Source organism: Prinia subflava, chromosome 16 (genome assembly GCF_021018805.1).
Source record: "Prinia subflava isolate CZ2003 ecotype Zambia chromosome 16, Cam_Psub_1.2, whole genome shotgun sequence".
NCBI classification, from domain to species: Eukaryota; Metazoa; Chordata; class Aves; order Passeriformes; family Cisticolidae; genus Prinia; species Prinia subflava.
The window spans coordinates 7,120,612-7,241,130 of NC_086262.1; the positions used below are offsets into that span (position 1 = coordinate 7,120,612).

Genomic DNA, 120,519 nt, shown 5'->3' on the forward strand with positions numbered 1-120,519 from the left:
AACTGTGAGCTGAAATCTAATGTACTGCTTCGAACAAATCATCCAAAACATCAGAGAAATCAAATGTTTATTTCAAGTGCCTACCTTAAGAGATCATAGCTTAGAATTTTTTAGCTCTTAGCCTGCTTGAAAGTTCTAGCAATTAAAAAATGGTCTGAAAAATTTCATATAGTATTTAATTCTGTCATGCACTCTTTATACTCAGAATGTACCATATAATTAGAAAATGTTTCCCAGGCAGTTTCATGGGTGTTGTTTTTCTTAAAGGAGGATGTGGTGGGAGGAGAGAGATAAAGGTTTTAAATATACACTTAAGTAATTGAAAATAGATGTTATAATCTAATATCACAGGGTTGAATCTCCAAATCTTGGCAGGAGAAACTTCTTGTTCATACAAAAATTACCTTCGTGATCCCTTCTGCACAAAAAAAATGGTTTGCTGCAGTGTTTGTTATTATTTTTTTCCTTTCAGGCTGATCATCTGACTACTGTTCTCATTTTGTCATCTTCACATCTCATATATGATTCAGAACATTGTTCTCTTCCCTTATAGAGATTTTTCATTTAAGTCACTCTTTTGTAATTATTTCCATCATGCTGCACAAATTTGCATGAAATGCAGCCTAAATAAAAGTAATGTTTATTCAATTACTTGCAAGGCATTGCTCTTCACTAGGAGCTGGAGCATTCTTTATAGTTACAGAGACTACCCAAATGTGAACTCAAGAGAATCAAGGTCCTTGCAAAGCTCCTGCATGAAACAGTAAGTGAGAAGATAATGGCTGTCAGCAGGAACTGATGACTTCATACAGCATACACTACTTAAGTAAATCTTCGGCAACATTCTGTGTTTTCCAAAATGTGTTTGGCATTTCACTGCCTCTGATACACTCCTTTTGACAGTGGCAGCTGGAAGAAAATGAAAAGACCTCATTTTGTGCTATAGGTACTGTTGAAAGGCATGAAGCTGAACTACCAAACTGTGAAAAACACAGGATATTCTTGTAGCACTAAATAACTGCAATAATTGATTTGGTATTTAGAACTGACTGAGAGAAATATTTCTATTTTTGCATATTCTCAGCTAAAAGGCAGAGAGAAGACTCACAGCAAGAACCATTGTAGCATAGGATCAAGACAGCAAAAACACTTAAGCATATGGAAGGCAGTTAGGTGATGCGTCCTTTACCTTGTCTCCTAGCACTCCCATGAAATTATCATCTATAAATTGATGTGTAGATCACTTCATTGGAAAATAATACAGTATTTGCTTTAAATAGCATTAGTTCCAAAGGTCTATTTAACAGACAAATGATGCACTTGATGCTTTCTGCTAAGGACCTGAAAGGCAAGATGCTGTGGCTACAGGCTGAATATCTGTTACCTAGGATATTGGGGACACTGGCATGCTGTATTTAGCTTTAGCTGACTTACTGATCTAGCAGGTTTTCTGGTGGAATTCTACATGAGATTGTTTTAATATTAAAATGGTAAATACTTTGCCTTAAGTTAAAATATATTTACTTTATATTGCATGTACTTATGTCAATGAAATCCATTTTTGTAGGCCTCTGGTATTTTTCTTCCAAACATAAAAATGCTTTCCTGGGTATCTGAATAGCAATTTAAATAAAATGAGACGTGTTTGGCTTCCTCTTTACCACTTTATTCACCATGACAACCAGTCCGTTTCTATATTATTGCACCAGACCTTTTTTAACCTCTATTCATCACAGTATTGTTCAAAAATGTGTTTGTATATATACATAGCATATACACATACACAATGTCTGGGGTTTTTTAAACAGCATTTAGTAACAAAGCACATTCTTGTGGGCATCCATATATATGAGCCCAAGCCAGTACACATTTACAGCAAGCTTTCTGGCATGCTTGTCTGATGAAATGCAAGGTTATTAAGATTCAGGGGAGGTTAGAGAAACTTACCAGTTAATCTGTAGAGATCTAGAAATTAGATTGTCAAAATCTGTTGTGAGGCTTGGCATTTAAATAACTTCAGTGGTTCCTATCAGTTATTAGAGAAAAGCTATTTCTTGAAAGGTGAGTGCAAAGGCACTGAGACTTGAAGCACAGCAAGGCATGCCAATGTGATTTGCTTGGTAACAGAAAACACTCAGGACAGCAATGAGAACTGGTCATTCCACTGAATGAATTATCTGCCTTTTCTGGACTGAAGCTTACTGGTAAAGATTAATCATTTAATACTGAAAATCTACATCAAGACTGAATATCCATCTATAGAGGCTACCTCTGCAAAAGTTAATCTCATAAGTCCTTGATGTAATGTCAAAAATAATGTTGATAGGTGGTTTTTAGATATGCTTTGAAGGCATTAGTGGGGTGTTTTCTCTGAGACCTGAATGATATTTTTCCTTTCTTTGCTTAAGTGAATTGCCTGCTAATTAAACTATTTCAATGGTTAGCTAACACTCATTTTGCTTGCTAGATAAAAAGATGTAAAACTTGTTTCAAATAACATAGAGAACAATTGCTTTGGCAGAAAGAAAACAACAATAATTCTAAACTTCTTTTGAGGGGCTAATCTTGAGCAATATATCTTTTCCTTACAGGAAGCCAAAATAGTGCATAGGGACATCAGTCCATCTTTACTAACTGGCTGGAACATTAGGAGAGAGGGTTATTTACTTATGATCCCAAGGCCAGTAATAAATGTGAGTGTTAGGAAAACGTTCATGACTGTAAAGTGGTCATAGATCCTGAGAGTGCTCATTTCCCAAGTACCTTAACAATCCAACCAAGTGGAAATAAGTTACCTTCTCTTGGAGCCTGCTTGCACTTTAGTCAAAATTAGTGTGATTTTAGTAAGTACTTACCCTCAGGTAAATCTCTTGTATTATGTAATTTTTAATGCACTGGAGTTGAACAGCCTTACAGTTTCTTGATATTTAGTTCCTATTGCTTCTCTCAGGAAGTATCATATTTTCCTGTCAATGAGTTTTTCTCTAAATATAAGCCTGCATTTTCTTTGACATAATCTAATGCTGCTGTTTCTAGTTATGCACTGAGTATCACACTAAGTAATCCATTCCCACTTGGAAGTAAATAGCCTAAAGATATGTTATGCCTGGTATATAATTCATTCTTAGTCATCACTTACCCAAACAAGTAGCTTGTGGTGGTTTTTTCTGTTTTTATTTTATAATCTCCTTTAATCCTCTCAAGAAAAAAGTTTGAGTCCTTCAGCAAATTCATAAAAAATAAGTTCACCTCTGGCTATAAAACCATGATCTGAATGCATCCTCTGTCTCAGGAATTGCTACACACTCAATGCACACAGAGAGATATAAAAGATGAATCTCTCCTTTATTGCCTTGTTATTTATGCTCTTTACCATCTATTATTGATTCAGGTGAAAAACAGGTCTCAGGTTTTTTCTGGAAATTTATATGTTCTTTACAATATAAATACAAAGTCATCTAGGTACCTTGTGTTGATGAAATGGTATTAATCTATAAATTTCACAAGAAATTAAGAATGGGCGAGCTGAGCCATTGAGTAAAAGGTTACCTTTGATTGGAAAAGTGTGGAAGAAGATGACAAATAGTGGCTGAAGTGTCACACAATCTGTGTGAGATTTCAAAGGTGTCTAAGGAACTAGAATTTATGCCTGGTGTCTATATTGGCCAAATAAGTAGAATTAATGGACATGAAGATAAAAAAGAAGGGGAGATTTGGCAAAACCTGAAAAGTGAAGTCACAACTCAGAGAAAACCCATTTACATTCTGAGAGCTGATAGTAAGAAAGTTGGCCTGGAAGATCCAGCTGAGGTAGTCTGTTTTGTGTATAAAAATATATTCTACAAAGTTCTCCCCAACAGAACCTCTGGCTAAGCTGTTGAAAGACCAGAAGAGTCAAGTGGTCAAAGGATTGGATAAAGAAGCAGCAGCACAGTGGAAAACTAATGACCAGTTTGGATGGGGTGAAAGGTTCTCAGCAGAGAGCCATTGCCACCTGTGTAAAGGGGTATCACTAAAAAATCATGTAGCAAAGAAAAAATCTTTTATGGTGAAGCAGAAAAGAAATATTTCCTTTCCCTGTAAGCGCAGGAGTCCTCAAATGAAATAATGGTTGGTAGATTCAGAACAAAATTGAATTTTACTTCATGAAATGGATAGTTAAACTGCAGAAATTTCTATTACACTGAGACACTGCCTAGGAGCTGAGCACCAGTGGACCTCTGACACACTGGCAAAGCTCTTAGTTGGAATAAAGAATAACAGCATAGGGAGGGGAAAATTACTAATTATCAATTTACCTAATTTTGAAAGAAGGAGCATCCCTTAAAAGTCCTTGCATTCAGAGATTTATATCTGCCATCATAAGCTTTCAAAGCCCAAGGTATGGATCCAATTTATCTTTTTTAACTCTGTAACAATATCTGAGTAGTTTATCTTTAGAAATTATCTTAATTACTTGTCATGGCCAAACACTGCTTGAGTCTTGAAAATTTGCACTTTGTTTCTATCCTTGTGGACTCTGTTGTATTCTTTTAAGTCAATGCTTATTCTCTTTTAGGCTCTCTGAGACTTTTTATCTGAGACTTGGATTTCTTTGCTGAAGTTTCATTTCTTTTGCTAAGGATGCAGTGATTGTCTCTTCATTGTCTCTTAAACTTTCTAGTTCTCCCTTCATTAAAAAGGAAGATCAAGCTCCTTTTTAGGATAGGTTTGCTTCTTTGCAAGGAAGAAATCATCATATCATATCATATCATCTCAAGTTTAGCAATAATGTATGAAGTATTTATGTTGTACCAAATTTGAATTTAACCATGAGGAAACCCAAAGACTGATGCGATGCATATACAGATATTATACATAGTCATAAACAGCTTGGCTTTATGCTAAGATACACCTTCTCTCTGATTTCAGGGCCATATAATACTGTAGCTTCTTTACATTAAGTTCATTGTGATATGTTTCTATCAACCTTCTTATTTATTTGCTGTTTCGTATACTGCTTATCTCAAGTATACAGAGGAAACAGCAGAATGTACATCAAAAATTGGCATTCTTTGTTCAATGATGAGCACCTGCTCTGTGCTTACATTTTTAATAACTAACCCCGGCTCAAAGCAAGGTCAATTTTCAGGGTATGTATTAAATACAATTATTGATTGTGTAGAACAACATTCTTAGAAGGGTTCTTACTTAAGATTCAATTGAAAATATGTTTCAGCTAATGAGTGACCATATTTGCCTGGTTTTTCCATTTTAAAATATATTCTTTCTATATTGAATTCCACAAATCCATTTTTAGCTAAGGAATCTGAGGCTATTCAAAGTAAAGCTGTTGACCTTGTCACAGATAGTTAGGCTCAGTCCAATTACTCAAATCCACCTGTGTTGCAATTAATTCTTTCCTGGGGTTATAAAGTAACAGAAAATATAAGTAAAATTTATTTTCCAGCAATTGATATTGATCTAAACTCATACATTTCCATACATTGCATTTATGGCCTTACATACATTGTGTTGCAGACCTTGGAAGAATGTGAGTTGTAAATGACTTAAATGTTTTTTTAAAGATTCCTTAATTCATTGGGTAATATTGAGTAGAAAAATTAATTTTTGACACAATTTATTTTTCTAATTATGTTCACCCTTGGAACCTCTTAAATTATTATTTACTCTGTCCCAATTTTATGTAATCAATTCCACTAAGTGCTTAGCAAGATTTTGGTTACATCTGACTAAATGCTTGCAACTAACACTAAAATTCTGACAAAGTATTTGGGGTTTGATTGGTGGTTTTTTAAAACCTCACCTGAGGAGAGGAGAGACAAGTTTTTCTCTTAGCATCATATGTAAGTCTATATCTAAAAGCTATCATGGCCTTAAGTATAAAAAGAATACATACCTAAATAATTTAGAGAAGCTGTTTCCAAGTTGTAAAATATTCAAGTGGTTAAGCAAGCTCCAGTATCCTGTAGCAGTTGATGGTGTTTTAATGTGACGGAACAAGAGCGAAACGACGCAATGCCCCTGTAGTTGCACGCACTATATCAGACCCATACAGCCATCCTGAAACCAGTCCAGGTCTCCATTTTACAGCCTGCTTTATTCCATTCCTGTGCTGCAGGTGCAAAATGGAAAGACTTAGCAGATGGCATTGATCTGTCATTTATTATACATTTAAAGGAAAACAGCCACTGCAAATTGGTGGTGGCTACCAGGTTAAACTGTGTGGCCGCTCAGCGGAACACCAATTCATTGGTTCTAGAAGAGCTGTACAATGAAATCAAAAATCTGAGGTCCAAGGATAGTGAACTACACTTGGAAAATGCCATTATGCCAGATGAACTGTCATTAGAGTTTTAAACTCTGAGCTAATTTCGTATAAGAAAGTAATTTTTTCTCTAACAAAACTTGTTACTTTAACATCTCAATGGAATTGTTATAAACACGAGGAGTACAAATCACAAGGTAGAACTATTTGTACTTTGTTGATAAAATATGCTCCTGTGTATAAAGACAGTGCAAGCTGTCACATGGCAAATGCTGCCATTTGTCTCCTTAGCACCTGGCTAATGATCCATGACAGAAATATCTGAGCTGAGTGATAACTGTACAGTGATATAATCAGGCGTTATGGCTCAGGTTTTACACCAAGGGCTTCAGTCATGTGTTTTAGCCACTTTGCTGTTGAAGACTAACATTGAAAGGGCTTTTCTGTCCAAATAAATTTGTCTGGGTGACAGAAACAATTTACAAAGCTCTAAATGTGTTGTTTAGCCTGTTATTTGTAAGATCTAACTGTGGAATATTCAACATAAATAACATTCTGGAAGGTATCATTAGGAGTGTGTCTGATTTAAACCTGCCTATAAAACTTCGTGATCCATAGAGAGGTGTTTTCTCCACACTATTCTGTCAGGCGATAAAAGATAACCAGATATAGCTCATCATGATTCCAAGATGCCTCTGATACCATGTTTGCTTAGCTTACTACCTAAGTTCTTGTTGCCTCTCAGAAGCTAACGAAGTTTGTAATTAAATAGTTAATTTCAGAAGAGAAGACTCTGCTGGAGGATATGACTGTGGTAGAATAGCCTTTAGTGCATGATCATCCTTGTTTATCAAATGATTTTTTGAAAAAGAAAAAGCAAAAAAGCCACACCTAGAACAAAAAAAGCTCCCTCAAGTCCAAACCAGACTTGTCTGTGTTTTGCTAGAAGTTAACAGTATAAATGGTATTTGCCAGCAGATTGTGAAATAGGCCCTTTTTAATGATAATTCCAGGATAATCCAGCATCTCATCAGAGACAGCACTGCCAGGCTGCTTGTTCTTGAAGACAGCTCTTACACGGGGCATGTTTAAATATGCCAGGAGACAAGCTTGACCCTTACAGCCATAACGATTACGTATTCTCCTGTGATAACACTGACAAGTGATTGAGTAACAGAGGCCAGAAGAGAGAATCAATTCTGTGTTAATGAGCATGCAAGGCTATCAGGGAAGCAAGTAGCACACAATTGGTTAGGTTAAAGACAATATTAATCTACTCACAGTGAAAGGAAAGAGTGATGCTGACCCTGTGAAATGCATTGTGCAAGTTAATTTCTTTAAGTAAGTGTTCTTGTTTCTTATGTCTTAAGCAAACTTGTCCTTGAAAGTTATGGTCTCCCTGAGATACTCATCAATAATATTTGTCTTCCTCACATATCATGGTGGAGCTCCTGCAGTCCCACAACATAATCTTTAATTATGTGGACCAGTATGGATGGACAAGGGATATTACTGTCAAGTTAGTTCATAAGTTAATAGCTTGGTTGAGAAACATCCCCTCCTAATAATAAGAATAGATGAAGCCCCTTTGACCAGCTTCATTTGGACTACAGCTATCTTGGACATTCACTCTTTCCCTAGAGAGTGTGAAGGAGCTCTAGGTGTTGTAGACTGACATTCAGAAGTTGTGGGATAATTGAGTTTTTTGTTTGTTTATTGTTAAATACCTCAGAGTGCATCAATCTTGTTTGTGATCCCAGTTCGTATACTTGCAGTATTCTCAGAAGTGGTTATGCTATTCCATCATGACCCCCCAGAGATACAGTGTAGGTCCCTCTGGGGGAGGAGCAGGCTGGAGATCAGGCACATTGAGGGAGTACAGAACGGGGCTCTCTGCTCTCTACAATGGGGTTGTGTTTCTTGATGTTTTCTGATGCTGTTTGCATGTCTCTAGTAGAAAACAGGAGACTACAAAGATGGATTTGGTGCATAAATAACACTTCTTGTTTGATTTGCTGTGCCAATCCCCACTCCAATCCTGGCCTGCATATTTTTCTTTGGCAGTGTTCTGTTTCTAAAAATAATCCTAGCACCTGTCTCTGAACTGTGGGCAGTGCACTCACACAGTTCACCTGCTTGAGTGACTCATGGTTTCCTTGTAAGGTGAGAAATAACCCTGTTCTCGCTAATCATTAATTAGATCATCTTTTATCTGTGATGAACTCTTATCACCTTGACTGAAGGGACAACGACTTGATTTAAGATCCAGAAACAGCTTTACAGATTTGTGTGTAGTCTGGTGCTGTGCACATAACTCAAAAGTGCAGTCTGTGAATGCCAAGCAACCAACTGTTATTATCTCTCATAAATTTGTCTTGCAAACATACCCCATTGTCTTTTAAATACACATTCTTACTAACAAAAGTCGCAATTATCACTGACTGTTTCCCTGGCTTGTAGCCTCAAACGTGACTTTAGGACATGATCTTGTTCAAAAAGGTCAGGGATAATGTTTCAGAGAGTGCAAAGATAGTTTGACCATAATTCAGTTTTCTCCACATGTTCTTTCTTCCCTTGCTATCAGTCCAGTTATTTTCAGCTGTTAAGAAAAATTATACATTTGAAAGTTGTTTCGTGTGCTTGATTTCTTTGTTTTTCCAAAAATTCTGGATGTATGGAACTATAGGGGAGACAACTTGTGAGTTGCTAAGTTCATTACAGAAGTTTAGAGAATCCTAGGAGAATTATTTTCCTTAGAACTGTTTATCTCAGTGTTCCAATCACAGATGGGAGACCTGACTGAATTTTACCACTCTACCTCTACTTTGCAGTGAAGTGGTCAGTAATCACCCCTGGTGTGTATGAAGAGCAGAAAAGGTTCTCTGCCTGTGTTTTTCAGTCACCAGTGCTTATATAATATGCTATTTAAAAAGAGCTATAAAGATAGAGAAACAATGAGGACAACAATCCTGTTTAAATAAACAGCTTAAATGGCACAAAGGGAAATCTTAGATGTTCTTCATCTGCAGTTTAAGGTCAGTCAGCATGAATGCATTCTTTATGAAATACATTCTTCTCCCTACTGCTTCCTTTTCGGTGCCTTCACTTAGGTCAATCAACTGTTGAGACACAATTCTCACAATCTTCAGGCAAATATCACCTGGACCTCTCCAACACTATGCAGTTTATCATAAATGTTACCCTGGAGGTTTATTTAATCCTTTGCAGCTGAGCAAACCAAGACCCTGTGGACCAAATATAATAAATTCAGTGTTACAGCTTTTTCCCTACTGAGTCAGAAACCTTCCCTCTATGCTGCTGATGTAGGTGTTTTCTAATTTTAACTAGGGTGGTTTGAATAACTGAATAAGACCATCTAAAAATATCTCCTGGTCCTAGTTTCTAATCTACTACTTAGTAGATCTGTATATAAACTAATTTCATTATTTTGAGCGAGCAAAGAGATTTAGGAAAAAGGAGCGGCTGGAAAACAGGACATGGGACAACAAGTAATGGAGAGAAAAGGGCTCTAGAAGTAATTTTTAAACTGTTAGGCTGTAATTATTGGTTAGTTCATTACCCTCAGCCATTGTTCTTTAAGGAAATAGGAAAAACCCGTTTAATGTTTGCATGGATGTAGCAGTCTTAGTGCAGTCCCTAGTGTTGACTGTTGTACTGTGTGAACTGGTTTGGAAGTGGATTATGGTGCTTTGAGACCTCTGGGATATGGATAGTATCCAAGGTCATTTGCCATAATATAAGAGTATTTACCAGACTTTACATTTCATCACTTTGGCTGAAACAGAAGAAAATAGTTATTTCATGCTTTGGATATCTATATTTTAAATTTAAAGTTAATGAATTGTAATAATTTAAATCTCATAATAATTTACATCTCATAATATATCAAAGAATAGGATGGGTTAATGGAGCAAGTGATATTATGGTGTCTATGTTCTCATCACATCTTCACATCAACAAAATAATATTGTGGCTAGTTACAATAGGAAATGTTGACATTCAGGTAATCCATGCAGTTGTTTTAAAATTTGAAGCATTTGAAAACTGCCTTCTAGGAGGGAAAATGTAGAAATGCAAATAACACAAACCTGCCCAAGAAAATTGCTTTCTGTTGGCTGTTAAGAGCCAGCTCAGGTACATCTCCCCACCCTCTCTTGTGCACATAAGTGTTAGGATTTCATCCCCTGACAGTTGCACTTATCCCAGCTGTAAAATCCAGATTCCATGATTAATGCATCTGTAGCTGGCAGGAGAAGGGGTCCCTCTCTGGCTGAGAAGGTTCAGCACCTCTGTGTACTCACTGAATGGTACCGAGCTTTGTACTCCTGTCATGGGCAAAGCTGCTGGGTGGAGGCCAGATATACTTTCAGTAATGTTTTCATCATGTTTTGGGTCACAGAAACCAAACATGATTGAATTTAATCCTAAATAAAGAAAACCTATATATTAGGCACCATTACATTATTTCTTTAAATCTTCAATGCAGAAACAGCAAGTAGTTACAGGTGTCTAAGCACCTTAAATTGCATGTTACAGCGCTTTTTTCAAACATAAAATTTTCAAACTTTAGTCAAATTACTGCTGAAAGTAGCATTTTTTATATAGCTAATCTTATTGCTCGGAGGTTTTTCCATCATTTTAAATAATTTTTAACAAAGTGTATTTTCAACATTAAATTTTCTGTTAAACTAATTTCAATTTTATTTTTCTCCCCTTTCTTTGGCTTATACTGTAGTTATGCTTTTAAGTACCTGGTAATAATCCTGATATTCACATTCTTACTCTTTGAATTTGTCTCTCCAGTTAATCCAATGAGTAGAAAAATCCATTATTCCTCATTTCAAGTATTATCACTTCAGGAGACAATCTAAACCAGAGAACTTCACATACCTCTATAGCCTTAATCTGTGAAAGAATTATATTCCCTGGCTATCCAAATCTTTTTTCCTATTTCCCATATTATATGGCAAAAGGCATGATGTGCCTCTGCCTTAATTCTTATGTTCCCAGCTAAGAAGTTAATGGAGCTGTATTTTGGGTACAAATGTGCCATAAAATTGGGGACCAGGGGTGTCTGTTCCAAAACTATTGGGAGATTTAAAGTTGCAAAAACTGTATCAATTAAGAATAGAGCTGACTGAAATGTGTGACTTGTAGTCAAAACACTTTTTTGCACAAGAGGATTCAATTCTGATTTAAAATATATATTTAAAAAAAAAAAACCAAAAAAAACCAAACACCTTTCATTGAATATTCTCCTTAGTGAAAGACCTTTGGTACTTTCCAAGTAAAATGTGCTCCCTGGCACATGGTGGCTAGAACTGAAGAGCTTTCAGCCGATTTTATTCGTACCCATAAGAAGTAGCTATGTTTGGACTAACTAGCCTTTGATATCTATTTATTGTCTGTAGTCAAAGCTATTCATTTTGCACCTCTGTTTTCAACCCTTGCCTTGTTCCATGGAAATATTAGCTGAATTAAAGGTACTCCCGTGGTGCATTTTAGATTAATCACCATTCTCAGATGTTTTGTGACTCTCATAACAAAAATAATGCTGCATGCAGAACATTGTATTTTTGTTGGAGTGCATCTGTAAGAGACATATGCAGAAAATGGGTGAGGTAATTATTCAGCTCTAATTGGCAGCAGTTAATTCCTAGCTGAAAGTGAGGTTTTACTTTTCATCCAAAAAGCAATTTTTAAAAAGCAATTAGATTCACAATAAAACAAATTAAAGATGGGAGACAGACTCTATGAAGAAATTTGAGTTCACATATGCTGTAAGAATGACCAGAGTAACTGATAATGCAAGACCACCATCATTTGATATCACTAGGTAGCTTTAAAAAAGGGGAGGGCCATAGTGATGCACTAAAGTGAACCATCAGGATGCATGTTCTGCTCATGGATAGCCATAGGAAGCTATCTGGTATTGATCAATTGTCCTCTGAAATGGACAAATGCATAAGAGTAAATTCCTGAAATAGTGAATTTGATCATTTTTGTCAAAAAAAGAGGTCATCCTGCCCTTGGAAACCAGGCAAAAAAAAAATTAAAAAAAAAATCTTTGTACTTGAGTTCCTGTGAAGGGAGAATGAACCCAATCTAAAAGATATGAGAGAAAGGAGAAGGAGAAAAGAGCCAGTCATGTTCATTCTTTGCACATCGGATTTCTAAACTAATCTTTGAAGCAACATTTGCTTTTATTCTCTCTGACTTAAGCTAATGGCATGAAAATAGCTTCAGAATATACAATTTCTTTTCCAATTTCACATAGTCACAAATCCTTTATTAGATGACCGTGACTTTCAACACTCCAGTAATTTTTTTTCCTTCAAATTTGCCTTACAGAAGATACTTAGTTTGGTATCACTACTACCTACAGCCTGATGGTTAGCTCTTAATCAGTTAATACAGGAATATGCAGAATGGTATTCATTTGAATTAAGATGTTGATCTTTTTCAGCCTGCCTGGATGGGCAGTTTTCACTGTCTGTGACTTGTCACCCCAATGCAATTCTTATTTGGAAAAGTAGATCAAAAGCAGAGATTCAGATGGAGGTGGTTTGTTGGGAGGATTTATTTGGTTTTTTTTCCTTAAAAGACATGACAGTGCTAGTTGCCTAGAAATAATCATCTGGAGTTGGGAGTTTTTCTTTCCCCAGTATTCCAGTGAGTGGAATTTCCCAGCTGAGTGACCACATATCCCACCCAGCCTCTTACTGCTCTGGGCTGGCAGACAGGGTCTTCTCAGCTGGCCTTCTGTGGAACTCAGACCCTGCTCTTCTGTTGGCTTTAGGTGAGAACTGAACTGTTTCCCCAAACAAACCCTTATTCTTTTTATTCAGAATATTCTGATCAGTGATTCAATGACAGTGAAGACAGTCCCAGTGCTTGTTCTGGCACAGCCAGTGATGCCATCAAAGCCAGGGGCAATGCAAATGGACTGGAACAGGCAGTTCTGCCTGTTTAAAATTCAGCAGCAGGGAGTATTGCAAAAGCCCAGTGCCAGAGGAACATAAGTCAAAAAGTTCTGAACTTCTGGCACACCCCATGAATTTCTTTAACCAACCCCAAGCAGGGCACAGAGAATGGCTCTTCACTAGGCTGAAAGGATTAACCTTGGGGAAGGGGGCTGTTTCTTCATGGTCTGCATTAGAGCATGTAGTTGTTCTCATTCTACCACATTTATGTTTAGCATAAATCATTGTGTTTTGTTAATATTTCTCTATTGTGCCACACACACCTGAAAATCAAAAGATAATCCTTTCTAGAGGCCTGACCCTAACCCTAACCATTTCCTTCAGAATATTTTCGTAGGAGTTATATCAAATATCTCAAGTCTCTCTTGTTTTCATGTTCTGTAATGAAAGATTAATTTCAAAGAGAGGTATATTCTGATTGCAAGTATACAGTAAACTCTGAAACCTCATTTTCCGGCAGCATTTTGATCAGCCTCTAGAGGGGATATCACTTTCAGGAATCAGACTGACTTTACTGCTTTAGTAAAACTTTGTTTGTGTCTCATAAATAGGTGATGGTCATTCAAATCACTCACAGAAGAATTTTGTGTGTTGTAGACAATGGCATGGAGTGCAGACAGACCCATTTGGCCAACTGTAAAATGAAAATACATTTGTTTGGTTTTTTAATAAGTAAGCAATTTCTGGGCTGAGGACCATAGAGTTTGCATTGATGTTATTTGATAAAGTTGTTTTTTTTTTTTTTTTTTAATCAGCAGATACACCTTGCTTTGCTACACTGGAGAAAACATAGGAAATGTGGAAGATCCATGAAAATAATTGCAAAGAAAGTTTGCAAATGCTTCAAGCTGTTCATGAGCTGGTTTTTAATGCACTTTGAGATGCTGTATGAATAATAGGATTGGTTTAGGCCCTGGTCTTGAGACAACAGCAGAGTCCATGCTGTGTTTATTGCCACATTACAGTAATCAAAGCAATCACAGAGGCTGAAAGTAGCAGAGGATCCCACTGTCTACTGAACAGAGCCAAATGCTGGGAGCATGCAAAGGGATTGCCCAGAAATGGCTGGGAGGTGAGAAAATGAGTGTTAGCACTGGACATGCATGCATTGGATCTAGAACCTCGTCAGCCTTGTCCCTCTTGGGCTGTCTGTCAGGAAAATGCAAGTAAATATTTCTGTGATAGGAGTGAAGAACTGGAAGGCAAGAGAAGGATCGCTTTAATTTCCCTTGTGAGCCAAATTTCTCAGTTAAAACTAACTGCCTTTCAGATAGTATGTTCCATCTGAGAAGAACTTCAGGACTGACAAAGTTTCTGAATAAGGCTAAGGTGAAATCTCTCTTTATTTGTGTTTTTCCAAGACAGTAATGTTCTGCATTGTCACTGGTTTCATTCTAAAAAAAAAGCAGTGCCCAAATACTCTGTTCTCTGAACACAGAAGCAAGTTAAAAATACCTCATACTTTGTTACAAGTTAGAAAATATCACATAATACTTCCCTATTATTGCCAAAATATTAAATGACAGTTTAAAAAAAAAGCATGCAAGCCAGTTCTGTAGGACTGTTTTTCCTTGATAAGCAAACAGGATTTTACTGTAAGTTTCTGAATGCCTAATCCTTCCTGTTATTCAATATACTTTCTGTGTTAGGGATAAAAAAGGAGAAATGAATCCTATTTGTATGCACAAACACAAGTTGCAGTGCATAATTAGTAAAGTTCAGTAATGTTGATTATCTTAAATAGCTGTCATGGAACAGAGCATGTAGTCATCTAAATCTCTGATGCCAAATTCTGGGGTTGTTTTTCCAGGCAACATGGTTGTATGTAACCTATTCAAACTGGGGAACCTTGTCAGCAGGTACTTGGATGAGAACTTATGCAGCATAAGGACATTATTTCAACAGTATTAGAACATAAATACCTCTTTTACTCTGTCTTGGATTTATCCAGCTCCTCAAAAAATAAAAAGTTTTTGCAGAAAGGAGCAGGGACATAATTTCTTGGGCCACACTGAATGGCAGGGTCCATTTTCCTTGCTCTTACTGGTTCAAGAAAAGGATGAAACAGCAGAGAAAAGGAAGGTTAAAAATATACAACAAAGAAACAGTTTATTGACCTGGGTTTGTTTTTATTTGTTAGGGATTTTTGGCTTGGAAAACATTTATTTAATTATGATTTCTGGATTGGTTTGTAGTCTTGACTTCTATTAAGGGATTTTCCTGTTCTAACAATTTTTTCGGCTGCCCTTTTGCTCTGTCATCCTCATTGGTTCTTCCCTTCCAGCCCTCTCTAGAGTGCCTGGTTTAGGTTCAGGATGTACACAGATGCTGTACGGATGAGCAGAAGCAGGAAACAACAAGCAGCAGAACTGCTCCAGTGTTTCTGTCAATGATAGCAAAACCAACAGCTCCTTAGTAGGGCAGGGAGCTCTCACAAAGAGCAGCAAAAAAGAGAAGTTAATTTGCTAGTGGAGGACTTGCTCCCTTCTGCTTTTTGAGGGTAATGTCTGATATTTCATCGTCTCAGCTTGGGTGCATCTCATGAGTCTCTACATCCCTGCACAGGCACAGAGATGTCCTCAGCAGGTTCTCAGTTCTGTTTGTTTCTGTCTGAGTGTGTCTCACCAAGATGTGGCACAGGAACACCTGGGATGTTTCACATGTGCTTTTATGGAGCTTTATGTTAATTATGACACATAAAACTTTTCCTTTGTAATGTTACAGAGATTCATTTCAAAATGAGCTGGTGACAGATAAAAAGGTGGGCTAATTTCTGTTGACTAGAATATTTTTCCAGTCTAGAAAAGAGATATATGAGTTAAGCCAAATTGTGCTTACTATTACAACAGCATTTTTTTTCAGTTTTTAACCTTATCACGTTACACATCTCTCAGTAGTAGCTCTACAGGTGGAAAGATTAATACAAGGGAAATCATGAAAGGGCAGGACATGTCCTTCATAGAAGTCATAAATATATTTCTGATGAAGTTTCCATTCTTTCTGGGCACAAAAATTGTTTGAGGAGAAAGGAGAAATTGGTAACGTTCATGATTTGATTCCTTAAAGCATCTGCTCAGCCCTCTGTAAGCAGTGCATTCAGCTGGAGTCAGGCATTTCACAGTGATTGATTGCTTCTGCAAGTCTTGAGCCAAATGAAACCAGGCAGTTATGCATTGACAACACATTAGTCAGGGATAGCCTGGACTTTTATTGTGTAAATTTCAAACAAAGCAAATAAATCTGCTCCTGGTTTCTTACTAATAAAAATAATCTGTGCTGTCAAATGTCTGCATTTTGAATTTTTGTGATTTGGTTTTCTTTCAAGGTATCTATCTAATGTTTTTGGTAATTTGTGCTGAAGAAAGTAACTTTTTTCCTAAATTTTGAAATCATGAAGCAGTAGCTATTATGTGGTATCTGCTTTGAAATTTTAGTGTATCATTCTGTACTACAGTGCACTCTAATTTTGTTTATAGCATTTGATTATCATGTCAATTTACATCCAGGGTGGAATAAATTGGCTGGGTATCAAGCAATAAATTTTAATAGGCTCACCATCTGCATCATTTGGTATAGCATTCAGTGATTTTTGTCCTGATGTGGCAAACAAGTTATCATCCTTTAGGCACTCTGATCTTCAGTTCTTCATGACTGACCTAACTGCGTGTTGCTCAGTCCCTGGTGTCTGCTCACACATTATAACAACCTCTCAGAAGCAGACAGGACATGAAATACCAAAATGGCACAGGTAAAATTCCAAAAAGGCACAGGTACACTCTGCAAGTGCTGCCATTTCCAAAGTCTTTGCTGTGTTCAGAAGTGGTAGAAAAGAATGTATATTAAGAACCAGATCACCATTCAGTACTGGTGTTTAGGGCTTTGCACACACTGAAAAATGTGGAGAGATGATACAAATTGTATAACGTGATCAATAAACCCAAGAAAATGGATTGGATTTTAGTGCCTGTGTCAGATTGTCTCACACTTTAAGGCTAGGAACAAGCACAGTGTGTGAGAGTTGAGCAAAAGGCATTCCTTGGCAGTGAAGTGTGGTCTGAAATCCCTGATGCCCTGTGAGGTGCTGGACCCCAAAGCCAGGGTCTGAGGGCAGCAGACAATATCAGCACTGTCTGACACCAGGGATCTCAAGAACCTCCCTGTGCAGGAAGTTTTCTTTGTTCTGCACCACTCCTGATCACTGCCTGGCAGCCCTCTGGGGTCCTTACAGGATGTTGATGCCAACAAACTGAAATAAGGGAAGAATCAGCACCTCTTGGCAATGTACATTCAAATTGTACCTATCTACTGCCCATGGCCAGGTGTCAGCTTGCACCTTTCCTTTGTTTGCTGTCACAGGGGGAGAACATGGGCTCCTGGAGGAAAAAAAAATTCAAGAGCCTGAACTGTGTATCTGTTAATCCAGATTGAAGTAACTCCTTTCTTTTAGATAACCCAGCACTGCAAAGACAAAAGCTATGTGTTTGCAAGTCATACAGTTATCTACAGTGCTTTTCTCTGTTCTTAAATAGATACTGTAAATTCCAGCTGAGATGCACTGAAAGGATTAGGTTTTGATCTTGTAGCACTGAAAGGAGCCAAGAGCAAATAATTTCACATGATTAATGTTGTTGAATAATTTCTTCATGTTAATGGAGAATAATAATAACATTACTCATTCTCCTAACAAAGGTTTTTGAGTGGCATAGACATATACAACATCAAAGAGATCTGCCACAGGCTGGCATTACTCACTACAGTCAGTGTTGTTTGTTTCAAGCAGGCACATAAAGAGGTGAGACCCAATTTTTTTTTTCAGTTAATGAGAAATAAACCTTTATTAAACTTTTTTTACACACAATCTGATATTATATAAAGAGATGAATTCTGCCAATAGCTTACATCTATGAGTTTTCATAAGTTCTAGTGCTCTTGTAGATTCTTCACGGTATAAATATATTCCACTGCCATCACAACACCTTGATTGCAAGTTCTTGATACTCAAAAAGTTGAGTGAGCCTGGTCCTATTAAAGCCAAAAATCTGGCAAATGTATTGAATATTTGGTAGATTTCAGGCTTCTAGTCTTTCCTTTTCTCCCCTGCTTTTTCATACACTGTCCAAAAGCAGTATTAGGCAGTAATTACTGTCATTTGCTGTGAGAGGCAGGAAAGGGGAGCAGATAGAATCAAGCATGGACATGGCAACAATTTGTTCTCATTATGCTGATGCCTGCAATTCAGTTTCTGTTGCATGTTCCCCTTGCTTTTGCCTTAACTCCTTTGGTTCAGTTTTGAAATAAGAATATGAGGGATACATATTTTTTGAATTGCGGGGTGTTTCTTCCATACCATGTTTCAGATTAAGTCTTTTCGGTATGGCTACTAAAGATGACTTGGACAATCTTGTGCAAGCTGTTAAATTGTACTTTTTAAAAGCTCCATTTATCTAGTGGAAACATGTAGAAGAACCAGCTATTCCCTTTCTGCCCACTGTGCTAGTAAAGAAAACAAAAAACCAGTCTGAGCTTACAAATGCTTAATAAAAATTCTTTATGAGTAGGCTATAAACTTGCTTAATATATAAACTGGAATCATTTAATTGTACTAGTAAGGACATAATCATGATATTGTCTTAGTTAAGGGTGTATGAGAGAGACCTTGGATGAGACCTGCTTCTGGAATGCTATATATCCATGACGCTTTTAGAAACTGGAAAATTATAGTTAGTACTCTAAAAGTGGCTCAGTTTTTTCAGGCTGGGAAACTTATTTCCATGATTGTTACTTACCTTAACCGGACAAACTGTGCTAATGAATTTTGGCTTCTGGATTCTGCATAAAATATTCCATCTTAGACACCTCACCAGTGCTGACTCTACCTTTTTCTAACTTTGGAAAAGTAATTGCTGCTCCTGGCACTGTTTCCCTGGGGCTAGGTTCCCACATTTAAATTACTGACTTGCCTAATTCTTGATGGCAGATACTTGCAGGCAGGCAGTTTTAGCAGCTCAGTTGCTGAGTACCCTTCTGATACCATTATTTTTATAGAGATTGGAAAATTCATCAATTAATTTCATGTAAAGATCTGGTTTGTATGTTCTCCCAAATTAATGTTTTCCCATTAGCAGGATGGAATTATTGCTTAGATCAATAAAATCTATCCCATACAATGAAATGGATCATTGTAAGAGATTGGCAATCTTGGTGAATTTATGTGCTTCACCTAATTTGAGAAGATTTTATATGAATATTTCACATATCCATGTTTCTTCCTATCTGAGGTGTATTTTATATATACATATATATATATATATATAAAAGGAATTTTTAGTTTCTTGCATCAAGTGAGCTGACACAAAATTCCAGAAGATGATACACTCTCATTTCTGTACAGGATGTTCAATTCTTTACAAGTATCCACAAACTTCAGCTTTCAGGAATAGGCATGGAATAGGCACAACAATATAAAATTTGCTAGAACGACCATTGCAAGAGTGTGGTAGCGTCTACCTCAGTGTGCTTCTCTCCTGTGTCTGTGTTCTATGTCACAAACATGTCTCTCCTTACACCAAGAGACTCCACAAAAATAAAACTGCTCAAAGGTTTCTTTTTGGCAGAATAAGCAATGACATCTATTTGGCAGTCAGCTGCTGCACACTGTGATTAAGAGAAAATGTTCATTTCTCATGAGGATGTTGATTATTCCCTAACTTTAGCTCAAATGCCTAGTTGCTGATTATATTCTAATGTGCTAAAATGTTTTTTCCCAGAATTTCTGTATTCAGAGATAGTGTCTAGGATAGGGAAAAAAGGCTAATATTTTTTTATAGAACAGCAGTTAGTTGTGATTCTTTACAAAGACACCAGTAGGATTTCTTTGGCATTGAGTAGCAATTCTTATCCACATAACCTGGTCCTGTCATATTTTGCTGCTTTACTCTCGGTTTGCACTGATAATTTTTTGCAAGGTATCTACATGAGAAGAAAAATGTAATTGTGTAATCGAAGAGAGTGCCACTGGTCTGAAATACTGATGAGAGGGGCACATAAACATGCACTTATAGATGGTAAAAAGGCCAGTGAAATAGTCCCAACCATGTGAAAATACTTTCAGAAGGGTTCTAAGGTTTCTTGTTGAAAGTAAACAAGGGTGAAACACCAGTTTATAGTCCTATGGTCAAAGTGAACTTGGTGGCTTTCTCTTAATTTCCCTGCTCAATTCATCAATATTCAATCCTTGAAGAGTTAAAGGAGAAAGATTCTGATTTACAGAGCACCTCACTGAAAACTGAGTTGCAATGTTAAGTGCTACACTGAATTAAACACTGATTGACATTGCAGCTTCTGCTGTGGATCTGAGCTGCAAGGGCAGTGCTGACTTTGAGATGAGTGGGTAGATCTCCATCTCTTTTAGGCTAGAAAATGTCATTCTGCTTAATGGTCAAGACAATATATATGTTCAAAATTTCTATCAGAAAACTTTGTCCATTCAGAAAACATGGCGGGTTGGGGGTTCTTTTGTGGTTTTGTTTGGGATTTTTTATGAAATGGCAACTGAGATAGAGAACCTGTTTTGTTCAAGTGTCCCAAAGAAAACATTTTTTGAGGAACAGAATTAGGTCAAGGAAGATGGCACATTAATGCTATAACTGTATATTGCTATATAGTTCTTTCATGTGAGAGATGCTAAATGGGAAATAAATGAACTCTTATTGCTGTAGTTGAGGGAGATTTGGGAGTGAGGGGCATACCTGAGGGTTTTTTCCTCCTTCTGGTAGGCTGGAAACGAGCAGTATCTGCCAGCCAGATGAAAACAAGAGTAAGGTCTAATATTACCAATTTGAAAAGACTTCTGCCCTTCAGAAACAATGGCAGATTTGTGCACCTTGTGATAAAAGGGGAGGGGAATGGCAACCTGAGACAAATGAAACTCAGACCTTCCAGCCTCCCTGTCCTAGCAGCACAATGTTCCCTTTGACTCCAGTGTATGCTTTAAAGCTTGCTCAGTGTTTCAGGATGACTGATTTTCTGTATATCATCTCTTAATCTTGTGAAGAGTTTGGGTACAGCAAGAAGGGAGAGAGGAGGGGTTTTGGTCATCTTGGTTTGACAAATCTGAAAATGAGACTGAAAATGAGGCAGATAACAAAATTAAAGATAGCAGAACATTCAGGGCACCTCTGCTACGTTTTGTAATTTACAAACTTGTGGAAAAGTCCTAAGACCAATAAAAAGCCACAAAAAAAAAAAAAAAAAAAAAAAAAAAAAAAAAAAAAAAAATCCTCAAGACACCACTGTTGCAAGTGCTGAAATCAGTATTGTGGAAATGCATCTTAAAAATCAACCTGTGTTGTCTGTTTCCAGTAAATGATTACTGCTCAACTTTGGAAGATTCTTCTGCCTCCCTGTAACTTTCAGAAGGGCAGGCAGTGAGTGTGAGCACGCTGGAGGTGAGGGATCCTGACTTGCCTGGCTGCAGCACTACCTGTGGAATTTCACTGAATCCAGCTGTTAAGAACTCATACTTTTTGTTCTGTGGCTTTCTGGCGTGGGAGATCAGAGCCACCATTTCCTTTTGGAATGTTGTTGGGCATATCACAGACAATATGCCAGTGTAATGTGTCCCCGTGGTATCTTAAACATGTCAGGAAACCCTTCAGCAGGGCCATCACACACAATAGACCAAAATTAAATTAAAGCATGTTTTCATATGTTTGTTTCCAAATATGCATTTCCCTCAGGAAACTGTGAATGGCTGACTGTTGATTAATTCCACAAAAATATGTTTTTCTGGAAAATTATACTCAAACTTGCTGTAGCTAACCAAAATAATGGTAAGACATGAATATTGAGAATGAATTGAGTTGTTTTATCAGTCATAAACAATACAGATGGGCAGTAGAAAGCATGAGCCAGAAAAAGCAGTGGTATAATAGGGATGGAGAAAATACTGTCTGTTTTCTTGTATGAAACAAATTTGCTGTGTGCCATAACAGTGTAATTAAAGACTTTTCCATGATCCTTTAAAAATATTTGACAAGACATAAGGGATAAAAAGAAAACAAGAATTATTTGGAATGAATTACACTTAAGAAAATCTGGCTAGATTTCCATGTCATTTTCTGCGACTATAAAGTTATGGTTTAAAAACAAGACAAGAAAAAAGTTATAGCAGACTGTCTGATTAATAAATTGCAATCAATTGCAATGCCTAATTATCTCCTAAGAGGTTTGAAGAGATGGTAATGGATGAAGCATGCTTTTCTCTCAGCATGAGGGGAGCTGGCTAGAACAGCTCCAAGGCTTAAAATAAACAAACCTTTGCTACAAGTGAGAAAAGGAGCAAAGTCGTAAATAAAAAATGTGCTGATTTTCTTGTTTGAAACAGGCAAAGCCAAGAGTGTAATGTTTGTGTACAGATAATTGAAACAGTGTTTCAGTGAGAAGTGTCTTCAAAATTCTCCAAAAATCCCAGTAAAGATTATTTTTCTGTACAGTATACGAGGGGGCAGCGGGGGATGCATGGAGGGGAATGATTGTGAAGTACTAGGGAGTTCTGCTCAAAATTTGACAGATGCAGTAAGTGGTTTCTAGTTCCCTGTGGTGTAGATGGAACTCTTAAAGGAATCTAGGATTACAGTCCAAGAGAAAACATCATCAGGGTTTTAAGGTCATTCATCATATGCTTACTCAATGGGAAAAAAAAATCTCAAAATTTATCTTCTTTTGTTAAATACAGTTGGCTTTACCAAGGCTTCCTCTGCTTTCTTCCTCCCAACACACCAAAAGGGGAATTTCTGAGCTTGAAAATAAATCCTCACTTCGGCTTCTCCTGTGTGGTTTAAATTTACCTGTCTTGTTTGGGCATTTTTAGTGGCTGGGGAGTAGATGTGGGCAGGACTGTTGTGATTCACCCTCAATTGCAAGCAGACAAAACAGAAATATCTGAGTTCCTTGGCACAGCAGTCCATGAAGCACCTGCTGGAGGCTGCTGTGGAATGGGATGTGTCTTGTCAGGCTCCTGTATGTGACAGAGTTCAGCGAGATACAACATTTGAGTTGGAAAAGGAAGGACTAAGAGGCTTATAAAATGTCAGAGAAATCAGGGATGTAAGAAGAGTGAAAAGGCAGGTTAGGAGGTTTGTAAAGGTGGTAAAAAATTGTGTGCTCAGTCAGAAGAGAAATGGGAACAAGAGAGAAGCAACTCTTTGTGAGGACATGAAACCTTGGTGTTCTCAGCTGTAGGCAGATTTGTTTTCTGCATTTCAAGATTTGATGGAGTTAGAAAAAGCTCAAAGAAAGGCAACTGCAATGTGAGAGGATGTGGACATTGTCTTATAAGGAAACTAAAAAAAATCTGGGACTCTGCAGTCTGGAGAAAAAGAAGGCTAGAGTAGGGTCAGCCAAGGTCTATCAAGTCATGAAAATAAAGTGAAAGAAAAACTGGTGTTCATCAAATCCCTTGGTGCTCGAACAAACATGGATTGGTTGAGACTGGTAGGAGGTTGGTTTAAGACAAAGGATGTACTTCTTGTATTAGGATGTTTATGAATTAAATGGAATTTGTTGCCATAACAGGCTGAGGTGACAGCTGAACAGTATCAGCAAGGAGTAGAAGCAATTGGACACATTTTTTCTGTAAAAGAACTAAATTTTTAATTGCTCATTAGAAGGAACTTTGCAGCAATGTGTGCTCTAGATGCACTAATGCAGTAGGATGGGGAGCAAGGGAACAACAAGGCCAGGGGACTGTACCAAAAGGGAAAAGCCTGGTTGTTCTCTGGTACAGCACTGCCCAGAGCAGAACACAACACCAAGGAATATCATACTCATTTGGGCATTCCTTATGTTCTCATGGAAGAAAATGTGTTTTAATTTCTCTTAACAGGTTACCATGAACTGTGAACTCCTTCTTGCCTGGTTAACTTTGAATGAGAACATTTATTGTGATACATGTTCTCCTTCACAGCAGAGCCTGGCATTGGATCTGTTTCAGATATTTTCCTTCAGTTCAAGTAACTTATCTCCTTCAAAATTCTGAGGCATGCACCCTGATTTTTTTCTTTAAATTTATTTTTTTAAGTTCCTTAAAAATTCCTCAAGAGTCCCTGGTGATTTTGTAATTATTTTACAGCAAGCTGAGTAATTCTGGCACTTTAGATCTGCAGTGATAACTATGGATTAAAACTATATTTAAAACATAAGAGATTATGCTTTTTCATCCTAATGGGGCTCTCAAGCCTGTACAAATAAGGCCCCCATGCCCTGCATCCAGTGTTAGAAGATATTGAAGTGGCATTATATGAGGCAAAATATGCTGATAAAAACCAAAGAAAACAATGTCACAAAGTTCAAAAAAAGTCTTATTTCAATGAAATAAAGATGCTAATCATTATTTACCCTGAGCAGAGGGAGCACATGACTTGTTTTTGCTGTTTCCCAGACACAAATAGAAGTTAAAAAATACTAAAAGCCCCAGAGTCACTCATAGAAAGTGAAAAATAACAAGAGTTAAATATTTCCTGAAACAGTATTGATATCTCTGACAGACACTGAATAGCCTGTCAGCACCTTGCTCTTTGAAAAGTTTTTGCTTTTCATAACCAACTTCTCCTTGAGCATTTTCTATTTGCTCAGAGACCAACCATTTAAACTTTAAGCCATTCACTGGGAGGTTTGCCATGTTCACTTTATGAATGCCCAAGTGCACTTATGTAACCCCCCCAAAAAAAGCCTTTTGTAAGGATCTGTTAACAGATTACTTTTTTTCTGATACCACGCACTGTGTTATCTTGTCAGAACAGCTTTATGCTCTTTTTGATAAGTCTCCCATTCAGGACACACAAAGGATCCTGCAAACCTATATATATTGCTTACATTGCAGCTTTCCCTGCCCCATTCTCTCTCTTCCAGAGCCTCCCTTTAAACCTTCTCCCTTACCCCTACTCACACTTTTTAATCTGAAACCTTGAAAGGCAAAATATTCCAGCTAGAGAATTGATGGCTCTGTGCCCAGTTGTCATCTAATTCTTCTGTCTGCTCTCAGAAGCATCCTCTGTCAGAAGGTCACACTTCTCCCAGCTCTGCTGACTGTAGTGAGAGTCAGGAGACAGAATGATTGTGGAGAAAGCTTCCTGGAAATAACTGCTCAATAAATTTAGCCAAGTGCTAAATTTATAGGAGCAGAGGAGGGAGTGTTGGATTTTATTGCTTCCTCCCAACCAAGACAACAGTGGGTTTGAGCTTTGAGATATATTTATTTTATATTATTTTTTTTTCTTCTACATATCTTTGCATTCGGTTTGGGCCAAAACTACATTTTGAAATTTTGCCAGTCCTTCAAGAGAAGGGAAGAAAGTTTTCCCCCTTCAATTTGCTTTTATCCATTAAACTGGGGAGGTATTGTCTGACTGGGAAATTCAGCAGAGTCTCTACTTTCAGGAGTTCTGTTTCTATATCATGAGGAAGTACCTTATAACCAGTGTAAAGAAATAGTTACAAATTTATTTCGCTTTGAACAGCTCTCTACATGGCATATTTTTTTTTCTTCTCTCTCAACCCTAAAACTGAAAAATTTGTGTGGAAAAAAAAACCCAGAGAAAGCAGCAGAACAGTGTATGTTTCTGCCAAACTTGTAATCTCAGCAGTCTGAGGCTGTGCAGTGAAATGTCTCCTGGGAGGCACCCACAGAGTGCACCCTAAGGAAAACCCAGAGGAATGTTTTAACATCACAGCGTTCAGATGATCAGCAAGGGGCATCTGAGCTTAAAGCAGGTACCTGTGTGCACTTACACGTGCTCTGAATGCTGCCAAAACGAGCTCTCTTACTCATTTACATACCTCACTTTGTCTTTCATTTTTGCAGAGGATCTATTGCTTGTATTTCTAATGGTTTTTTTGAGGATACAAATTGTGCAATGAACTATGGGGTTTCATAATTTGGTTTTTGCTTTGCCTGAGTTTGGAAATCAGTTTATAAATGTCTAAGCAGGTGTTAGGAATTCCTGGGGAAAAAATAAACAATTCATAGTTTTCCAGGGTACTTGTCATATTACAAGAAGTGAAAGCAAAAGAAAAGGGCATATGCATTGATCCTAATTTCAAATAAACTTGTAAAAGATGTTAATGTAAAACTACATTCAAGATACTTCTAGAAAAATTAAATACTAATAAATTAGATGTTAATCAGGAGATGTGAAAGCAGGCATGGACACATTTGACAAAGACAAAAATATGAACGGGGAGAAAATAACAAAATTTTAATGAGATCCTGGGAAACAGGTGAAAGAAGAGGTTACTAAGGAGATAGTATCATTTTTGTCAGAAAAATAAGGTGAAAATATTTTTTATTTTTTGAGTTCCACAAAAAGAAAAAACAGAATTTAGCAGACATTCAAACTATTAATTGACTATAAAACAAGAGAGATGACTGTAAAGAAAGGGCCCAAATGAGAGGCAGTGGCTTTTCACAGGCACTGATGCTGGCATAGGCAGCATTTGGTGTTCCAAGTATGAGAGACAGAGTTTGAAAGGAGCTGAAATGGGGCAAATTCACACTGAGCACAGGAAAAACAGATTTTATGGACTCGCAAGTAATGAACTGCATTGAGGATGTTTAGGATGAGCTCAGTGAATTGTCACTGAATGTTGTGATGGATATAACTATTATCCTTGCCAGCTCAGACAGGAGTGAAAGTTTGCTGATGCCTGGAAATGCTAGAGAGCTAAAAGCCATGAAACCCAACACTGATGCTTAGGATTGTGTGAAACCCTGAAAAATGATGACAGAAGATATTAAATGAACATTTAAGACTCCAAAGAGATCATTAAAAAGCAATAGAGATGCTAAATAGATCTTGGATTTCTGCCTCTCCCCTCTCTCCCATACTATGAGACGACAGAGGCTTTTAAGGCCAGAAATTATAATGAACAGATGCTTTAAGTGATACTTTTACAAAGATGTGTGAAGAAATAGATCTTCTCAATCCTAGAAATATGAACTACTTCACATCTACTCACACATCAAACCTGTAATTAACCCTGCACCACCCCAAACATCTTCCTTGTTCCAACTGCCCTCACTTGCTGCAAAGCAGTGGGTGATGTTTGTTTTTTTAAATAATAAAGATAAGGCAGAAAAAGCATAAATAAAGATAGCTAGTTCCATAAACAGTCATAACCTGTTGAAAAGAGTGACTCTGAACTGAAAATACAGACAGCTCCTCCACCATCTGTTATACCTGGAGATATTTGGCATGTAGCTAGAGCAGTGTCAGGTGGAAAAACTACAGGAGACATTCTAAGGTCATAGTTATGATAAAAACAGAAAGAAAGGATGCTGTGTAGGTGTTGGATGCCAGAAATGGTTTCCTCATAAATACCAGTTTGAAGGGGGGAAAACAAAGGAACTCCCATCATCCTAAAGGAAATAAAGGGAATTCTGAATAACCTCAGAGGGAATAAGAAGGAAAAGTGAACTCGAGGGCTCTGAGGTGATGCAGGGACAGCTGCCAGCTGCATGTGTGCTGACAGGTGAGGAGGCTGCCTCCTGCAACACAGACTGAGGCTTCTAAACACCTTCCAGGAGGCATTTACAGGACTTTAAAGGTCTGAGAATGTCTGGGGACTTGGGCTTGGCATCTACTCATCAATGACATCCTACCAATTAATTTAGCTACAAGACAGCCAGTTTAATCTTTTGTCATTGAGTGGGCTCCCTGAAAAATTTAACCATTTCCATTCTTTCAGTCTACTGCTATTTGGAGCAAATTCTGTGTTTGTCTAGAAAGCACTTGAACAAACACTGGCTTCTTTTACTTATGTGCTTGGCTTTGGGATGTTGTTTACATAAACTCTTAGGGCCAGATCCCTGCTTATGAGTAAAGGATAAGGTCATCCTTATATACCTGATACTTTAAGATACTGAAATACAACTATCTATCAAAAGGAAAAAGAGAACTTGATTGTAATAGTTATTTCATCAAATGTTAAAATAATTTCTTTAAATTCAGTTGTAGTAACAGAAAAAGTGAATACTGGAACATAAAGTAGAGGGAAAAGCATTGTAAAGCAGAACTAGAAAATATGAAAGATGGCGAGAGAGATTCACTTAGCTGGAGTATTTTTCTGACTAATAATTACATTTGAAAGGCCAAAGAACACACACTCCTTGTGGTCTCTGTGACTGGAACGGATATGAAAGTATTTGGAATTTGACTTGATGAGTAATTTCTAAATGCAAATTTGTTGTGGTAGAAGCTCTCAAATTAGAGTGAGGTGAGCTGGGCTCCACTAGTTCACACCAATTGTGAAGCACATTCAAATTATTTTCCATCAGCTGTGAACTTGGGTAGAAGTTCACTTTACTGGCAGAAATCTCTGTGGAAAGGACCCAAAAGTCAGCAACAGGCAGGTTGTAAGAAAACCCTTTTTATCTGCTTATAGCATAATTCAAAGGACCTGGGCTTATTCCTGCAAACATGTAATGGTCAAGAAAATCTACAAGAAGATTTAATGCATGATTCTGTAAATTTCATTCTGGTTTTCCTGGGTGTGCTGTTAAATTTTGTTAAATTTTGCATCACTAGAAAATTTAAAAGTGATGTCTACCATTACATAAAGACAAATACTACTTAGAGAGTGGGTTCCTGACAGGAAGAAAATCCATGGACAGTAGTAAGAAGGACGTTATTATCTTTGACTCAGACCTTTGACTCTGTCTGTATGTGCTACATTTTGGGAGGCAGTTGCTAACTAGGATTTTATGAAAATACCAACTGAGGAGATAACTAGGAATGTAGAATTGTAGCATTCTGCATTTATCAACATCCTCTGTTATTTTAAAACATATGTTGGAGAGAAATCCAGGATTCCTCTATCCTCCCTGTCACAGGTTATAGTCCAGGAGTTCAGTGTAGAAGCAGTATATGATCAGTGCAGGCAATTCCTAAAGTGCTGATGGATAAAGCAGGACAAATTTGGCTTTCGCAATCAAGTAGCCTTCCTAGGTTTGTTACATCTTTTTTTCCTTACACCAGAGTAACTTTCAAATCTTTTTCTCTGAATCTGATCTTTTTCTTAAATCTCTGTTTGCTGTTTGTGCATTGCACTTTATAGGTTTAGGAACCCTGGAAAATACACTTTTCTGAATTAGTGGTAAAGGGATTTAGGTTTGACTGTGTAACACTCATTAGCTGATTGTTGTTCTGCTTGAAATCAATTGACTCTTTCATAAGAATATCAGCACAAATATGGAAATATACAGCTAGATACACTCACTGGCAGTAAAATCTGATGGGACTGTTTCTTGTGGAAGAAATATCTGTAAGACCTAAAAACTTACGTTGTATCTCTGCAAAATATTTGTATCTCAAGAGAGAGACAGGTGAGAATTCCCACCATTTCTACTTCTCACATTCTGATTTGTTTTGATCCTATCTGTTCTCCCCTTTGTTCTATGTAACAAAACTTGTATCTTTCTTTATGTGAATCTAAACTTACTGTGTGATATTACCCAAATGAGCTCTTATCCTACATGAGCGCTGATGTCATGTAGAGAAATATTTGTGTTTATTTCTGAACTCTGTGATGACAGAGGTCAAGTCCAGAGTTTTGGGAGGACTGTAGAGTGATTTGGATGGACTGAAGTTGCAGTGATTTGTAATCCAGCAATGACCTTAGCAGATTTTTGCAGACATTTTAAGCTGTAGCTTAATGGCCACAACCATATACTAGCAACAGTGGGTGTTGCTTAATTTTACATTCATTTGACACCGTTGAAAATGGTTTATTATGTAATTAAGGATAAATATGCCCCAGTGAAATAAGTATCATAGTATTGACATCAGTGAGCCAGCTGGAACTCAACCCTTGATGTTCTAATATTCTGTATAGGGAAGCTTGTTCAGATGAGTGTTCACCTTATCTCAGACATCATCTAAGTGTTGTGTGAGTCACAAGTTACTTACCCTCTTCTGGGGCTCCAAAGAGCTGCTGTCTTGTTCTCATTGATCAAGACCAGGAGGAGATCTTGGCATCACCGTCTGCATGAAAACAGAGAAGAAAATACAAGCAGTTATTTCAGCTTGCAAAATGGAAGAATTTTGAAAAGTTTCATGTAGAAGTGCAAACTGTAATAATTCAAGAGGAAACTCTGAACTTCTCCCTCATAGCTGCTATATGTGGTTGTTTACTTGGAGATTAAAGACAACTGCTCCTCTTTCCTCCCTCACCTTCTTCTACACTCAGCCTTTTTACCTCATGCTGAAAAAGGAAAACCCTGAAGTGCTTTTCACAACAAAAGGTCAGTCAGAACAGACTGCAATTGTGGTGCAAGTAGTGTTTATTTAATTTGATTTTCATGTACCCTTCATTGTCTACAATCTTTAACATTCTCATTTCCATCTGGAAGGCTGGGAAGGCAGCTGGCTTCCCAGCAGACTCCAACTCTACAATTAGGTAGCTGGCATGCAGCTCTTGCTCCCCTGTTTGTGGAGCCTGCCTGCCTCACTGGACCTCATGGCACATTTTTCACTGGGAACCTCACTGCACTTACTGGCCCTGGCTCAGAAATAGGGAGGGTTCCATGAGTTTTGTAACAGCAGTGACATTGTATATGACCAGGCATTAGAAAACATGGACTGTGAGGATTTGAAGGCAGTTTGTAGGGTTATCAGTGCTGTTGGAAGGATACCCAGGAGTACTGATAATCCAAGAAGAAACTGTATTGAGCATTTCTTTGGGGTGTACTCAAGCTGTCTCATCAGGATGGCAGAACAGTGTTTTTCTTATCCTGCTGACATTAAATCAGAAACATCCTCACAAAACTGTTCCTTGCACACCTTTCTGGTGGCATGTTTCATGCTGCCTGTAACCTCTGAGCAGCACTAATTTTTGAGGCTGTCTTTAAGCAGTTCTATTCTTCTCATCCTTTGTATAACTCAGAGATACTCTGGGCTTCAGGGGTTGCTAATGCAGCTTCTGATATTCAAAGCCCTTTCAAAGTTGTACTGCATTTTTCCTGCTTCTCTGAGAACCAGCAGACCATGATCTGTAGTTGTTTGCTTGTTCTGATGTTGGCTTGCCTACAGCTTAGAGAATCAAACTGTTTGAAACTGTTACTCTTTGAAATTAGGGAACTGGGTGTTTTTAAATCTAGATGTAGGTAAACAAAACACAAGCAATAAGCTTAGATAACAGACACACTTGGAGGGAGACTGTGTTACATAACACAGTATCTCAAGCCAAAATGTCACAGAATTACTTGAACAGAGGTTATTTTAGAAATTATAATTGTGACTCTTGCTAGAATTCCTAGTTCAGCAGTTTTCTTTCTCTCTCTCTCTCTTTTTTTTTCTTTTCTTTTTTTTTTTTCTTTTTTTTTTTTTTTCTTTTTTTTTTTTTAGCCTATGTCCTTTTCTTTTCTCTTCCTACTTTCCTGTGGTATTGCAGAGCTGCCCAGCAGTCTGTCAATAGCACCAGATTCAGATTTTGGGACTTCTCTTACTGACTGTGCTTCTGTCCTTCAGCCAAATCTATCCCCACAAAATAATGCAGATAACTTGGGATCTTCAAACTAACCCCAGCCATGTTACATTTCTTATTAAACCAACTGAGATTTAACCAGTGTCCCAACAAAAGGATGCTCCATACTGCACCAAGGAGTGAGTATTTCCTTAGCCCCAATAATGTATCATGATGAAATCTGCCAGGTATTGTTATTAAAACCTAAACCTTTTGGTTTTACTATATTTTTGGTTCAGTAACAATTTGGAGCCTCATTTCTTTGCCTCCTAGTTAATCCAAGGCCAAGTTTAGATTTTATTTTTCCATCTTCATTTTCCTCATACAAGAGTTATCTAAAGAGAACACAACATTTTTACACATCAGTTACTGACACCAGTTATTTTTATCTTTTGCTTTCCCTAGCAAACAAGCCTTGTTATCTTTCTTGTACAGAAAGGAGCTGCAGGCAGGAGAAAAGGCCACCATGGAAAAGTCAGGAGGTGCCAATTTGCATCTTCCATCTTGCAGTTTCTGTGGTTCTTTTATCTATTCTGGAAACTGTAGTGAAACCTAACACATCAAGAAAAACTTGCTCAAATTATTAAATCCTTGATGTTTTTCTACACTTTCTGGAGCCAGAGGTCAGCAGCCACATGTCAATATGTTCTAGTCCTTTTGTCCAGAAGCTGATTTTAAGTCCCTTCATGCTTGAGAAAGAGTTGGAGGTGGTTTGCCACATCCTTCAGGCAGACATGCTCTCTGTGTCCTACAAGTGGCATCCACCAGGTGTTAGGGTCAGTCTTGTTAAGTTCCTGGCTGCTGCTGCCATCCTCCAGCTTTTGATATTGCATTTGCTTAGCAAAAAGAGCACTCCAGGTGTTCCTTGACTTCAGATTTTTTATGAGATTTTTTTCGTTGTCCTGTTGCTAATTTGAATGTCTTGGCCAGATTCCAATGCAAGTAATTACATTCTGTCTGTCTAATTTTCCCTGCCGTTCCCATTGCAGATGTTATTTGTCACTACTTGCAAGAGTGGCACTGCTGTTGAATTTCCAGTGCATATTTGGGTAATGGAGAAGAAAACTCTGAATGGAGTCCAAAAGGAGTTTGCTTTTTTTCCTTTGAGATCAAATATCACATTAATAATCTGGTTTTGAGGTGGTAACAAAAAAAAAGCAAACCAAAAAACAACAAACACATTTTGGTCTGGCAAGAGAAGTGCCAAAAATGACATATAGAAACCTTTGCTGGCAATGTGTTCTTTATAGCAATTCTTTAATTACCAGAAACAAGTTGGATGTAGAGCTATTACAGTTGGACATCTGAGATCCAGAGGTCCAGGATTTCAGATTTTTATCTAGTTTAAATTGGTAATTTAATTATCAGTCCCATTTAATTTGCCTTAGTTAAATTGCATTTATATCAGATAAGGCCACAAACTTTCAAACAACCCACATTCAATTTTCATGATCTTTGTAACCTCTGCCCCTGAAGACCGTGATCTCTAGGAATTAACTTTTAGTTCATCAGCTGCATAGTAGAAATGGATTAATGACTATGTTTCATCCATAGCCGAGGTTCTCTCTCACATTGCCTACACACATACATTTGGCTTCTGGTATGTGAAATAATTCAGGAAAAAATTACCTCTTTAAGGTGATCTTGCAGATCAGTAGGCACAGAATATACTTTAGACCTTTATGAATTTGTTAGGTTTTCTTACTCAGGACTTGCTGTGATTTATTATGATAATGTTTATTATGGTGACCTCTCCAAATTAGTTTGTTTTTAACAAATGAGCTTTGTTCTCTAGATTAGTTTAAATTACACATATTCCACAAGTGTTCAAATTTGAATACGCAGATGTCAGCAAGGTGTAGTGTGCCTTCATGAAATTTAATTACAGATGCATCTCTAGAAGCTTCAGAACCTAGAATCTGATGTAAGCCTTAGCCTATTGTATTTAATATGTTTATATTTCTGTGCTTTTTAAAATTATTCTATGTCTCCAGATAAAGAAATAGACAGGTAAACCTAAATCTCTGTTTAGAAGAGGACAGAGCAATTTTTAACCTTTTTTTTTTCTCCCTGGGAGTGGCATACATTTTCACTTTTGCTGTAACAGCCATTTCCTCCTCAGTGGCACAAGAACAGATCTCCTAACTAGCTCACCCTATGTTGTATAATGTCTGGGGAAGAGAAGGTGTGTAGAAATTTCGCTTAGGACAAATTTTTGTATTTGATCAGCAGAGTCTCTGATCCAGCCAGAACTACAAACAGCACTGCTCTGTTCTGCATGTGAAGAGCAACAAGTATTATCTGCTCATTACAAAGCAGTGGAGGTAAAAGGATTTGCAGTGCCCTGAGCAGGTCTGCCTTGCAGACCCCAGAGTGCTGCCGGGTGGAGGTCTCAGGCAGCAGGAGCAGTCCAGCTATGGCAGCAGGGACCTGAGGGTGAGGTAAATGATCCTGCCCAAAATCTGTGCCATATTACACAAACCAGGGCTCCACAAAGGGCATTTTGCAATGAGAGGCTGTGATTGTGCCCATCCCAAGAAAGGTGTTACGTTGTAAGTGGAACTTGTTGTGCAACCTGACTTGGAGGAGGACAGGGAGTCCTAAACTGAGAGTCACTTTCCCACAGTTATTTGGGTTTTTTCAGTAGTTGAGTACACACAGTTCTGGAGCTACCATCTACCTTCTAAACAGAGCCAGGAGTACTTCACAACATGTTATGTTTCATTTAATAACTATTTTGAAACATTTTGGGTTACCTTTCAGACCTCCTCAAAAATAGCATTCTCCCAGTAGTTATTTTTAATACCTGTTGTTCAGATAGCCTTTGGAAAAAACCTCTGATATAACCAACAGAGTTAATACAAAAGTTACAGAATCCTGTTAAGTTTGCTTCTGTCTTTAAAAGCTGAGTGTTTTAGTAATACCATGCCAATACCTGGTTCTAACTACAGGGAAAAGTGCCCAGGTCATGGACTGTGCTGGCCTTTTCCTGTACCTTTTGCCAGAGCCAATATCTCAGAAGGAAATACAGACTTGCTGTCTGAAAGGCTCACAGAAACAGTCTTGTGCTTCTTGCTTATGTAAGTACTTGCTGAGATATTTGTGATATAACTATTCTACTTCCCAAGGCATTAGCTGTTCTGCTGAGCTGATATTGCATTACATTGTGTCATGGAATGTTTCTAAATAATAAAAGCAATATAATTTTGGTAGTCTTCTCTTGGATATCAGACTGCTCTACAGGGTATTCATTAACATGCAGGAGTGGAGCCTGACTGGTTCCTCAAGCTCCCTTCCTTCACTGATTTAAATCAGATTGTATATGTCTGCAATTCAATGAAGAACTTGCATAAAATTCAATCCCTGCACCTTGTTATTTTTTCTTCTGCACCTCAAGGCTCTTGTGAGAAATGCTTTAATTAAAGAAGCATCACCATGGCTTTAGTCTCACTGGTTTAAACTTTAGAATTGACATTATATCCTTCCCTGCTCTGTAAAGAGAACAGAGGGGGAAAAGTGTTGAGAGGGAGACAAGAAAATATTCTCTCCCTTTGTCAAAAATAATAGAACAGGTTTTCAGCAAGTATTGCTTTGTACTTTTGTTCCTAAACATCCACTTTCATAAAGCATAGCTCGTGTTATTGAAAACAGCTGCTTTGAGAGTGATGATGTGTGGGTAGATACTTGCCAGTGTGGGGTTAGGACATCTCACACTTTTCTCTGCCATTTGTATTGGAGCTGTAATGGTGTTTTTGTTCTATGTAGCCTAAGAAAAATTCATGGTTTGTGAGACAGATGTAATTTAACTTTTGTTAAATAGCTTTACCACTCACCAAGTGAACAGAGAACTTCTGCATGAAGTATTTTCCTCTCTGTAAAACATGGCATGGCTGAATTCTGCCCTGGAATAGCATCAGTGTTCTGACTGAGTCCTACAAAACTCCAGAAAGTCAGAAGTGGGACTAAAATTAGCATCAGATGTTTTAATCTTTAACTTATGCTAGAGTGCAGTGTAAATGCTACGAAGTGGGGCTGATGGCACTCAGACAAGACAAATCAGAGGGTTAACCAGGGCTTTTTGGATTTATGTCCTATTCCAGCCAAGCACTCAGGCTGAAGTCCTGTAGCAAGGTAATGTCCAACACTGTTTTGATTGTCTTTAGATAACTACCTGCAGATGACAGAGAAAGTTTCACTCTTTAGCTTACACCTCACTCAGGACTGGTGACATAAATACACATATTAAAGATGGGAATTTATTCAAACTACTTTATTTATTAAGTGATTAACTCTGGTAGGTTCCTAACTTGAACAAGAGTCATAGTCATACCTTGAGACTTAGAATTAGCAGTTTGATGTTGTTTATAAATGATGTGAGGCTGTATCCCACCTGTGTTGTTCTCAGATCACAGACCTGCCTGCTGGACCACCTTCCCTGTATTGCTGGTAATTCTAACAGGAGCTAAAGTGGCATTCCAACTGCAGTTTAGTAGATTAATACTTATATAACAGATTTGCAAAGTATATATTGTATGGGCTAGAAGAATTGATGGTCTTCAAACTCACTGTCACTGCTCAGCTTAAGGTACTTTTTTCAAGGAACAATTAAAGCTAAGGTACTTTCCAACTATGCTCAAAATGATAAGAATGCAGAAAGAAAAAAGAAGGGGACAAAACCTCACACCCAAACCAATTTGTCCCCCTTAACCTGTTTTTCTAATTTTTTTTCTAATTAATCATTATATCCTAGTGAAAAAATTAACTGAAAAATTTTCTTCTGTTACAGCTTTATTTGGACTTTCATTTGATATTTTAACGATTTCCTCTGTAAAAATTGTGTGTTTGCAGATATATTCAAGGGCAAAGATCACTGTGTTTTCCTATGTGATGGAAGAAGTAGTTTCCCTTCTTGGCAGAGTTGCTAGGAGACTTTATCAACTGCTGTTTGTAGATAAATTATGAAGTTGCAAACAGAAGCTGGTAGGCATCAGCAAGAAACATTAATTTTTTGATACTGTAGGAAACAAATCCCGGAAATGCTAGTCCCTGCTTATCTTGCTATGAAAAAGTTTGTGGGGTTTTGTCTCCTGAATGCTCCTGGAGCAGCAAAACAAGTGTGTTCACTAAGGCTGCAGTAAATGACAACAGTCATGAGCAATTATCTTGAAATCATTCTCATAGGCCACAGCTTTCAGAAAGATACCATATTGCATTTCTTCAAAATAGCCTCAGTAATTATTCATCTTTATTTTACCTGGTTTATTAAATGGCTCAGTGGCCTGGATCTGGCAGAACAAAGGAAAAGGAATAGAAATGTAATTATATATTTGTGCTACAGGTTTGGCCATGCATCTGCATTTCTAGAAAATTTAATGCCTGCTGAAATCATCCATCCTGATGCATATGCAAAGAGCTGCGGCTGTCTTACTGTTCTGAAAGGTCCTTTTTGTCACAGTACTGTGAAAATATTCCCCCAAAAAACAGACAAAGAGTTGCTCTCTAGTCCTCTGCTGGTGTTCCATCGATTCTCAAACTGCTTGGCTATTATAGACCAATGGGTGTGACAACTATACTCTCTTTTAAAGCTATGTATAGTCAGTAAATGCCTTTTATAGAAATCAGCAGAAGCTAAAACTGTGCAAATTCAGTCTCTGCCACAAAGGATTTTCTTTCTTGTGCACAGTACAAATAGCAGAGTATTCAGTGTGCGGATCTGATTAACTGCATTGCCTGATCCAGGCAGGCAGCTCTATTCACATCCAAATCATTCACACAAGACTTCAGAACTCAGCCAGGGTTTATGTGAGCACATTCATTGATCTTTGATGGAGACCACAGTAAAGAATTCTTGTTTGATTAGTAAAGCAAAATCATTTCTTCTGGCTTTTGAAAATCAAACTGAATAGTCTACAGTAAGGATGACTTTACAACCTACCAACTTAAAATGATGGAACTTTCAAGTTTCTATAGAAACTCACTAATTTGGAGATATTTATATGACAGGAGACTTTAGGATAGACTGTTGGTTTTTAAAAATCTGCTTGTCTTCCAGACTTCACCAGTGTTTCAGAGCCAAATTTCCTTCAGAGTCCTCACTTTTTCATTTCCCTCAAGCAATCTAATAATAGAATAGAATGTCTCCAGGATTTTTTGGGAGGATGAGGCAGCTTGTTTTTGGAGGTTTTTTGGGGAGTGTGGGGCACTTTTTGTTTATTTTTGTTTGGTTGTTGATTTTTTTTTTGGTTCGGTTTGTATTTTTTTGCAGGGGGGTGTTCCCCACACTAACTCTGCCTTCTTCAAGAAGTGTTTGGACATTGTTCTAAGGCACATACTGCGATTCTTGGGAGTGTCCAGTACAGGGTTAAAAGTTGGACTTTGATGATCCCTGTGGGTCACTTCAGGATACTCTGTAGTTCTATGGTTCTTATTTGGGGAAAAAAAAAACCAAAGTGGGAGAGGTTTGTTCAGCTTTTCACACTGTATCTGTTGGATTTTTTCTTCTTTAAATACAATATTGTCAATATAGTTCAGCCTAGTTAATGTCAGGGAGCAGAAGCTTATTTGGTTATTATAGTATTAACTGGCCCCTATCATTAACAATTAAATTCCTCAGGACTCTGAGCAGATATTAACAAGTTAATGTGGGGAGGCCAACAGTCCCCAAGGTATTTGCTTCCACCCACCAGCTTTGGATAGAAAACTCCAGTGTAATATCATTAAAAAAAAAAATAAAAAGAAAAGAAAGAAAGAAAGAAAGAAAGCAAGCTCTTCTCAGTGTGACATTCCTGCTGAAGCCCCACGCTCTCAGATCCTTCTCTGGCACGTATTCCCATGGGAGAGCACAGCCAGTGCTTCTGCAGGGCTTCAGGGGCCACTCAGTTCATAACCTCCCCTCTCATCTCAGTGCTCTGGGCCAAGAACCAGAGAGAAGGAACTGCAAAGCATCATCTGAGCGTGTCTGCAGGGGAACGGGGAATTCCAGGTTAGGATTTGTTTATGGTGATAAATAAGGACTTTAGTCTGTTTAGCATCTTTTGCTTTGCTTGATAGCTAATAGATATAAAAGAGGTGAAAGATATCAAACTTCTCAACTCCTCCTTTCTTCCTTCCTAGACACAACACACCACTTTACACACAAGAGGAAAATTTGGAAAGTATCCTAAGCTTCATCTTTAGCTCAACTGTTTCTCCTGAGCCTCTCAGGGGAAAAAAATTCTCTTTTTCTTGTATCTTAACAGCTAAGGAAGCTCTCCACAAAGTTCCACTTTGCTTTCTCATTCTAACAAATTAAATAAAGCAGAAATAACTTGTGACTGAACCAAGTTTGCCAGCCCTTGCTAATTGTGGATCCAGCTTTCCCTTCAAACAGGATCTTTTCTTCCCAAGTGCATGCTCCAAGGAGGTAAGAAATTACTTTTGATAATCTTATTTCTGTTTGTCCTGGTATTTAACTGTGGAAGTGCCAAATCTGGGACTATAAAATACGTGGATTTTTCCATGTCCATGGCTTCCTTTCTTTTCAGGGTTCTCAGTTGTTGTCTTCTTTCGAGCTCCTCCAGCTGGAACTGAAGAGTTGAAAATCGAGCTTTATTTCACATTTTCCTAAATGTTCTGGGCTTCCTTTTATTGAAACTTGGTGCAGCTCCCTAATGAACTGTTTTCAAAAATCTAAAAAACTATAAATCTTTATCCCAGCAGGAGCTGCACTAATGTTCTCAGTGATGAAAGGCAAACAAGATAGTGTGTCACAGCAGCATGCCTCTTTCTACAGGGACAGATATTTCACCATCTTTTTAAGAGTAAAGTTTTATGGAACAAGTATAAACATATTTTTTTAGAAAAGGAATTTTTTTTTAAATTTTATTTTAAGGTAAATATTACATATTGCTTTAAAATTTTTGACAGGTCAGAAATAGTGATGGTGTCCCTCCTCCAATGAAATTAATGTCACATGAGGATTTGACTTAGTTCACAAAGAGAGAACTTTAAAATCAAAATTTAAAATAGGCTGCAGTGGTATATATATTGTTTGGGATTTTTTAAATTAAAATATTGCTAACACTTCCTCCCTGGACATGTAAGTACTTGGACTGACGTCATAAAATAAGAAGCCTTGAGGAAGACCTTAGTCATTACTTTCAAATCCAAGTGAATACTTCGGTAGGTTAATACTGTGAATCTTTTTAACAGTGTCAAGAAGCCTGCCATTGTTTGTAGGAAAAGCACCAAGTTATTTTTTATGAATGTTATTATTTAATGCATAGGAATAGGTATTCAATCAGTTTCCCAGAAATATATTCTCTGGAACAATACTGCTCTCTAAAAAAGGAAATAATATAAAAACACTTTCCTATGCAGTCATATTTTTGTGTTAAATATAAGCCTCTGTATTCCAAGTTTTCCTGCATTATTTTAGGCTTCCAACTTTTTCAACCTGTCTATATCCCAGTTTTAAACCACTTACTACTTTAAAGAAGCAGCTCAAACCCTGCTTGCTGTTTTCTTGCCTTGAAGTGTTTAAACACAGTGAAACCCTAGAGCTGTGAGGATTCCACTGTCCCAAAATCCTTCCCAGGCTGATGTAGGGTGGCTGCTGTCACATGTTGTGCTATGAACTGCTGGTTTCCAGCACCTGGGCTGCTCCAGGCTGGGTGGCTGTCAGCAGGCAAAGGCCACCTCTGTAAATGCTAAATGTATTTTGGGATTTTCCTGGGAGCTGCAAACCAGAGCCCACCAAATCTGCTGCGGTGACCACGTGTGCCAGGGTGGGTGTGCTGTGTGTGTGAGTGCCTGGAGTAAAGCAGGGGTTAGCACAGCCCTGTGTGTGTGTGCCTGGCACAGTGCTGTGCCACGGGAATGCAGGATCTCTGCTGCTCAGGTGTGTGCAGAAATGCAGCACATCAGTCTCTAGTCACTTTGCAAATGTCAAAATACACTCCTTGGGCTGAGGTGCTCCCAGATTCTATGGTTGTCCAACAATATCTGAGAAAGTTTTCAAGAATATTAACGGTCAGGGAAATTAAGACAAAAAATGCTATGTGTTCTCTCCTAGGGTGACAGTTGTTTCTCTTAAGTTCACTTTTTCTTGATCTCATTTTTCATTGATCTGATCCTTACCATGTTTTGAAAATCATGAGAAGGGTTCATGGATCCCACTGTTACCCACATACCTAAATGCTTTCCATTTTCACTAATGCAGGAAGAAAAAAAGAAAAAAAGCAAAGACTTTGATTCTCCATCTTTTTGATTTCAGGCAACCCTGGAAATGATGGAAATTTCCCTTTGCCCCTTTAGTGCATGCATAAAAACTGACTGTTTGGAAGGCCATCATGCTCATGGAATTCCCCATGGAGCAGATGAACAATTCCCACATTTTATGGGGGTGACACCTGAGGCACCCAGCATGTGCAGCTGTCCAGCCTGCACTAGGTGCTGGCCTCAGACCAAAGTGTGTGCTGTAATCACTTTAGCCCTGTTCAAGTAACCAGAGCTTGACGTCTTTAACAGTTATGACAGGATTGTTCCCTATGCATAGAAGTACTTAAGAAAAATGTGTAGTAATTCTCCCTCTTTGTGCCAGCAAAACATCTGTTTTATCATCCATTTCTGTTATGTTAGCAGTTATCTCAAAGGTGAGTCTGCATATCTTGCATTAAATACTGTCTAGCTGGTTAGCACCTAGAACTGATTTTGGACAAGCATTCTTTAGATTTCTTCATAAAGTGAGGATTAAATGGGAAGTGCTTAAGTTGGTTTGTTGCTGTTTTTTGGGGTTTTTTCTGATGGGGTGTTGAAATTCCGGTTTTGTCACCCAGAGTACATTCATATGGGTTTCAGGACATATCTAGCTTTCAGCTTACTGGTTTTAACTCTGCCCTTTTGCATTCAACTGGAATTGACTGAATGGATTAAGAAAAAAATCTTTACCTTAAAGCCAGCTTAAGGCCAAGGAATGAAGATCCCCAATTCTGCTGGTTACCTCTGACACACTTGCTTGCCTTTAGCATTTCAAGTATGTAAGATGAAAATCCTAACAGGTAAGAAGCAGAAGCAGTTGGCTCACTATTCATAGATTAGAAGCTTGATTTTCACATTGCAGATACATAAATTGTAACCTGCAGAATGGTTAAGAAAGCATATTCTATAGATGGCTTCTAAGCCTCTAAGCAGTTACAAATTCCCTGAAGCAATTCCGATAACAAAAATCATTTCCTGTTAGTAGTGACATCCACTGCCCACATTTCACTTTGGCTTCTTACTGCAGACTGGAGTTGGAATTAATAAATTCCAATTAAACAAAGGCAACAGAAGTATAATTTAGTCTATTCTCAAATGGTCTCTTTTCATTCATTGTGTAACAGCACCTGTTACACAACAAGCTACATGTCAATAATTTTTCTCTAGTATTACTGTTGAGAAATCATGAAAGATATTAATGGAAATTTGTTGGGGCAAAGATATTGGGCTGACAGGAATAAGAAATGGCCAGAGTCATTTTTTGTTTAGCTTTTGTAGCAAGAAGCTGGTTTTCTAATAAAAACACTAAGCTTATGCACAAAGGTATAGCAGAGAGAAGAATGATAATACAGATCACACATATTACAGTTTATAGGTTCTGTAATCTAGCATTTAAAATATTGAGGGGGGCAGGGATCAGTCCCTGTTTGATGCTGAAATGAGAATTCAACATTGGTGTAATTTTCATAGGTAAACTTGCTTCTTCAAAGCTCATCTGGTTTAGAAATGCTCAAGAGTTTCTGATATTCAGCTGAATGTGCAGATGTCCATGAATGCTGTATACACACACACACCCAAACACTTGCCTGTGTTTGCAAGGAGGTTTTGGTGTAGGACAAACATGTATTTCATGATTGCAACTGAGAAATGTTACTTCATGACTTAACAAAGAAAAGCTCTGAGCCCTGGTGTTTACCCAGCAGTGCAGAGGAGAGCTTTGTTAAAATGCCTAAGTAGGAAAGTACAGTATGTTTCTCTGAGCTGTCCCAGCAGTCTGGGCAGTGTGCTCAAGTAGCAGCCAGAGTCTCTGAAACACACTGTAGCAATTATTTCTTTCATCTGTACCAAGAATATATATCATTTATCAGTATTTCCCTTTCCTGAAAACTGGTTCCAGGATATTTAAAGCTACATTTTCAGAATTTTAAATTATATTGTATTTAAAATATACTGCAGGTGATCAGCACCTTTTGTTGGTGATAGAGGAGAAGATTTCTGAGCACTGTTGGGGAACCTGAGTAAGAGTTATCTATTACATCTAAGACACAAAATTCCTTTATCTTCTGAAGCGTAAACTTTGGTGCCAGTTGGTTTACTGAGAACTTCTCTTAAACATGTGGCTAATTAAGACTATTTTGTTCAAATTTCAATTCCCCTTTCTGATGGTTATGATGAAAAATAAAGGATTATACAGAAAATAATTACTGTTGTTGTCTACTTGGCTAAGGCCAGAAAACCAAGATATGATAGACTTTTTCAATAGATCAAAAATCAGGTGATTAAAACTCATTTAAGGAAAAACACATAAACAAATGTGCAAGGCAAAAACCAAAACATGGCTGTGGTTAGACAATATAAAATTAAGGTTTGGGGACCTTCCACCCTGAATCAAAAATGCTATGGCCACATGATGCAAAGCCCCAGTCCAGTGTGAAAGTGTTCTGCTCATTCAGATTTATTCAGGAATTGTGATGGGTTTATTTCATAGTGGCTAACAGTGCCAAACTTTCTATTCCCTGCCATTAGCACAAACTCTGCATTGAGTATTCTATACAACTTTATAGAAATCACTCGAAATATCTGTCAATTTTTAGAGAATAATGCATTTTTATGTTTCTTAAGCTTTTTGGATAGAACTGTATGGTAAGAATACAATTATCTGTGAAATATTACAGTTTCAGCCTCTAAGCTATATAACATTCTGCTAAATTCCTTAAAGCCAAGGAATTCCTTAAAGGCTCAGTGGAATGATTTCTGACTTAAAGCTCTTTGAAAAGTAACAGAATATGGCATAGCAGCTTTAGAGGAATAAACTCCTCCAGGTTTGCTTCACATGAGAGTTTTGTGCTCTTAGATGACTTTGGCTGTAATTGATTTTTTTAAAACTTTTGGAAAAAATAAACAAGAAAAATAAACAAAAAACAACACCAAAATATCTGTTATAACAACAAATATATCCACAGACCTACATGAAGATAAAGTTCTCCATTCTGTGTATAAACAGTGTGCAGCTTTCCTATAATGCCTGCTTAAGTCAGGTTGATATAATTCTATTTGCTTCATTGGACCCTGTAGTTGCATTCAGTTCTGGTGCAATGCCAGTGAAATGGACTCTTGGGGTTAATTTGGACAAAATAATTTGACCTTAAAGAGATTTCTAGAGAGCAGCATTTCACCTTCACTATCTGCCTTGGAAAAGAGTGCTTGAGTTTTAAATGACAGTTTCAAATTGGTCCTTTTGCTCACCCTCTTATTATCTAAGTAATTGCTGCATATCATAAATTGATTGATAGTCACTGGGTTTAATCTGCGTGAGACTTCACGAGACTTTGAAGCACTTGCATATTATTTAAATATAGAAAGCTTCTTTGACTATTTCTATTTCTTTAGGGTAGTTTTTAGTGTTTATCTGAAGTGTTATTTCAGGGGTGAATGATTTCTCCTTCTAACCTGCCTTGGTGCCTACATTTATATCAATATGTTTGTTACTGAGCAGTCATGTCTCTGACTGTGAAAGCTTTGTTGTCAACAACTTGCTGCTCTGAGAGACATCCAATTTGTTTCCATTATAGATGAAGGCACAGCCAAACAGGAATTTGGTTTTCTGTTTGCATACGCTGCGTGGGAACAGGAGTGACAAAGTCTGAAGGAAAATGTAAGGACTTAGCAGCAAGCAGTGACAGACAGAACCTATTCCAGTGTGTGTGCAGCCTCTGTTTCCTGAGCTCTTAGGGAGGGAGCCTCACTGTGGTTTTCATGATTGTTTGACCCTTTCAGTACCCCCAACCTGTAAGACTGAGAAAATGAACACATGCAACAATCATCTTGTGTCTGACCTGACCTGAATCACTGACCCCTGCTTATCTCAAGGATGGATTTTATAGATGTTATTTGTTTGATTTTAAGCAATTATAAAATCAGGAAAACAAGTAACTGAGAAGTGTTGAAAGACAAACATACTCTAATGATTTTCTGAACCTTGTAATACAACATCTGTAGATTCCGGAGTTTTAAATGTGTGGGTCTAAAAGCAAAAGTTATTATTCTTCTTTGCCCTTATTAACCCTAGTGATTAGCTGCAAAAGTGACAGGTGATTTGAGAGTGTTGACATACCAATTTCAGGTAGTCAGTGTGAACTCTACTTTTTCAGAGGTAATTTTTGAGTATTACTTTGAAAGCATTTAAAAACAAGTATATTTGGTAATAACATTTTTCTTTCTTAATGGAGTGGAGTTGAAAATCTCTGAAGTTCATCCTTTCAAATTCCCAGGCTAAGACATTCATTGCCATGTAATTGAGCTGGGACTTGAAAGAAAAGGCAAAACCAGTGAGTTGTGCTCCTTTCAGGGACATCCTTCCAAATAATATCATGCTTAAAATCACATCTTGATGCTGAAACCCACTCCAAAAATTTAGAATCCAGGTGTTTCAAATCTCATATTTTCACTAGACTGTGTTTTCTTTCAGGGAGTATCTCCCCTGATTGTAGAATCCCACACACATAAAACATGGTTACTGCTTTTCAAACACCACTGATTCAGGAGCCATGTGCATAGGACACACATTATCATCCATCCACATACGAAACTGTAAATTTATTCTGCCCAGGACTATGCCCCTAGCCTGTTCTTGCTGACTTTCATTTCAGCTGTGATTCTCCCACACACTTCTTTTCACTTAATCTCTGATAAGGTCCATGTTTTCAGAGCTATGAAGAATTTTTTTCTTACACTTGACAAGTCTCCAAAGAGGTCATTACTGCAAGAGGAGACAAGAACCTGGTCTGTTGGACTCTTTCCAAAACTTTGCTTTACTTGAACAAGTCATTTGTTCACTTTTCAGCTTCCTCTAAAATGAGGATTAATGTTTGTTAACATAGCAGAGAATGTCAGAAGAATTTTTTAAGCTCTACATGAGCTGTTTCTGCAAAGAAACTCACAGCACATAGAAATTGTATCTTAATGCTAGAAACTGCTTTCTGTCCAGATTTTAGCACAATATGTTTCTTTGATTGATCTATAATAGTGCAATTTTTTCGATGGAATGGAGATAGTTGAATGGAAATGGTTTTAGAAAGATGAGAGCTGCCTTTGCTGCCATCAATTATCCATTACAGGGGGAAAACCAGTAACATAGGCAAATCCAGAAGTCAGTGGATTATTTACTTTTATTCTGCTTAGTTTGTGAAAGATACTTTTGGTTTGGAGTTGGATTTTTTTTCCTAGGTGCATTTGTTGGGTTTGGGGTTTGGGTTTTGTTTTTTTTTTTTCCCTCATAAAAATGTGAAGTAACACTCTACTTTCTTCAACTGCTGTTTTAAAAGTATTGGATGGGAATTTGTTTGCCCTCTGCTCCTTCAGGCACAAATTGTGTCTTGTCAAACCAGACATTTGCAGAGAGTCTTGGAGAATTGTTTCTCTGGCCAAGTTACTCTTTGTGCTCTTCTATGTTTGCAGAATGAAATGATGTTTGACAGCATTGGCAACTCTGTTACAGAGATGATGAATTCTCCTCAGCAGCCTTCAGTGAAAATTGATGTCAATCAACTCCTTGAAGGATGCAGGGCAGTTAATTTCAGGAAGTGCAAAGTTAAATGAAACCAAACAATTAATCTTTATTTATGCAATGATTTAAATTGGCTTATTGACAAAAGACTGTATTTGTAGTTATCAGAGTTGCTGTTATTAAAAAAAAAAATGCTGGCTTTTGTGTATATAAAAGCTCATTCAAATCAAAAAGAAAAATTAGGCAGGAATCTATAATTTCTCTTTAGAGAGTTTCCAAATTGCAGGAAGATTCAGAGCTGGGCTTTAGCCAGGACAATTTGATATTTTCAGAATTTTTAATCTTACAAATTATATTAAATATTATATTCAAATGGATCTGAAACTAAACTGCCTTTAACAAAGCTCTGTTTTGAAATTTCAGATCCTTGGCTTCTGTTCCTGTTCTTTCACCTGTAGTGTGGCTTTTTCTTTCTCTGGGAAGTTCAATTTTATTCTGACATCAAATTCCTGGTAATGCTCTAGAGTTTGTACATGGGTTGTTAATACACTCAGTCCCTGGCTGTAGTGGACACAGCAGTACCCCAGTTTTGGTTTGGGGTGGTAGTTACAGTCTGACTGTAACTGATCCCTGAGGACTCCATAAATATGATGTATTTTCATGTCTGTGATAGTGTTGGGGGTTTCCTCCTATAATATTCTGTGGATGCCCAATGAAATAACAGATTCTGCAGTGAGCTAAACTTGGAGGCGACGCTTAATGTTCTGTCAGGGTTTATACCAAAACAAGTTTTATTACAAGAATATTGTTGTTCTTTCTGTATATCAAAGATATGAAGCTTTAAGCTGCATGGATTTAGACTTCTGAGATGGGATTAACTTTTTAATAATTTGGTCCTCGATATCAATTTTCTTTTTAGAAACTGTAGTTCATTATGTTTGTCCTAAATTGCTTCCTGCATTAGTTTTAGTCCGCCACTGATGTTGGATATTTAAATTTAAAATCTGCCAATTTTCAACTATAGTCAAAACTAGATTTTTTTTAAGCTTTGGGCAATTTATAGAGGAGGTAATTACATTTAACATTTTTAAGTTCTTTTAGTTTATGTTTTGGGAGGGGTTATACTTTAAGTGTACATGCTAACAAGCGACTAAATGATTCATAATTGATAATAAACTTACTCTAGCCTACTCAGTATTTCTCCTATGGATTTGTCCATGTGCTGAGAATATCCAAATAAAAACTTTGCTCGTAGCTCCCCTTTCCCTACCAATGATGATGAGTAGAGTGATGTTGCTTCTTATCCTGCTTGCTTGAGTCCCCTATATTTAATCTGCAAAACACTGCCAAGGGAAGCTAAAGATGGTTTAGAGGACTGGGGTAGGTCTGTTTGTTTCTATCTACTAATTTGTTCTGTCCTGTTTGCTTTCTTTACTCTTCCTGTATATTTGGCAGGGAGCAAATGAATTTGACTGTGTTCTGTTGAACAGCCGCCACTGCCTCAAGCTGCTTCAGTAACACCTTGCCAAAACACTTTTTCTTTCCAGTTTTATCTCCTTGAAAAAGAGAGGGGGATTAGGGCAGAGATTGTCACCTGAGAGTTACTTTGGGACTAACTGGGTTGGTATCAGAAGGTGAAATAATTTCATCATCCTGAAGTGAGGCAGAAGATGTTGAGAAATCAATAAACAAAAATTCCTGCAAACATTCATTGTCTCGACAAAAATGGTTTTGGTTTCTGTTACTGCTGTCTCATCAGTGTACATTTAAAGTTAAATTTCAGAGTGTTGCTTGAAACAGAAACTTATTTAAATTATATCCATATCCTAATATGCCATCTTTATTTGATTTAGTAATTGTACTGGGCTTAGAAATTTATCACAACTGATTTTATTTTGGTATTTGTTTCTATCTGAACAGTTCTCAAAGATTCAAAAAGAATCAGAAAATACCTCATCTACCCACAGTAGCTGGAATCCTTCCATCTGTTGGAAATTTTATAACAATATATAACTATTTATTTTACCACCTGTCAATGTCTTGCACTTGTTTTAAAATCTTCTGCTTAAATATTATCATCTTGCTCCATAGACCTCAAAATCCTGGTTTGCAGGGACAGATGAATTGTTTCGTACAGGTTAAGATTTAGGAGGTTTACAAACGCAATAGAAAATGTGCAGTTATTTGAAACTATAAAATATTTTATACTACGGAGTTTCTGAATCATATTTCCCCACCCTGTGCTGCAAAGGGAGAGCTGTGTCCAAAGCATGTCTGCTGTGAGCCCATGACAGGCTCATTCCTCCTGCTGTGTAATTTTTAATGTGCTGTCTAATGTGGAAGACAGTTTAATGAGAATTCTGATCATGAATTCAAACTTAACTGCTGAAAATGAACAATTGGTAATTAAGTGAATGTGATGTGATGACTAATTAGTTGATGTAACAAATAGCCACAATGTAGTTAATATTTTAAGCAAATATTTGAATTGTTTGAGTAAATATTTTGTAACACAAGCAACAAAACTTTGCTCTATTATTTTTAACTGCAATCTCAGCTTACTAGAGAATGACTTGCAGTGCTCCTAAGAAGGCAGGCTTCAAGGTCAGGCTTAATCAAAAGGTAGATTAAGTCTATCATTACATTTTTGGCTATAGAGATAACAAAAGCCAACTTTTTTCATCTCCGTTACTATGTAGTTGTTCTCAAATTTACAGATTATTCCCTATGCACAGCATGGAGTTGCAAGTCATTAAGAGAATTCAGTCTTTCCTTGAATTACACCATCATGCAAATGCTGATTTGCTAATTTAAAAGCTTAATCATGTTCCCTCTTTTATCCCTGTTATTCTTTTATTATTCTCTTTTATTTTTATAGTTTTGTTGTTGTTGTTGTTTTTCCCTCAGGAAATTTTGTCCCATAAGGTGCTGGAAACAATAACAACAGGGTACTCAAGAGGGACAAAAGTGGCCAAGCTCAGGAGCAGAGGGCATCTGGCTGCACTTTTCTGACCTGAGGTGTCTCTCAGAGGGGCAGTGTAAGGGTTAAAAGAATTATGTCTAGGCATACTTGGGCAAGAATATGGTATGATATAAGCAATATAGAAGCTAGCAAATATTAAGCCACAAGCTAGAGATACAAGATGGAACTTGGCAAGGAATAAGGAACAAAACTTGCAGAAATTAAGGACAGAGTCTGCTAAAAACAGTGAGGAAATCACTGAAATGGCTAACAAGAGACTGAGCATGCCTAGAGGAGAAGGGTGAAAAGGGCACGGAGATGAAGATGTCCAGCCTTCATCAGGGGACCACCGAGGAGGATGAGGAGCCTTCCTCAGTGCCACCACCAGTGTGCACTGCACCTCGCCTATGCCAATGATAGTAATGAGTAATAAGAAATAGTTTGCATAACCACACCTCTTCTAAGGAAAACTACGAATATGCATGAAGTACAACCATCTATTATAATCTGCTGTGTGCCTGTGTGTGCTGTTAGGAGGAGATATCCCCTGAGTACCCAGCTTGCTGAATAAAGCAAATCCCCGCTTCTTAGACTTTCTCTCTGGAGAGTCTCTTGGCCTGATTTGGGGCGATTCAAGAGATACTGAGAGATTTGGGCAGGTAAAAGATGGGGCTGGGGCAGCTGCTGGCTCTCTCCCTCTCGGCTTCAGAGGCCGCTTGGAGCTGCTGCTTGGAGGAGGGAATTCGCTGCCACCACTGCAGCCCAGCCCAGTCCTGCTTCTTCTGCCACGGGGTGAGCCTCTGCTCAGGGGAGCAGCCCCTGAACTGGGACTGTATTAACAACCTACCTCACAAAAGAGAGCCCTTGCCATCTGTTCAGGCTCCTCAGAGGAAAAGACCAGGACCCTGACACTCTCCCCTCCCAGCTGGTGCATCTCCCGGCGGCGTGTGGCAGCTGCTGTGGAGAGGCCGGGCTGCCGCTGCCCTGTCCCCCGCCATTCTCCTGACACTGCTTTGAGTTTTCTCTACACTGCAGCTCCGCACCCCCTGCCCTGCTGGGACACCCTGCGGTCTCTGCCTGCACCCCAGCGGTTCCAGCCACAGCTGCGGAGTTTTTGAAACATCTCACCTACCAACCGCTCTGCGGCCATTGCTCATCCCTGCCTTCCCCACTCGCCGCTCCGAGGTTCTGCTGCCGCCGTCCCTCCGTCCTGAGGGCCCGGGCGCGGCTGCCCCTGCGCGGTTGCCAGGGAAGCCCCTTTTCCCTCCCTGCCCGCCCGCCATTGCCCACGGGCAGCCGGGCCCAGCCCCGCCACAGCGCCCCCTGCAGGCGCGGGGGAACCATCGCAGCCGCCCTGCCCGGCCGGGAGCCAGCAGCGCCCCTGCCGGCCGTGCCCGGAACTGCGCCCGCGGGGAGAGGCTGCCCCGCCCGCAGGACGCTCTGCTGGGGTTCTGATGCTGGTTGTTGGTGTTTGCCTCGTTATACATACACACACTAATAAAGTACTGTTATTCTTTTTCTTGTGTCTTTGCCTGAAAGTTCCTTAATTCCAAAGTAATAATAATTCGGAGGGAGGTGGTCATATTCTCCATTCCAAGGAAGGTTCTCATCTTCCCTGGCAGACATCTGTCTTTCAAACCAAGACAAATACAAATTCTCAGAAAGGACAGGTTTTGAGCATAGGAAAATAAAGGATTACAAATTTAATAACTGAACCAAGACTTGCCTCATTTTGTACTTTTCAAGACACAGATATGAGGAAAACAAAACAGTGCTTCCTACTCCTTGGGGTTTGTGGTTGAGTAACATTGTCTGTTAAAAAAGGTGGTTTTGTGAAATTGATTTTTTCTTGAGAATCAGAAATAACAGCACTGCTTTGCTTTTCTTTTTAGATCACTTGCCAGACCTTTTCAAGTGTGTGCTAATACTAGAGTATTTCAAGCACATCTTCATTAAAACTATTCAACAAACTTGGAAGTTTACTTTAAAAACTTCCAACTGATTTAAGATGTAAGTGATATATCTACACTCTGCCTGTCATGAATAATTTAAGAACTGAAGTACTCTAGCTCCCAGAAATCATAACTTGAAACAGTTGCTTAGTAATCCATTCCACCTGGCTGTATCTCTTTTCTCCCCTGGTCTTATGTATATATAGAGGAATGTATCCACATTAATACTGTCCTTAGTCATCCACCCTTGGTGTCTTTACAGTTAATCTCTGTGTCTGTAGAATATAAGTAGGTGTTCTATATAAATAAATTCCCAAAAGGGAACCAGATGCTGAACTTTATAGCTGAGTAAACAGAACCACTGAAAGGTGATGTGATATAATACTCTTGGCATCTGTGAGTCAGCATTAAGATGTGCTCCAAATACTATTGAAAACACTGACAGTTTCTGGATATAAAGAACTCATTGTGCTTTCATTAGCACTGCTGGAAATTGCTCCCAAGGGTTGTGGTTCTCACTCAGTTCAGATCGCTTATGTAATTTCAGAGTATGAACTCTTTCAGGCAACCGCAATATTCACTGGTTTTTGCACTGCTTGGTGAACTTTCCATTTAAAGGCTTCTCATCATTGGGTTTAGAGCTAATACTTCAAGTTCAGTCGTCTTGAAGAACTCCCCAAATGTTAGATTAGAAAATGCTACTCACGAGATGGCCCCTGCCCTGCTTAATGATCTGAGTGAAAAAGCAGTGACAGAAACAGAGACTGGCTGTTGGGTCAGGGCCCAGATTCACCCTAACACTCATCTTCATTAATCTTCTGTTTGCATTGTTGAAAATGTACGTGCTGCCTGTGAAGTGACATAGCTTCATAGTTAATCTAGATATCTGATTCCAGGCCTGAATGTAAATGCATTTCCAGTGTGGGAATGTGAGAAGCCCCAGTGATCAGAGAGTGACTGGATGTACAGCAGTGACTGCCTGCAAGTGCTGATCACCTTTACTAATGAGGTTTTTCTGGCCTGGGGTAAAATTCACCAGCTAAGTTTTACAGAGAGCTCATCCATCCTCGGCTGAATTCTGTATTTCAAGGAAACTTTCACCAAAGTCCTGCTCTGAGTTTTCACTGTTACCAGCCACCCTTGAGCCGTGCAGTCAGTTCTGTGCTGACAAGATGTTTTGTGCTGCTTAAATACAAACTATGCTGAACAGACAACCAGAGAAGGTTCAGCAGGCAGGCTGGCCACAGACAAGCTATGAAACTCTCCTCCTTTCAAAAAAATGTTCAGGCTGACACAGAAGTCCTGCCTTGTGTGACTGATCTCTTTTTTTCCTACAGACTGGTACAGCAAAGATTCTGTGTATTCCCAGGGCTACACACATCCATGCCTTGAGGTATCTGGCTGACTGTACCTGAACTGTGGCTGGAGATCTGTGCCCAAGGTACAGGAACATCGAGTCCCCCCCAGTGCTGCCATCACCCAGCCAGTTCCCAGGCTTCAAACAGCTGCTTCCTAAAAAACAGCTTTCCAAAAGTCTGAGCCAAGTAAAGGGAGGTTACAAATACACCAGTTATTTATCTGAACACACCTTGAGAGCAACATGAATAAAACATTTGCATTCTTAAGCCCTGATGTAAATTCTAGGTAATCATAAAATATTTTTAAGCATGGTAAGTGTATTTGAATGAAGCTACTGTATTGGTGAAGCACTCGTCAAATTTTTTAATGCAACAGATCCTGAAATAAGGAAGTCCATAACTTAGGTTTGGAGGCAGGAGGTTGAGACGGTGCTGGGGGTTGGGGGTTTTTTTTGTCATTGATTAGTTTCTTTGGTTTTATTGTGGGTTGTCTGGCATTTTAAATATAGCCAATAATATCTGAAGCAGATGAAATCCTAATCTTAGTCTGCAATTTATTAATCTATTTCTGAACTATTTTTTTTGATGCTCTGCAATTAAAGATTCTATTAGATAGTGTCTCGTTCTATGATGGGCTTTAAAAAGTGCTATTAGTTCAATATTAATTCATTTTTAGTTCTGTAATATTGTGAAAAGCAAAATTCAGGAAGTACAGTGGTAGAAATTAGATTTTTTTTCCTATAATTCTGTCATTTTAACATAGTTTATAGGCAGAATGAGTAGAGGCATAAAAAAATATTAGATTTATTTCTTCTAAGGGACAAGCTTGAATGCTAGTGAGGATTTAAGCAGTGTGTTTCACCCTTGTGGGCACTGGGAGAGCTCGGGGCAGAGCTGTGCTGTTACTTGCACAGGAGGGCAAACAGGTGCTTTGGAAAAGCTGGTGGATAATTACGTGGGTGTGATAATGAGGCACTGGTTTGGTTCTCCCTGTTCTTATTCTGACAGCAAATTCTTGAGCCTCACCTTATGTTAATGGGCTAAAATTGTGTAGCCAAAGAACACAGGCAGCACCAAGCTTGCAGGAAGTTGATTTTGGTTTACTCTGAGTTTTTGCTTAGTAGTTTTTGCTTTTAAGTTCAAACAGCCTACTAGTTGCAACGCTTCCATAGGGAACATCCAAGGGTTATTTTTCTGTTTTTCTAACCAAAGCCATTGGTCTGTATACTTTATATTATGGTTTTGCATTTCCTCTCTCTGGTTACAGCCAATTACATAGGGTTTTACTAATCTCTTTGCAGGGATAAAATGTCCTCTGTTTTTCCTTGTTGCAGGTTTCCAAGCCACATAATTGGCTTCACTTTGGGCTTTGGATTGACTCAAAAGATCAAAGCAAAAGACATGTAATTTACCATGATCATTTTGACTTGTAGCCAATGTTTAATAAGCTGGGAATTTCCACGGATGCAGAAAGGATATAGATTCCCAAATATCATTGACATTCAGAGGGTTTTGGACACACTTCAAGCTTCTTTTACAATCCTATGCTGGAATGGCCCAGCTCTTCTTTTCTAAATATGTATTTCTTAGTTTATTTTTTTTAATTGACAAATTATCTGTATTTCAAACTTGCACCTCCCTGGAAGATATTAATCTTTCCAACTCTGAGTAGTGTTGACAGTCCAGTATAATTACGCAACGCAGAAAATGACTACTTGGGTCAACACAAGTTACCAAGTAGGTGATTTTCAGAAGACTCCCATTCCATCCAAAAATAAGGGGAAAAAATGGGGCTTAGAATCATGACTAGAAAATCTTAGGTTTCTGAAAACATTATCAATTTTTCTTCATCGTGTAGTCAGCACCCAGCTAATCAGTGTTCTACACCAAAGACAAGTTTCTGTCCTCCTAAGAAGCTTTAAGAATAGATTCCAGCCCTTTACAAAATATTATGGAATTGTCAATATTTTCAATGGCAGAGTAAAAAGCAAAATACTTTAAAGCTTAGCAAATTATACATATTTAACTGTCAGTGTTAATAGATCCAGCCCTTCCTCCACCATTTTGGGAATAGAAGAGCAATGACTACTTATAATAGTTAGTAATGGTCATTAGTTAATTGATAATTACTATGTTCCCTGACTCTTCAGTGTTTCCTTGACTTTGTAGATCCTGATTGCTGAAGCAGCACTCTACAGTGACAGGAGTCAAATGTTGTACTTTAATAATTCCTATTAATCTGTGTAATTTTGTGAACAAAATCAATAATTCCATCCCTTGTTTAAATATTTAATGAATTTCTGACAGGGGTGTATTAACTTTGTATGAACATGCTTTTGCTTAAAAAAAAAGTGCAACTTTCTGCCAAGTGCCTGGACAAATGTCTGTGGGAAGACAAGGATAAATAGCAGAACCTGAACCAAATGGGATTTCCTGTGTTCCCACTTTGTTTCCATGCTGTTGAACTCAGTCTTAGATGAAGCAAACCTGAGACTGAAATCAAACCTGTTTTCTCTGCATCATCTTTAGTCCTGGAGTGGTGGCCAAGAGGGAGGGAGCCTAAACCTCTTTTTGCTCCTGATCTAGAGCTTTCAGAGAAGGAGAGTGGATAACGAATAGTGCAAATGATCAATCTTCTAGAGGAAGAAAATCTAGAGGAAGAAAAACTTAAGGCACAAGTTTTGCTTTAGTTCTCAGTGCCACTTGGCTTGGTTTGTGCCTGGGGACATGCAGAAAATTTGCTGTGAGGTTTTCACACATTTGCAGGCATCACATTTTTAAAAAAATGAGAATACAAAATCCAATTCTGTTATTGTGTTTACCTTGATTATTTGAGAATGGCCATCAATAAACTCATGATCCCACATTTTCTAAAATGGCAGAACAGGAAAGGAATATCTCAAATAGCAACAACTGAAATCCCATCCAGAAGTCCTGCAGTGAGCTGCATGTTTTTACAAAGCACCTGTGCAGGTAGTAAACACCAAAGCAAGTATCTTTGTGAAAAAGTGGGAAAATAATTGAAGAAAATGTCTGTTTTCAGGTCAAGAATTTTCAGTTTGAACAATGGCAGTCAGGGTTATAGTTTCATTGTTACCCAAGTATGAGCAGAAACAAAAAGCACACGTCAGCAATAGTAAAATATCTTGAACTTCTCAGAAGCCTTTTGTTTTTAATTTTAAGTAAAGAAATTCCAAAAATGCTTTTACAATCCTAAACTTAGATATGGTTAAATTGGGAATTGCAGTTGCCCCTTCTGTAACCTTTGGTGTTCTCCCCAATATTTTTTTTTTCTTTCAGACGTGATCTATTTTATGAACTCATTATTTTTCCTGTACTAATACATTTTCCTTATCTTCGAATTAAGTACTGCTCCCAGCACACTCAGGATGGCTCACTCACATCTGCTCTGGCTTCTCATCATTATTTCAGTGCAGGACTTGTGCTGCAGTTAGCACACAGGTGAGGCTGTGACCCTGTCCAAGCTGCCTTTTGCTATCTTTCACAAGTCTACCAGTTTCCAGTTAGCTAAGGCAGAAATCCAAGCAGACAGCTGCTAGAAAATCTTCTTAATTGAATTTGAGAGGGGCTTGAACAGGTAGATAGCACCAAAATTCTTTAAATCCCTTTAGTTTTCAAAACTTGCATTGGAAGCATTCCTTCAGATTTCAGTTCTGCATGAAATACAAGAGCACTCTGTAGCTTTTCATGTTCAGACATCTCACACATCTTCCCGTGCAATCACTCACTTCCCTCTCTCCTGTGACCTCTTGTCAGAGACTGACATGGTTCATGCCTTAAACATTGTTATGATGGAGTTTTGCCTATTGTGGAAAAAACTGCATAAAGAAGCTAAAAGCACAGAAACCCACCCATCTTTGAGGATGCCTGCCTGGAACTTTGGATTTGGACTGTAGATTAAGCCACCTAGATAGGATAAAGGGGGCATAATTGTTCAGTCACCTGAGTTCTGGGGAGAAGACAGCTAGGCTGATGAAAAGGAATGCATCCACAAGAAAGCCAAATGCAGCAGGAAATCATCCCTGTCTGTGTTTGGGGAGGGGGAGACCACAGCCCACAGAGGCCAGGTTTACAGGCTCCCCCAAACTGAGCAGGGAAGAGCAGGTTTCAGGTGTGTGGTGTAACCTGTGGTCAGAGGCAGTGAACACCCATCCTCCCTTACACAAACTGCCCCAGCTGTGGAACCCCAACCCCACAGGCCACATGCACAGGACACCCACGAGTGGGGCAGCTGAGGGGGTGTCAGGACCCATCAAAGACCCCCAGAGCCATTCCTGAGGCCACAGCACTGCACATGACACGAAGGGATGCAACAGAGCCAGACCCTGCTGCAACAGACCCTGTCAGACTGCAGCCCCAGCCCACAGGGGGCACCTGGGCATTCCCCCCTGGCCTCAGGAGCCCATCGGATTCTGTGCTTCTGGGGCAAACTCACCACCAGCAGAGCAGCTGGAGAGCATCACTGGGATCCACAGAGGGTGATATGTTCTTTAATCTGTCTCTGTCACTCTCTTTCTGTCCCCCCACCTTTTTTCTATTTCTTTCTTTCTCTCTCTCATATGTAGTATCAAATAAAATCCATACTATTGACTTTGGCATATGGTCTCATTTGCACCTCAATTCAGGCAGAGGCATTTCTAATAACTTTAAAAGCTGGACCACAACATCTATGATATATTGAAGTAATTTCTGAGATTTCACCCCAAAGTAACAAAAAAAAAAGTAAAAAAAAAAATCAAAACAATTTTATTAATTGTCATAATCTTCAACCTTAAATTTGTCTAACCAGGGCTGATAATCTTGTTGTTTGGTTTTATGGTGCCTGATACTTTCTACTTTTTGCCAACCCTCCATTCATTTAGAAATCTGTTTTGTTGACAGATTTTATTGGGGTTTTTTCTTTTTTTTCTAATGTTGTCTGTTGTGCAGGTCTTTATTTAGTGTGAATCCACGTGAAATAATGAAGTTGATGCTACAGAAGAACTACTGATAAATAATAGTGTACAATGAGAAACCAGGCAGTGACTGATGGATGTCTTTCTACATAACTCATAGGTTGTATTTGAAATCAAGGCTATCCCTGGTTTTTGCAGAGTGCTGTTCGCAGCTTTCTCTTTTTGTTTGAGGCTTTTAAAGCTGAAAGGCTGTAAAAACAAAGGCTTGAAAGTTTTCTACAAATAGAATGTTTGGACAGAAAAGCATCATACTTTAACCTCGAGTGAGTTTTTTGCTCATGAAGGTGTCAGAGCATGGGTTTTGCAGTCTGGTTGTTTGTGGGCTCTTGTGGTCCTGTGGTCACTGCTGGGGCTGCTTGGTAACACCACATCACCAGGTAGCTCAGATTTCCCACTGCAAGGCACAATGCAGTGCAGAAGAGATGGAAATGTGTTAGCAATGCAGCCTTTGGTAAAAACTCCTGCAGCTATTTTACTATAGGAAAAGTAATAAAATTTAAAATAAAAATAAAAATAAAAATAAAAATAAAAATAAAAATAAAAATAAATTTTAAAAAACCACACAAAACCAAAAAAAAAACCAAAAAAAACACCACCTGACAGTGTAAGATCAAGAAACACTAATGACAAATATAGTCTTGGGCACCTTTTGTTTCCCAGTGCTTGAGATGTTGTAATCTTCAGACATGCAGGCATTGCAGAAAGCTGAAAATGGACTTCTAGGGGAATTTGTATTAAAAGTTACTCAAATATAGGGATAGAAGTACAATATTATTTAATATTATATTTCTCAGTACTCAGTAAGTGCTAGGATCATTAACAACACTCACATTGTGTGTTTAGCAATTACACAAATGCCATGCTGATATTGTCATCTCCTGTCCTCATCACTGAGTTACTAACACCAAAGAATATGTGCAACTTTTCACTCATTTCTAGAAAATTTGCTAGAGAAGGATTATTAATTTCTCAGATTTCTGACTGTGAAGCAAATGTAGCTTGAGACTTAATGCGCTGACAGCGTTTCTCCATTTTTAAAGGTAGTCTAGCTGTCATGGTTACAGTGCAAGAAACCAGTCCACCAAGCTTAATGAGAGTTTCAAGAATGAAAAAAGAAGTTGAAGTTCTTTGAAGAGATCATTAATAAGAAATTGGTTTAAAAAGAAAGCAAAAACATTTTGCTATTATCTGGCCCAATGTTATTTTGCAGATATGGTGAACATTGTTAGGGTGGTAGAACTGGATGATTTATTTCCAAGTCACAGAAACATTTTCAGAAGGGGAGGATATTTAAACTTTCACTGTGCTACCTGCCATAGATAACTTTTTCTCTCTCTTTACTCCTCTTCAACCCTTCTATAGTCTTTGTGGCTTTATCTCTTCCCTTCTGCTTCATCCCTACCTTTATTTATCTCCAGGTAAATTTTCCCTGAGATGCCTCTGGGTTAATTTGAATGCTGCTGTATTTCCCCTGCTTTCTCTCCTCTCATGCTCAGCAATCATCAGGCAAGGGCTGCAAGGTGACAGCAGGAAACCTCTGCCTGAAAAAGCAGCAGCAATGGAGCAGTCAGTGTGCTTGAACATAGCTGGTCCTGAAAGGGAAACACCATGAAAGGTCTGGCTGGGACTTTGAAAATTTGGAAAGGAACAGATCTTATACATAAGTGGCAAAGGCCTGCAGAGGGACTCATGACATAGTGGCCAAAATGTGAGGAATGAGCAGTCTAAAGGTGTTTCTTTTATAATGGTTTCACAAGTTAGTGTGCTGAAAGTGTTTCTTCTTAATATCTCATGTAATATTTCTTGCCTCCAAGTAATCTCATTTGTGCCAGCCTCCTGCTATCTCGCTGTGTCCTGTGCTGGGAAGGGGAAGAGCTCTTTTCCTGCACTCATCCCTCCTGTGTGGTGTCTCAGTGAACTCAGGGCAATAAGACAATAATTGGCCAGCAGATCTTCATGTCAGTATTGGCACAAATGGATTTGTTTGAAGCAAATGGCTTCTCAAGGGTCATTTGAAGAGCCTCACTTGAATGCATTGCCTTCATCTAAACATTGCAGATGTAACTACTGATGTAACTCATCCTTTAAAAGTCCTGTTCATGTTATGAAATGTGCAGGAGGTGGGGGTCTGCAAGCATTCTTTTTCTTAGAAATTCCAGTTGTCCTTACTATCAGATCTATTGGGGTTGCTCACATCTTCAGACATGGAAAGAAAGACAACTTCCTTGGGAGTTTTATTCGGTTTCCAGAAGGCAGCAGGCATAGTAGAGGAGTGCTTTCAGGACTGACCTTTCATCACACCAGAGATAATACTACGATGATTGTTAATTCACTGTTATGATGCTTTAGGCAAATGTGATGGGTGGAAAGGCAAGAAATTTATTTGGTAATGTCATCCTCTGTAAAAACAAAATTATTATAAGGAAATGTTTTGTTATCATTGCTCAAAGTGGTGGCTTTCTCATTTTCAAAATATCAGCAATATTCAAATGTTTTTAGAAGAACTCTAACACCTCTTTCCTCAAATAATTCAGTCATAGCAGGCTGTCATCTGCTGGGGTGCATGTGCATTTTCCATTTTATATTGCCCTTTTTCACAGAGAAAAAAAAGCATCAGCATATTCTCTGTTGTCAGATGAAAAGGAAAAAACAGGAGAGGAGGACTGCAACATGAGCGGGGAGTTGTTATTTATATGATTTGTTGAGGGTAAAGTTCAGATGATTACCTCGAATGTTGCAAAGCTTTGCACGTCAGCCGTGATATACAATGAGAATTTGTTGGTAGATATCCAGAGGGAAAACTGGTTTGAGTTCTTGCTTTGAGTTTTGCAGTGTGCTGTTTCTGTTTGAGAGGATGAGGAGTGGCTCGTTGTGGCCATATGTGTTGAGCTGTAACCAAAACCTGCAGTGCTGGGGCAGCAAGAGGAGGGCCCTGCATCCCCATCTCCTCATGACCACTCTGAGAACAAATGCATTCCCTCCAACATATCATGACTCATTCTTTTGTGAGGCTTAAATACGGCAGTACAGCCTACCTTGTGCATATTTTAGGAAAAAAACTGCTCAGACCTCTTAAATAATCTAATCTTGTCCATTCATTTACTTCTGCCAGATTTCCCTTTTTTTTTTTTTTTTTTGGAGATCTAGAACTGTGCTTCAAATTTTCACAGTGGTTTACTACATATATTTCTTTCTGAAGATTGGCAGTATATTAACACTGTGTTCTAAAAATAAGTTGGAAAACTTCAACTTGACTCTTAATTGAAGATTTACTGATTGTCTATCGAGATTCATTTGCTAAAAATATAAATTAGTTCTCACTGGGTAAATTTCAGCCGTTTCTAATCTTTCCTTCTAATTTCTGTATTGATTTGAATTAATTGTTATTCCAGGATTGCAAGCTCTTCCCTACGACTGTCTAATGACTTTTACCAATGCTCTATCACACTTGCTTTGAATTTTAATGATTCAGGAGATGGAGAGTTTCAGCAGTCATTGCTGCCTAGAAAGGAAATTAGTTTTCATTGGTTAAAAGTTATTGAAGGTGCTGTTCTTCATAAACACCAAAAATATGTGTTTGTTGATGATGTTTTGGTTTTTAAGCTTATTTTTTCAGTGTCTTGCTGTAGCCATGTTTTGACCTGAGCAGTTTCCTGGATGGTCTCAGAGGTCCTGGTTGGAATCAAGAACTGACATGGTTTACATTATAGTCTGCTTGATTTTATGAGTGATTGATTATCCACACACACCTCATCTCTCCATCTGCCATGAAAACCAGTTTTTAGTTGTCGGGTGAAGGAGGGGATGGCACATTTTCTCTTCTCCTACTTTGCAGAATGCCCTTCCCACTTGTGCTCTGCTGCCTGTGTAACTTCAAGCCTCCCAGAGAACAGCTCAAGTGTTCTCTGGGGACATGACTTACCATAATGAGATCATTGTTTTCTGAATTCTGCAATGTAATGGGAATATAACCTCCTGACATCATATAATCTTATTGCTCAGCCAACCCTCTTTGAGACAAGATTTTATTCCAGTAGTGGATGAAACAGTGAATTGCAGTTCAGAAGTAAATGTGTGTGGCTGAAGCAGTGAATTCAGCCAGCAGCTGCTGGGCTGGGTTGTGCCTTTTCTTCTGCTGGTAAAATGGGAGAAACGTTTCTGGCACACTGGATGTTGTAAAAACTGACAGGAAAACATTGCAAATTCCCTTGACCCGTGGTGATTAGTTTAAAAAACATCATCACTTTGCCACACAAGCACTTTCTGAGAGCCCATAATTGAGGCCTTTAATACATATTTTTTTCTTCCCAAGCAGTACACAACAGATTTTTATGAGAACTGAAGAATCAAGTTTTTTTTGCTCACGTAAAAGCATGGGCTAACAAAACCCCTACATTTCTTTTTCTTAAGAAAGTGGATGAACAAAAGAGGAAAGAGCAAGTGGGGCAGGGAGGATGGAGAGAGAAAAGCTAGACACAAGTGTCAGATGGGAGGAGACTTTGGGGAGACTGAGGTGGGTAACACTGCACTTCTTCCAAGGCAGATTTAGGATTGCTGTCTTCAGTACTGTGCTGTATTTCACCAAAAATCAGAATTTCAGCTAATCACCTTTGAATGTTTATTGCAAATGCAGTTTATCCCAGCTCTGGGAGTAATATTAATAGAGCACAGGATCAGGAGGAATTTTTGTATCTCTTTTATTTCTGGGGTTTTCATTCTCTCTTATTCACAGAACAAGGAAAAGTGCTAAAGTGGTTACGTTTGTGGGGAAAAAATCCTGAATATCTTGGCATAATTTTTAAAACTGGTGAATTCAATAAAGAGCTATTCTTCAGGTCAAGTTACAAATATCTCCTGGGTGACTCTAGGTGATCATCTAGGTAAATTGTAAAATTATTGTCATGTAAGAGTTTAATTCCTAAGAGTATCACAGAAAAGCTGTTGTATGCACAATTAGAGTAAGGGTAACCTGCCTGGTATAGTTGCTTCCATTCAGTGAATTTCAGTGGTGTTTTCATGCAGCCTTTTAATTAAGTTAATGTAAAACTCTGCTTCTAGGGTGAGTGATGATTTATGTGCCAGTATTTCCCAGTGTTTGCCCTTGAGACAGAAGACTGATGGTTTAAACTGACTGAAAATGTTTCTTCCTTTTCTGTGTGACAGTTCATGAACAGATTATACACAGAAACATCCTTACATAAAAATCAGATTCATCAACAAATGTGTCAAACACACATTTAATCCCATTCACTTGATGAACACAAATAATCCATAAAGGTGATTTATTATTGCCCCTTGCTTTATCTTGCATGATCAAGTTATAATCAATAAGAGCTGTTAGTCTTTCAAGTTAGAGATTTATAGACCTTGGTCATGGAGTAATAGCCAATATGCACATAAAAATCAGTTTGAAAAGCCTTTGCTTTTACATTCATATGTCTTTGAGACTCAGCTACCAAATTAGATTTCATATCACGAAACAAACTGGATTATAATAATCTTAAATCAAAGAGATCAGAGGAGAAAATGGGTTTGTTAACCTAGTAATTGATTTCTTTTGCCACCTATAGCATACTGGAAATGCAGCTACTCAGCATTTTTAAAACTATACATTCAAAAAAGGCTTTTCAACAGTTCTTCACTTAAGATCTCTTATCCTTTACTGGTTTAGGTCTTGCTGTGTGGTGTGTCAGGATCAGCCCTGGGGCTTGCAAGCAGCTCAGAGCAGGCTGATCCCAGAACTCTGTCTATGGTATCCATTTTTGTCACAGGGATTTGTACAAGTTACCATTCCAGCTTCCATGTAGTAACTAAGAATTGCTATAGTTCTTGTGACCTTGAAATTTGTCTCCTTTCAAATTTAAATAATGTGAAAAAGTTAAACTTTTTAACTTAAGTTTGCCTTACTTCAGAATCAAAGACAAAATGAAAATTTCCATTTTGGGAGGGGGTTTGCCTGCAGACTCAAGTTAATTCTGTCATATCCATTTACCCTATATTTAATTGCTAGCTGGTTTTATTATCTTTGAGGAATCTCCTTTCTCAATTCTCAGATGATCCCTAATGCTTAATATGGAGAGCTGACAGGAAACTCTGCAATAATAAGAGGTAAAAAACGATTTTCACATTCTCCAGCCACAAAAGTACTAGCTGTGGTTAAGTTTTAGGATTAGAGGCTTGGTATGTATAGGTAAGTGGGTTGACAAAACTCTAAATTCTTGAAGTTAAGAGATGCAAAATCACCTGGGAGGAGAAAAATTCCTATGTTCTTAAAAATGTTCTCAGCCCAGCTTTGTGCATTTTAATAAAACAAGGTAAATTAGGGTTCATGCAATGTGCCTGAAGTCTCTGCTTTTCTCAACACTGTGTTTGATAGGAATTATGATATTTTGACTGTTGAAGCTTCATTTTGACTCCACAGGTGGGAGATGAGTACATTGAGAAAATAGTTCTAGTGTTTCCTTCCTTTTTGACACACTGTGGCAGATAGCTGGCATGCTGCTGCTACATTAATCCTTCCACTGCAGACAGTAAATTAAGAATAAAATGGCATCTGTACAGCAGCAAATTAATTCCATCCTATCTCTGTGTGATGGTAGAGGCATTGCTCTGTGAGAGAATGTGAGGTCAAGGCAATTAAAAAGTCCTGATTTTTGTGGACTTCTATTTATACATTATTTATTCGAATTATATATTTGGATCTATTTAAAGCTGTCTTTTGGCTCATTATTATAACTTTAAAGTGGAGATTTCCCACTGAGATGATAAATACTAAATTTTTTGAAGTAAGAAATTTGAAGTTTTCTGCAGATGAGAGGTTTATCAAGTGGTTAGGTCTGACCTTCCACTGTGTTTCAAGTCATGAAATTATGCAACCATCAACAGGTGCTTCTACGTAATTAACAAATGAACAGTTAGGTTACTAATCAGGAATAAAAATATATTTCATTTTCTTTTCAGAATGTTGTTATAATTACCCATAACACATCAACTGAATGTTTTATCTCCTTTCAACTGACAGCACTTTATTCCTCTTTACAAACTAATTTAAATTCTACTTTTATTCTAATATGTAAATATAATTTTATTTTGCTCTCTGCTTCCTCACCAAAGTGCTGTCACAAAATCTTTTTATTTTTCCTGAGAGAGCTCAAGAAGTGTTTGGACAATGCTCTTGGGCACATGGTGCAATTTTGGGGCTGTCCTGTGCAGGGCAAAGAATAGGATTTAACCATCCTTGTGTCCCTTCCTACTCAGAATATTCTATGATTTTCATTGCTTTTATATCATTTGAGATCGTGTGTATATGTCCCACTCCTAGGAACACACCAAACTGAGCTGTAACACACAGGGGAGAAAGAAAAGTGTGAAATCTTTCCTATTCCCATTCATATATGAACCCCTGGAAATTGCTATGGGTTTTCAAACTTTTCTCTAGAAATAAAAGCTTTCCATTTTGCCTTCACTGGTGGATGAGGTATGAAACACCCACTGGAATAAAGGATGAGGTCTAAGATACCATTCCTGAATTTTGATATGGATAGAGATAAATCTGCCCCTTCCAGGATTAGGACACAGGGAATAAATCACATGATTGTAGCTCATTTTTAGACTGGCTTAACCTTGAGGTAACAAGGCTTTCAAACTGGTGAAAAACCAGTTTAGGCACCCAAGAGCTGAAGCATTATTATTGTCACATATATTAAAGCCTCCCTTCTCTACCACTGTTTCTCATCTGCAGAGAGAGAAACACCTAACTTTCAAGGTTCCAGGCAATTTTGCTGAATTTTCCCCATAATAGAAACCTCAGGCTACATTCTGTTTGGGACCAGGTCAACAGCTATTTAGTTAAACAACAGAAAACAGTTGTAAAGATATTTATTCTGTGGTAATTTCTAGATGACAAAAATATTAAATAAAATACTGGTATGTGTTGGATGGGGTGATATGTTGAGCGTCTGCAGCAATTTCTTCCCATCAGACAGGCTGCAGGGAGGTTGGAGAGCTGGCAGCTGATATTTAGGATGTCATCTGAAGAAAGCAGGAAAGTAGAAGCAAGGGGCAAACTGTAGAGTGAAATGGAAATAAATAGAGCGGTGAAAGTAGGAACCTTGATAATGTTTTCTTGCAATATAACAACTGCAATTCCCAAGTCACTTAACTCTAGGGGAAGATGCTTGTTCCACAACTGATGAGTGAGATATAAAGGAAAATATTTTTAGTGGGGAGCCAGAGTTGTTTGTCCACAAAGGGCATCCTAGTTTGAAACGTGATATGGCACAATTATGTTACAAAAACCAGCCAAAACACATGGCTGTGTTAAACTGCTTTCTGCAAGGGTAGTACAAATTTCACATTATTAGAGTTTCATACCCCTGTGCCATGATGTGTGTGTCTTAAGGGGCTTGATGTCTAGTGTGCAGCTCTAGTCCTTTCTTTGTTTTTATTAATTTGCTTGACAATTTATGTTGTACAGACTTTGTCACCTACTGTACTGAATCCTTTGGACCCTGGTGAAAAAGAGAATGTTGTCCCTGTTCCATGAATACAGCTGATTTCTTGAGATTCTCCAGGGAGCAGATGGAGACAAGTTTTCACTTTCAGCATCTGTGTCTCATTGCTGGCATCTGGCAGCCAGCGTGCCCATGGCTGATAATAAACAAGATGCAAAATATACTGCTTTATTTGTAGACTACTCTCCCTAGTTTGCTTCAAGTTTCCTTTTCCACCAGATGCCACTGGGTTTAGGAGTAATGATTTGGCCTAAATGGACTGGTGATTGCTACCTGCCAGGCAAGCAGCTGGAAGAAGTATAAATATTTTCCTTCCATTTCAATACAAGTTCATCTTTCACTTATGACTTTTCTGGGGTTAGAGATGTGACTGATTCATTCTGTATGGTCACAAATGGGCACCTTTTCAGTTATCAGCTGTTGTTTACTGCAGCTTTACCATGTCAAGATTGTTAGGTGCCATTTGCTCCAATGGCTGCTACTGTCTTCTGGTACAAGTGTTCATTAGCAGTGCTTTCATGAGCATTTCTCTACTCTAAGTCTAAAGCAGTTATTTTAAATTATTTTAATTAATTAATTATTAAAATTAATATTTAAAATATTCCTGAGATCTCTCAGGAAAAATAAAAATATTTATTGACAGCATTTTGGTGATATTTGGTGACAGCGTTTGGTGATATTTTCTGTTTCTATTCCATTTCCTTTCCTGTACCTAAAAGAGACAGCAGTCTGGCACGGCATACCTAGAGATGATTAGCAGTTTCTCTTAGGGATTTCTGGTGGGCTAGGAGAGCAGGTAAGTCCAGCCTGACCCCTCAGATCCTGTCTTCTTACTAAATCTGTTGTCATTCATTATTTCTAAACAAGTCTTGCACCAACTGTAGAGTGAGTTTTGCAGGCACTCCATGTTTCAAGAATCTGAAGGATACCTAATGTGTGTCGGGGCTTAGTTTATTTATAAAATTAGGTCCAAAACATAAAAGAATCATAGCAACAGCTCCAAATTCACTGACATGCCCAGAATGGGAAAAACTTTACATATAATCCATTCTTTGCAGCTGTCCCAGCAAAGGCTGGAGTGAGGGTGGGCTGCTCCCCAGCCCCCTGTGCCTGCCAGGGCAGTGTGCCCTGCAGCCCTGCCCTGCTGTGCCTCCTCTGGGGAGCCTGCAGTGATGGCAGTGGTGCTGCCTGCAGTTTGTAACACTGCTGTGCCTCCTTTGGGGAGCCTGCAGTGGTGGCAGTGGTGCTGCCTGCAGTTTGTAACACTGCTGTGCCTCCTCTGGGGAGCCTGCAGTGGTGGCAGTGGTGCTGCCTGCAGTTTGTAACACTGCTGTGCCTCCTTTGGGGAGCCTGCAGTGGTGGCAGTGGTGCTGCCTGCAATTTGTAACGCGGCTGTGCTGCGCTAAAAAGGTCAGCGCTAGATTGGAAAATGATGAATGCTGTGGTGCTGCTTCATATCTTTACACTTTGATCAGAGGTAAATTAATTTGGATTTTAAGCCTATCCTTCAAGTTTAAGGCGTACTTATGCTATTGAATGATGTATCACCAGATTTTTTATGACAGTGGTTTCTATTGTCTGACATAAATAAATTTGGCAGATCAGACTGGTGTTATATCTTGCTTTGTTCTTGAATTGTTTGTACTTTCCCTTACAGAATGAAGAAAGGGTTTTGTCTTCTACTACCAAGAAAATGTCACATAATAACTGAGCATTCTGAAAAATTCAATCAAACGTGTCTGCCTATTTAAGGAATAACTAGATTAAGGAATTGATAAATAGATTTAAGGAATAAATAGATTGTAAATCTGTAAGGGGTATATGTATGGCTGAGAGAGAAGGGAGGGGTGCAGGGGGTACAGGCTTTAACTCCAGGTGAAAATTGACCTTTTTTCCCCTATGTGAAAATGTGTGCAAGATCTCTCTCAAGCTACATGCATTGGTTGTTTCCCAAAAAGAGATATTAAAACTCCAGTGAGGGGCTTGGAACACAAACCCTGTGAGGAATGACTGAGGGTGCTGGGGTTTAGCCTGGAGAAAAGGAGACTCAGGAGTGACCTTATCACTCTCTACAACTCCCTGAAAGGTGTTTGTGGTCAGGTGGGGTTGGTCTCTTTCTCCAGGCAGCAGCTGACAGAAGGAGAAGGCACAGTCTCAAGCTGTGCCTAGGGATATATAGGTTGGATATTAGGAGAAGGTTTTTCATAGAAAGGGTGATAAAGTATTGGAATGGTCTGCCCGGGGAGGTGGTGGAGTCACCATCCCTGGATGTGTTTAAAGAAAGACTGGATGTGGCACTCAGTGCCATGGTTTAGTTTGAGGTGTTTAGGGCTGGGCTGGACTCAATGATTTTGGAGGTCTCTTCCATCCCAGTGATTCTGCCATTCTGTAAACTTATAGTTGGTTATTTTGCCAATCACTGAGACTAGGACCCTCCAGCAAAAGAGGCTTTTATGATATTTGTGTATTTTTATGATGCATGGATGATATGGGGTTTTTATGTTGCCAATGATATTCACATTTGAGGTGCATGGGGCATTTCTTGGTGATGCTGGTTGCAAAAGCCTGAGTGTGGCAATTCTCTCCTGTGGTATGGTGATATTTTGTGTTTAATTTGTCTTATGGAGACTATTAACTTGAGATCAGATATGTCAAAAGGAAATCTCTATTTTTTTAATTAAAAAATCGTGTTCAATTTCTATCGATTTTCTATGTTACAGTCACAGTTTCAGGGGTATATTTAACACAGGGATGTGTTTGTGAGTGGCATATTTATAAAAGCAAATGTGCAGCTCAAAGAAACTTTAACAAATGCAAGAAAAGAGACTTATAGCCATTGAACCAGGACAGAAAGTACCCTTTTGCCTTAAATTAGCAGCTTGATGAAGGAATTATATTTTGTACTTCATTTAGGGTTTTAGATCAAAAATTCTTCAGATTCCATATCTTGTATCATGGAGAAGGAACTGAATGAGCTCATTTTGTGTTGATGTATGAAAGAGGGTGGTGAATCTAGAAAAAAATTTGCTTTGTGGGGGAGTGCACAGGAGACAAAGTAGATTTGTTCTCTGTCAGTACTCCAAAAGTTGTGGGATTCAGGCAAATTCCTAGCTCTGTTTCTATAATAAAGTTAACAACTATTTTTTTCTAGTCTAATTTCTTTCCAAAAATGATCTGCTTTGTGATGCATAGCATAGTAGGGATTTTCTATTTGTTAGGGCCTTAAGAAGGATTTTTAGTAATGATCTGTATACTCATGTTCCACTAAAGTTAAGTAAGGGTAAAATAAAAATTGGAATTAAGAGCTGTATATAAAGTCATAAAATGAAACTTGCACTTATAGACTTATAAGTTTATAATTTTATGAGACTTATAAGTCTCGTTTTATTATTTTCTATAAGTTTATACACTTACATAAACTTATAGAAAGTCATAAAATGAGATTTCATTGGAGCATTCGGAACAGGGGCTCTGAATAGCTTCAGAAGAGTTTGTGACATTTTCCTTCAGCCTCAAACTTTCTGCAGAGACTTTTCTAGTGTCTTTGCATGACATCTGGAAAGTCACCATTTTCCATTCAGTCCATAACTCCCAGCAGGACCCCCTGGAATGGCAAGAACTCTAAACTTTGAGTCAGTCATTCTGGAAAGTTCAGTGGTTGCTTGACATCCCACCCCTCCCACCACCTTGATTACCACAGTACTACAAACTCACTGTTTGATGTTTACTGTAGCAGAAGCTCTAAAATTTCAACTTTTAAACATATTATAACAAAGGGGATGTTTCAGCCCTAGGCTGGACATCTACACTTAATCCTTCATCTGAGCATTTTTCCTCCATCCTTGGCAAAGATTTCTCATTTTTGAGCAGGGATTTAGAGGATAATGCAGGTAGAGGACCTCATCCACCATTTCCAATGAGGTGCTGTCTTCTCATTTTATTAGACCTGTTCCCCATATGCCCAACAGCTGAGATGTGCCTTCTACTGGCAGTCTTGATTTGACTCACTTTTTGGTTTAATGTAAATGTTGCAGCAAACCTCTTAATGGCACAGAGAACTCGGAGATTTATCTTTTCTCTCCTGCCAACTGCTGAATGCAAAGTGAAGAGGAGTAATTCCTTGGATTTAAGAGGATTCTGTATTCAAGTTTCCTGGAGGAAAAGGGAAGGGATTTTTATGCAACACTTAAATTAAAGGCACCTTATCTTGTAAGGTGTCTGATTTTTAGTTTTCCACAAGGTTTTCCTTGATATAGTCTCCTTGTATCCAGTTTCCTTTCTTCTTTAGCCTAAAGCAGCATCACTGTGGCTGTGCCACAGAATCCAAAGCACGAGGCACAGAGGAATTGCTCTTGTATTTCCAGATCACTTTTGTCTCCATCCTTTCCTTCTGCCATTTGACTCTCAGATGTATTTACACTGTTTTTCCAAAGATCCTCCTATTGTTTCACACCAGGTGAAAGAGCTTTTGTCTCCCAGTGTAGGGAAATAATGCTGGAAAAGCTTTCACAAATGTTGGTGTCTTGGCTATATTAGATTACTGTTTACATGTCAATTGAATTCCATGCAAAATAGTAGCAAATATAGGGTTGGTTACTTGTAATTCCACTAAGATGCCCAGAGAGAGAAGTGAGTTAAGTGTTTGGTAGTTTGGGAACAATTTTCACCATCTTTACATGTGCACTTAGGCTCAGCATTTGCAGAGAAGCAGGAGCTCTCTGAGGCCATACAAAAGATGTACAGCTGAACAAGAGATAGCAGATGTTCTGGTTACAAATCATTAGAGAGTCCTGACAGAGACTTTAAATAGTCATGAGGGCTGGCTGGGTACAGGCTTCTTAAAAGTCCTACTGCTTCATATTGCAGCGATGCTGCTGGAGGCTGCAGGCACAGATTAAGGGGAGTGGCTGTTCCTCAGGGCAAAATTCTCAACTTGAACTCTTCTCTGCACAACAAATCCTAAGCATGTCATGCCCTTGTTCCATGCATAGGGCTTGCATCAGTCTTAGAGTCCCTTTCTTGTTTGGTTGTTTCATTTGTGGGTTTTTTAAAGAAAAGCTCCCTGAACCAGTTAGGAGATATATTAGTTTGTTACTGTGCTAAATGCTAGAAGCCACAACACCAGGTTTTGAACTTGGACATCCATGTAGGGAAATGTGTAGGACACACTAAGCTTTGAAACCCATGGAATTACTCAATGGATAATTTGATGTTGCCCAGAGTAGAATCTCTTTCCACATGTTTGAAAGAAACAAAAGATGATAGATTCCCATCTTCCATTAACCTCAGAGGGACCACAGAAGCAAAACTGCAGGAATAATGCAAGTTTTCTCTCTGCTTCTTTTGAAGACATGGCAATGCTCTTCACAGAGTACTATATACAGCTTAAGTTATGGATTTGGGAAAAGTCTTTGGAAAAGTTCCTCTTCACTGACTTCTGCTTAAACTGAAAGCTGCAGCTAGCCAAGGGAAGACATAAGAGTGGATACAGAGGATAGTCAGCTAAAAAAAATTTGGAACAAGCAATTCCTTGTCAGAAAGGCTCTTCTGAATTGGAGAGAAGTATTAAGCAGGATTCCCAAAGGGGTAGTCCTTGAACATAGTATCTAATGTATATACATGACTGACAGGGAGAGTGAACTAGTTAGTTCCTTATTTAACTAAATTTGGAGCAGCAGAGGATGTGGAACAAATAATAAAGGAGACTTGAAAGAAGTCCAGACTTAAGTATGAGCCCTAGTGTATTAAATGAGCTTTAATACAGACAGATGTATACCACAATAGAGCAAGCAGGAAAAGTGCTCTAAAAAAATAATATATTAAACTGTAAGAAAATCAAGCTCAAGGGTTGCAACTCTTAACAGCCTGAGTAGAAAGGTGCAAAGAACAAACAGCATAACTTTACAACTCTTGTTTCTCACTGAATTAATTTATTCACTCAGGTAGCACCAGATTTTTGCCATATTCAAACACCTGATTACTTGGCCCACAGATTATTCCCATTCATTTTCCTGAAAATATTTCAAAGTATTAGAGAATTGATTAGTGAGGCAATTCTAACTACTGATTTTTCCCAACAGTAAGAGCAATTGGACCAATTCTGTGGTAAAAACTGTCTCACATTCCATTTATCTCCCTGTAGGAATGAAGCTACATGGAAAAAAGTGAACATTTGGACTATCAGAACCAAAGTAAAAGAACAATATGGGTTTATTTTTCAGGTTTTTCAGCACAGTTAATATTATGCCTATGCTCTCTGGCACTGTGCTGATATACATTCAGTGTTCTGGAAATCACATATTTTGTGCTGTTCCTGGCAGGGATCCTCTTTTCTCTCTATTGCCCCAATATGCTCTATCTCCACTTCTCCTGCCCATGGGTATAATGTAAATGTATTACCAGATGCTGCCCATCTAGTTGTAGATCTGTGTCCAAACAACTTTAGGGTAGATTACTCATAGAGGCCCCTTAGCACCAGAGCTGCAGGAAGCTCAGGAGCTGTGTGCTGGGGCTGTCCAGGACCCACAGCAGGGCACACGGACTCTCACAGGCAGCATTTTCCAGCTCTCTCTTCCCCACATGCAGCTGCATCCCTCCTTCTCCTGCAGTGTGTGGACAGTGTTCACACCATTCCCAGGGACAACAGGAACCAGCCAGGCTTTGGGGCAGTGAGTGCACATCATCTCAAAAGCTCTTCCTCATCTCTGATGAGAAGACAACAGGGCAATTATAAACATCCTGCTGCCTCAATCTGACAGAACCTTGCAATCCTTTATAGCTGCCATGAAAGGAACTGTAAATCCAAGGTCCTTGTCCTTTTCCTTACAGCTGACTCCTGTGAGTTACATGCCCCATTTTGCAGTATTTCATTTTTACACAACCCAGAGGAGCTTTGTGGAGTCATGTACCCAGAGCTCTGCACAGAGCTGTAGCTCTGCAGTGCTGCTGGCCAGGTGAGGCTCCAAAGAAATCAGTGCAGCCAGGCAAAGCATCTTATTGCTGCTGGAAGTGTAGTTATATTTTATTGTCTTGGCTGTCACCTTGGACAGCTTTTCTGGCACTGGCTGATGTGGGTTAATCATGGTTACTGGGGCAGAGACAAAGTTGTGTATAAATTACTGCCGGCAGCTTGGAGAAGGAAAAAAATCAATAGAAAATTCTGATATTTTTTTGTTGTTGTTTGGAAATGGACTGGCAAGAGGTTTTGGTAATGATTTCAAATGCATCTTAGAAATGTTTTTAATTATGATTAAGATAGCTGCTAAATTTAACAAGATACAATTAAATACCAGTTTATTAAGTTTGAATTTGTTGCTGATTAGCGGTTACGCATGATGTACGTTTTTAATGTTCCTTAATCCTGAATAAATGGTTTGGATAATCAGTTGGTATTTAATGTATTAATTTCTATCTCAAAATGCAAAGAAAAACAAGCAGTTCTGAGCTGTGCATTATATCTGCCCCACCTATTCCAGACCTGATCCCTTGCATTGGGCCATATAAAGAGACTGCAGCAATTGCAGGACAAGGCTTCAGAAGCTCATTGAGGTGGGGATTTTGAGGGGTTGGTTGGTTTGGGGGGTGGGGGGGTTGGTTGTTTTTGGTTGTATTTTTTGGTTGGTTGGTTGGTTGGTTGGGGTTTTTTGAAGGCTTCTGTATGACTTGGACATGTCTGTGTTGCAAGGAGAGCAATGCTCATTCAGAGACGTGGTAGCTTTAACCTTTGTCCCACCTTGGGCTCTGCTGAGCAAGATCCAGCTTAGCCTTAGCTAAGGCACCTTCATTTCTGCCACTTAATAACACTCTTCAAAATATTTGTCATTGAAAGCACTGTCAATAAGAACACATGTGGCGCCCTCAGGAAATCCAGTTTTAATTTAGAAACTAGAAGATTTACCAAATGTCTGGTCTGTTTCCTGTATTTTTAGAATTTACTGGTTTTTCAGTGGAATGCTTTGGAATACTCTTGCTTGGAGCACACAAGTTAATGTTTTCAATAATTAGTGCTCAACACACCGCTTCTTCACAAGCTGTTGTTATCTGTGTCGCTTCCATGGGGCTTCAGAGCCTTTTGGAAATGCACTTTGTCTATGCACAGGGTTTCCAGGGAGCATTTGCTGTGATACAGCACTGATACCTAAAGCCTGAATACTGGTGCAATTTAACTTTTCAGTTAATGAACTGCACTTGGATACCTCACTCTGAAGTCTTAGAGCCAGTGAGGCTCATGTTTGGGTTAGGTGGGTGTTTCAGCCTGATGCTGTGCCTCACACCACAACAAGGATGCAATTTGCATTGCTACAAAGACAGGCAGTTGCAGATTCATATTTGCAGAGCAACAGATATCACCAAACAGCATAAATAGCTTGTTACATCCACAGAAATATCCTGCATACTTGGCTTTTCAATATCTTCCCCAGTTCTCTTGCCACATCCCCCCAGGTTCTGTGGGTTCAGTTATCAGGAGAAAAAACCTGCTGTCTCAGTAATTAGGAGAAAAAACCTCGACCTCTTCCCATGGGAGACTGTTGAATGGCTGGTTTGACCTTGAACTTCAAGGGTCTCATCAAATTGTTGTGTTACTTAGAACCCCTTTAGGAATTTTGGCCTACCAGATGCTTTGAATGCTCATGCTTCAGGTATCAGCTTTGGGACACCCTGCAGGGCAGAGCAGAGCAGAGGGAGCCTCTAGAGCCCTCTCCAAGGTCTGCTGCAATCGTGGTCAGAGGTGCCCATGCCCTGAGACCCCAACTGTCTTCATAGGATTTTGTTCCTTCTTACTTTGAACCTCTCATTATGAAAGTCTCTTAATTAAATAGAACTTTTTGTAGTCCATCAAATAGAACTGAGCATTCAAGTGTCCAGGTTTAATCCTCTGAGTAATGAAATAGTAAAAACAAGAACACATATGAAAAAATAAAATAATTCTAATAAATATGTTACCTTATACTATTTTGACCATCAGAATTATCATATTGTGTTCTTGACTAAGGGGCTTTGCTTTGGTTAACAGGTGCCTGAAAGCTGATCTATTTTTTTCCCCTGGATCTATCAGTCAATCCAATAAAAGGTACATAAGTCCCTATAAGCATGGCCTCATTTACATTCTTTATTAAAGCTACATGAGAACTGGAACAGTTCATTGGGAGTAGTAGACCTTTTATGGAAGTGTAATTCATAGGAGTGATGGATCTCCTTTATCAAGGAGATATCCAAATTTGGGGTTTGGTTTGTGTGATGGATTTTGATGTCTTGTCTGCGTTTTTAAAACCTTCATTAAAAAATACATAAGTAAAAAACTCTACAACAACTACAACAACAACAAAAAAAAACACCTCAAGATTTATTCCTTGATTTTGAATTGAAAGGACAGCTTTAATCTTTAGTCCTTGCTCTGTTGCTGGGGTTTTTTTCACTGAGCTGCATTTTGAATTAGTGGTATATAATATTATTGATGTCTGCTTTGGAGAGAAGCTTAACATGGACTTCTTTAGCATGTGATTTAGTGAAGAATCCAAGATGAATGATTGTGTTAGGGACTGAGAGACTTGACTCCCACAAATGAAATGAAAATGCCCTTTGAGGTGCTGCCACCAGTGCATGGTGTGGTGCTGTCCTTGAACTGCAGAGAAAGGAGTCAAAGATGAGCCTTGGAGGCAAAACCCAGTCTCTGGTTTAAGCAGGAAGGCTCTGTAATTGCTATGTAATGTAATCTATATTTGGACAAAATCTCTTGCTCTTTCTTGGGCAGACTGCCCAGAGCAGAGATATCTCTCCAAAGAACAGCAGGTGGTATTTGGGGTATTGCCTTTTCTCTTTTCCTATTGATCTTCTGTATGCAGTATGTCATTCTGAAGAACATAAATCCAAAACTTTCATATAAAGACTCAAACTTCCTTTGAGTCTTTATAAGCTCTTCAATAGCTGGTGCTGAAAATCCAAATATTTCAGATTTGGAGAGTGTTTGATCCTTTCTTTTAAGCTATACAAATAGCTAATTTTTTTTTTTTCAGGAGAACTTCAGCTCACAGAAGTATGCTCTACAGTCTTTATTTTAGGGAGATCATCTCAGCTAATTCAGGCTTTGAGATGCATGGATTTCACAGATTTTACTTTAGGGAATCCTGGAGGTGGGAAAATTACTGTAACTCCTTAGGGAGTTATGGAAAAAGAGACCTCAAAGCACTGCTGCACAAGGAATAAGTAACAGATAATCAGATGGGAGAATTATGCCTCATAACTGCTGATAGAAATGCACTTCTCAGCTTTATCTCCTTTAACCAGTATATAGGGACTCCTGCAGTCTACAAACTTTGTGACTTAGCTGCATTTCCAAAGCCAGGCTGCCCTGAATGCAAAGTGTCCATCTGCCATTTTCTGAATCTCAGACAAATTCCATTTTATTATAAAACAATATATTTTTTGTTTCCTTCTCTTCCTGGTATGTTTCTCTTCTAGTTGTAGTTAGGGAAATGAGTCAAAATCTGAACCATCACAGATCTGTTGGAAGGAGAGATGACAGATTAATTTGGCCTAGGTAGAAAACATCTGTGATCAGTGGTGCAATTGTATTTCAGCTCCTCCTGTGTTTTCCTCTTTTTAACCACACTGCCTAAGGTGTTCCCCAGATAATTAGATTAACATCCCAATTTTTTTCCCATGCCTTTTGAAAAGGAAGCAGCATAGCATCCCACCAGACAGATTGGATTTGACTGCTATTCTTATATTAGAGCAGCAAACCACGAGACAAGAGAGCTGGGAAGTTTGTTGTGATATTCAAATCAGGACTCCCGTCCTCTTTCTGAAATTATTTAACCTTGAGCTTATTTTTCTCTGAGAAAATTATCTCTGATGTCAGAATCACTCAAATAATCATTGATGTCGCTTAGTCACAAGACTGAATTTGCTGGTTCATTAAATATGCCTTGCATATGTGGTTTTATCCAAGTGAAGAGAAAAATTACTGCAGCTGAAGGAAAAGAGCTTTTTATTGGGTTTGGTTTAGATGTTCTGTAAATAGTGGGATTCTCCCCAAATCTGATGATAGGCAAAAGCAATTACTGAATTAATGGGAATGCTTTTGAAGTCTGTTTGCCTACATGACTGGTGTGTGTTTCCCAAAGAGAGCATGAGGGGTCTCGTGTTTAACACTCCCTGTGCAGCACAGAGTAAGGAGTGTCTGACTGTGAGGCAGCACAATTAGATCAGTTGATTTTATTTATAAAATATTATTCATTTGCCTGTTCATTAGTGTAGGTAAGGATTTCTAATGTAGAGAGATATATATACAAAATTTTAAGATGCTTTTGAACATTCAACAGGAAAGAGGTTTGAAGAAAAGAGTGCTTTGCAGCAAGGGCAGATTTAAAAGCCTTGGAACTGATCTCTGTACTTTTGTCTGAATCTTGCTCTTATTTGAGAGAGAGACAAAGAAAAAATGGTGGTTCCTGCTGTTAGACTGGCAAGCTAAAAGAAATTACCTCTTATTTCACACATTTTCTGTTGTGTAGGGAGACAGGCTCACGCCTATAGTCTCTGTGAAATAGATTTGAAAAGACAGTCTTGGCAAAAATCTAGGCTTTCTGCATATCATAAAACAGTATTATCTCTCCTTCAACTCTCTCCTAACATCATTTCTCCCAGGAATAACCCTAAAAATATTTATTCTTTGCAGTTGTATGAGTTAGGTGCAAATATTGCTTTTGCTTTCTCCAGACTGTAGTGAAATTTAAGCTGAGATTCGTGATGTCTGGGGAAACTTGGTGTCCTCAGATGTCTCAATACCTGGAATAGAGAGAAGGGAAGAGTTTGGCAAAGGACTATTAAATTTACATTTCTTTTGTTTCTTACTGTGAAGTAATGAAACTGTAACATAAAATGTTTTTTAAGACACAGTAATATTTTTTTTATTGTTTTACTGCACATTGTGCTCTTACCACAATATATTCTTTTTATCCACATCACCTATATTTTGTACCTCATGGAAAAGTCTTCTGTTGCTTTTTCCATGATTATAGATGAATTAGTTGTGAAGATTCAGATCATGATTCTTAGCCAGATCAAAGAGTCCTCTCTGCCTTTATAGCTCAAAATAGGGTTTTCCTCCCCTAGAAGAGCCCTCTGGATCATTGCTGCAACCACATGACTAAATAAAATCTAACATTGCCATCTAGTGTCCACCTTCTGGGATATTGCACTTGTGTAGCCCAGTGGGATCAGAGCCTTTGTAACTGGGGAGTTCTCCAGTGACAGAAACATTCGTTTTCCCCAAAAGTTTCCTTTTAGTCGTTTTTTTTTTTTTCCTCAAAGAAATAAATTCCTATCCAATGTCATAACAACATTAAGTGTTTTAGAATGATGCTAAGGGCCTCAGCTTTTGCACAGTTTCTAAATGATTGTGTTCAGTATTGGAGCCAAGTGGGGTAGGAAGTTCAGAAGGTAAAGACAGAGAGTCAGTGCTTCTCCTCTCACTGTTCTGCTGGAAGCTGCTTGAAGGATTGACACAAATGAGCTTCTTACCACAGAGTCTGATTCACCTGGGGAGAAAAAAAAATCCCTTGGAGAAGGTGTCCCTGCAGTTCTGTGACACAAATGGCCAAAGTGACCTTAATGAAATAAGGAGAAAGGAAAACTATTCATGAAAGCATTTTATATCTCTGGAGATTTGTTTAGAAATAATATGTACAGGACACATTTGAATACAAAGAAGTATCATGTCTTACAGAAAGCCCAATTTTCAGTAGTGCCCCCACAGCTTGCAGAGGAACCATTGTCCAAAGCTTTTAGCACTGAGGGTGGCAGCCTGAGCAGGCTGAGTGTGCTCCCCTTCCTGCTTTAGGGGCTTGCAACATAACCTGAACACATATAATGAATGGTAGAAGTACCTCTTGAAGAGATGCATTGATTTTAGATCTATTCACTTCTTAAGCAAAATGAACTGCAACACTGAAAGCTTCTTTCAGGATTGCAGCCTGATAGCCCCAAGCAGCCTGTCAGGCTGCACGTTTATTTACTGCTCCACTGCACCCCCATGATTGATTCTTTCTCACATTCCACTATTGATTCTTCTGTTCTGTCTTTCTCCAACCAAAAATATGAAGAAGTTCCTTGCAAGCCAAGTAGCCTTTAGCACTGTTTGAAGAGTTCTTTCTTTGGGGTGCCTCTCCCCAGCCTGCAGCAGGCAGACAGGAGAGCTCAGCCCTCCTCCAGCTGGGAGCACCAGCACAGCTCCAGCCATGGGAATTTTCCTTGTGGAGATGGTGGAGATCAGGCCCCAGCTGCCAGAGGCACTGCAGAACACCCCACAGCCAAAATCTGTGATGTGATCACAGTGATTGTAATAATTTTATTCCTGGAGCTTTATAGGGAAACATGTTTTGCCTGTATTTTAGGAGATTTCTTATTACTGCCCTTTTCACAAACACAGAAGATCAACAGATGTCCACAAAACCTTCTGGGATCCCCTTTTCTGTGGTCAGGTTCTTTGTGTTCAATACAGCCTCAAGCTTTGAAATTCAGTGTAAAAATGTAAAACTCTGACTGGGAGATGAGGAATTAAGTCAGGTAGGGTTGTTAATATGCCTTTAGATCTGTGCATTTCTTTGGTTAAGAGAAACTTTGCTTCTCTACAGTTTTGCAAACACTTATAAATTTCTCCAATAAATCTTTTATGTTTACTGTCTTGATTAGTTATTGCTCATGTGTTTTTGTTTCTAGTTTATACTCCTTTCTAATGAGATTATACAAATCTAAAAAGATACTCCAATTTGCTAAATTGTGCTGAAAGCTTTGCTCATATCCATGATGAAAGTATTTCTGGTTGGTTTTGGTTTATTTGTTAGGATTTTTTTTTGGCTTTTTATTGTTTTGTGGGGGGGGTTTGTGGGTTTTTTGGGTTTTGGGGGGTTTTTTGTTCTTTTTTTTCCCCCCACTGTTTGTTTCTCTCTCTCCTCGTCAATGAGAACTAAGGAAACTTCTTTTGATCAAGAATCATTTTGTAGGTTTTCATTGCTGCAATATTTAATATTTAGTTGACATATGAGTGTTGTTTGATTGCAGTGTGCAGGAATATGGACCAATGAGTTTTGCAGATCTTCTATCCAAGGATAATTATGTTTACTTAGTATAAAATGTAAATGTTGCATCTAAGTGAATTTGAAGCAAATTTTTTCTGTTGATAAAGAATATTCTGTCATTTTATTCTATACACTGGCAATATCCTGTCATTCCTCTGGACTAAAATTTACTTCACATGCCCATGCCTTATGGAGGGTTATTTTTTTCTCATTCCAGCAGCAGGTATTGGCACTAGGAAGGTGAATTTATTCCTCCAGAAGTAAAGATCTTCCATTCTCAATGTCAGGCAAGTTGATAAATCACTGTAAGCTGGGGGCTTGTGCTGAGGTACAGTTGATCATCCATGCACAGACATGACTGCCATGGATTTTTACAGGACAGAAAGACAGCCTGGGACACCCAGGCTCAGATTTTAGGTGGAAAAGGGGCACATGGGGAAATCAGCCAGTGAGAATTTTCTATCAGAGGTGAGAGAAATATGACAGGAAAGGAGTTTACATGTGGAAATGGGAGAGCTTCCTGTGGATTCTCGTGTACTCCACATGGAGCTGCCTGGCTCAGACCTTGCCCCACCACAGCTGAAAGGGAGTTTGATTCCAGGGGATTCCATGGAGACCAAGGAAACAGCTGGCCAGCCCTGCACCTGTCCTGCCAGGCTCTTATCAACACAAAATCATTAAAATTATTAAATTATTAAATCATTAAAATAGTGCTCTAAGGCCAATGAGATGTTTTCTGTGATGGCTGCAACAAACTACAAGTGATGCTTTCAGGAGCTCTGTTGTGTATGTGCTGTACCTGGTTCAAGATCAGTCCTTCATATTTTGGTGCACTAAAAGTAACAAAATAAATAGCATGAGAATTAGCCCTTCACCCCTTGGAACAGTTACAGATTCTCCTCCCCCAAAAAAATATTAGAATTGCAAATCATTATGAATAACATCAAGCAATCAAAAGCTAATATAGAAATGTATGCAGAGATAAAGTAGATATTGTGCTCTGCAGGTTTAATGAAAAATGTCTGTTGCTTTTGTAGTCATGCTTTCATTTGACTGGTTTCTCAGGCTTTTTTGTGATGAAAAATCTGAGCAGATTGATTCATAAAAAATTAGTATTCTCTGGCCATTTTCTTTTATTAATATCTATTAAAAGTTAGAGTCCATTTTTATTTAAAATCTGTTTCCAGAAAAAAAAAATGTTGGTGTTACTTTTGTACTGTTTTCCTTGGAGAACTTGGGATTACCTATTATACAACCCAGAATTTTTTATTTTCTTTTTGCTTGTGATACTTCCTGTCTCTCAAACAAGATTTCAATATGACAGTGAAATGCGTATTCCTTCAAGAAGGAACTTCTGCATATTTTGATAAGTTATGCCTCTTGGTACAAGAAAGACCTGATTGGTTTAAAGCAGTTTTTAATGTCTTACAAAGAAGCAGCAGGTGTTGTAATGACATCAGTCACTGTGCTATTGGATATTGCACATGCATGGTCACTATTAGACTTGGCAAATCTGTAGCAGAAGTGTCACCTGATCACACAGATAAATTCAAAATCTTCCACTTAGTAAATGTAGAAGGTGCTTTTCTGACCAATACAAATGTTGTTTAATAAATTAAGCATAAACTCAGTGGATAAATTGAGAATAATCACAATTAACACATGAAAGAAAACAAAAACTGGAAAAAGGAGGCATTGCTGATAATGGTGGGCTGGGTTGGTTTTTGGCATTTTTGTCAGAGCCTTTGTCCACCCCACTCCTATCCAGTCCAAACACAATTATGTTGATGTTGTTTAAGGCCAATGAGTCAGGCTGGTGAAATATCTTTTCCCCCATAATAGCTGGAAGCCACCAGAAATCCTGCAGTGGCTAATTATGAAATTATCTGTCTCTAAGGAAAATTTCTTCTTAACTGCGTGAGCTAGCTTATTCCCTTGAGGAAGAATGTTTTATATTTCTCATATAATTACACAAGGGAGCTTAGAAAGTGCTGAAACAAATTCCTTTTTTAAAATAAGTGGATATTAGAAAATTATAAAATCCATTTTCAGCTTAGACAGAAAATAACTAACATGGAAAGCAGACACAAGGTGGAAAAAAATCTTCCAGAATATTTTATTTTATTTTGAAGGATGGATATTAATTTAATATTTTCTCTTTCAGAAATGGCTAATAAGAGTGGATTTCATACTGACTGCTGGGTAGAATGGAAAAATCAAGTCTGACATGCACAGCCTCTCCCATGCCTGGTCCCAGGCTTGCTGGGTCTATCCCACTACAGGCCTGCACCTGCAGAACAAAAATCATTTTCAGCTGATCTAAGACAGGAGAGCATGAAAAAATGTCACAGATACATCCAGCTATAAAACTCTATTAAGTTTGTTGACAGTGATATAAGTTAATTGAGCATCACTGTCCCACAGAGACTGTATAAAAGCATAACCAGAGCTGAGTCAAGACCTTCTGTGGTTTTGAGTCTGTCAGCTTGCATAGCATCCCACACTCTAAGGATGGGCTGAAGTTAATAATTGGTCTAATTAATCACCTACTAAAATTGTGCCACTGCAGCACAAGGGAGATGTGTGAAGAAGGGGCACAAGCCAGTGCTGTGATTCTGAGGCTGTTGTTAACATGAAACTGAAAACAGCAAACACATTTCTGAAAACAGCAAACACCACCCACTGGTCAGACCTGGTGAATCCCAGGACAGGGTGAGTGCTGTCTTGCCACCACAGTGAGCAGCAGATATTGAAGAGAGCAAAATTTTCCAAGGTTTCATGCTTAGCTTGATGCTGCTTTTGTAGTTTTTGTCCCCAACCCCTTTCTGTGTGATGACCTAGGACAGAGAAAGAGTGGATCAGGGCTGGCCACATCAGCTTGGGGCACTCATCCAGGACTTGGGCAAGAGCCAGGAGCTGATTTTGTCTCAGAGCCAAGGAAGCCTGACTGATGAACAGCACTACAGACAGAGGGTTCACAGCGCTGGGACAGAGCCAGTCACAGAGCTGCCTTGCACAAGGAGGTGAAAATGAAATATCATAGTCTAATACTACAGTCTATTAGTGACTACAGACAGGATATTTATGGTAGGAAGGAGGTATGCAGTGTTTAAAGCAATGGAGTGCATATAAGAAAATCTGATTTGGAAAATAAAACACCCACTTAAATGTCATATACACAGCTTAGAACAGTGTTTAACTACGATGACAACAACTGAGCTTATAATGAAAAGGGTGAAAGCCTCTTCCCTAGGTTTCAGCAAGTACAGGGCTATCAAAATGTTGCTTTGCTTTGCAAAAATGTTAAGTTGGCACACATGAATTATTTAAGTAATTCTTGAAAGCCAAATGTCTGCAAAGGTACTGAGGCTGCATGTAAATTCAGAAACACAAGGATACTGCTGGAGACAGGTACAGTGCAGCAGAGCGTAAGAAATGCAAACTGAATTGCAAAGCATACAAGCAGCATTAAAGAAATGTATTTCAGCTTCCAGTCAGTGAACCCAAACATGTTGTACATTATGCAGACTGCTTAGCAATTTGCATAATTATAAACTCCCCTTGAAACAGTAAACATAACTGCAGAATTCAGTAATACCAAAAAAAATCATTGATATGCTTATTTGACTTTTTAATTTTTCCAGGGTCTTTGAAAACACACAGGTTTTAGGACAGGCCAAATAGAGACTTTTACAGTAACAGGTAATCTATATTGGAAAGAAATGGAGCATAAAATAAAAACTTTTGTGTTTTAGTGTAAAGTAGTGGTCTTGTTGACTTTTGAAGCTGTTTCTGGTAAAGTTTTATTTTATAAATTAGATACATCCTTAAATTCCTCCAAAGAGTAATCCATTAAACCACAGATTGCCAATATAGGAGGGGGTTCAGAAAAGATTATCTTTATTGCTGTGGATGGCAGACAATATGATTACATTAGGGACTCTGCTGTGGCTGGAGAGCAGAGGAGCTGCATTAGCAGCAGAATACTAATATTGATAGTACTTCACAGGAGACTGCAGAACTCTTCCAGGGAGATTCAGGGAAGAAATATAGAAGTGCAAATATGAAAATGAAAGAACTCTCAAGGAGACGGGAATAAAAAAATAATCCTTTTGTTAACAAAAAATAAGAGAATAATGCATTGGGAACTTTTGTGAGCTTTATGTCTGGTTCATCTTTTAAAGAAAGCCTGGTTTGGGGAGCAGCTAGGGAGGGAAACTTCTTCCCCAGAGAAAATGATTGTCCTCTGAGGGGACTATTTTAATTTATGTCACAGCTTCAAGTAGATTTGTCATGTTTTGTGTAGAATAAGTGACCCCACTAAGGCAAAGGCTGTAGAGTAACTTCAGCCCCAGCGTTGGCTGCTGAAAACTCTGCCTGGGAGGCAGCCACAGGAAACAGTGATGCTGCTCAGAGCAACATTCCTGAGGTGCCCTGTTGACTCTAGTTTGTGCACTGAAAGATGTATGAGGGAAAAAATAATGCAAAGATGGAGTGCTTACAGATTCTAAAGAGTTCTAAAGAGTGAGAGGTATGTCTGCAGTGCTGGTACATCACTGCCATGGAGGTTTCTGTCCTCAGCAATTTCGTTGCAGGGCTGTTTGTGTGAACTTTGAGACAAGCAAAGATGTGCCTGCATTTACCTCTGTGAGCATTCTGAGTCATCCTTCACTACTCCCCATTCCAAAGCAATAACATCCTTAATTCCAGGCTTTTAAAAAAGCTTTTAGAAATTAAATAATTAAAACAAGCATCACGAAAACAAACTATTATCAAGCAAAGAAAACAAAAATTATAAGCTTCTATGCAAAAGAAATAATTACCCTGGCAGAGAAAGCCACATCTATTTTTTTCTAGTGAAAATGACATAACAATAAGTACTGTGTAATCTTTCTTTTTTCTGTTCCTAAGAAAGAGAAAAGCTGCTCGCTCAGGCAGAGCAGGATCCAGTTAATTTTCTGTATCCTCAGACCAATTAGTCAAGTTGAGGAATCAATCTCTGTCAGAGCCATCCCTGAGTATTGGCTCTGTGGGAGGGGGATGGTTGTAATGGCTAACAGTAATTTCTTTCAGAAAAGTGAGAACATTATTGCTATATTTAGTCCATATGTACAATAATATTGTCATTCAGATAAGATTTCTGAAAGGTTTTCATTTTGAATACCCTTTTTACAAAATACTTGGAGACTCCATTCTCTTTATTTTTCTTATCTGTTTACAATCTGCCCATTAGTGTGACCAGTAATGGGATTTACCTGCAAGTGATCATTAACTGACTAAATCCAGAGAGACACTTTATTTATATAGTAATTTCAGGAGGATTAGGAAGGTGTGGACTAGGAACACTTACCAATATTTGAATTCTGTTGTATTTATGAGCTTAATTTGAACCATCAGCTCAGCTGCCTGTTCCACCCAACTTTTGTGGATAAAGTACTCAGCAAATCTTGCACGGATTTAGGCTCCTGAGCTATTGAGCACAAGTTAATGCAGACTGTGAAGCTGTAGGGCAGAGGCTACCAAACTTCCCGACCCTGAAGGCCATTTTCTAAATTACTTAATTGTTTCTTATAGCCATATCCTTTTTTAACTCACTCTGTGTCCCCTGTATTTTACAGACCAAGCCCTTACACCCCATTTTTCCTTTACCCATCGCCGTTCAGAAACAGAGCTAATTTTGGCAGATTGCTGTTATTACATTGTATAATAGAGACCTCCAGGTTCTATTGAAGAGTAAAGTTCTATCTGCTCATTAACAAGCATGCATACTTTCAGTTTTGGGCTATTTTGTTTAACTCCTCCCTGTTTCAGAAATGCACCTATGTTTAAATAGCATTGTTCTGGGATTGCCTGTTCCCCCTTCCTCAGCTGTGCAGACCTCAGGCTCAGCAGCCAGCACTCACTCTCTGCCCTTCCACACCTCTGCTCACAAACACCCTTGGGTACTCTGCAGATTTGTCTCCCCTGTGGTAGTGCAGGCAGAACCCTCCGAGCCAGTGCCCTAATCTGAGATTATCCAATTCCACATGTTCTCAGTCACTCTGGAAATGTGTTTTTAGTAGTTTCTCCATCAACTGTAAAACTGACAATAACCCAGCATTCTCAGGTGACCAAGGCTAGCAGAGGTAGGTGAGATTTTGTAGGTACTCTGCACAGGTAAATAAAGAGTACAACCTTTACATTTACACAATAACTCATCTGCTGTGTTTGTTCTTTGGCTGTGCCACTTTTATTCCTGCCTTGAGCTATGTGCAGCATCGGTCTGAATAAACCAGTCAACACAATGTTTTCTTCCTGTTCTTGTTTTTAGAGAGCTTTGTGATTATTGGAGTATCTACCTTGACAGAGTGGGCCCTGTTGTTCAGAGAGGCAGACCTGGGGCTGCCTCTGTGTGCAGGCTGGGCTTGTGCCTGTCTGTACCAGGCTCAGAAAAATTCTTTGGAAGAGTGGAGAGTCTTTGCTAGGCACCCAGGGTCTCATTTTAAAATAAACTTGATGTAATGAGTAAACCCAAGGAGGCTGTTTTCATTGTTTTAATAGCGTTTATGTGCCTGGACCAAATTACGTAAGTAAGAACCAATTAAAGAAATCTGAATATTTTCTTTAGCATTCTCCAGGGTGCTGTCAACAACCACATTTTGCTGCCTGCAGCCTGTCTGTACCTTTTACCACAGATACTCTTTTATTTCCCTGCCCATTGTTTTAGTTACTTCATGAATAAAGAGAATTTAATTTGCCTCAATCTTAGAGCTACTGCATTTTTAAGTAATTGCAACTGATATGGGACTATCAGAGCTTAGCATATTATAATATGTATTAGCTGCTCCAGCTGGCTCTTGTAAACAACCTCTTTCAGTAATATTTCATTTCTATGCAGCTGGAGGTTTGCCTGAGCATGCAGTATACATATTTTAGCCTAGAAGAGTTAAAAGTACATTTCAAAAGCAGAAATTCAGGAAGTTAGTACTTGCATATACTGGGCAGTGTTAATGTTCCTGTCACAATGAAAGAATTTTACAGCCTCTTATTTAAAACTAATTTGTGGTTTTGAGTCTTGCAGAGAACTTGTAAATAGTCTGTTCTGGACTGGACAGCAAACTATCAGGATTTACAGAAGGTGTTTTTAGAGAACACCTTGTTTCTTCCAAGCCATCCCCCCCAGTGCTCATCTCTCTGCCTCTCCTCCTTCTTTTGTGTGCAGTGAAGTTCTTCTTCATTAACATCCTCTGGAAGATAAGGCATTGAGATCCTCAGAAGTGGCCTTTCCACACCAGGTGTTCTTTATTATTCCTTTTTCTAACTCATTATCTTATTTTTACCAAAAGGCTTTTCAGGAAGGTCTGCTAGGAATTGCTTATAAAACCAGCCAGCACAGAAAGAAGAGGACTAATACTGTAATTTTCTACTTTGTCTGGGGTTTAATTAGCCAGAGAGAAGTTTGGGGAGCTCTGAGGCTTCCTGAGCCCATGGTCAGTAGACTGTGGGCCTGTGTGTGTGTGTGGATGCTTTCAGGCCAAACGAGCCTCTGACTTCAGTCTAGTCAGGTGTTCTCTTCCCGGCTATAAAGGACAGTGCCAGGTTTTACAGATACTAAGGCCAAATATCCTCTTAGATATACACACTTCTCCCCTCTTAATTAGTCTATTGGAACACTCTGGAAGCTTCTATCAAAGCACTGAGGACATGAATCTGCTTTCAAACACCTTTGGGGAACAGCTGTAGTACTCACAGCTGGAACCTAAACCTTAAGTAGTTCTTAAAGTACATAAATCATACAGATAAAGATGTTCTACATGTTATTGTCATTTTACAGGACCACAGATTTTATTGTTTGGCTTTTGTATGCATCATTTGCTCTTTGTGCTTGCATGGTGTCTGGTCAGAAACTCTTACTCATTTACAAACAATAATGAAACTGTTCACCTGTTGCTAGGTCTATTCAGGTGCTGTAGGTGCTTCAAAATTGCCCCTCTTTGGTGTCTTTTTGAGTGGTATCTTTTTTCTGTTCCTGTGCCAGCCTTGTCCAGGACAGAAACTGGCAGGTGAAGGTCTTCCCTGCACTGATCCCTTCTTCATCTGCCCTCTGTGCTGCATCTGCTGTGGTTGACTGGCAGCTGGCATGGTCATCATTTTCCCCAAATTCCAGAAAAAGTGTAGGTGATGTGACAGCTCTGTTACTCCCACCAGTGGTGTGATAGCGCCAGGAAATTAAATAAGTGGATGTAGACACAAAACGTGAGAATACAAGAAAAGTACTAACACTGACTAAGTAGAAAGTGCTGTCAAAGTAAAACCATTTGGGAGAAGAAGCATATTTTCTCTTCCTTATATCTTTGTGTTACAATCATCTCAGGAGACACAGGATCTGTAAGAAATTACTTGTTGTGACTATATGAGGAAAAGCAGTATTGTAGCAGTGGTCTAGTCCTGAGCTTTTGTCAGTGTTTATTGCCTGCATGTTGTTGAGAGTGATCAAAGCAATAACAAGCAAACTGATTCATTTAATAAAGCATTAAAGATGTCTTTGGTAGTGTAATCTGATTTAGAGGTTTATTGCAGGACTTGACTTTACTAGAAGACCAGCATTTACAACTTGAAATTTGTAGGCAATACTGCTTCATGAGCTGATTAGTGGGCTTATGTACCACCAAGACTAAAATACCAAACAGCTAAAGCTCTTGTACCACATGGTTTATTTTCTTTGCTGTTTTAGTTAGCAGCTATTCTATTTCTTTGACTCTGCCTTAAGGGACAGTGAGTCCCAAAGTTGCTGTGTACAAGGGTAGAATCTGCCTTTTCTACCTGGGATGTTCTTCAAGGAGTGTGTGGGTTTCTGAAGGTCCAGTTTGGATCCTCAGTGCTGTCCACAGCAACCAGTGTGGACATAATTCAAGCACACAGCTTATTTATCCCTTTGCTGTACACAAATTTATCCCTTATTTATCCCTTTACCTGAACAGGTTTGCAGCTGTTCTTGCCAGGTGAGTGCAAGCGGGTCCTGCTGCAGAGTTCCAGAAGTTGCCCAGCTCAGGCCTGGGCTGCTGCCATGCAGAGCAGCACCTGAGGGCTCAGGGCAGTGCCCAGAGCAGTGTCCTGGCTCAGCTGAGTGGAGCTGGGCCAGCAGGAGCAGGGGGTGCGTGCCCAGGCACATCTGCTGTGACCAGGCGTGGCCACCTCTGGCACAGGACTTAGGCAGAGGGCTCAGGGATGTCACCTCTGAGCTGCCAGGTTTGCCAGTGGCTGTCAGGCAGTCCTGAGCTGGGAAACACAAGCAGAGTTATCAGGAATACCTGCATGCTTTGTGAGTCCATTTCCCTGTGGAAACAGCAGCACAGGCTCACAGGGGGATGCAGAAATGCTTCTGCTGGCAGGCTCTGCTCCACCTACTCAACACAAGCTCTGAGGCAGAGGCAGAGAGGCCAGGCAATTAAATCCCGTGTCTCCAAGGGGCTCATTAGCCCGGGCTCAGTGCTTTTAACCACAGCTACACAGCTTTCTGCTTTGGAGAGGAGTCACATCTTCCCAGCTCGCCAGACAGGCAGAGAGCTCCTGTCTGCAGACACAGTAATAGGAGGCCAACCTCAGAGTCACACTGGCAGATGTGTGGTGATCTTCACTGGGACTGTGATGCTCTGCTGACTCCAGTAACTAAGAAAAAGTGAAGTCATACCTTTGAGATTACACTCTTGTACAAGGAATATTTAAAACTGAAAATAAATTACCAAATGACTGGGCCAGGCTGCCATAACCATCTGATGATAATTCACTGCTGCCACCTGTCCAACCTACAAGGCAGGGACTATTTCAGGTGTTTCTTTGTATTTCTCATCATGAAGAGTACTTAAATCACACAGGTTGGTGCTTCTTGGCTTTTTAGCTAGGAAAATAAAAATTTTCTAAGATTATGTTCCCAAAATCATGATTGTCTCAGACCACAAATAATAAGATCTCAACTAGGAATGCTAAAGATTCAAACTCTTCTAGTGTCTTTTTAAATTTTTTTAATCCCTTCTTCTGCAGTACTGGAGAGTCTGAAATGCTGTTTAGAAGCTTAACATTGACTTTTTTTTTTTCTTAGAAAATCCTATATTTTTCACTCTGAGCTCAATATCCTATTTATTTCTATAGGCTCAACCATGAGCAATGCACTCAAAAGTTTTGGGTTTGAGGGTTTTTCAAGGAAAAAGAAAGTTAACACTTTATTTTAATAAATTTTAATACTAAGTTTGTCTGAGGAATTCAGCAGGGTTTTGTCTTTGTACTGATAACTGCTGTGAATTTGGTGAATACAGTTTGCATTTGGTGTTTAGTTTCAGTAGATAGAAACATATATTTTAAATATCTCCATTACTCTATGCTTAATTTGCACTTAGCAAAACTATATTAATGGCAAAAGAATTATGTTATGAAAGAAACATTTCTGGATTGATAACCTGATCTTTAAGTAAAAAGTTGTTGAAATGGCTGTTTCTAACAAGCTCCTTCTTATACAGCTGCAGAGCATTTTTCAAATTTACTTATTTGCTCTTTGACGTGATAAAAACCCCTGCACTTATTTCATCTGAATGATAAATGATTGCAAGGAGGAAAGAATAGCTTTCAACAAAAGATACCAGTGATGCTCTTTTCATTACTGATTTCTTGTGAAAAAGATCAAGAAGTGAGAGACCTGCACATCCACTTAGATTATTCATTATTCTTCATAAAATAATCTTCACATTTGAGAGCTACAGCTGTGGAACTCTGCAGGTTTTAATCACTTTTTCAACCACTTGGATCAAAATAGAAATTTTCCTTCCTGTGAAAAGTTTTCCATTTGCAGTCTTATTGTACGTCTTTATTATAAGTGAATAAAGGGGATTTTTTAAATGCTGAAAGTCCAATTTATGAAAGATGAGACAAATTTCTTTTCCTTTACAAAAATAGACTTTAATAAATGGGCATTTATCTGTTTTATCACATATCTTTATTTGATTCCTTTTTTATTTTAGCTGATTTTTTTTTTTCTATAGCACAGCATGCATTTGGGAATGATTACCTAAAAATGGACAAAAAATTACTTTCAGAATTTCTTAAACCTGTTGCTGTATGATGTCCATTTCAGTAATGGCTTTTCAGCCTCAGTTTTCCTAGCACAGGGACTTCTCTCAGTGATGCAGATCTGTGGATAGCAGTCCTGGAGGTTTGCTTGGCTCCTGCCTGGGGCTGGCCAGGGGAAAATTCAGAAAGATCCAGAGGTTACCAGGGCTTGTCTGGTTGCTGAACATTCCTGCTCTTTATTCTGTGCCTGCCACTGTATGACCTTCAAGAAGGATTAAACTTCAGAGCAGCTGATTTCTGACGTGGAGAAATCTCTGTGATTGGTAATTCAAAAGAGAGAGAGGCTTTTTGGTTTGGAACTACCACCTGTGGTCACATCTCAGATGTGTGGGTGGGTGCTCTTGTTTTCATATTTCAAGGTCTGGACAAGAAAAATGATGAAAGCATGGTTAAAAACAGTGTGAGAGATTGTGTGTGTACCTATGTACCAAGATATATCAACACACTGCTTTTTCTTTATGGCAGGTCTGAGCAGAGTTCTAAGACAGTTCAGTTTTGGTTTGCAACATGCATTTTATCATCACTGTTATTTATTTATATGGAATATTCTCTGGCAAGAGTAAGTTCTCTGAGGGTTAGGCACAGACTTCCCTGCAGTGTCAGAGAGCACTTCTCTGTAGCCAGGATGGAGGTAGGAGTCTCTCCTGGTCTCCCATGGCAGGCTGAGACTGATGAACTCCTTGGCATTACTGCAAGGCTCACACTACCATCAGAATGGTATTTATTTATTCAGGGTCTGATCATTCAGTAGAACATGGCTTATCAGTCAACAGAATGTGGTAAGTGGGCAAATAGTAAAATTAAGAGTTCCTCCTGTATTCCTCTCCTGACACTTGGATGATCCTTCATCCACCAGACCTTGTCGTAGTCCTTAGGTAATGTTCTCTGCTATTTTAACTCATTTTCCAACTAGACCTAAGCATTTTCAGTTTGGCAGCTAACTTCCCATACCCAATTTTGAAAACACGCTGGAGCCTTTAGAAGCTTATAATGCATCTTTCAGTTCACAGTATCTGCTCTGCCAGGCTGCTTTATAACTTGGTACTTCGTAAATCACTTTGGAACACCTTTTACATAAAAACACTGTCTGAAAAAAATTCTAGCCATTGTCTTGTTCAGGTGAATTAAAACAGCAAGGAATTCCTGCCACAACCCTCTGTCACAGAAGGGTGTTTGTGCTAATTTTTAAGAATTTTGCATGAGTTCATGAAGAGTAAAGAGAATAAACTATATTAGAATATTAGAATAAAGAGAATAGACAACTTATATACTCAGTCCAGATGTCCTCATTAAAATTATCAGACTGGGTAGCACTTGGAGCATTATTATTGAATGTATCCAGAAAGGCACATTTGAAAAAGAAATCAATAATGTAAAATATTGTTAAAGTATTATATTTTAAATAAAGAATAACACAGTGTCAGGAAAGAGGAAAATAATGATGCTGATCACTAAAAGCACGAAAATGTTGGGAAGCCCTGGGGCAAAATAAAAATCTGTCATTACCCTTGTCCCTTAAAAACCATCTCATAGTGTTCTTGTAAATTCCATTTATAAAAAGTGAGGAGAGATATGGCATTCTAGAAAATTGCAAAACGTGTTTTAAGCACCACTGAACAGTGAAGTGATTTTTACCACAATATGCAATAGACAAACTTGAGTCTTTTTGAAAGACACTGAGGGCATGTCCCTTGAGTAAGAGAATAGGAATGAGGTCATCATGTCAAGATGAGGAAAGCAATTAAAAGGAAAAGAAACTGCTGAAAAGCTGTAAGCAAAGCCTGACTTAACAAAGGTTGCACAGAAGGAAAGTTCAGGGCAGTTGTAAGCTGTATAAGTGTGTGCTAGTTTGAGGGCAGACCAGAGGCAGGAATTAACTCCACACAAATATCTTGCAAGAGACTCCAAGTCAGAACTGCAATTTAATAGGAAAACCAAAATGAAGGCAGTAGTACAGAAACACTGGCTTAAACTGACAAAAGTCAGAATACAACCTGACACCCTGTTGGTCGGGGTGGTGGTAGCAGTCCAGTAAAATGGTGGCTACAGTCTTGTTGGAATGGTGAACGTGGATTTGTCAAAGCAGTGATCCTGTAGTAAAGTCTGGTCCTTCTCTGGAGGTCCAGTGGTGGTTACCAAGCTCTTGTCCACTGGGAATCCAGGGGTAGTGCTCTCAGGGTGTTCCAACCCCAGATTACATCCAGGTAGGAATGTTTGATTTCTTCCTCTGGGCAGGGCAGCTCACAATGGGATGATGTGATTTGTGCAGAAGGTAAAGAAACTTCTCCACCGATTTAAACCTCTTGTGTAGGTGGTAGTAGAGTACATACTTTTGATTACACTTTTCATTGTAACCCAAGACAAAGTGGTAGAAGATAATATAACAGGGAAGACAAAGTTGCAGAAATGTTCAGATAAGGCCATGGACTCATTTTTCTCATCACACATTCTGTTTCCTGGAATGTTTTGCAGTCCTTCAGGCAGGTGCACAGTACTTCAGTAAAGCACATAAGTGCTATGAAATGAGGACAAGGTAAAAACAGATGCAAAGGGATTTGCACAGAGAATGGAGGGGGTTTTTTCAAGTAACTTGACAACTTTTTTCAAGTAACACAGCAATATAATCTTCAATGTCGTGGCTGGGTTACATGACCAGAGATCTATGCAAGACAAAATCACTGCTAGTCAACAAGGTTTCTTTTTAGATTTCCAAACTGAAATTAGGAAAATATATAATCTCATCTGTCCTCCGTGGCTCATGGCTTTGGTTGACTGGTTGGGTAGCATTTTGTTTGTCACAGAAAGCCTAATGACCCCTGAATCTAACCTATAAACAAAAAATCAGTTTTATTAAAAGGCTGTCTGCAGAGCACACTCTAGATTTGCCTGCCTAGACCTTCTGCCAGTCAAATCGTGGTGGCATTCTCTGATAGCACTTGTCACTATTTGTTTGTTTGTGCAGTAGAAATACAATGCCTAGAATTACTACCCTTATAAGCAGGAGAGCAGAAATATTTGTATTCATTTTTGGCTGGCATGAAATCTGTTCTTTAGTTTTGTATTTGCATATGTGTTTTCCAAGGGGAAAAAAGAAGCTCCTCAAATGCTCATTGACCCAACACTTGATGTGTAAATAGGGGATGGAAACTTCCACTCCAGTAAAAAAAAAAAAAAAATCTGTGCAATTATTATTATTTCAATGAAATTCATTCTTGCTCAAGGTGGCAAGTAGCCAGAATTCATTATGTGCCACCATATTGCCTTTTAATTAATTGCTTTTAGTCTCACAAAACATTGCAAACAGTATTAATGGCTCATTAATTAATACCATAATTGTGTTTACTGCACATTGGAGCAGCTGCTATACAAAACTTAACACCATGACTGCATTTTTATTGAATGTGTCTCTTTGCTATTTTATATTGATGGAGCAAACGTTGAAATGGCTGCCTTATAACAAAAACTAACAGGCTTTGGTGCTTGTCACTACTTGTACCTCCAGAACAGAATTTTACACTTTTATAATGGTGAAAATTATTTTGAAAATGATTTCTCATTGCTGTGGATTTTTTTTTTCTTTTCCTGGAACTACATAGATATGGGGGATGGTGTCAGAATGCTCAATCCCTGTATTGCACTTGAAGACAAACTTCTAAGAGGGTAACAGGATTTCTCTTTGCTAAGTGGAACATGAAAAGGATTATAAAAAGACATTGGTAGAGGTGAAAAAGTTATGCTTTTATGTAAACCATGACCTCCCCTCTCAGAAACATATGAGTCTTATACTATGACACAAGTGAGCTCTGAAATACAGATAGTTAAATTGTTCTAAATCTAAAATAAATCGTAAAAATTATCCAGCTTTTTTTTTTTAACCTGTTTTGACTGATCTCTATAGCTAGTTAAACATAAAGAATAAGTAGAAATTCCTGGTTTGAGACTTGCAAAAGAAGGGGGGAAGTAGAATAACCAACTCCATAGGTTCTATTGTTTTATAAGGTAGCTCCTCATCAGCACCCTCCATGCTTAACCTCTATTTGGAAAGTCATGCATATGTCTTTGCCACTTGTTTATGTTGTAAAGACAAGATCTTAGATGTAACAGTGTCTTTTATATCCACGCTGACACTTGAGACCATGGTCCCCCGTGGTATCTGGATGCAACTTTCATTAATGTGCATTGTAAGTGAGACTTTCTTTCTGTAAGATGAAAAAGGAGGGATGTTTCTAGAATTTTAAAGAGATTCCTACTTGTTTATCCATAAGCTGTTACACATTTTGGTGTTCAACACTTGCTGAGACACCTTTATGTTTCTAAAGTCTTTATGAAGAACTGTGACTCCAATCTAGAATGTACCCTTATGGGGAAATGTGACCAGATTTTCTGTATTAGGGATGGAGAGGAGAGCTCTTCTAGGCTACAGTATTCCTTGGCTTTGCCAAACTTTGCTCATTATTTAGAAAATAATGAACAGTGATTTTCCTGCTCTTAGCTAACTGATGCTTTTGCAGCCTCCTCCCTCTGGAAGTATTTATGTTGGGGGTGCTGTTATTTTAAACACTGAAATTCTCATAAATATTCATTGATAGGGGATTCTGTAGGACTGGTCCATCAGAAGAGGAAGATCCAGATTAATGCAGCTTCCTCTTGTCCAGCTGTCCATGACAGCAGTCATCTTCTTAATTGAGTACATGAGCTGGGTACTAATGGTTCTTGCATTTCTTACAGCAAGAGAAAAGAGACAAAGAAACAACTTTTAGCTCCTTTGGGTACTTGAGAAGATAATGGCAACCTTTGGTGTAATTTAACACTTTCATTATTCTATGCAAGGTCTGATTTACTGGTAGTAATTGAAGTGTGTGTTTCACCAGTTTCTGTCAATACATCTTTTCCCTCCATGCAGGCAGGGAAGAGCAGCAATGTGCTGTACAGAAAATCAACAACAGCATCAAGAACATGCCCTTTAAAATTTTAATTTTAATTAGACATTGACATCTGGTATGGACTGTGAATGCTTATTTGCACACCTGAGGGCTATTTGATATGAAGAAATCCTAAGTACCTGAAGAATTTGTCTGCAGATGGAGTTTAGCATTTTAATTTAATATAATAATTGTGAAGAATGTATTGAATGTATAAGTATTGTAAAATTTGTATGCCACATAGGTTCTATGTACCTAATAGCTGTTCATTTCATAAATAACACTTTCCTCTTCTGTCAATTTTCATAATTGATGGAAAGGCTAAGGGATAATCTTGACAATATTACAGTCTTTGAGAGTAGCAAAGGTTTTGTTGAAACCCACTTTGATTTTTAATAACATGTAACACTTACAAGGGACTGAAGTGGATATCCATGAAGAAAACATATTGTACAGCAAGGTCATTTGGGCTAAGTTGTGCCTGAGGAATCTCACATCAAGCAGTCAGAGGACAGAAAAGTTCACTCAACATTCATAATTACTTTAATGATCTTGTTTGTTCTGGAGTTTAGTTTTAGTCACAGACTTCATATTAAGAAACATTCCTAAACCTTTGTAAAATTACTGATTTCTCCTACCTGTAAGTACTGAATCAACCACAACACTGCAGAAACTTGAAATTAAGGATCACATTACCAACTTTCTACAGCAATTTTGAAATTTCACATTCCAGAGTCATTCTCCTCTGCTCTCCTTTACCAGAAATTCCTCTTGAGAAATGAGAACTGGAGACAAGAGCCATGTTTTGTGTTAAACACTTCTCCTTGAAACTTGAATCTTGGCTGATGTGATGAGAGAGCCTGTGCTTTAGTGTGTTCTGCTAAGCCCACAGCGTTCTGCTGCCTTTGCAGAGCTTCTGTCCAAGAAAATCAGTATAATCAAATTTGGTCCAGTCTCTTGAACCAGTGTGTTGTTATTATTCATGTATTTTCACTACTTTTTCTCTGCTGTCTTCAAGTCACACCTTTATGTTCTTAAGGATAATAATGGAAAACAGAAGGTAAATGTATTTGTTTTCCAAGTAACACAGAAGGCAATACCATATGGCAAATACACTTTTAAGCATATGGCTGCAGAAGTTAGTATTTTCTCTAGTCAAATAAATATTTTTAAAAATCTATATGGGCTTGGTTGGGGTTTTGCTGTTTTCTTTTCCAGTTAATGTGGTTTATTTTATTTACCAGAAACAAACAGAAAGAAGTATTGTTCTTTGAGGACAGGTACAAACTGTCTCATACACAGGGAATTAAAACACCTTTTACTGCAGGTCTTTTCACCTGCATTCTCTAATTTCCTGTAGGAAATAGTAGAAATAACAAGACTAGAAACTTGAGTTTGGTCTCATCATAAGTAGGGAGATTGTCCCTACTCTCAGCAGAGTCCCAGATAATTCTCTCCCTGGAATATTGCTCTTCTTCACTTTCTTCAGACTGTGTCATTCACTCAGCTAATTGGGCAATTTTAACTAGGTCAGTCAGCTCATTCTCTGCATGTCTGTCAAGAGCAGAGGTAGATGTGCAAGTGCAAAGTGAAATATGTCTGATTCTGTTGGCTTCAGTCCTTGGCTGATTGTCTGCTAAAACAGAATTGGGCTCAGGATCAGTCAAACCAAGCTCTGAAAATCAGACCCACACAGGCACAAGAGACCAAATGTCTCAGAACCAAATGTGCATTTTGTGTCCATCTTACAGCTGGAACTCCTTCTTGGCATATCACATACTTATTGATTAAATAATTGATTAATGGAGAGAACCAGCTGTTCTCTGACTAGAAATGCAGAATACCTTTTCTGAAGCAAGTAAATGGACTGCTGAGAAAAAAGGGAAGCACTCAGAGAGAAGTCTCTGGGTACTACAATATAATACTGCCTAAACTAACAGTATATTAACTGAAGATTAATGATGGTGGGATTGTGGACTTAGTTTTCTTTGCTCTTCTGTGTTTAAACCAGCTTGTAACACTTCTGTGTCACTGTGGCTGCCCTGAGGGGTCTGCCTTTCCCAGACTAAAGGCAGACTTGTCACTGGTGTCAGCTTGAGCACCATTGGCAGCTGCATTGGTATCTGGTTGCCCTCAGCCCCTGTAAGGCTGCACTGCTCTCACCCTCAGGGTCAGTGGGAGCTGGGAAGGGTCACAGTTGCTGTAAAACAAGAGATCAGGCAGCCAAGTGCCCGAGGCACAGAGATTTCTCCACAGGAGCATTGACCCAAGCTGTATGATCATGTGAGAACACCCTAAACCTCCAGCTACCACTAATGGAAAGTTCATTTATGTTATTGGCCAACAGGCTCTGTGTAAAACTACAAAACTCAGTCTGGTTTGGGATCATGATCTCTCTGCTACAGAAATTCAGCTTGTCTCTCTCACTCTTCTGCTACATCTGAGTGTTATTAGGGATGTACCTGTGTATCTGCAAGCTTGTGCTTTGGAGAGAAGATACTTGAAAGTGTAAATGTTTAACTCTTTCTCCTCTGAAGGCTTGTTTAAAAATTCTAGCTAAATGGATAAATGAAAACTAGCATGACCAACCCCAGAAAATGGCTATTTCATCTCATGTCCCTCACAAAGCAGTTCAAGGTCTCCAGATGTTTGAACAGATTTTGGCACCTACCTGACCTGCACAGTGAGTGTTTGGATAGGTCCTGAGCAAATGTGGATGCAGTTGTGGGGGGAAGGAAGGAGGAGGCAGCAGAACCTCAACTTGCACTGCTGTCAATCCCACCATGAGTAAATCCACTCCAGCTTTCCAGCTGGTTCACCCTTCCATGAGTTGTTATTCTGTGTCACTGAGTGATATTTTGGGAACCAAGTCAAACATGTTAAAAATAACGATCTCCTATCATTTACTTTTATGAATTTATATTATTTTGAGCAGCAATTACTGGCTGACTCAGTCACTGGCAATGGAAAAAGTGTCATTTGAAGTAACTCAGGCCAAGATTTAGACAAGAATGAGAGTATTTGATAAGATGTCAACAAGTGAAGGTTGCAGCCTTGTCAGTAATGACATTGCAAGTTCTCTTGTGTCCTGTACAAACTGTCATAACCTTTAAACAGGGGTTGCAGCAAGATGAATTGCTTATGTCACACAAAGCAATGGGTCAAATCTAGACTGCAATAAATTGAAAGTTCAGTAGGCTCTTATTTTCTGGGGTTCTAAATCAATTCAAATGTTTAATAAATAAATAGAAGTTTGCATAAAGATTTTAGTACAGTGTCTTTGGCTAAAGAAGCTGACTTTGGGATTTGAAGACATAAAAGAATGTTAATGGTACTGTGTGCTATGTGGCTTTTGGCTTTGAGTGTGAAAATCCTAGAAGCTGGAGTAGTTGGATGTGATTAAACAACAAGGTGTTTGGTTTCTGGTAGAATGGGCTATGCTGTATACAGCTGTAAATGTAGGGTCTGTCTGTACATTAGTTCTTGAATTGGAACAAATATCTTTATGCAGTGAACCTTTTCTGCTGCTGGAAGAATTCCTCAGATGACCCCACCAATCAATTTTAGAGTTCTATTTTTCATTTGAGTGAAAGTCTACATTCAATTTAAAAGTAAAAAGAGTATTAATTATGTCAAAGATTTTTTTCTTCTTCTTTAGAATGGGCAGAAATGCCTCCAATACTTGCAGAAGTTAAATGCATAAACAAATGGCCAGATTCATATGTCCAATTAACCAAAGAAAGACAGTGCATCAGATGGTGAATGCTCCTGCTCTGCAGAAAAGCAGCTGCAATTCCCCTCATGTTCCTGAGGATATGGAGCTGTACAGATAAAGCCACCCCAGAAGTGAGAGGAATTGGCCTGGGATGAGGTGCAGTCAGCACACCAAAAGGAATGTGAGTCAGCTCTTCCCAGAAGTGAAGACAGAGGATTCTCTGAATCATGAAAGTTGCTCTCTCAGAAGCAAGTGTTTACACAGAGCTGTTCTGTGCAAATAATCAGTGGCATTAACATCAACAGGAAAAGCATTGAGGGGCTGATGGAACAGAGGTGACAAACATCACAAAGTGCCAGTTTTGGCCAGTGCACAGTCACTGGTACAGCCATTCACTTGTAACTGCTCATGTCCATACAGGCAATAGCAGCTACTTATTATTTGTCTTTGTTAGCTGCTGGGGCTTTCATCTTCTTCCAGCAAAGTGAGACATTCTTTCCTAACTCCAGATGTAAGCTTTAATAACTCCCACCGTGCTTGGACATGTGAATGTCGTCTGGTGTATTTTCCAAAGCCTCCCCTTTGTAAGGCTTTTCCAACCTATTTTTATATTTGTACTTTGATGTAAGTGACTTCTTTTTTCCCACCTATCTCATACTACATGAAAGACAAAAAAAATATATAGGTACAATAATTGCCAACAGAGAATATTTGACAGGTTCTTTCCATTAAAAAAAAAAAAGGTTTTCGTATAGATTTATACTAACCTCTTTAATAAATTGTTCTTATATTAAAGATTTTGCAGCTAATACATGTGTTACATCAGAAAACAGTCAGACACTTTGAAAGATCCTCATCAAGTTATCATCTCTTTATGAAAAATATTAAAAAAGAGCTTTTTTGTTTCCAAAGGTATTTCATTAAAATGTCCAGCTTGATAAATCTCCTGTAGAGAAAATGTCTGTCATCAAGATAATAGTGACCAGCTTCTGTGACAATCACTCCAGATGACAGACAAAAAGTGAAGCATCAGTTAGCAGTGCCCTGGCTAACATTCCCCACAGCTATTATTCACTTTTTCTGTCTGCTTCATCTATTATTGTTTTCCCGCTTTGACTTATTGCCACTATATCTCTTGAGGTGTCTTCTTTTTTTCCCTCCAAATGGTAAAATTCCACACTTGTCCTTGGTTTTGTGCCATCCAAAAATAGTCTTTATAAGCTTTCTACGCTGATATCTTTTAAGCCTCATCTAAAGAATGAATTCATGCTCCTAGATCACATTGTGCCTTAATGTTTATTACTTCTTTTTATGGTAGAGGAAATGAAATGTCTTATCAACATCTAACTCTAAAAAAATCTTTTCTAATTACATCTATTCTTTTCATAATGGTCACCCTCAGGATATAGAAGTGGTCTTCAAGAGTGCATCACTGCCATAATGAGGTGCAATAGTAGAGGCCTCTTGGTTGGTTTTTCATTTGCTGAGTTGTATGCGGTGTTATCTGGCCAGGGCAGGAACCTGAAATCTCTCTGTCCTTTTCCAGAATGCTGTGCTTTTTACAGGAATTCATCTGCAGTACTTGAGCAGCATGCATAATGTGGTCTTCTTTCCATCCCTGTCATTAGCAGAGACAAAAAAAAATGAAATAGAAACTAATCCAATCTTATTTTTCTTTACATTAAGCTCCAGTCCTGCTCATGGTTGGCTCAGCAGGGCTATTCACATCAGCTGAGTGGTTAAACTGAGCCTATCTCAGCTGAGTCCTGCCTATTGCAATTCAGGATCTTGGGGTCCAGAATAGCAAATATGTTTCCAGTCTGGAAGCAGACACCCTTTTTCCTCACATGCTTCCCGGGTGTGGTGCCTTACACCCACCGACTGTGCAATCTGGCACTTGCAGATTCCTCCTCCTCCAAGCGTGGTTCAGATGGGGCTGTCTGGATCATTTCAATAGCTGTTTAAGCTCTGAATCCCACCAGTGTGGGGGTGATTATCCCTTCTGCACCGCAATAATGACAGTTTCCTGGGCTTTTGCTGAAGATTGGCAGCAGTCTGTTTGCAGACACGAAGTTCAAAGAGCCCCTTCCACCAGCTCTCCTTGCCTACCTGCCCTCGCTGCACAGTGCGTGCTTCCAGCTGCCTTTGCTCTTTGACAAAACCCTCAGGCAAGTCAAATCCCAGAAGATAGTGCTGCCCAGGCTGAGGAAACACTGCCTGTCTAGTTTGCCAAATTAGTCTATAATAATTACATTCTTAAACTGGTCCATTTTCATGGTTAATTTGGCTGGCAGGAAATGAAGAAGCGATTTGTGCAGCATATATGCACCATATGAATATAATCACTTGGAAACATTGCAGACTCCAGGACTGAATGCTTTTAAAAAAAATTTCTAATGAGCATGAGCAGGCTCTGCAGTTTGCAGTTGCCTGGGTAACTGAGATGAGACCTTTACCTGGCTCTTTCTTGTGTCAGTGGAAGAATATACACTAATTCTGATGTTTGGGCTTTACCCTAAAGTATTTTAGGGAGATAGGAAAGGTCAAAAAAACATCTTTAAGCCTGCCCTTCCTGCATGCATGTGGGACAACGATCAAGCATTTGATCCCTTTCACAGGAGAGCTGTATGTGACTGGAATAGAAAGGAGTTGGTTCCCTTCACTTCTGCATCTAACTGCAAATTCTGTCCTGTGATGACAGGCACAAGGAGGCATCGTGGGTGTCTGCTCTGAGTCTGGCTGGACTTTAAGAAGCAGCTCTGAACCCCAAAGATGGGGATTGCAAAGTGTTTTCCATCCACACAGTCAGGAGGTCTGCAGGAACCTGCTCCTGTGGGATATCCCTGTCCCTGAGGCTCCAGCCCGGGCTGCTGGGCAGGGCTGGCTCTGCAGAGCACTCAGGAATGTGTCAGTGCAGACAATGCCTGTCTGCCCTCACAGAGCTCCTTCCTGCAGGGAACACACCTTCTCTGCACAATTCAATAAGCCACTCAAAATTTCTGTGTCCTAGTGTTGCAGTGAAGACAGACAAAGACACCTGTATCTTCAAGCAGAATAGCCCATCTTTGTTCTTCACAGCTCATATTTATAGGGTTTTCTGAAAGCATGGTTTAGCTCTAATTGGTCATTGTAACCTAGTTCGCTGGTCAGTAATGGCCAGTGCACGTCCATCAAAAACCTTCCTCTCAAGATACATTTACATTCTTGTCTCCTGGGAAGATATTTCACACAGGTAGAATCTTTCTCCTCACAGGTGCAGATTGGTTCCCACAGGAATAGAGTGATATGCAAGCTGATTCTCAGTGTTACAATTCCTTTCCCACAGGAACTTACCAGGCTAGCAGTGAGCTGTACCCAGCCAAAGCAGCAAGGCTCAACCATGATTTTACAAGGTCTTCCTTTTTTAAGGTTTTACCTATATGCTACATCCTAGTAAGCTTGGAGACTACATTCCTCCTACTGCTACAAGTTGCTAGGACTGAAGGTTAGTGGCTTTGCAACATTCTGCAAGGCTGTTTTATCTGGATGCTTGGAAAAGAGGGCAGATTGAAGGTGAAAATGGCACAGTATTGGTACATCTTAGGTGTGGTAAATAGGAAAGGCAACCCAACCCTTAATGTTGAGATGTATTGTACTGCAGATGGATTGTACAAGTACAGAGGAGTAAGAGACGATGCACAGGAGAGGTTATCAAAAAAACCCACTTCCACCAGAAGGTGGAAAAGATGGATAAGCATTTTAAAATATATTAATTTAAATTTTACTTTAGCGTGTTCCTAACTTGGCATTTGTGACTGAAATAAACGCTAGAGTATTATTAGCTATAAACATGCTGGTTTTTTCCTGTAGAATAGTGAAAGAAAATCATTATGCAATAATTATGCCAGAATAGGCTATACTGCTAGAGCTTAATGATAAATCTCCCTGTGTTGACAAGTTCACTGGCTGCCAAACAGACACAGAGCCCCTGAAGTTATTGCTGCCTCTTTCTGCTGCAGTATGTCCCACAGCGGGTTTCACAGATGAGGATGAAGAATACAAAGTGGATTTTTAAATCCTTTATTTTTTTAAAACTGTGCGAGAACTGAACAGGGAGCCTGAGATTTTTCTCCTTATTTAAGATTTCAATTTGCCACTTAAGAATAAAATCCCTATTTCTCTAAACAGGCGAAGAGAACTGCTACTCTGAAACTTCCTTATCTGCTGGCTCTCCCAGCTGCTTGAACTGAGGGCTCGGCTGGAGAGAGCCGCTGATCCCTCCAAGAAACCCAAAGCACAAAGGGCTCCTGTTGTGTCACAGCTGCTTTTACGTGCTAGGGTTCCTCCCACAGCTGATTTCCCGGGCATTCTTCCCCGGAGTTTGCCCCGCCGTGCAGGGAGGGGTCACTCACAGCCCGACCCTGGGGGTTCCTCTGGCTCGACTCGCTGCCAGGAGCCTCCCCGGGACAGGGCTGTAAAGCCTTTATAGGGACCTTTCACCTCATATATAACATATGTTGAGGCATTAATAAAATAAGATTCATCACTCTCACCTGGAATTTTTACTAAGTGCCGTCTTCCATCTGTGATTGTGTTTTTTCAAGTTATTTTGATGAGAAAGCATGAGTTAAGTCATACAGGATAACATGGAAAAAGATACTGTTTTTTCCCAGGAGTATGAATAGAGTCCACGTATGATATAAATCCACTGAGACACAGATCTTTGTGTCAGAAAACCAAATGGGTGTCACTGTTGTCACCTTCCTTTATACACCATGTGCAATGGAATTCTTGCTTAAAAGGGCCATTACTGAGCCTTGTGTTAACACATTTCAGAGCAAGGGAGTTCTGTGCATCAGAGTAGCACGGATGAATGCATTGACAGATGCCCAGGAAAATGAGGTGTCAGCAGCTCCTGAGATTAGCCTAAAATTGCAAGTTCACTTTCGTTGTTCAGAAACACCTTCTTCCCCTGCTCTTCTGCATCTGGAGAGCTTGGGGACTGGACAGGCTGTTAGGGAGCACAGGTTTCATAAAGAAGGCAGGAAAAGGTCAGGAAAGCTGCTGTGACCATTCTGTATCTTACTTCCTCGTATATACTCAGTTTTCAGTTCTCTTTATGGAAAACAGCAGGGGGAGTATTTCGAGTGATTCCTAATGGGCCATTAGTTTTCTAACACCTAAGACTTAGAAACACTAATGAAAACTCAACCACTTTGCTTCAACTTTCTTCTAATCATACTTGGGCTACTGCCATGTGAATGATGGTGAATGGCTACGGTAGGACAGATTTCTTCAGAAAAGTCTCCCTTTGGAAGGTGGCAGATTGTCAGGAACTGAGATTCCATCCTGGGCTCTGTTGTGAATCTGCCTCGGAGTTTCCCAGCAACAGCCACACATTGCCAAGAACACTTGAAAAGAAGGCTTCAGTTATAGTTCCTGATCACCTGAGATGTCTGGCAGTGAGCTCTGCTGAAACCACCTCCTGTGCCAGGGCCAGGGCCAGCCCTGCAGGTGCCCTGTGAGCTCCCACACAGCTCTGAGCCTGACCCGTGACATCTGGAGCTCATCCCCAGCACAGACTGACAACTGTGCCAAGTGCTGCTGCCACCCTGACAGACACTCCTGTTCCTGGGTATTTGAACACCAGCTCCTGTCCAGCCACCTTCACAGAGTGACCTAAGCCAGCCTGAACTTCTGGGGCTCTGCATGGCAAATGTAAATAGAGTGCCTTGGGAGTTTTCTCTTGCAGTGCCACTAGCAATTTTTTGTTCAAATGTGTTGCTTGGCTACAAATCTTTCTTTGCATTTGAAAGCTCACATAAAAACCTAAATCAACTTCTCTAGCAATGCTGGCTGCTGAAAGAATATCTTGCTTTTCAACCAGGAGTCTGAAAATGAAAATGTCCTGTAATGCTTTGCTTCCCTGCCACTTAGCCTTTTCAAACATTTGTGTCATCCTTCAAATAAAATCTACTCATAAGTGGCAGCTGGAATAATTGATGGAGAAAATCACAGAACACAGTGTTCTGTATTTATTGTTTGTTTTTCAGTGACATGGACATTGTTAGTTTTAGTGGACTTGATAGCAGTTCTTCCAAGTGAACCATGTACCATAACTACATTATGGCTTGTTGTTCTCCTTAGCCAAACTTTGCCATCCCAGCTGTTCAACATGCGCTCTCTAAAAAAAATTAGTTCATTTCCATCAGTGACATGGTGGGCAGTGAGGAGGCAAAGCACAGGACACACCAAGATGGCCATGTCTGGGTTCTGGTTGACTAACTGGGGTTGGTCAAGGAGGAGGGGAAAGGATTTCTGCCAGGAAATGATGAAAGTTGTACTGCTGTAGTTTGAATAATTTATCCAATATGCCTGAGTGTAGCTATGGCTCATTTGTTGACAGTCAAATAACAGCCTATAACCCGTGAACTATTTATTTGGCACTTATTGGGGTGTAGGAAGTCAGCTTCCCCTCTAATACTTATCCTGATTACCAGTCCTGCAGGAACAGCTCACCCACTCTGATGCAGCTCAGAAACACTGTGGTCTGAGCTCCCCTTGGAGCTCCACATCTCTATTGCCACACACTCTGCTCTCTGCCAGATGTGGCCAGGGTTGGTCTGGCTGCATCTCTCACTGCTCTCTCTCATCAGACTGGGGTCATCAATCCTTATTGCAGTGCCACAGAAATGTATTGCAAGTGAAGATGGATCCACCTCAAAGCCATCACACAGAGTTTTCACGTTTCTGCTATGGTTTTAATGAAAAATTCATAGTTTTGATTTTGCTGACCTTTTTTTCTTTTACATATCCTGATCTGAATATATGATTCCAGATTAGTTGTGTCCATTAACTGAGCTTTCAATTAAACTCACATTTAAAAATTTAGCAGTCAATTTCAAAAAGACTGGGTTTAGTTAAATGAAAATGTTGTCAGAGGAGCTGTATTAAAGGCATTGCAGCTAAATTCTGAATGAAAACAGGTGTCATACTTTCCTGAATATTAATTTTGATTAAATCCTTGACCCCAACAAAACTTCTCTGAATCATTCTACTATAGCTTAACTACTTCGTGTTGGAAATAATGTAGGTGTCCCATTTCTGATGCAGTAGCTAATTAGGTTAACAGCCCTAAACATGTATTAGACTGTAATTAAAAATTAGGCCACACTACCCATAACAAACTAGAGACATATCTGGCTGCAGAAAAGTTTGCCCTTTATTCTGTACCTCTCTGGAGCATGAGTGGATTTTACAATGCAGAGAGAAGAAAGAATACATTATTCCCTCCCCTGCCCTTCTACTACTATCTAGTACAATTTCAAGTGTCTCTAAAAAAAAAAAAAAAAGCTGTTTGAATAAAAGACTGCAGCTTTCAGGTCATGCCTACCTCTTCTAAAACACCTGCATTTTATATTGTGTCTGACTGGCTCAGTTGTGTGGAACAAGGAGAGCTGTCTGAAACTGGGGAGATTTCTAAACATGTTCAGCAGTTCAAACTCTGGACATCCACAGTGCTACTGTAATAGTGGATGTTGTTATTTTTCCAAGGTTTTCTGGATATTTAGGAAATTGTTATTTATCCTTTGTTGGATATTTGCATCTCCTATGTGTAAATACTTAATTTAAAGCATTGACCTCGTATGCTTATTTCCCTAGATATATTACAAGATTCCCTAGACATAGTTACAAGAGACAGGTTCCTTTTATTATCTCAGATTCTCTCAAATCATCCCTTGCAAGTCTCTCACCTTTCCTTTTACCTGAAGGACAATTAGGATACGGATATGGGTATTTTGGCAGTGGGTATCTCCCTAGAACTATTCCATCACACAGCAGAATTGGTGCCCTTATGAGACCTCTGGTCTGCGTGTCTCTTAATTTCTTTAAGGAGTATCTGTGGTGCTCTTGGAGGTGCAGAACTTGAATAGACAAGGCCTGGAGCAACCTGATCTGCCTCTGAAGTTTGCTCTGCTTTTGTGGGGGGCATTGGATCTTTAGGGGTTCTGGCTAGTGTAAATTATTCTGTGCCACTAAATTCAACAGCTCAGGGCATAACCTTGCAGGAGTTTCCTTTCAAGCTCTCAGTTCAGAACAGGTTCATCCCCTGAAGCAGGAAATGAAGGAGAATACATAAATCTTATATGCTTATAAATGATACAACTATAATTCTAATCTGGACAGCAAGAAACATGCTCCCAGTGTATCATGTATTTTTCTTTATGAGTTTCTGGGGTTTACTACTGCTCTTCAAGCTCTAACCATTCCGTGAAAGACGAAGTGCTCATAAACCAGCAAAAGTCATTTATGCTCTGTCTAGTAAGTCAGGAGCAAAACCAGTTCAGGATCTGGGGCGGGTTTTACTTGCTCTGAGTCTACTCTATTGCTCTCTGAAATGGTGCTTGCTGGATGAAAAGAGCATCCCAGATACAGCACTGAGGAGGTAAAGTGATGTGGATGGGCTCCGAGGGCTGCTTTCCAGCCCATGTGGTTAACATGGATAATGTGCTGTCTCTTCTGATGAATAGCACAGTGTGGGGAATCCAGCAGTTGCAGGAAAACAGACCGAGAGCATGTGCCAGGAGGATTGTAAGATGGCCTGTTAAGTGCTGAGAACATCGTTTAGAGTGTGTCTTGTTGAAAAGATCTGATTCAGCTGGCACTTGTTTCCAGCTTCAGAGCATGTCTGGAAACAGAAAGCTCCTGTGAGTCAAAGCAGGGATTTAGGCAGATAGAACAGGGAGGAGGAAGCACCCATCTGCTGGAGCTGTCAGCAACATGTGAGGTTCCCCAGGGGCTGTCCACATAAAGGAGCTGTCTGGGTGGGAGGTTTGAAGGAAAGCCAGATGGCTGCAGTTGCTTGCAAGGTTGATATGCCAATAAATTTTTTACATCTCTAATGTGTGAAAAGAGATCAGCCCTTGACTTCAAAGTAACAGAGTGTTTGTCACGCTGCCTGATACTTTTCTGGCTTTTTTTCTGGCTTTTTCCTTCCCAGACAGCAGGGCTTGCTATAGCCATCCTGCAAATAGATCACAGAGTACCCAGTGCTTAATCTGTGAGCTGCCTAGCTGGCAGTCCTGCCACTGCAAATGGGGGGATGTGGTGCTATTTAGATTGGCAGCACACACAGAGTTCAGAGTTATGTGTATCTGGCTGAGTTCCAAATGAATAATTACATCCTACCTACCTAAAATTCCCCCTTCCAGCTTTCTGAAATCCATTGCTCAAAGTTGTTTTTAGAAAGTTTCTATCTGCTCTCAGTTGGTAACTACCTTCCACTTCACAGGCAACTCCATTTCAGTGACAAGTGAGGTAACCTTATCTGCGTTGTAGTGTCCCTATCATCCATGTAAAAAAAGTAACTTTTCCTGTATGCTTCATCCCAGCTGCCTTCTCCCCACATACATGTTTCTTGTACTACGTACTCGTAAAGTAGTTGCCTCCAGTTTACCTAAAAATTAATTTTTCCAAGTTCTTCTATCATACAGTTACTTTCTGCTGTTTTCTCAATAAGTCTTTTTTACCCTTTCTTGGTTTTTATCTTATTTTTTTCTTATTATTTCATTTATCGTATTTTATTCCTATTTTTTCACCATGTGCAAAATATCACTGGCCTGTCTCCACTGTATTTAAAGTGACCTGAAATTCAGTCATGAAAAAGAAATTATTCCAGATGTGGACACCCCCTGCAGAAGCTTTCATGCATCCAGAATCTGGCCATAATGTTGAGTTATAACATTTAATCAAATATAATGAAGTAGTACAAAAGTAGGTAGATCAATATCAGCACTATCACTATTGTAGGAGATATTGTCATGCCAGGGACTGGTCCCTCCACATGGTTCATGAATTCCATTTTCCCATTTCCAGGGCCATCTGAAAGCTGATCTTGGAGTGCTTATCACACAAAGCTCTGAAGTGGGTAGTGCCAGGTGCGGGTATTGAAGGCTGAAATTATACAAGTTCTATATTTAACTGTAATTAAGCAGATATTTGAGTATCCGTTCATCCGGTTTGTGCTTTTTTAGGCTTGCCACCATTCAGTAAACACATCATTTTAGCTCGGTTACTCACATAAGGTATGTGCTTCAGAGTGATTAAAAATGGTAAGCTATGCAGGGTGGACTTCAAATTAATTCTTTTGGAAAATGTGTTTTGATGCCATTTCCATCATGTCTCCTGCAGCCTCCTCTATAAACGGAAAAAATAAAAAAGGAGATTTGTTTCAGGAGAGTATATTTCTCACTAGGAGAGTGAAGAAAGCAGAACAAAACATGTGCAGCACATTGGAAAGTTGCAAACTTGTTCTCAGATTTTACAAAAAATGTCACAATGAATGTCACACTTAGAGATCTGTAGTAAAAAAATAATTAATCTGTGATGCTCTTGCTAATAACACTATGATCCATGTTTCAGTAACCTGTTTGTGGTCTGAGGCTTTGAAAAAACAACAAAACAAACAAATACTTGAGCAGTGCAAGTTCTAAAGCCTGGTTCAGGGCAGGAGTATCAGCCACTGCAGAATATCACAGCTACACTTGCATTGTGTCCCTTCTTTCAGGGAGGACTGCTGGTGCTCAAACTCCCACATTGCTTATTTGTCGTCTGAGAGTGCATTTCTGCCACAGGCAGTCCTGTGAACCAGATTACATGATTTAATATTTTGCAGGAGTTGTAATAACAAGGCAAGCAGGACTGTCCAACATGGAGCATCTTCCATTTCAACCTGTAGGTGAAGCTGAGATTTATTGGAAAGAAATACTGCCTTCCTGCCATTAATAAAACTAAAGGCTTTGGGTAGTGCTGCACAGTTATTTCTCCTCGTGAATTTATGAGGGCATTTGGGGAGAGCTGTTTTTCTTCACCAGGTTCCCTTTTCCTTGCAGTGAGTGATGGTTGTGCCATGCTGGCTGCAAGGCAAGAGCAGAGAGCAAACAGTTCATAAATGTAACTCCCTTCAGGAGAGCTCCTGGAGCACAGCAAAGTGCTCTGATGGAGGAAGCAGGCAGGGTGGGCAGGCTGTAAAATAAATGCATTGCTACTTAAAGAGTTGTCTTTGCTCTGTTTATACCTCACTTGCTGCCTGATACAGAGTGGAAATATTTTCAGTAGAGGTATCTCTGAGTCTTGGGCAGTTCTGCTCATCTTCACTGTGCCCTGTCAGTCACCTGCTGCCTCTGTGCCTGTCCTGGCAGAGATTACTCTGCTGTGCTGAACAGGGGAAAAAAAACCTGAATCTGGGCTCATAAAGTTATAAAAGTCACATATCTCATTGTACTTACACCTTGCACACTGTATAAAAGGAAAGATTGTTACTATTTTTAGTTTGTTTCTTAACACCATATAGCTCAGAGAGGAAGTTTGTTTCATTTCTATGGTTCAAGAAGGGCAACTTCTAGGTTTATTAAGAAAAAAAGGAAAGTTTTTAATAAAATTTAATAGTTTTATGTTCAAAATCTAATCTAGTAGAAAGTTTGGGGTTTTTTTTTCAATTAAAATCTGTAGATATTTTTCCTCTAAGGGCAACAAGATAAATATATTGTTTGCACTGAAACACTCATTTCTAATAAATGGTACTGACCTACTTTAGTGCTGTTACATGTGTAATTGGGGCAAAATAATGTGTTAATCTCTCTTTAAATATGGGAGTATCCTGCAAAGCTAAATCATGTAAACATAGGGAAAAAATAGGCAATAGAGCCCTGAATCTACATTGTCTGCCTGCTGTTTGCCTTTGAATATTGTGCTGTTAGAATTACAGCTGTGAATTTGCCAAGCACAGAGACTTGTAAAATACTCAGCTGATGTGGGTTAACCCAACATATTCTTCACAGTTCTACATTTTTACAAGCAATAGTTTTATGTGAAATCCTGTTGGGATGAGTGTAAATCTGGGACAGTTGTTTCTGAATTTTTGTCCTTGCCTGTGACACTAACCGTCATTTTTTTATTTGCAAAATGGGTGGTTCATTTACATCATCAGCTCTTTACAATGACTACCTGGTTAATGATTGCAAAACAGACAGAGGGCTTTGAAATAATCAGTAAATTCTTTCTTATCCTGCTTATATCAATTAGAGCTAGAATCATTTGATATGGCATCATTTAATATTTGAGCTCTCTGTCTGTTTTCTCATGCTGTCACTAGTTACCAGTTCAGTTGTGTCCTGAGGGATTAGCTGGGATTGTGCAACCTCCCTGTCTTGCCTCTGCACTGAAAAAATCTCTAAAAAGCATTTCTTTTTGTAACCTTAGCATCTGTGCTGCTGCTCTTTGGGTAACCACCTATTTGCAGCATATTGTGTGACAGACCTGGGGGAGACCTGCCTCATGTAGTACCAATAATCCCAAGAACCATCATCACCTCTTGGAAATGTCAGCAAAAAGTGGAACGTGCTATACAGTAGTCTTGAAATTGTTTTCGTTCCTTTCAAACTTCTGTAGGAAATCACCCGGCTGCATCTGTATAAACCTGTGTTTTATGTGATTAAGGAAAATTTGGTTTAGGAGAGATCTCTGCTTTATTTCTTAGTGTTGACAATTAAGGAATTCCATCAAGGACATACTTAATATAGGAACAATTAGATAAAAGTACTGGCAAGTGTGACAATGGGAAAGTATTGATGAGTGTTATCAGGAAATCATGCCATGCAATCTCATGCCTCAGACAGATACAAAACTAGGAACACTGACAGTCCATTTTTAAAAACAGCTCACTGTTCTCTTACCAGTAGAAGCACGGCTCCTGTCACACTTAGCCCTTGTGAACAAGGTTCCTAAATTATATGTATTGCCTTTCGTGCTGGTGTTCCATGAAAAAGTCACTCAGATATTTCAGATGTGCCAGACTGCTGTGTAATGGTAAGGCTGCCCAGTGTGACCTGTGGGTTTTGTCCAAGGGGAACTCACTTCTGAAAATAAATTTTTTTTGTAGAATTCACATGCTACAGTAACAAACCATATCTTGAGGCACTGCAGTGCACTGATGAATGAAAAGATGGTGTACTGGGTACGGAAATAGATGATTTTGCCAAGAGACTTTGTCTTCTAACTCCTAAGAAAAGCAATAAAACCACCGTGCAGTAACTTCTAGTTTAGACTGGTGTAACAGCAAGTACAGATTGCTGTGGTTATCTTATAAGCATCACCCACTCAAGCAGTGATGGCAATTAATGTTGTTAGAAGGAGCTTGCAAATGCCACACCTCTTATTCCAGGTACTGTAACTCCCAGCACCCTGTGGTGTTTATAACCTCTCTATATGCTCATGTAGTGAGAAAGGACACAGAGGTCAACACCCACAACGCTCAAGTTAAAAAAAATAATTAAGGAATAGAAGAGAGGAAAGAGCACAATTTAAGTTGTTGAAACTATCTCTGAATTCAGAGGAAAAGAAGTTCCACTGTTTACAGCAGGTCTGCTGGGCTTAAGATAAGATAACATAACTAACAAATGAGTAAAATTCCAGGAAGTTACACTAACAGCTTTCCTGGCTCACAGCACTCCCTGCTCAAAGCTAAGCTGTAAAACAATGATGGTTTCCACCATCCACCTCAGGGTTATAGCTGAACCCAGCTCACTTAATTGCTGGAGATGACTGAGTCAAGTGCCACGTGTAACAGCAGGCTGTAATCAACTCCAGTGTGAAGATATAAATTACAATCCAGTGCTTTTAAAAACAAGAAAAGTCAGCTTGCAATCACTGTGCTAACGCACAAGTAGACTGCTCTGACAAAACACAACTTTTGGCAGTGGCACAGAACCTCTTCCACACACTCTGGGACCAGTTGTAACACTTCAGAATTTGTAAGGAAGACTTGGCTGCAATTCTCCCTTGTGTCAGCAGTATAAGCAAGAAGAGGATGATAAGAACTTTTTTCTTTTGACTCAAGAACAGACTCATGACCTAATGCAATTTCAGTGGAAATTACTCTGAGTAAAAAGTCAGCCTGGAAGTGAAGTCATTTATACATCAGACTCAAAGAGCATTTTTGTTACTAGTGCTTTTTGTTGTGTTTGACTTCGAATGTCATCTGGTTTTGATTATAATTAAATGGCATGAGTACTTAGAACAACAAGTTTGTAACAGAAATTAGCCACCCTCAAACTTTAAAGGCAAGCAAAAAATATTTGCTATTTTTGTTCAAACCAACCTTGGCTACAAATCATCACTGACTGTATGCTTCATGTTCTGCTCTTTAAATACATACTAATTAAAACCTGAAATTTGTGCCAGTGTTTATGATAGTATAAGTTCTACAACCAAACAAATATCTCGCAGAACAGAAGAACAAAACATGTTCTCATAAGTTAGAATTTAAAGTTTTAAATTTTTGAAATTAGGAGAATAATAGCAGAAAAGATGTTTGGATTGGTTTGTTTGGGTTTTTGTCATTTAATGCAAATCTTCAGAATCTTTTCGCAGTCTGATACTTATCATTCCACTTTGAGGACACATTTCAGACTTGAGCAATCTCGGGCAAAATTAAAATTTCTTCATTTCCACTGGTTAAGTAGTAATTAACAACACATATTATGATAATATTGTCTCAGACATTGCAACCAGATGTAAGTGAAGATCAGGTTTAGAATTAGATTTATTAAATTCATTTTGGGTTCAGCCTTAACAGTTGTTGTTCTGGTTTCACTTGGATTCCATTCTGCCTCTCGTTTCAGGGATGAATCAACTATTTTCTCATTGTCATGATTATTTTGCCTTCACAAAAAATGACTGCTCAAGTCATTTGTTGCAAAACAACAAAAAGGTAAGCTTAGGGAATCTTCAGGAGAGAGGCATGTATTTGCTTTTTACCTTGAGATTTCATATGAGATTTCAGACCAGAAATAAAAATCTGCCAATGTTTGCTCTTAATTTCCTTATTAGAGATTTTGTGATAAACTTTACTTGAAACACAGAGTTGAACATAGATTGGGAGAGGAAGTTTGAATTTGCCAGAGGTTCTGACAGGGCAGTATCTGTACCCAGCCTGAGGAGATGTTCTGTTGGGATAAGTCTGTTAGGCTCAAAATTGTTATGGCATGGAGCATTTGCTGCCTGTCAGCCCATTTTTCTTGGCCTTGCCTAATATTATAAAATAACTACACTGCTGAATAACAAAGAGGTGCTTCGTCAGATCTGACCCAGTTCTGCTTCCTAATTCTGATATTTGCATATCATCACTATGTTCTCTAAATGGAGCCTGAGTGAATGGACTAAAATAATATTTCTGAAATTTTTCAAAATCTCAAATTTTTAATGTGCTTTTGGGTCTCTGCTTATGCTGCCTCACTGCTGCACATCTGATACTCTGCAAAGATGTAGTTTCTGACATGACTGGGTTAATTTGTCTTGCTTCAGTTATGTATTTTTCTATGGGGATGAGATGTGACATTTCCCAAAGTTACTTAATAATCCCTGTTTCCTTGCAAAATGTCTGTCTTGAGTCACCTTGCAGTACAAACATAAGCTCTTTTTGTCTCCATGGAACTGCCTGTAGGCCACTTCTCCCTGACTTCTTGATTTAGAAAGAGCCAGAACAGTTGGACTAGTTTTAGGCAGCTGCAGTAATTTGCAGTGTGAGTGCATCCGTGTTTATTCCTACCCCTGTCCTCTCCCACTCCCCCATCACTCCTGCCTGACCTGGCTGCCTACCTAGTGACTCATTTGCTCTGGAATAAGGTGACATTTCCTAAGGTTAATGTTATAACTCTGTGACCTGACAGAGGACAAGAAAGATCAGAGATATGGATAGGAAAAGGTAGTTGGAAACCTTTCTAGGAAAACCAGCCTTGACTGGGCATACCGTCAAGATTTTAGATTTTATTAACAGGGGTCTGGGGAGAAACACCCTGCCAACAAGTGAATTTTTGTATTATGCTCTTTTGTGGTCTTATAAAATAGCTTCTGTCATATTATCCTATTTTATCTGTCTAGTTTATTTAAATGCAAAAATGTGTATGCTGGCTAACCTAGTCTGGGAGAGGATGGCAATATAGAAGGAGAGATAGAATTGAAAGAAATTTTACTAATGTTATTAAAAGGGAATTAATGCTTCCAAGGAACATTTTATAAGTACATATTATTATGCATTTTATTCTCAGATTCATATATAGCAGTTTGTGGTAGTCTTCAAGGCCAAGGAAACCTGTGAGCAGGGAGGGAATATCAGTTTCCTGTGTCCAGTTTAACCTGTGTCCATCCTCCAGTAGCTGTCGTGGTCCTCTCAGCTCTCCAGGTGTTCTCCACGTGGTGCACGACAGCCAGGAGTGCATTTCTGGACTGATTTTCATGTCATTCTTTCAGAAATGCCTGGAAACCATTGCTCCAGAGAGAACCAGAACAGGTTTGTGCTGTGTACACGTTGTACACACCTGTGCCACCAGCCCAGGTGTCACTGCACTTTCCTTCAACAATGCTCCGTGATTAGGTCCTGATTGAGCTTTCCCTTGATCTTTGATTGACGTGCAACTGTGCCCTAGTGAATTGGCAGTCTTTTTAGCCTCTCTGTTTTTTCTTTCCATTTCATGTAAATAAATAACTCTTCTCACTGAGGCACTTTAATATTCAGATTTGGAGAACTGAAATTAGAGTCAGCACATTCTGACAAAAACATAGATGCATAAAAGGTTTTTACATATAAAGGATCTTCTGGTCAGTTTCCAGTTTATTTTATTTTTTTTGCTTCCATTTGGAATTTTTCAGCATTGCTGAGTTCCCACATGAACATCTGCAACATAATTTCAGCCTAAGCGCTTTATAATCATACACACTATAAATATTAGATTGTCTTTTAGAGGCCACTTCACTTTGATTTTGAATATTAAGTGGAACAAACAAAAAAAAATTATTATTCTGACAATTGCTCTAATTTTGGTGTCCTCATTTCTGGGCTAAAATGCAACTGAATTCTGCTATTGCTAGAGTTTGAAACACATGGTCTTCTAATTAAGTAGTGTGCAGGATCACTCAGAGAGCAGAGACAGAGGCATACATTGGATAACAGGTATTGGTTTCTTTTCTAATAGCAGACTCAAAGGACTTCTAAATAGGCAGATGAGAACATTTCCCCACGCTGCAGCAGAAAATGCTGCTCATGAGATTTATTTAGAAAAACAAGAGACAGCTGTGCAAAAAGCCCTACCCAGACGCAGATATTGGGCAGGAAGTGTGTATTTGCAGTTTGCTAAGCAAACCTTTTCTGATTAAATGGGCTTTCCATCCAGTGGGTCTATGAGCTGCCTCACTTTGCCCTGTTGTGATCTTGACTTGCCTCCCTGGTCTGTCTCTCTGTGCTTCCTTTCCCCAGGATCTGGGTGGAGATGGTTTCTTACAGGGCTGTGCTGGTGGCCAGGATTGTATCTGCCCCAGAGGTTGCCTTGCTCAAGCTGAGTTACCACAGTTGTGCTTAATTGATGTTTAGAAGGGCTTGTTGCAGTCTGTTTCTCCAAAAATGTACTGGGCCCAAAAGCCTTTAATACTTTTTAAATCCTTAAAGATGAACTTTTCTCAGCCATGGAGAGATGGTAAGAATTGTAGAACCTTGATAGTGCTGGTTGCTGCTGTTTTCTCTGAATATTTGTGTCTTAAGTGTTTTTATAGATAAGGCAGGTTCCCCAGATGCAGAACAGTAGCAAGATATTTTCACTTCTACATTACCTGTAAAAAAGAAGGTCTCAAATAACACAAGTCCCTTCTAAGGCTTAATTCCATTATTCCAAATTTTTTATTTTGCCTCCTAATTGAAAGCAGCAGGAGTTTTTCTGCTTGTTGCCCCATATGGGTGATGCAGCACCCATTCAAAAGAGCAGTGGTGAGCTGGAGATTTATGTCGTGTCAGCTGAATGAGTGAGAGGCACTCTAGCATACCCATCTTTTAATTTCCTTATCTGGGTTTCTTTTTCTGATAAACAGGTTATGGAAAGAATGGAAAGGAAGTTTTCTAGAGCTCAGAAAGGAGTTAGGTCTGGAATATTTTCTGGAATTTTTTTTTCTGTATGAATTACCCTTTCTTCTATAAGCAAACAAAGAATTGTTTGTATGTTTGCCTGTTTTTAAAACCTTATGTAGAGGCTGTTTCCAAAGGTCAGTGATATAGGCTGTGTACACAGTTTTGTTTAGGTCAATCTATGTTCATGTGCCAATCATGTTCATAGAAATTTTTTTAATATTATTTAAAGTGAACTATAAGAGATTCTGTATTATGTCTCTTATGTTTTCTGGATAATAGTAATTAAAGCCTTTATATAGAAAACATCTGTATTTAGAACCATACCTTCATGTGCATCCTCAAAACAATATCCATGCCAAGATGTGTAGTCCTGACTATTTCTTAAAATGACCTCACTTCTCAGTCTCACTCCTGCACTGGCCTGAGCCTGCAGTCTCCTGTCTGCAACTGTGTTTACTTATTCAAAAATATATATGCACATAAAATATTTTTAGGATTTCACTGCCAAAGTTTGCCACTAAGAAAAACCAGAGGAAAAGTCATGAAAACCACAGCTCTGGCTGCTGTTTCCAAGTAACACCGTGCCATTTTGGACTTTGTAAGGGCTCTGTGCAAGTCTCATTTTCCTCAGCTGAAAATGCGAGCGGGGCAAACGCAATCCCTGCATCCAAAGGTGCCTCTGCCTACACTTGTGAAAAGTACAGTGGGCCCAAATTTAATAATAGCCTACTCCAGCTCTTGGGCGTGCTGGCAGCAGTGATATTCCTTGCAACAAGCCAGATAATTTTAGTCTAACTCTGTCTAAATGAGCACATAATGTGGGAGACCAGAGCAAGCTCCTTATTCACAGAATGGAGTTAACACAGCATCCAGCATTACTGTTTGCAAGCTGGAAACTTCCTTCTTGAATAATATTTGATATTCATCCTTGTCTGCATGACCTGTATGTCAGCATATGCTGACAGCACATCTATTTTGAAAGCAGTGTTAATAACACAGCTGCAGCCCTGCAGAAGGGAGAGCTGCCTGAACGTGCCCCACACTGCTCAGCTACAGCAAAGTTCTGCATCCAGCACTGAAATCTGCTCTGGGCTTGGGAAAGAGCATTGTAATTAACCTATTATTGTAAGATTTTGGGGGTTATTCCCCAAGGAAAGAGCATCTAGGCAAGGCATGAAAAACATGTCAATATAATACAGTAATAGAACAGTGAAGCTCTGTGGTCTGATGACGTATTAGATTTATTAAAAGCTCTTTTCTATTTATCCCTCACAAACACAAACTTGGGCCCAAAACCATTATATAATCGTTAATCCTTAACACATTTCTCTTGTGAGTTGAAAGACAACAGTCTGCACTGACCAAGATTTTTGAATGAAGTCGTTTTTTGGAGCTCTTTTTTCATTCTAGCAACTTTCTTTAATACTGTAAGTATAATAGCTCTACTGACAAAATGCTGCAGGATAATTTTAGGCTGTGATCTGTATCCTGCTAATCAATACAACTGCATTCTTCATTTTCCCCAATCTCTTTTTCTTTTCCATTAGTCTTAACTACATGATACTTTCTCTGAACTGTGACCAAGGAAGAATTTCTATATAATGTCACTAAAAAGTGAAAGAGCTTTCTAGCAGATAAAGAAACTTGTGGCTGAAATTCCTGTAATCCTCCGTTCACTTGGTAATGTTTATCTCCCTGGTCAAATCTTCCCCAGAATGGCTCTTTTGAATGGATGCTGCATCATCCATATGGGGCAACAAGAAGAAAAAAGTTGCTGCTGCTGCTTTCCATTAGAAAATAAAAATTTTGCAATAATAGAATTAAGCCTTAGAGGGGATCTTTGTTATTTGGGACCTCCTTGATTAACAGGTAATGTAGAAGTTAAAATATCAGGTGAAAATGTGGAATAATTTACTTAGCTATAATTCTTGATAATGCACACTCCTGAAACCAAGTGCTACCACTGCACTTTCTCACTGATTTTCAAAAATAAGCTGCATGTCTGAAATTTTGCCCTGAAGTTCCAAAAATTAGCTTTTGAAAACAAGATGCAGATCTTCTCTTTCTTTGATAGCTCTGAAAATTACTGTTTTGTATGTCTACCTTCTGAATTTGTTTTTACATATGCCCCTGAACAGGCTTGTTTTTGTTTAATGTGGATCTCTTTAATAAACAGCACGAGGCATGATTGTGTAAAACTATTTTTGCATATGCAGGAGAGACAGGACTCCTTTCTCCAGCCTTTTAAGTCTGGGATGCAGAGATCTGCAGCTGAGCCTGTTTGGCAGGAATGAGGCAACCTCAAAAGAGTGAAATAATTTTTCTTATTGCTGACTTTCTGGTGAGCTTTCTCCTACAGTTAACAATACATTTTCTATACAAGAGTCTTCAAAAAAGAGATAGCATTTTAAAAAATCCTTGTAAATTATATGTCACAACCTCTTCTTCCTTACCAATAGCATCAGCATAGCTCTCTAATG

At 38.9% G+C, this 120,519-nt stretch overlaps 1 protein-coding gene and 1 long non-coding RNA gene across 2 annotated transcripts; one reads left to right on the plus strand and one right to left on the minus strand.

Annotated features, from left to right (window-relative positions):
* Positions 1 to 5,961: 5,961 nt before the first annotated feature.
* On the minus strand, positions 5,962 to 50,993 carry LOC134559191 (collagen alpha-2(I) chain-like). Its single transcript, XM_063413738.1, has 3 exons — positions 50,629 to 50,993; positions 30,237 to 30,311; positions 5,962 to 6,115 (listed from the first exon to the last, which is right to left on the minus strand). The coding sequence occupies exons 1-2, from the start codon at positions 50,981 to 50,983 to the stop codon at positions 30,280 to 30,282; spliced, it is 387 nt and encodes a 128-aa protein (XP_063269808.1). The 5' UTR covers positions 50,984 to 50,993; the 3' UTR covers positions 5,962 to 6,115; positions 30,237 to 30,279.
* LOC134559192 (uncharacterized) lies at positions 34,820 to 50,643 on the plus strand. Its single transcript, XR_010082481.1, has 3 exons — positions 34,820 to 34,871; positions 38,905 to 39,193; positions 50,532 to 50,643. It is a non-coding gene; the product is annotated as an uncharacterized LOC134559192 (long non-coding RNA).
* Positions 50,994 to 120,519: the final 69,526 nt, after the last annotated feature.

Bases quoted from the DNA above. Each gene is read 5' to 3' on its own strand.
- LOC134559191 (XM_063413738.1), bottom strand. From the start codon at position 50,983: ATGTATAACGAGGCAAACACCAACAACCAGCATCAGAACCCCAGCAGA. The intron at 30,312-50,628 runs GTAGGTGAGATG...GTTTTCATGCAG, and splicing joins CAATGGCCGCAGAGCGGTTG to ACGGTGATGCCAAGATCTCC.